The 144179-nt window shown below is 42.1% G+C and overlaps 1 protein-coding gene across 1 annotated transcript; it reads right to left on the reverse strand.

Moving 5' to 3' along the window:
• Nucleotides 1–28593: 28593 nt before the first annotated feature.
• On the reverse strand, nt 28594–60832 carry GRAMD2B (GRAM domain containing 2B). Its single transcript, XM_056848597.1, has 15 exons — nt 60730–60832; nt 54504–54578; nt 44349–44471; nt 42938–43025; nt 42186–42252; nt 41636–41739; nt 41253–41348; nt 40657–40728; nt 40475–40555; nt 37614–37725; nt 35929–36051; nt 33022–33109; nt 32184–32288; nt 31504–31597; nt 28594–28686 (listed from the first exon to the last, which is right to left on the reverse strand). The coding sequence occupies exons 1-15, from the start codon at nt 60819–60821 to the stop codon at nt 28645–28647; spliced, it is 1362 nt and encodes a 453-aa protein (XP_056704575.1). The 5' UTR covers nt 60822–60832; the 3' UTR covers nt 28594–28644.
• Nucleotides 60833–144179: the final 83347 nt, after the last annotated feature.

The raw sequence follows: 144179 nt of genomic DNA on the forward strand, positions 1-144179 counted from the left end.
TGGAGACTGAAAGCCTGCCGTTCTGAGTAAGTTTGTTGTTGTTGCTCTTGTTTAACAGCTGATACAGGTATTCTGGTGAGATAGTTACACCTTTGCTTTCTGATGGTGCAAGGTATACAAAATTCTTAAGATTGTTTAAAATTACGATTAGGCTATGTAAATAAAGTGTATATAAAACATAAATGAATGTGGGTCCCTTCCCCAAGGCATTATGTATCTGCAAAAATTCCAAAATATTCCAATATACGAAAAGATACGAAATACGGACCACTTCTGGTCCCAAGTAGTTTGGATAAGGGATACTCAACCTGTACATTAAAGAAAAACTGGTTGAATCCAATGATCATTTTCTGCAAGCATAATTCATTTATCTAATGAAAGATGGGAGGTGATTTTTGACAATTCTTCCATGCCACTGAGCTTCCTGAAATTTTGCTACTGGATTCTCGGGACAGTGTGGGGGAGAAGTGGGACTGGGGGTGGTTGGGGCAATAGAGAATATCTTACTTTCTGGTGGCAGAAAATTAACTTTAGATTGAACCCTATATCAAAAATAGGGCCGAGAGGACATGAAATGAAGAGGTCTAGTGGGTCACTGACATTTCCATTCAAAGTTAAATTATATACAGGATAAGAATAGAGACGATTCACAACCATAGTAGTGGCGTTATCAATCTTCGTAACGTTGATATGCAAATTTAGCAACAATAGCCAGAGAGCTCCCTGAGCTTGATTTAAAATATAAATCAATAAAATAACATTTTCTTGTAAATTCCAGCTGAGTGCTTTTATGCTGGACTCTCCTTCTGAAGTGTTTTCTTCTTTTGGATAAAGAATGATTCCCTTGGATAAAGAATGATTCCCTTGAAGTCTAACAGTATCCTTGGGAGCATGAAATGTTTTCCCACTGGCTTATGACATTGTCCTCTTTATGTCATGCGTGTCAAGACCAGGGGTGGACTGGGAGGAAACACCAGCTGACTGTGGATCATGAAAAGCTAGGGTTGGTTTTAAAAGAAACCACAGCATCTAATTGTGTTGCTGTACAGCCTCTACTCTGGACAAGGGGCTACTATTAGTACAGAATTTGGAGAAATTTGCAAAGGTGTCAGACAAGAACGTATTTTATCTCTCTATCTCTTCAGTCTGTATGCAGAACATATAAGGAAAGCTAGATTAGATGTAGATGAAGGTGGAGTGAAAATTGATGGGAGTAAAATTAACAATTGTGCGTGGATGCTTAGCCGCGTCGAAGCCGCTCCCCCGGGCGAGATGCTGCACCTCGACGTCGTACACGGTCTCCGGCACAACTGCTGCCTCGACGTCGATCAAGGTCCCATTCTTCGGATTGCTCCTGAGGCTGCTATCACCGTGACCATACTTCTCAAGATTCTCGCTATTGCAGCTATGATTGCGGCTGCTGTTGACGTTGTGGTCGTTCGACGTCGACTACTTCGTCGCGACGAAGGTATTCGCCTGTCGGCATCATGCTTCCCTGGAGGCATCCCATCGACGCCGTACCTCACCGCGCCGGCGGTCGATGTCGAGAGTTGCAGACTGACCCACCTCTACCAGGCATCGTTCTGACCACTCTCCGCGTCGCAAGTCCCCTCGACATTGAGGCGATCAGCGACATACGGGCTCGGCGGACAGGGCTATTCACGACGTGCAGCCCCATGCCTTCATGTCAATGGGTGTCTCCACTTGGTGTTGTCATGACTCTAGGTCTGCACTCACCCATGAACCCATTTCGACTCCTCTGCCTTCTATCCGGGACTCGCAGGTGTCTTGATTTGGATGCCATCAGTGAAACCCTTAGCTAGGACTATCCAATCCGAAGGGATGGCCATTGGGAGAAGCCTGCTCATGGGTTCCAGGCATGTGGCCAACAGCATAAGTAGAGCTATGTCTACCTCAGTAGCAATCAGGAGACACTCCTGGCTTCACACCTCGGCGCTTCCTTACGACACCAAAGTTCGCATTGAAGATCTACCATTTGAAGGGTCCCAACTCTTTAGTGAACAGACGGATGTCTTTTTAGCAGACTCGAAAACAAAAACCAGCTCAAAATCCCTAGGGATTACGGCTTCCCAAACTTCGTCCTATAAACCCAAATATTTTCCCCGACATACCCAGGCCTTCAATAGGCCCTATAGGTTCCAGGGTCAGTCCCAAAACCAGGGGCAGTTTCATCCCCATTATAACCCACCTCAACAGGAGAGACGGTTCCCACCTACGTTTCGTGGGAAGAAAGGTTCTCAGGCGTCCCCTGGCAGGTTCAACAAGGGCAAGAATGCCTGACTAGTCCAACCTATCGATGGTGTCATGTTCCAAGACCTGTTATCTCCATTTTACCATGTTTGGTGTTCACTGTTCGTTGACAAATGGGTGTTGAAAATAATAAAAGTTGGTTATTTCTTAGAATTCACATCATTGCCTCCGCATGTACCCCCTCCAACGACCTCCCATGTCGTTCCTCAAGTGTTGCGCAATGAGGTTTCTACCCTCATCCAGAAGGGTGCCATATCTCTGGTACCTGAGGCTGAGAGGGAGTGCGGTTACTACTCACGTTACTTCCTAGTAAGCAAAAAGTTCGTGGGGGACTCCCCTGATGTGCTGTCTGCACATGTTTCCTTTGCCCTTCACACCTTGAATGATTTAGGTCTGGTGGTCAATTTTGCTAAATCCACCCTTCAGCCCGCCCAAAGGTTGGAATTTATTGGTGGGATACTGGATTCTGTTAGCGAGAGAGGATTCCTTCTCTCCAAAAGGGTCCGGTCCATACGGCGCCTTGTGCACCTTTTTCAGTCTAACCGGTTCCAGTCTGCCCTACACATACAACAACTGTTGGGATTCATGTCATCTACGACTGCTTTAGTTGCTACAGCTAGGCTGCACATGAGGCCTCTCCAAAATTGGTTTTTAAGGAAATTTAGGCCCCTTCTGGATCATCAATCCAAGAAATTCTCAGTCCCTAGACAGATGGTGAGGTCCCTACAGTGGTGGAACTCCCCTTCTAACTTGTCTGAGGGTGTTCCTTTTGGCATCTCCTCCCCTCAGGTGTACATCACTACTGATGCATCATTGTCCGGTTGGGGGGCTTCATGTGGCGACCTTACTGCAAGCGGGCTTTGGTCCTTGCCCCAATCTCGCCTCCATATTAACCTGTTGGAGCTTAAAGCAATTCGGCATTCTCTGCTTTCTTTTCCAGATCTTGTCACCGGCAGGGTGGTGCAGACAGCCACCGACAACATGGTTGCAAAATTTTATATTGCAAAGCAGGGCAGCACCGGATCCATGGCCCTCTCTGCAGAAGCTTCCAGGATCTGGCATTGGGCCGTTCAACATGGCACATACCTCACCGCAATACACATCGCAGGCACTGCGAACACCATTGCCGATGCCCTAAGCAGGCAGTCCCCCGACCCGTACGAATGGTCCCTGAACCCCGTCTACCGGTGGGACATATTTGCCCAGTGGGGCATGCCCACCATAGATCTTTTCACCACAGCCAAGAATGCCGTGTGCCCTCAATTTTGTTCCAGGGGTGCTGCAGGCCAGAACTCCCTAGGGGATGCCTTTCAGCTAACCTGGCAAGGGACACTGTTTTACCTCTTCCCGCCATTCCCCCTGTTGAGCAGGGTGGTCGCCAAGTTGAGGGACAAGGGGACCGACTGCATATTGATCGCCCCATTTTGGGCACGTCGGCCCTGGTTTCCCTTGGTGGCTTCACTGGCCAAGGGGAATGTGTCTCTTCTACGACCCGCTCGCGATCTCCTCCTTCAGGGCACGTGGGTTCACCCAGAGGTACAATCGATGCACCTGGCAGTGTGGAGAATCCAGCCTTAACGTTATGGCCGCAAAGGATTTTAGATGTTTTGTTGTCTTTGAGGAAACCCTCGACTAGGAAATCATATGCTGCCAAATGGCGGAGGTTTTCTGTGTGGGCTACTGCTAGGGGTATTATGCCTACATTATGCCCTCTTCCTGATGTTTTCAATTTTTACTGTCCCTAAAAGATTTGGGGTTATCTAACTCATCTATTAAAGTTTATTTGGTTGCCATCTCCTCGTTTCACGTTGGTTTTGAGTCTAAGACACTTTTTTCTCATGCGTTTTCAAAACGGTTCCTGAAAGGGTTGAATAATACCTTCCCTCCAGTTTCCACGTCTGTTCCCCAGAGGAGCCTTTCGTTGGTGCTCAGTAAGCTAATGGGCTCCCCCTTTGAACCGTTGGCCACGTGTGACCTTTCCTACTTGTCCTTTAAGACAGCATTTCTGTTGGCCATCACCTCCGCAAGGAGGGTTAGCGACATAGCTGCGCTACGTTTCGACCCCCCCTTCACCAAATTTCATGTGGACAGGGTTGTCCTGTCTCCCAGTCTTGATTTCCTCCCTAAGGTGGTATCTGCCTTCCACCTTTCTCAGGACATTGTTCTGCCCTTGTTTTTCCCAAACCACCAGTCGGATTCGGACAGGACTCTCCATACATTGGATGTCCGCAGGGCCTTATTATTTTATTTAAGCAGGACAATAGACCTTAGGCGTCAGGATAATTTGTTTATTTGTTTCAAAGGCCCTAATAAGGGCAAAGCAGCATCTTCCCAGACCATATCCCGATGGATTGTCTCAGCTGTCACGCTGGCCTACCAAAAGGCGAAACTTCCGTGTCCCTTGAAAGTCACAGCCCATTCCACCAGGGCTCAGGCTGCTTCTGCTGCGTTTTCTTCGAGATTGAACATCCTTGATGTCTGCAGAGCAGCGACTTGGTTGAGTTCGTCCACTTTCATCAAACACTATGCGATGGATGTGGATTCCGGCAGGGACGCTGCAGTGGGGAAAGCAGTGCTCCATTCGTTATTCCGTTAAGAGGGGTCCCACACCCTCCTCCTGGGTAAGTGAGCTTGCTATTCTCCCATGTGGGACTGCACTGAAGACACGAAGATGAAAAACAGTGTTTCGCTTACCTGGAACTGTTGTTCATCGAGTGTCTTCGTGCAGGCACACATCCCTCCCTCCTTCCCCGCTGTGGGAAACATGTCTTTGTTTTAACCTTTTGTCTCCGCAGCGGCAGGTTGGAGAACTGAGGGGAAGAGCGCCCCCTCCCCCTTGGTCAGGTGACTGTTTGGGCGGGAAACTACAGCACTGACTGAGTGGGGGAGGAGCGCTCTTCAGAGCTGAGGCTCCTAGAAGCTAGGAAAAAATTCTCCGTGGCTGGCTTTGCGCTTGCGCAGATCCCATGTGTGCCTGCACGAAGACACTCGATGAACAACAGTTACAGGTAAGTGAAACACTGTTTTTTTTTTCTATTTCTGGGCTCCATCATCAACCAAAAGGGAGACTGCAACCAAGAAATCAGAAGGAGATTGAGACTGGGAAGGGCAGCCATGAAGGAAATAGAAAAGATTTGTAAGTATAAGGATGTGTCTGTCACTGGTGCCGAAGATCAAGTTAATTCATGCCATAGTATTCCCTGTTACTATTTATGGGTGTGAAAGTTGGACAATGAAGAAAGCTATCAGGAAGAAAGTTGATTCATTTTAAATGTGGTGTTGGAGAAGAGTTTTGTGGATACCGTGGACCGCCAAAAAGGCAGATAGGGTTCTAGATCAAATGTAACTGAACTCTCCTTAGAAGCTAAAATGACTAAACTGAGGTTATTGTACTTTGGTCACATCATGAGAAGACCAGACTCACTGGAAAAGACAATAACGCTAGGAAAAGTGGAAGGCAGCAGGAAAAGAGGAAGACCCTACATGAGATGGATTGACTCAAAAAAAGGAAGCCACTGCCCCTCAGTTTGCACGACCTGAGAAAGGCTGCTAAGGATAGGACATTCTGGAGGACATTCATTTGTAGGGTCGCCATAAGTCAGAAGTGATATGACAGCACTTAACACACACACTCACTCACTCACACATGGCTTCCTGCAAACATCCTTGGCATGGATTCTAGTATTACAGATAAGTGTTTTAGAAAAGCTGTATTTACGAGGAGCTAATAAACCAAGATGAGTTTAAAGATACTGTAAACAAGTTGATGTTCCTTAATTTCTGGTTTAATTATCAGAGGCCATTGAACAGGTTATAAACTGCAGTAGCTGCCAGTTGATTATTGCTCCCTGAGGATCAGTGTTTGGTTGTAAAATATGTCCTAGAGCTGCTACTGTATTATGTGTTTGGCGGGGGGAGCTGCTTACAGTTTAATACAGCCGCTGTTTCTGCTATAGTTTATACTTAATTACCGTGGAATGCATAACATCAGTGAATCCTGAGTGTTAAATTACAAGGATGATCAATAATTCATTTGCTTGTACTTGTTTTGCTTTACTCTAGTATGACCTTGAAGGAAAACAAAGGCTGAAAATAATGTTCCCCTTCTGCAGCCCCTTTAGAGTTTGATCAGCAGACATGCTGGAATGGTTAACAACTGTGCAATTGTGGTTTGAATAGAGAAAAAACACCTGCAAAGCTCTCCTGTGTGCTTGTTACCAAATAACCAAGCAAGTAAGAGTAGCTTTTTGTATGCTAGTGTCATGATTAATGCAACAGAGTCTAAATTCATGCATGCATGTGGCTTTTTGTTTTCATCGTTGTTATTTCCTCCTGACCATTTGTGGTGCAAGATCTGGTGGAGAAATGCCTGTCTGAACTGGTCTGTAGATGGATGGTTGTTATTATCAAGTAGGGCAGCTGCATGTATCTCTTGCACTTAACAAGTATATGTGTGACTTTTACCAAAGGGATTGGCTGATTCCAGTCGTGTGTGTGTGTGATTTTTCTTCAGAATCCTTTGGACCCACAGATTATGTGTGTAATCAGGATGTCCTAACATAGATAAGTTATACCTTAACAGTTAACTATTGCCCAGGGGCAAAAGGTTCTTTTCCAGTAAGGGCTTTGATGGCAATAAGCACACAAGTGGCGAAGGAGAACAGACAGTTTTATTGAAATCGCTCTGGTAATCCTTTCAGAAATCAACAAGTCATAAAACAATACATGCTTACGCACCTTCTGCTAATCAGGAACCCAGGAATGACAGCAGGCGGACTTCTACAACTGGACATTGGGCACAGCACTGTTCTCCAGTCTACCTTGAGCTAAGGTTTGTCATTTAGGGCGTTTTCCAGGGACTTCTATTCTATTTAGGAATACATGATTTTCACCTGTGTGTTTGCATGTTTCTCCCATAACTGACATTGGTGGGGAGTAACACATCCTAAGGCCAACTGATAAGCGGTATCGTGGGGCAAGGGTCCATTACACATACTCCCTACATTCCCATATCGGGTGCATCAGCGTGAACATGAAAACAACCCACTCCCAAAGTGCCATAACAAGAGATCAATTAACATTAAGAAATAAAAACATGTTTTAAAGAGATAACATCTCACATGCCTGTAACCTTTTCAGTTCTGGCTCACAGGGCATCTTGGGTACAGATGAAGGAACCATACTTCATTAGCAATTCGGGAAGTTAGAATAGTCTTCCAAAAGTGCCACTACATATGCTCTGTAAGATCATACTAAGGTCCACTTGTACAACTTTACTTGGATCCTTTTGAAGAGCCAGCAGTCATCTAGAATCGCAGATTCACAGAGTTGGAAGGGACCACCAGGATAATCTAGTCCAACCCCATGGCACAATGCAAGGAATTCACAACTATCTCTCCCCCCACCCACACACACTACATGCCCAGAAGATGACCAAACAACAACAACCCTCCAGATCCCTGGCCAATCTGGCTTGGAGAAAAATTACTTCCTGACCCTAAAGTGGCGATCAGCACTACCCTGGGCATGCACGAAAGGGTGCTGTTTCACAGGGCTTGGGCTTTAAAAAATGTTTGGCTTGCTGCACCAAGGCAGCAAGCTGCTCAGGAAGCAGTGTGGCTGCACTGTCCCTGGGCCTGGCTTAGCTACTCTCCCACTCAGGATTACGCTGTTAGTGTTCCACCAATGGCTCATGGTCTAGCTTATACCCATCCCTATGTGCAACTGATGCATGTGCATTAGATATCATGGCCAGTTGCAGCTTCCTATTATGTGTACAAACAGTAAAGCAGATGTGAAGATTCACACGTAGCAGTCTTCACAGGGCTTTTTTATACTATAAAGTTTATATATGAGTCAGGTGACAGGTCACATATGTTTTGAATCATTGGCGCCTAAAGATCTGTTGGTTTCCTTTAGGTTATAAGAATAACAAAAACAAAGTTACAATGATTCTCTAGCAGCAAGTTCTGAGATGTTTGATCAGTACTTCATTTGGTATTCATTTTTATCCCATGGAGTTCTTCCAGAATTACAACTATTCTTTTTTCTTTTTCCTGTACAGTGATCCCGGCATCTCAGGGTTCAGATAATTTTCTAATAGATAATTGTTCTATCCTTTATTTGTCCATGTGAATGTAGAACCTTCACAGAGCTTTCTTCTGAAATGAAAGCTTCATGTGGCAGCCCTGTGTTGAGCTCTACCCACCTCGTACAAGGAAGTCAACCCAAATTGCCTTAATACTGCAACTGCCAGGCAGAGAGTAAGCCCTGCACCAAGACTGAGTTGTATTCTAAATGTTGTTCTGCCAAATACTACCCTTTTTGGTGGTGTGTGAATGATCCACTCACGCACTTGTTTCCTGTACTACTTTAGTAATGTAATGTGTGAATTCATCCAATGTGTGAAGTCATCCAAAAGAAAACAACAGGATGGCACTATTGAATCTTATGTATATGTTTCCTCTTTAGGAAAAAAAAAAGTTTCATAGTAGACATCAAGGGAATGTAAAGGCCCTGTGTCCAGATCTCGGGCTACTTTTATGTGGTAATCTTCCAGCTTTCTATCTGTCGAAGAAATGGTTTTCATTTAAAGACGCATACCTCGCCTGTTCAAAGGCTTGAAGTTGCCTACACAGGACACACACACACACAAACATTTTAAAACAAACTGTGCCATCAAAACAGATTTTATAAACACCTCAGTAACACTGTAATCTTCCCTAGCTATCGCTCTTCATTTGCTCTCTGAAATGCTCATCTAGCATGCTTTATTGAAGGGTTCAAGGAGGGTGCTTTATCAAGGTCATTCCACAGCAGAGCCTGTAACAGCAAAAGACTGAACTCGCTCTCAGGAGGGCTGGACCTGACTAATAAACGGAACAGGTGGAAGCATGGACCTTGAGTGGTAGGTGGAATTATACTGGAAGAATGCCACAACTGTGTTGATGGCTATTGCAGATCAATTTATCTTGTACCTATGGCAAAAGGTCTTATGTCTTTAGGCTAGCAGATTTCGTATGATATAAACTTTTGTGAACTACAACTCACTGAGTCAGAGGAATTAAGGGTTATCCTTTGTTGTCAGGTATATTTACTATATGGCACAGAGAACAAAAAATTGTAAAAGGTGGGGCCAAAAACAATAGATGAACTGAGCCAAAACTACTCACAGCAGTGACAGATACACATCAGTAATACTAATTTTTTTAAAGCTGTGTTCTTCTAAATGTAACATCTATAGTTGCGAAATAAGCCCACATACCAAGTTAACTCCAAATTTGATGTTGAATACTAATTGAAAATGAAGCTGAACTATAATTCACCAGCAAATCTGACTGTATTCAGGTCTGATCTGGATCATGGGTTTCTCTCATGCTATGGGTGTTGATACTATTTACTTAGTTATGCTAATTACTAACATTAAAAGTTGGTCATTCTGTTCTTGAAAACATTTCAGCTCTGCAGGCATAGTACTTCATTTTATATCTCATGGCCCTTTGGCCCTGATTGTTCACATCTTTATCATGTATGCGTGTGAGCAAAAATGTATAGATAACCTCACAGTAAACGCATGCTGCAATAAATCTGTTAGTCTTTTAGGTAACTCAACAATTTGTTTCAATAATCTGGAATAAAATGTGCAGTAATTACACTAATACAAAATGTTTCATTTTAGATGTTGGAACATCCTCTCCTTGTCTCTCTTCCTTGTCTCTCCTCTCCCCACCTTTGCTGGCCTAGATAAATAACCCATGCCATCCCAGTAAGATTTTATTAAACGTTAGCAAAAGGAACAAAGAGAGCTATGAATGGAATTCAAATCATGGGGGAAGAGGAAACGGCAACCATGTGAGCTGTGTGTGTGTTTTTTTAATTATTATTTTGTAGCCTTTAGGTGTCGCTCTTGGTCAGGAGAAAGAATCCTCTGTTAGAAGGAACTGTACTTTTCCCAGTTTGCTCTTTTTTTTTTCTTATGAGGTCACAGTGGATCAGCCTTGGCATTCATTAAGGCAGATGTGTGAAATGCAAGCCTCTACTTTTATGAGCTCCTTTACTTTCCAGCACAGCTGGGGACATTACTTTTTTTTAGTTGATAATTACCTCTACTTCACTCAGTTTAAATCTCAGTTGATTAATATCATTCTGCATGTGCGTACATACATAGCTCAAAAAGTAAGTTGAAAATAGTATTTCAATTTAATTGTAGTCTAGCAACTATGATGTTCCTATGAATTGTATAGCATATTATTTAAAGAATCAATATGCTGCCGTAGTGTGCCTTTGCCTGTTGCTGAAAGAGTGATCTCCCACATTGTGAAGTAGTGTTAATGATATGATGGTTAGATAAGCAAAACTTGTTAGGTGTTTTTTCCTGTTATATATCTGTAGCTAATGTACCCCCCCCCCCCAAAAAAAATGCTTAGTCTCATTTATACTGTCACACAAATATGGTGAAATAAAAATCTGACCAGTCTGTATGTTCTCACAGGAAGCCTTAACTACAAAAGGGGAATTGGGATGGGGTGGAGGGGAAGGCAGGGGTGCCTGAGAAAAATGACTAAATTCACCCTTTACAATTTGCACATATCATTTCCCCAGATTCAGTTTCATTGTATCTCTTTATGCTGGGTGCAGTGATACGTGGATCTTCCCATATTCAGATCCTTTAACTTTGGAAGTTCGCTTGAATTTGGATTACTAAGGACTGGCCCTAGATTTAGATTCATATAAAACTGCTCCTGATGCTGTTCTCTCCCTGCTTCCTCCTATGCTGGGGCTGCAGTGACTACCACTGTTCAAAAATATTAATATGTGAATCAGCCCTGACATCCTCGCCTACTGGCTCACTGGTACACATCCTTCTGCTGGCTAATATCAGAAATGACGTACGGTTTTCAGTGTCAACAAATAAATGCTTTGGCTAAATTTAGCATGATGTGAAAGTGCTGAATTAGGTCACAGTGAGAAATTAAGCCAGGATGATGGGTAGTGTTTAAACAAAGACAGGGGCTTCCTTACTCACTGCAGTTTCTGATAGTTCGAGAGGTCCCACTTTTTCTTTAGAAACTAATTGGCTGCTCTGAGCATGTTTTAACATAACCTTGTGTTGATATCAGTTCATTTTCTTAACCTTCAGAAAGCTTCTTCCTGATCAGTTGTGTTTATCCTACTTCATTATTTTGTATATTTGAGCCCTGAGAGAGGCTGGGACCTCTCATAAGCAATAATGTATCATGATTAATTCAGTTCCAGTTTCATACACAGAGCATTATCCTTGGAAGATTTAAGACAGGGCAAATGGGGACCTACAATACTCATGGGGGGGATCCCTTCCCTCTCTCAACTTGAACCCCCCTATTACTGCTAGTGGCCTGCCATGGCTTCTGCTTTAAATTAAATTTAAATTAAAGCTAAAGGGGAGAAAGGATCATCTTGGAGTATCATGTCTCCACCCCCCCCCGCCCCATCCCAGCTGCTGTCACAAGCCTTGTGCAGCTCCCAGCCTCAGACGGTGGGCCACCATGCTCCCCCCCCCAAATAGGGTTGCCAACCTCCAGGTAATACAGAAGATCTCCTGCTATTACAACTGATCTCCAGCCGATAAAGATCAGTTCACCTGGAGAAAATGGCCGCTTTGGCAATTGGACTCTATGGCATTGAAGTCCCTTTCCTCCCCAAGCCCCGCCCTCCTCAGGCTCCACCCCAAAAACCTCCCGCCGGTGGCAAAGAGGGACCTGGCAACCCTAACCCCCAATAATAATGCTGGTGAGCCCAACGTGGCTCTTGGCCTTTACTGCTGGGCCCAGTGTAGCTCCTGAAACCCCACCATCCTCACAGCAGCTGCTGCCTCAATTCCCCCCTCTGTAATTCACCCTACAATAATTCCCTAATCATTTTCTCTTCATATATTTGAATAAGTGAGCAGTGACTCATGAAAGGTCATGCCTAAATAAATTTTGTTAGGCTTTAAGGTGCCACTGCACCTTTATTTTGGATAAATTAAGTATTTTGGATAAGTTAAGCATCTTTGGCATTATCTCAGTCCATGATGTTATGCCGGCATGGTAGGAACAAAAAAAGATTATCTGTTTCCTAAATAAGCAAGAAACATCAAATCTCTATCAAGCATCTCTGAGTTCTTATTTTGTTTAGCCAACTTCCTTAGAGTTTGGGTTGCCAGCTCTGAGTTGGAAAATACCTGGAGGTTTTTGGGGTAGAGCCTGAGGAGGGCGGAGTTTGGGGAGGGGAGGGACTTCCATGCCATAGAGTCCAATTGCCAAAGTGGTCATTTTCTCCAGGTGAACTGATCTCTATCAGCTGGAGACCAGTTGTAATAGCAAGAGATCTCCAGTTAGTACCTGGAGGTTGGCAACCCTACTTGGAGTATCTGGCACATGAAAGTTATTTGGGCACACCTGGGCTAGCTTTAATACTTCTCTGTGTTTTAGATTTAGAGCTGTAGCATTGCAAATTTTTCTAAACATGGAGGAGAATATCTGTCACCTGGATGGGCTCTTCGGCAGCCAGTGAGGTGAGGAACTTGGTTTGCTTTTGTCTGAGATGAAACATTCATTCCTGCAAATTCTTTTTCCCTCATGAATCTTAGTAGCAGACTATTAAAAACATATGTGAATATCATTCTTCAGACTGGAGTATCTCTGCATAGGATTGCACTATAGGTGTATGAGGGACAGTGAAATATGATTCTCTGTTCCTGGGAGAGTATTTTAAAGTTTTTGTGCAGTTGGAGATCCATAAGCAAGGAATATTTACAGCAGTGTGGAGCTCTGCTGTGTTGAAAACTTCTAGCCCTCCTAGTTCCTCATTTGCTGTCTTTCTGTCAAGAGAATGCTTCTCAGCATTTTAGTATGCTAGCATAAAGCTAATAGAAGGATTAATCTAGGATTTGCTTTCAGTATTTTGGTAGGAGTGGCAGTCAATGATAATTCTGTACACAAATGAGCTTAATGCCCTATGTGGTGTTTCTGAGATAAACGTAAGCTTTGGAAATAAGCAACTATGTGGGTGGCATCCATATGCGGTAACTGCATATTGTAGCTCACATTTGTACAGAGAGTCAAAGCATGGATAGGAACTGATTCGCCTAGTGCATCTTAAAGAAAGTATATTTAAAGCTTCTTGTTTAACTTGTATATCATACTCTCCAGGGGAAAATAACATACTTGGAATACCCCTCTTTTCAGCCCTGGGACCACTGTCTGAAATTGCCCACTCCCCTCATTGTCTGAAGGCTGCCCTGTACCTGTTGTATGTTGCATTCATTTATTCTGGAAATAATCCATCTGGCACCGCCACCAAACTTGGACAGACGGCTGTAAATGTGAAGTGCAAGCGGCCTGTGTGTATTACGGTTGTAAACGTAAGCAATATTCTTAACCCATTTTAATGGCTCTGTCAGCACCTGTGCCAGGAAGAGTTTCCTCAGAATGGTCAAAATAATATAAACAGAAGTATTTAATAGTTAAAGAACAAATATTTATTTTGAAATAGGCTTATGGTTCAAGGATGATACTGGTTCTGTTCCAGCATAGGGAAAGCATGCACCAATCAAAGGTGTAGTGGTTAAGAGCGGTGGTTTGGAGCGGTGGACTCTGATCTGGAGAACCGGGTTTGATTCCCCACTCCTCCACATGAGCGGCGGAGGCTAATCTGGATTTGTTTCCCAGCTGGGTGACCTTGGGCTAGTCACCGCTCTGTTAGAGCTGTCTCAACCCCACCTACATCACAGGGTGTCTGTTGTGGGGAGGGGAAGGGAAGGTGATTGTAAGCTGGTTTGATTCTCCTTAAAAGGTAGAGAAAGTCGGCATATAAAAACCAACTCCTCTTCTCCTCCTCCTCCTTGATACTGTAAAGGGGAGTAAAAGTAAAAACAGTGATTGCTAATCAGAAGAACTTTTTTTTAAGTGCCAGCTCAGGCTGGGGCTGTCCAAATGGACACTCCTGTGATGTAAAAAAGAATGTAATATGCTGTGGCTATTATGTCAGACTCTGCTAGTATAGTACTGAGACACATGAGCTTCCAGGGGTCTGTCCCAACATGATCTAACGGCAATAGTGGCTGCTCAATGCAAATAACTAAAAAAAAAAAAAAATGGAGCTGATGTCTGCTGCCATTAAGTGCCCAGAACAACACATAACCAGAGCTTATGAAAGCAAACCAGATGCCTCCAACTTAAGCTTAAAGATCTTGAGAACTGCAGCTGCCAAATATGTCAGGGTCTGTGGAAGCAGCAAGTGGGAAAAGAACAGATGCATGGCAGGTTTTATAGCCTCGTGACCATCTTCATTACTCCCAGAGGTGTACAATTCAGAGGTAGTGATATTGTATAACCTATCCTGAATGTTTCTTATCCTCTTCAAAACTCTCAGTGTAATATTGCTGTTTGAATTAGAAAGATTCCCTCCCCCCCACTACTGCAGATTCGGTTCCTTCATGTCAGTGACACCCCTCCATAGAGTTGCCAGTTCTGGGTTGAGAAATACCTGGAGATTTTTGGGGTGGAGCCTGAGGAGGGTGAAGGTTTGGGGAGGGGAGGGACTTCAATGCCATTTTCTCCAAGGGAACTGAGCTCTGTCACCTGGAGATCACTTTTAATAGCAGGAAATCTCCAGATAGTACCTGGAGGTTGGCAACCGTACCCTTCCACCCTGTGGAATTCAAACAGATAAATACTCCACTTCTCAGGTATAGGTCCAGAGCATGTGTATGGGTGTAACTTAGGGTTGCCAACCTCCAGGTGGTGGCTGGAGATTTCCCACTATTACAATGGATCTCCAGGTGACAGAAATCAGTTCCCCTGGAGAAAATGGCTGCTTTGGCAGTTGGAATCTATGGCATTGAAGTCCCTCCCCTCTACAAACTCCACCCTCCTCAGGCTCCACCCCCAAAATCTCCAGGTATTTCCAAACCTGGAGCTGGCAACCCTAGTGTAACTGCTCAAAGCAAGCAAACAACAGTTGAACTTTATTTGTTTATAGAGGCCATTTAACCTGTTTCAACTGTCTTAGATGTCAAATAGTGCCATCTGCTGGTCAAGGAAACCATTATTTCTTCTTTATCATTAAACTATGAATGGTTTTAAATACTGTCCTACAATGAAAGGGGCTTGGGAGGGACAAAATGAGAGTGTCAGATACTAGCAGACACCCATATATTATCGTGATTTGATAAACACACCATAAGAAAGAACAACACCTAAAGGTGCAGTAGTTACTGTCTGACTAGGATCTGGGAGGTTCACGTTCAAATCCACACTTTGTCTTGGAAACTCACGGGATGACCTTGGGTCTGTCCCTCTCTGTCAGCCTAACCTACGTCACAGGGTTGTTGTTGTGATGATAAACTGGAAGAGAAGAGAATGATATTATACGGTGCTTTTCCCACTGGTAAAAGCATCATATATAATAAAGTTTACAATGCTTCTCTATGAAGGAGGGGGGACTACCCTCAGGCCCCCATAAATTGGACCCACTGTCCCAAACTTTGGGGTTCATGCAAGGAGAGTCTTGCAATGCTACACTGCAAATTTGGTGACTCTACCTCGAAAAATGCCCCCCCGGGAGAATTTTAAAAGTAATTACTTTTCACAGTCTGTCATGGCCGCTTTCCCTCAGTAAAGAATTGTGGGAAAACTCAGTTTCCCATGAATGCTTGCAATGGACTTTTAAAATTATCGGGGGGGGGGAGGCATTTTTCGAGGTAGAGTCACCAGATTCGTAGCATAGCTGCAAGGGACGCTCCTTGCATGAATCCCAAAGGTTGGTGAAGATTGGGTCAGGTGTCCAATTTTATGGGGTCCTGAAGGGGTTGACCCCCTCCTCCATAGAAAAACATTGTATACTTTATCATGCATTTCTATTGAGGAAGGGGGGCAAGCCCTTTGGGACCCCATAAAATTGGACCCCTGACCCAATCTTCACCAAACTTTGGGACTCATGCAAGGAGTGTCGCTTGCAGCTATGCTGCAAATTTGGTGACTCTACCTCGAAAAATGCCCCTCCCCCCGAGAATTTTAAAAGTACTTTTCAAAGTCTGTCATGGCTGCTTCCTGCTGAAGTAGTATCTTATCTACATTCTGTCTAACATAAAGCTTAGAGTGATACTGCCATATGGCAAAAAACTGTATGTCATCATCCGAGTGCCTTTTGTCTCTAAAGTGTTGCACCAGCGGTAGATAAGATACTACTTCAGCAGGAACCAAGATTTATTTTCCTGTTCAAAACAATGTCTCCTTATGGTTTAAACTCATCGGATGTGTCTTGATTTCTGTAATTTATTTTCTGTAATTTTGTAATATCACTTTAAGAGGATCACACGCTGTACCTTACACCTGCAATTGATTAAGCTAGTAATACAATGGTTGTGAGCATAGCTCTTGTGAGGACTCAAGCATGTTACATGCGTGGAAGGCTGCTAGATAGAGCCTCCAATTAAATGGTATGCATTTGTTTGGGGGTATGTGTTATTTATGTTAACAACAATCTGCTCCTATGTCATACTTTAATATGTCATAGCATTGTATTGTAGTATTATACTGTCACATTTTGTGTTGTTAGACCTAGGCATTGAGTGCCAAAGCAACAATTGTGCAGGTTCGCTCCGACGGAGCGTTGAGCGCCTACTGGTCAATTTCATCTGCGCACGCAATCATATGCGACTGATGAAAGCATTTTGAAAGGGATTAGCAACCAGTCTTCCCTTTTGCGTATTGCAAATGTGCTGGAATTGATCACGAAAGACTGTATTTGACTATAGGAGCGTTGTGTACTATTGACATTAAGATTCTCTGCATCTACCGTTTATGACATGCTCCTTATGGTTTATCCATCATATTGGATGTTGCTTCCCATTTATTGATTTCTGTTTGGGTCCATTGACTTGAATAATAGAGTCTACTTGTTGCATTACCATACATTTGGTCACTGTGCTGTTTGTATTTTTTGCTTAGCCAATATAGCACGAATCTTGCATTTTTATTACATCTAGTACCTGGAGGTTGGCAACCCTAGAGAGAAATCCTCTCTTAAAGTATAAAATTTAAAAGATGGTCCTGTATTGCCGGGGCAGGGAGAGATGAAAATATAATTATGTGGTATGGAATTTGAATATCCATGTACATTTTCTACATGTTGAAGGGTGGTGGCAACTTTCTTAGTCTTTTTTTTCTTCCTTTTTTAAAAAAATCTATTGTTGGTGTGTACTAATCCCCATAATGTGAAAATGTAAAAATCTATATGCAACCACCTCCCAAACACCTTAGTTAGTATCACATGCACCTCCCACTCCATAATCATACAGGCATAGCTTCAGAGATATTGGAAGCTGTGGCTTCTTGGTTTTAAAAAGAAAATGAAACAGGAAAATTAAAATAGCTCTCTAAATTCATTTAAATTATTGCAAGTCTGTGAACCAACCCCGACTGTGAAATCTGAAACCATGGAGAAAATGAAGGAAATGGTGTTGGCCATGAAACTCAATAGCTTCAGAGTTGAGGATGGAAAAGAAACTTTCCCATCAACATCACTTGGAACTGATTATGCATGACTAATATATTCAAGCATTCAACTATGTGAACAATGTAAAGAAAGTGTGGGCAGGAAAAAATATACACATCAGATGGGTAAGTAATCAGTTGACTGAGCAACCATTAATGGAAATCCCTTCTATATTGTAAACTGATTGTATTCCCCCCACCATACTGGACCACTCTGGAATCAATATTGGTTCTATGAAATAACATATAGTAATTTTATACTCTGTTGTAGTAGGAAAAATATATCTGTTCTGAAAAAGCAATTGTGTGGCACACTAAGCTGATGAACAGGGGGAAAGAAAAGACTAAATAGGGGACAAGTAGAGATAATGGGAAAAGAGGATAGAATGTAAACTTCATATTAATTCTCAGTAAAGGCCTTCAAACAGAGAGTACCCATACAGTATTCCTGCTTCTGCAAAGGTATTTAATATTGTTGTCGTTTTATAGTCCCCTAGTTTTCGTGACTATAATGTATTTTTGTGGTAGGTTATCTTCAGAGAGTTAACAAAAGGCAGTGTTCAAAGTCTATGAGCAAATTGATTTCAGCTGGTCTAAGGATACAGAGTACAAGGCCAAGCTTCAGAGAGCCTGTGAAAAAGCTAAAAACAACACCTTATGAAGCAGAATCTGGCTACAGTCATCTATGCTCTGATCACAACCAGGTTAGAGTACTGCATTACACTCTGTGGGACGGCCTTTGAAAACTGGAAACTTTTGTTGGTTCAACGTGTTTGCAGCTGGTATAGCTTATAGGGACCAAATCTCACCAGTGTTGAAAGAATGCCCCAGTTGGTTATTCATCTTCATACACAATCCGAAGTGTTGGTTCTTATCTTTAAATTCCAAAATAGCCAGAGACCAGGATGTGTAAAGGGACCACCTGCTTCTGCACAAACCTGACTGGCAGTTAAGCTCGTAGATCATCTTCATGTGCCCAGGTCCTGTGAAGTGGGAGGTGGCTGTCAGAGAGAATTGTGATGACTCACAATGGCTATTGTGATGACGCACCTTTGGAACTCCTGCCTTTACCTATTCACCTGGTGCTGAATCTGTTAAGTTTTTAGTCACCATGTTTTAAAAAATTATTCTGTGAATTAGATGGATTTATTTGAAGCAAGTAGAGAGTAGTTCAGGCTGCTTTTAATTTCTTTGTGTGATTTGTTTTACCCATGTTTATTGTAGTGATTTTTTTTTACATTTGAACAGTCTGCTTTAACCGTTGTATATAAAGGTTTTTCTATGCACATGTATAATTTTGAGAGAAACAAGTGAGCGCTTATCAAAAAGGGCTATTATATTAAATATTGCTTCAGAAGATCATTTCAGTTCACTTTCATGGTCATACTTCTAGGATGAAACTCTTCCACAAATGCCACTTAAAGATTTATGTGGGGGAAGATTCAGGGAGGTTCAAAATGCCTGCTTGGATATATTCAATGTTAAATTACAAAAACAAAATAAACTATGTATTTAAAAGATTGTTCTTGTAATTATTCCCCCCCATAAAACTACAGCAATCTTATCTTCAAAAAGCTGGGAAAAGCACCATAGCATTGGGCTGAATTACCTCTAACACAGGCTACAGTCATCTATGCTCTGATCACAACCAGGTTAGATTACAGCATTGCACACTCTGTGGGACAGCCTTTGAAGACTGGGAACTTTTATTGGTGGTGTTAGCCATGGACCATCTTAAGCAACTGGGTTGGACAAGACACTGCTGATACGTTGGAGAGAGTGAAGAATGATTTCATCATCACCACCACTGCTCCACTGGCCTGCAAATGGGCTCCAAATGGCATCTTGTGTCTGTCAAAGAGCTCCAACCAGCCTCCACCAGCTGGAGCTGCTTTGGTTTAGTCAAAAGTTTCCCAAAAGGGACAAAACATTAAACTCCAGGCTTTCACCCCAAGTTTAATCAGTAGCTGCCACCAACTCTGGCCCAAAAGTTAAGCCTCCAGGCACGGGGTCCAGAGTAACCCCTGCCAAGCTTCAAAAGTTAAGTGCAATGCTTACCCTGCAAGGTAGAGGCCTGCCAGGGAAAGATTACACTCCCAAAATGTCTTAGGTTCTTTTGGTAGGTGGTTTTTACACTCAAACAAGGCACTTAGAATTTAGGCTTGGAATCCCAAAATCAAAAGACATAATCCATTTAAAGGCTAACAATTTATTATAAGATTCAGGCTGGTTTACAGGAAAGAAAAGGTTCATGAAGTTTCAAGCAAGAAAATAATAACTATTTAGCATAGCTAACTAGTACATTCAAAAGCCTTTTTGGTTCAAAAGGATTGGCAAAGGTTTCTTGCATCAGATTTATAGTTACCAAGTTCCAAAGATGCTTCCAGCATTCAAAAGTTTCAAAAGGTTGTCCAAAGTTTTCTCCAAGCAGGTCAGCTTGACCAGAGATTCCCCCTCAAGGGCCAAAATCAAATGGGTTGCTCTCCTGCTGTACCCCAAAGCGTGCATAGTTTGCTTAGGGCTGGTTTGTCCTTATATCCGTTTTCTCAAAAGGATGAGCTCATAGAAGCCAATTGAGAAAACGAAAGCAATTAGCTGGTAATTAATCGCTTGGTCAGAAATGCTGACTCACTAAGAGGTGTTCAGGTCAGGAAGCTTACAGAACTACCTGCACCTGGACATTGTCATGATGGCTGACCGATTGGTTACTATGGCAATGCACGGCCTTGCATTCCAGAAAGGGGAGAGAAGGCTTTAACAAGCACCAGCTGAGGCTTACCTTACTCCCTCTACAGAAGCAGTTTTCAAAAGGAAACTTATTTTGCTGGTCTAAAATCCCAATAACACAGAATTCATAGGCTTCTAGGCCTGAACTCAAAAGAAATAATACAATCCAAGAAATTGAGGGACCTCAACTTCTTGACAGTGTCTACATCAGAGCAAGTTTTTGGCCAACAGTGCTCAAGCCATTTTTTCACATACCTCATCTTCCCTAATTATCCTATAAAACATGGTGATGGGGCCCTATTTGAAGTGTGAGAGGACACTAAGGAACAGTCTGGTTCAGTTTCCCCCCCCTAGATCTTTTCTGTATAGGGTTGCCAACCTCCAGGTGGTCCCTGGAAATCTCCCGCTATTACAGTTAATCTCTAGACAACCAAGATCACTGGAGAAAAAGGCTGCTTTGGAGGATGGACTGTATGGTATTATACCCTAGTAAGGTCCCTCCCCTCCCCTTCCCAAACCCCACCTTCCCCAGGCTCCATCCACAAAATCTCCAGGTATTTCCCAACCCAGACCGGGCAACCTTATTTCTGTATACTTGGAATAACAGTCTCTGCTGTTATGCCAGAGCAGATGTAACACTAATTACAATTGTCTCTGAAGCTGCTGGGGTGCCACTGGAAAATGCTAGTTCGAAGGAACAGAGGAAGAATATTTGATTGTTAAGCAATTGGACAGTGTTCTGTTTATACCAGCCTGCTCTCAAGTAGCTGCATTTATGGCCCATTCTAAATCCTTCCTTGTTTGCTTATCCAGTATATTTTAGGATTTATTGATCAGACAGAGTCCTTTAACAGAATAGTGGGGCTACTGTAAAGGTTATGTTAAATTAGAATACGGATTCTTTTCCAGGTCTAGGCAGTTGCTAAGCTACACTAAAAGGGTAATTAATTTATAGATGGGACATTCACTAGGATGAATAAATGTAAAATTGCATGCTAAAATGGTGGAGGAGAGACATACTAAATGAGCTCTTGGGAAGAAAGGTTGGGGCTCAGGGTGGCTTATATTATTCTCCTTTCATTTTAGCCTTGCAACCAAATTGTAAGATAGGCGACACTGACAGAGTAGCCCAAAGTGACTCACAGTGCAATCCTTAAGGGGCAGGGGGCACGAAGGGGCTTAGGGAGCAGATTGACTCTTATGGTAGTGTATCTCTGAGTTACACCGGTGTAAGAGCCAGTTACGGCAGTGCAAGCCCTCAGCACTATCATGAGGCGCTCAAGCGCCAGCACAACTGAGACGCAGGTCCCTGTGCCAGCGTGGTTGTGGGTGGTTTGTGGGGCATGGCCAGAATTAGTTGGCTGCCTAAGCCCTTTTAGTCTGGGAACGCCCCCTGACAGGCACAAAATTGCAACTTCAAAAATCATGGCATAGCTCATAGGCGTCAATTGTATGCAAAAATCAAGTCTCCCCCCATTGCTGCTGCCATGCCCATAGTCTCCAAGCAGCTCAGGATGCCAATTACAGGCATAACCAATCATCTTCCTCCCTTGTGGCAGTAAAGCCCCCTCCCCAACACCCCATAGTGCCCCCCAGCCTCCCCCCCCGGCCAGGACACTTCACAACTCACAAGATAAGGCTTGTGGTACGGGACTCTGTCTGACATCTCCCTTCCATCCAGACAGAGCAAGCGGCGAGGCACTTTGGTGGTGGGAAAAACACAGAGAGGGTACTTAAGCATTACTGGGGGCGCACTTTGCACCAACACCCAAAGGGGAGAGCAAAGTCCCATTCAGATGCACATTGAGAGGCTGCTGGGGGACCTGTCTGAGGCACTTTGGCTCCTGCAGGATGCCCTGCCCCACAGCTGGGGTCCTCATTTGACCGACCTCGGAAGGGCTCAAGGCTGCCTACCTGAAACCGACTTCCGTCGGGATTGAACTCAGGTTGTGAGCAGAGCTTGGACTGCAGTACTGCAGCTTATCACTCTGCGCCACAGGGCTCCTGCTATCCTATTTAGACTTCATATTTCCTTGCCTACTACCCTTGTGGAACAGTTCAAACATAGGTCTCAGAGATTCACATGGGGAAAAGTAATGTATGAAGTAACCCAAATTATTTGTGGCACTAAGGAGAAATCTTGTCAATAGCTCTGGTTCAATGTTTTTTTTCTTTAGATCTTTTCTGTAGAAGGTTGCCAATCTCCATGTGGCACCTGGAGATCTCCCTCTATTACAGTTGATCTCTAGATGACCAAGATCAGTCCCCCCTGAAGAAAAAAACTGCTTTGGAGGATGGACTTTATGGTATTATACCCTACTGAGGTCCATCCCCTTTCCAAACCTCACCTTCCCCAGGTGTCACCCCCAAAATCTCCAGGTGTTTCCCTACCCGGACTTGGCAACCTTGTGGCAAATTTGTGGCAAACAACTGTTCTTAGGGTGGTGGTGTACTAGGATGTCTGACATTATGTTGGTAAAGAAGATGTATGTACATGTTCAATCCAACACATTTATTTCAGGTAATAGTGAAGTTTATATTTGACCTTTCATTTTTATATCGAAAAGAACCATCCTCAATATATCTAATTCTCAACATGGCTAAGTCTAATGATACTTGAATCCAGAAACTGGAGGAATGAACAGCTGAAAAATGTCCCAGGGTTGCAGAAAGATCTGGGGGGGAAAAGGATGGGTTTAAACTGTTTAACTTACTGAATTCAATATTGGAAAAACAACTTGTTTAAAATATTATTTAGTTTTTTCACTGTATCAGGATTTAGCCTATGATTAGCCAGTGCAGGAAATCTTTATAGCTGAGGTAATAAATGAGTACTAAACCTGAGAAGAAAGCTGTAATAAAAGGGTACTTCTGTATTTGGTTGTGTGGACACTAGAAGACTAAGATTTATCTAATGATGTAAACTGTAATGAAAGTTCATGTTGCAGTATCATGTTGCCTTTGAGGTACTTCAGAACTCTGCTACCACAAATTAACATGACTAGTTCTCTGAAACATATGGAAACTGGATTTCTTTTATGATCACGGTAATACATGTTTATTTAATTTGAACCTCACAACAAGGTTTGAAAGTAGTTTACAGTAAAAGACAGTGACTTTCAATAGTGTGGGTGAGGGGAGTTTCAGACATTCCAAAATGAAGTCAAGTTTTTTTTTTTTTGGCTGGGAATTTTTGTATGGCATGCTACATAGTGATTTTGCATGAGTATAAATTGCTTGATAATCAATAAAATTAATCCAAACGGTGACACCAGGTTTTGTTTTATAAGAAGCTGCCTCAAGTTGCAGAACAAGGCTTTTAATTTAGGTCATCTAAATCCAAATTCTACATACTGGTCCATGTTGACTCCAATATTAAGGTCAAGCTGCCAATTGATATGGAAAACTGTTGCCACAACGGGTTGCGGTTCTTAGCGATACAAAATATGCATACCACGTTCTCTAATGTTGTTGTCGTCATTGAGTACACCTACAGCTTTAATTTAAGATCGGAGCCAAACCCATTATTGGTATTTGAGTTTCACTGGTAAGGCATGAGTTATGTAATATGTTTGGGGTAACAAAGATGAATCCTATTGTCAATGAATATGGTGAAAAGGGAATAAATAGTTCAGGAGATAGTAGTACACAGCCATGAGACAGCAGGGTAGTGTTACCACAAAATTTATAACCTAAGTGCCATCTTCATTTGGAAATGTTTCAGGAGGAATTTTCTTGCTTATAATGGTTTAATTTGAATAAAATTAACTCAACAAATCTACTGTAGGTGCCAAATACATTCAGTATGGAGCCACTTGTTGACCTCCCAACCTCAGCTGAACAATGGCCCAGTTAGACTTACCAGGTTGCCTATGCCAGGCAACCTCTCACCCCCACTACTCCAACCTCCACCATTGCTTGATGGGGCAGTGGAAGCATAGGAGATTCCTAGATCATCATATGACACCATGCCATCACTCACCTGGAAGTTACATCATGGCATTGCACATCACCATTTCCCTGGTCTCTGCCTCCCAAATGCTCCTGCTCCACCCAAATGCTGCCAGCTGGCAACCCTGCCTCAATGAACTTGATGCACACAAATCCCGGTTCTTGTAAAATTTGGACTCAGTTCAGTATCACACAAAGCCAAGGGCTAATTAAACTGGCTTAATCCTAGCTTGTCCCTGGTACTGGTGTGCCCAGATACAGAGCAAAGGCATTAAACCAGTGTATGCTGGGGCAAGCCAAGATTTGAGTGATCTGCACACTGAGGCCATTTATGCAGGGGTAGTTAGTTCGCAGTCCCTGCTGGACTGCTTTGAGGCTTCCTTTGCATTCATGATTTTATCAACCTTCAGACGTGACTTTGCTTTGGCCTCGTTCTTCCCCTGCAGTTCTAGGATCCTGTTTTAGAATGAATTTAAATACTGCTTCGAGGCAAGAGCGACGCAAATCCCCCCCAATTCCATGCATAGCTCTTAACTTGGGGGGGGGGTTTCTCTCCCCACACCCATTTTGGTTTCTCCCTCCCACGTGTCGGTCCCTCCCATCCATCTCCTTCCCTCAAAGCAAAGCACAAAAGAGGGAGTCAAACCTTCATAAAATGTGCAGGAAGACACTGAAGAGAGGTGTTGAAGAAAGGTGGGGAGCAAAAGCACATGCAGTCCCTTTAAGAGCAACAAGGCTGCATTTTCATGGGGAGAGACTAAGAACTTCCGTGATTCCCTGGGGATGCCTAATTAATCACAAGGTACTCCTGGAATTTTTTTTGGTGGGGGGAGAGAATCCCTCATACATATGATGTTTGAGAATTTGGAGCAGAAAACTGCAGCAAACCAAACGCAAATTTCCCCTTGCACAAATGAACTGAATCTTGGTTTCATAAGTTAACCATAGTTAAAATAACCAGTTTCACACTATGTCTGGACCAAGCCATTCTATTATCTACAGCCTCACAGTTTGAGATCTATAAAATGTAATGTAAGAACCAGACCTCAGAAGGCAGGCTCTGCTTGTTCTCTCGAGTCACTTTGGTTTATTTTACTCCTTTGAAGTTGGCACTCAATCCTGTTGGGCTACAGTGATACTGCTCAAGGCAGCTTACACTTCGATGGTTCAAGGGTTTCCTACTCAAGATTTATGTCCTGCTCTAATATCATTTATGTGAAGGAAATTATGTTAACATGTGACAGCTGTGATTGCCCAGTGCATATAGGAAAGTTTCTCCAAGAATGGCATTGTGTGAATTAGTTCCACACTCTTAAAAAAAACTGATCCCAAACTTTTAACAAAATGTTGAGAACTGAATATTGAAACCTTTTTTAAAAGGTTTGGGACCAGGCTTTAAAAAGGCATAAAAACAATCTGATAAATTTAAGGACTTTAAGAACTTAAGGAGCTGACAATTATACCTAATAAAGTAGGATGCCAAACCACTGGCCAACAACAACCACACCCTACTTAGATCCTTTATAAAAGCAAATTGTGAAACTGGACAGATATAGTGCTATGTTGAAATAAGGTGGTAGCTTTTTAATTGAAAATAATCCACATGGCATTCCACATCATATTAGGGAGTAAAATTCCACATCAGTCTTTTGTCTAAATTCTCTAGTATTCCTTTTTTGTTCAATGTCTAGCACACCTATGAGATTAAATCAGGTAATGAGGAAGTGCCCAGTTCTTAGTATTTACACAATATTCTTACATAACCTCTATTTGATTTTGTTTGGACTTACCTTTCTCGGAATTTTGCCATGTAGAACAAAGAGCATGGACAACTCCCAAACCTTCTATATTGTTAAAGAACGACAAAAGCACACAGCGAAAATTTCTAGGGCTAGAAGAACAGAGGCAGACTTGCACCAGAGACACATCCAAAAATTCTGGTTACAACAAAGTTGACTGGCTTGCATGTTCCACTTTATTTACATTGAAAAGTCTATTGTAAGAAACATCTGGTTACTCAAAGGTATGATGTCGACTGCCACCTTCATATTTCCATTTCATTTATTATTAGTACAACACAGTACAGGATTAGCTTCAAACTCAGACACACTTGAAAGCATACGCACACTCACTGCCCTTTCTCGAGTTTATTTTAAAAACAAATAAGTTACATTTCACAGAAATGATAAGATATATCACTAACATGTAAACAGAACACTGTCTGATGTCAGCTCTGAGGAATTTTAAATAATTTCTCATCAATTTCTCATCTATCTGGCATACAAGAATGCGATCACCAGTGTGTGCATTGGTAAGGCACTGTGGGGGAAAAAAGATTGGATCCTATACTATCCTGAAAGGAGTCTTTCACAGTTGTGTATGCTATTTCCCTCAATTCACTAAAAGGCGCTTCTAATGGTCGGGATGTGGCATCAGGAATCTGCAGTTGGAAGGGAGAAATTTGAGTGTTGTTTCTCCTACACTTCCTATATGAATCATGGAGCTCGTGCTAAGAGTGGGAAGGGGCGATTTCTATTCATTCCTTCGAGTTCCAGTCCTACGTGCTACACACCACAGAATTTCCAAGGGGCCCCCAGTTCTAAGGAGCGGCTTTGCATGAAGCTAAGGGAGCTGCAGTAGGGAAGGAGGTAGCAGAACTCACTCCTACAAGCTTGTCCATTCAAGGTAGTGAACAATGCAACCCATAAATATGAATTAGAAGGTGAGTTGTGGATATTCTGCTGGAAAAAAAATTAGTTTCTTCACACTTAAAACACCATTGAGCTACTGGTTCCTGCTACATAATTTGTTTAGAATCTGCTCCACTCCCGTTAGATTGAGCAGAAATTAATTAAAATCTCTATAAAAATGGATATAAGTTGCACACCCCAAACCCAGTAAGACATGTACTTAAATTTGAATAAACTTTGTATGGGACTAAACTGGTTCAAATCAAAGTATGCCGGTTGGAACACATGAAGCTGCCTTAATGGACCATTGGTCCATCAAGGTCAGCACTGTCTACTCAGGCTGGCAGCAGCTCTTCAGGGTTTCATATTGAGGTCTTTCTCATCACCTTTCACCTCATCCTTTGAATTGGAAATGCTGGGGACTGAAACCTTCTGCATACACATCAGATGTTCTACCAGTGAAACATGACCCCTCCTCAGTTTTAAGTAGCTTGCAGATTGTCTGCCTTTGGGCAGTCCCCAGACCATTCACTTCACTGTCAACATTATGGGTAACATTTTTCAACTCAAATTTGCTTTCTATAGAAATCAGTTTAATTAAATGACTTGTGGAGATAATATTAATTTAATGTTTTATTCTAACTTCTGGATTACTTGAAAAACAGTTTCAAAGCAAACAAGGTAATTAGGTATCAGACAAAATGATATCTAATTTCACAATGCCTGTATCTACTTCATTTCTGTACCTAATGGACCAAATTTTGACAATACATTAGCTCTGTCAATCATAGAATTAAGAGTATCAGGTCACCCCTTAACAGCAGCCTGACATTTTAAGTTAGCAGTTGAAGTGTTTTGTGGCATGGAGATTTTTAGGGGGGGGGGGGAGTCAAAATTTTGTCCTTAACAGTGTTGTGTGCAGAATTGGGTCACTTGGCAACACAGTATGGAGTTTCAACAACACAATCCAAGGAAAAAAAAGACGTCATCCAGTATCTTGCAGAATGAAACCCAGAGGGATCAGCTGATTGCATTTTAGAGATATGACCAACCTTCTACGACTGAGCAGGAAAGGAAGCAAAACAAACGGATGCGTGCCATCAAAGATAAGCATCTGAAAGACACCCAGTTTTTCAGCAAATTACACAAAGGCCAAGCACTGTTCATAGTTGCACCATATTAAGACCGAAAAGCACACACTCAACATAAATGGAACGACTGCAGATTTAGCAATATAGCAAAGTGCCAAGTTCAGTATTGTCAGTTATTCTCACACCATTATAGATAACAGAAAGGCTTCCTCTGAATAGACACACTTTATTGGACAGATACAAACTCATTGCTGCGTACAAGAGCTGCAAACAATAAGATTCTGGCTTTGGATTCAGTGGAACGATGCCACTCTGGCCTGCAGAGTGTCATGTCATATTTGGAATTGCTTAACAGGAGCATGGTGAGGTATGAGGTAGCCCCAAGGGACTGGCGATTCATCCACGATCTTCAAGAAGCCTCTGTAAGTTGCTCTGTATCTTTAATAAGGAAAAAGACAGAAATGAAAGGATTTAGGGGGAAACATGTGCTTCTGCAGTACACAAACAGCCCAGTTCCACAGTTTATCTGAATTAGAGTACTTATCTGAGCTAGCGTATGAGAGCCTGCATGGTGTAATGGTTAAGAGCAGTGGACTGTAATCTGGAGAACTGGGTTCGATTCCCCACTCCTCCACATGAAGCCTGCTGGGTGATCTTGGGCCAGTCACAGTTCTCTCCGAACTCTCTCAGCCCACGCGGAGGCAGGCAATGGCAAACCACCTCCGAACGTCTCTTGCCTTGAAAACCCTACGGGGTCGCCATAAGTCAGCTGTGACTCGATGGCACTTTCCACCACCAGAGCACCAAGCATGGTTAAATCTGTTTTAAGAGGTTTGCTGCACAAAACTGTATTCAGCACAAGCTCCATGTGCCTGTTAATTCCATCGTAAATGGAAGTCTTCCTCTTGGACTGACAAACACTCTTTATGAACTTGTCAGATCATTCATACCGCAGCAGCAGCCTTTCTCCCAGTCTGTACCTGGTTGGCCACTGTGTGAACAGACTGCTGGACTTGATGGGCCTTGGTCTGATTCAATATGGCTTTTCTTACATTCTTATGTTCTTATGCATACGTAGTGCTAAATTCTGCATGGCATTAAAGTAAGAGGTTGCTAGAAGTGGATTTTTTTCTTATATTCCCCTAGAAGTGAGAAATTGGAAGTGAGAAGGTGGACCTACTTGGGGATATTTCTGCTGTCTGTGCTATAGGGAACCTGCAGCAGAAGAGCAGCCAGTCTGTTCTACAGTTAAAGAAGGCTGAAGAGCACAATGCAAATAGCAAAGGCAATGCTGAGACTAAATGGTTACTATCACGAGTTCTTCCTCTCAGTAATGAGTGGCCTAGTACTAGAACTGCATGCATGGTTTGTGTCATCAGGTACTGAGCAATTCCAAAAACTACAGCTGAGCATGCAGAGAAGAGGTTCTATGGCTGCTTCACTCACACATCAAACTTGGTGTGGATCCTAAAGAAACCCATATTTATAGCTTGCCACTTTGTGGAATTAGAATGGACAAAGACGACACTGGACAGAAAGAAGTTGGAATAGCTGATCTGCCAGTTTGTCCATGACAACAGTGTTTTGAAAAGCCAGGCTGTGTGCCATTCTCTTTGGGTGTAGGTAACAACTTCTCTTTCCCAGAATATATGAACAGAAATTAGCACTGGGATAAGTTACTACAGGAGTAGTTTGACTAGCATTAGTCCATCTTATTTAAGTAAATTTATGAGGACTTCCTTCATAATAAACTGGCCCAACACTGTAGGATGGAGAGGAAAATAGTATATACATATATTTCATACCTCTCCTCAGGCTGTGCTAAATGCAGCTGTGGAGTACCTCTGATACAGACTTTTATTAGCACATGAAGCAAAAACAAAATCTAAACGCATGTGCAAACGCAAAAAGTAATATAGATTTGCATACATATTAAAATGTTCTGTTCTTCCAGACATTACAATTGAACCAGACACTGTCTCCGTCAGAATGTGGGGAAGGAAGTAAGACAATCTCATATAAGGGTAGGAAGTAAGGCAGATGTGTGTGTGTGTGTGTGTGTGTGTGTGTGTGTGTGTGTGTGTGGGTGCAACCTCTCAGTTGCAATTACTGTTTTTCGGAGAAGGTATGAATTTAACCTAGTGGACATGAGCTCCCTGCCTAGATGTAGCCTCCATTTCATCTCTCTGGTAGGGGTTAGCGATACATTTATTTCTGCAGTTAGCAAATGAACCAGAACAGATGCCATCTGCAGGGAGCAGACAACTAGACAAACAGCGCTTTTAATGACAAACAGCGGTAGGCGAGCCCTGTCTGCTGGAATTTCAAAACTGTTTGGGAAAAAGAGTGAATGATTAAGAGGATCCCCCCACCCCATGAGGCTTTGTCTGTCACATGAAACTCTGACAACTGCATTACAGACTGGGAAAAGGTTCAATATGTCCCCAAAGGCTCAATCTCACAGAGAACAGCAGCAGGTAAACCGATCCCTTCAAGTTTCCCCACAACTACGCTTATTAAAAAATGGGAAGTTGTGGCTCTGTCGGCTCAGATGCTATGATTCTCCATGCGTCGTCGTTCATGGGGATAATCTGGTTGCTCCACATGGGGGTGTTCAGCAATGAATCTGCTGGTGCTTAAGAATGTAGAGGCGTTTTTTTAAAAAACAACCAGGGAGCTTTTAGGGTTGAGGTTCCAGCTTGGGAAATGCTTACCAGGAAAGTTAGGTGACTAATTTGGCACATGTGTGTGTACAGATGCTCCATCAGAGCTCTGGAGTTTGTTGTTGAATGAAACTGCCCAACATGAAATTAGGTGATTTGTTCCTTGCCTGCTCTGTTTGGTGGTGACTCTCCAGGTCTCAGGCAGAGAAAAGTATTTCCCAAAATCTGAGATCCCGTTAACTGGGGATGCCAGGGATTTATTTAATTTTATTGCACATATAGCCCGCTCTATAGCTTATAGAACCTTCTCCATGAAAAGCAAGTACCCTACTACCACTCAACCAGAGCACCAAGTTAAACACCACACCACCTTTATAAACATTAACTTTGCCTTGCATCCTTAATGCGACAATCCTATGCAGAGTGGCTCCATCCTAAATTCTCTGATTTCAGTCGGCTTAGTCTGGAGTCTACCTGCACAGAACTGCAAACCAGTTGCTGTTTTTTTAAGGTTTAGAAGGTCCTGCAACTTTGATGGATTTTTTTAGCCTGACACAATTTTTAGATCGAGAATTACTGAACTACAACACACCTTTTCCAGTTTGATAAGGTTAGCCATTAGCTCCTTACAGAGACCAGCCACATTAAGATGCAGATGAGACTCCAAGTCTTCCTGCGTTGGATTTCTGAAATGATGGATGTGGGTGGGGAAAGGGAGAAAGAGGACACTTGGAAAATGAACAAGCAGATCATTGCAGACAAGATGGAGATATAAGCAACCAGAAATAGTAAAATTGCTTCAGTGTTGCTTCCTTGCATATTCTGTTACCACATGATATTTAGGGCCAACTTCACATATTTTTGCCTTCTGAGTTTCAAAGCATTTAACATTTGTGTGCATTTCCCCTCAATTATGATAACTAGATACTTTCAAATAAAATTCGACATGAGCTACTTTTACATAGAAAGCTTTTTTTAAACGAAGTCATAGGACTCGGTGGGAACAAGAGTACAGCTTTTGAGCTAGTTCCCACGTATTACTCCTATTCTCCTAATTACCTTGCAGTATGAATTTTGCCTCTCTATAGATTACCAAATGGGAAACTTCATTAATGAGTGCTTTAAAGTGATAATTTGATGAAGAGGCAGAGCACAACTCTAGGGAAGATGACCTTGATAACTCTGAAATAACATATGGAAACTTAATCCAGCAGGATGAATATTAAAGTGGAAAAAGACAGAGGATTTCTTTAAAGAAAAAAATATTCTTACTCATTAATATGCAAATCCACAAAGGATGCTATGGAACCAAGTTGCTCCTCCAGAATGTGGATTTTATATCTCATGTAGAATGTAGAGAAAATTAGTATACAGACACTGTAGAAGAAGAGTGGGAAGTTAAAAGGACATACGACCATCAGGCAAAACAGGGAGAAATTTGCTGATAATGGAAAGAGATTTAAGTCATGCTTTACATTAATCTAGCTATCTAAAATTATTAAGGATTTAACGTTCAAATTCCCAACCCAACAAAGCTGAAATATTTCAGTTTAAGAAAGAAAAGCTCAAGCCTCAAGGTTGGGGACCCCTGCTGTAGAAGATTCTGTTGAAAGGCTGATCTCATAGATACTTGCACTACTGACACAGAGAGAGACATCCCATATCTTACCACAGGATTTACTCTCTGATGTTCTACTACTGCAACTCAAACCTAGCTGTGCTGATTCATGTATCTGTCACGAGGTTTGTGATGCTACCGGCTGCTCCAAAAATCTTTCAGTCTTCCTTCAATCAGCCTCTGGGAGTTTGGTAATATGCTTTTGGAAATTAAATAAGCCTATTATCCACAACATACAACCATGAGCGATTTAGAAAAGTCACATTTTCCTCCTGCCATTTTGCACAACAGAAACTTTTCATGTGGAATATATTCAGATGTTTAATGGTGTGCAATAAATAAGAAGCAGGAATTACTAAACCCTTTACTAAACCACAGGAAGCCCAACACTCAGAACACATCCTGGATTTATATTAGCACAGTCTTTACTGTGAAAGTGCCCTTAGGCATACAGTGGTGGTGGTGGTGGTGGGGGAGATAGTTTATACTTACAGAACTGCATATAAAACAAGTATGTGGTTCACAGATAAAAACTTCTGGTAATTCATTCTGTAGAAGAACCCAAGGATTGTAGGAGGAACTATAAATGAACAAAGTATTTATGTCCAGCTGTCTAGACCACTGAAATCTGAAAATAACATAACTAAACATACAACGTGAGACTATCAGACACTGGGTTGGATACCACAGAGGATTTCTGCTGATGGAAGGGGGGGATTTCCACCAATCTCTCCACTCACTGCAGACCTCCACTTCACCCCTTATGCTGTTCCTGGAGTACCCCTGCCCCCCAAGTGTACCATCTTTGGGATGTAGTTGTGGCTACAGAGGGAAGGGGGGGGGAAATGAGGAAATCACACTCTGCTGACAGAAACCCTTCTCATCGTGGAAATTTTCAGCAAGTTCCAAACCATCATTACTGACATATGCATGGACCTGAGGTTTAATTCAGGCTTAGAATCTTGGTGGAGTGGGGGTTGATCTGTGAGCCTGCTTTCATATGTTTCGGGTAGCAAAAGTTATTTCTAGCGAGAATTCCTTCATTGCAATCCACATAAAAAGGAAGGAATGAGGAAAACACACAAACTAGGCAACAAGCTGGGTTCACACTAGTTTGCCAGGTCCCTCTTCGCCACCTGTGGGAGGTTTTTGGGGAGGAGCCTGAGGAGGGCGGGGTTTGTGGAGGGGAGGGACTTCAATGCTATAGAGTCCAGTTGCCAAAGCAGCCATTTTCTCTAGGTGAACTGATCTCTATCGGCTGGAGATCAGTTGTAAGAGCAGGAGATCTCCAGCTAGTACCTGGAGTTTATGTAAAGATGTGTGCTGTTACTGGGCTGAGCAAGGAAAAGGAATTGTAACAAGCACACAAGCCACAAAATTCTGTGATTCAAAGCTGAGTATATTCAAGGTAATGATGCTAAAGTAACATAAGTAGCTTCAACATGCATAATTGCATCAATATGTATGTATGCACCATGTTGTTGTAGAGAATTTGTGTACTGCTTGGTGCATACATATTGATGCAATTATGCATGTTTAAGCTACATATGTTACTTTAGCATCATTACCTTGAATATACTCAGCTTTGAATCACAGAATTTTGTGGCTTGTGTGTTTGTTACAATTACTCTTCCTTGCTCAGTACCTGGAGTTTGGCAAACCTAGTTCACACACATCTGGTTAATGGTAGTTAAATATGGGTATGACTGCAGTCCAGAGCTGCCAAATCACTACATAGGATTTAATGTTTTGTTTTTCACCAATTAAGATACTGTCATATTTAATGTAAATAATGTTTTGAAGAGATTGAAAAAAAGTTGACAAGTTTTTGTCTCCTATGAAACACAAATGTATTACATCTTAAATCAACTGAACTTACTGTTTATGGTAATGCCATCAGCACAGGGCACTTATATGTAAGAAAGCTTTGATTAAAAAGTCCATAGTTTAAATAGATGATCAATTGTTTAATGGATCTCTCAGTCATGTGGGAGAGATATACAAATCAGTTTACAATATGCATTGTTAACTATATCCAGAACGATGGGACCCAGAGAAGAATTCTGGAAACATGCAAAGTTGTTCTTGTACAATTGAACACTTGCAGCTTTCTTAAATAAATGCATCTTCCTCCTATCAACTCACATCATTGGTCCATTGCTCTATGGCCTTCTCTGATTGCTAGTCATTTTTAGGGACTCCGAGAGAGAGGTCTTTCCCAAGATTTTTTAAACAGGGGTGTGTGTCATAGCTGTCCCCTCTGGAGGTTAAGCCTCCTAGCACAATGCCATGCTGGTGTTGAAGGTGGCCCCAGAACTGGGGAGAGTGTTTCCATCCACTTGGTTTCTCTTGTCAGTCCTGTCTGATGCAACCAGTAGAGAATGGCTGGAGTATCCTAACTGGCCTTCATCCTTGCCTAGGGTTGCCAACCTCCAGGTACTAGCTGGAGATCTCCTGCTATTACAACTCCAGACGATAGAGAACTGTTCCCCTGGAGAAAATGACTGCTTTGGCAACTGAACTCTATGCATTAAAGCCCCTCCCCTTCCCAAACCCTGCCCTCCTCAGGCTCTGCCCCCAAAATCTCCAGGTATTTCCCAACCTGGAGCTGGCAACACTATCCTGGACTCTTTTAAAGGCCGTACGCCAAGCTAAGCATATCTCTCAGCAGTTAGCAGCCGATTATGAGGAGCTTCCTCAGCTTTCTGTGTAGTCCCACCCTGCCCCTTGAGCCAGTCAAAGCTGCTCTTGATAAGCTGCAAGGGTGGTAGTGACCCTTTCAAGAGGAGCAGCCCCACAGCTGCAGTGACCCTCCTGGGGCAACCTCCTGGTAAGACCAGGTATTCCCCTAGCCCTGGACACGTTTGTTGCCTATGATTCCTTTAATTGTAGATGCTGGGGATCAAACTGGAATGTTCTGCACGCAAAGCATGTGCTCTGCCACTGAGCCGCATCTCCTTTCATGCTTATCATGGAATCTGATGGCATCTGGAAACTCTCAGCTATAATTAAATGAAAGCACAGCTGGGGAAAAAGGCTTCCACTTCCAGTATGTGAGCTAGGTCTGCTAAAGGATTAGAAACTAGGACACACTTACTAAACCTTTGCTCATTGCTTCTAAATATATAAAAAATGTGCAGCTGTCCACCAGTGCTTTATTCTCTCCTTCCTGCTTCAATTCTCAGAATCCATTAAAAATACTAAGATATGCTACCATCTTCCCCACCACTCCAGATTTCTGCCTTTAAAAATAAATAACAAGTATTATCTATGCACATCTCAATTGCATCTTTGCTTCTTATAGCAAAAACTGGGGGTTGAATGCAAAATATGGAGAACTGAGGGAAGAAGGCAAACCCGCCCTGCCCCTTACCCCAAAGCTGGATCTAGTTTATTTACCATTGCAAGAAACATTCTTGACTTTGCCATCACACAAACATTTTGACTGTACATCTGCATGGACAGGCGGCGTCTCTACCTTGGAGGCTTTCAGATGAGTCTTGGTGTCAATGGCATGGTAATCTGCCAGAAACAAGAATTTAAAGCCACAAGTAAAGTGTGTACAACTTTGATAATGATTTTGCACAACGTAAAGTGCAATCTTATCCCACTAATGTTTATACTACTGCTACCATTGCAATAAGATATATTGTGTTTCGGGAAGGACTTCTCTGTTAATCAGAACTTGGTGCTCAAGGGCAAGGTATTCCTTTTACGGACTTTGTATAACTCAGCACATTATCCCAGCCAGAAAAAAAATAGTCTCACTGGATTAAGCAATATTTGTAGGGAGCTAATTTTTAAAAGTAGTGATTTTCAACTAAGGAATAGATCTAGAAGAAGAAGAGTTGGTTTTTATATGCCGACTTTCTCTACCACTTAAGGGGGAATCAAACTGGCTTACAATCACCTTCCTTTCCTTTCCCCACAACAGACACCCTGTGAGGTAGGTGGGGCTGAGAGAGCTCTAAGATTACTGGGACTTGCCCAAGGTCACCCAGCTGGCTACATGTGTAGGAGTGGGGAAACCAACCCAGTTCACCAGATTAGCGTCCAGCACTCATGTGGAGGAGTGGGGAATCAAACCCGGTTCTCCAGATCAGAGTCCACCGCTCCAAGCCACCGCTCTTAACCACTACACCATGCTGGCTTATCTAATAAGTAAAGCACAAACTACACATTATGATGTTAAACTTATTGTGTCCAGGTTCCTCTGACCTGATGTCGGGCTTGCCCTTTCCTGCTGTGTTGTCCTTCTTGCTGCCGTGGCACCTGTGAAGCAGGAGATTGTAAGCTGGTTTGATTCTCCTTAAAAGGCAGAGAAAATTGGCATATAAAAACCTCCTTCTCCTCCTCCTCCTCTAGCACCCAATTTGTTTCTAGGCAGTATTCAAGGTGGTGGAATTGACCTATAAAGCCATATACAGCTTGGGATCATGATCATCCTCAAAGGCCCTACCTTATGTGCCCCTGCCGTCTGAGTCTAGAGGGGTGGCAAGCAGAGAAGGGACCTTCTCAGTTGTGGTGCCAAAACTTTGGATCTTCCCAGGGACTTAATCTGTCTCCCTCTATTGTTGTCTTCCGCCAACAAGTGAATACTTTTTTGTTTGGTTTAGTGTTCCCTCATTAACTATCATTAGCCCTCCTCCTTGAACACATGAACACATGAAGCTGCCTTATACTGAATTAGACCCTTGGTCCATCAAAGTCATTATTGTCAACTCAGAGCAGCAGCGGCTGTCCAGGGTCTCAGGTAGAGGTCTTTCACATCATCTACTTGTCTGGTTCCTTTAACTGGAGATGCCGGAGATTGAACCTGGGACCTTCGGCATATCAAGCAGATGCTCTACCACTGAGCTACAGTTCCCCCCCTTGTTTGTATTCTCAGTGTTTATGTGTTTATATGTTTTAATTGTTTTGATTATTTTACATATTTTTGACAGTATTTCAAATATTGTTTTGATTGTTTTCCACCTTGGGGACCCTAAATTGGGTGGAAAGGCAGTGCAACAAATATTAAAATAAATATAATTAAATAATAATTAATATCAAGATACACTTGAACCCCAAAACAGTATCCTAACCTTGAAAATGTTCCAATTCTGGAGTCTGAGAACCAGTACTGCTAGATTCTTCCATTTCCTGCCTCCGCTGCAGAATGATGCCATCCAGTTCAGAATAATCTCCGCTTAAATCCTAAAGGGAAGAAGCAACAGAAATGCCAGCTATGATTGAAGGACATGTTTGCTATTTCCCTTGCGCCCTCAGTGATGCACAACAGTGAGACTTTCAGCATGTCTGAGGCAACATAGTTCTATGAACAGATTCCTCATTATACACCAGTCTCACGATGCTCAGCAGATAGACTTTATCAAATCACACTCTTTCAACCTAATCTAGTTTGCAAATATTTATAATTAATCTCATATAATTGTGGAAAAGAAATACTGCAGTTTAACTCCCAGTGCAGTTTGCTTCTAAGTAGCTGCAAACATGCCTGTAAGAAGTCCCTTGGGGTAATTCATTGTGTGAGATAAACTGCAGTTTACCAGTTCTTTAATCCGAGAGACTGAATATTCTGAATAAGTGCTGCAAACCTATAAGGGACAAATAAAACTTCAGAGGTGTGTGACCACAAGCTAGACATTTTGCAGGCCTAGGAAATCCAGTGAAATGTGATCTATTGTTTGAAATGTATAAAGACAGAAGTATACAACAAGGACCATCTAAATTACAGCCCATTCCTGAAAATCGGGCTGAAAGGCCTTAGGAGGCTGACACCAGCCTCCACTGGCGCAGGGGCCTATACCACCGGCGCCCGGAAGGCGCACGTCGGTGTGAGTGGCCCCAGCGCTGGCACGCAGGCCCGGACACCGCAGCCATTTTCTCCAGGTGAATTGATCTTTGTCGCCTGCAGATCAGCAGGAGATCTCCAGCTACTACCTGGAGGCTAACAACTCTATCACTACCTGATACGTGCAATTAGGGGATTTCCTATTAAACACTGCTAATATTTTATATCTGCATATACTAAGCTGGTCTCTTTCAACTCAACATACAAAATATGCAAGGCAATTTAAAAAATGGAACAAAGCCGAACAAATGGTTTAGGGGTGTGAAAGCCTGAGCAACAAATTCTTTTCTAGAGAGATGCTCGGATGGAGAACATCCTGTTCCCGATGAAAATATGGGTATCATTTGAAAACTCACATGCCTCTAATGAAATGAGCTTAAATTTAAAAGTCATGTCACATTTTTTAATCTAACGTTCTATTGGAAGCATGACAACATTTCATTCTCTGCTCCCTTCTCTTTCCTGAAGCTAGTTTCCTCAAATAAGTACATTAATATAGTGGTCTCATTCATGGGGAAATCAGACTCACTTACATCTTGTTTTCTACTTTTAGAAATAATCAAGCCTATACCACTTCAAATTTTTTTTGCTTATCTTACCAATAGTCCTGTGAGGTAGGTTGAGAGAATATGATATGCTAAAAGCCAAAGACTGCCCATTGTTGAATATATTCTATTCATGGAATGTAATTCTACCTAACTACTGTTCAATGTGCTACAGTAACCTTTGATCTATGCAACCAGTTCAAATCACCATGGGGGATTGGTATTCCAGTGGAAAGTTCTCCACTCCCAGCTGTAACACAAACTTTTACAATGTGACAAGATATCATCATATTGCAAATATTACTAAGCCCTCTTGAGGGGTGATAAGGAGCCAGCTCTAACCAATAAATGGGCAGTGGCATTTTGTACCAATTGAAGCTTCTTAGAATCACAGAATCATAGAGTTGGAAGGGACCACCAGGGTCATCTAGTCCAAACCCCTGCACAATGCAGGAAACTCACAACTATATCTCCCCCACACCCCCAGTGACCCATACTTCATGCCCAGAAGATGGCCAAGGTGCCCTCCCTCTCATCATCTGCTTAAGGTTATAGAATCAGTATTGCTGACAGATGGCCATCTAGCCTCTTCTTAAAAACCTCCAGGGAAGGAGAGCTTACCACCTCCCAAGGAAGCCTGTTCCACTGAGGGACTGCTCTAACTGTTGGAAACTCTTTTGATTTAATTTCAACCTGTTGGTTCTGGTCCGACCTTCTGGAGCAACAGAAAACAACTCGGCACCATCCTCTATATGACATCCCTTCCAGTACTTGAAGATGGTTATCATATCACCTCTCAGTCTTCTCCTCTTCAGGCTAAACATACCCAGCTCCTTCAACCTTTCCTCGTAGGACTTGATCTCCAAACCCCTCACCATCTTTGTTGCCCTCCTCTGGACCCATTCCAGTTTGTCTACACCTTTCTTAAATTGTGGTGCCCAATTTATGTCTTCAAGAGCAGTCCTGTGCAGAACATATTACAGTGGTCAACATTGTGACAGCATCATGTCACACAATGAGTCCTCATGCATCCTAGGCATAGGAGTGGAGCTCTTTACTGAGATACGGAGCCTCGTGGCAACTACAACATGTAAAGCAACTCATTTTCTCAAGTGCTTTATGCAATTTGTCAAAGGTGCTGTAGTTCACTGTGATGCTACTCCCCTTATTTAAATACAACAATTTTCTAATCATAAAGCCAAAAGCTCTAAAAGAAAGGTACAGACTCAGATCCCCCACCTCCCCCGGTTTACAACCAGACTCTGCATAGTATTCCTTATTGATTCAATGACTAATTACTCATGTTATCACACATGCAGATAGTTAGATTTGTTTGGTCACTGTTTGCGTAACTCTTTTCTTACGGGAAGTTTTAGATTACCACAATGATGTAAAGCACACACGCTCCTCTAAAAAAACATGATAAAAATCTGTGTTGAGAATTTGTTATACATCCTTAAATACTACTTGTAATTTAATTTAAAAATATTTTAACCTATATAAATTCCTTTTTAAATCCATATGATTAGTAAAATATGAAAGTTACCAAAGGTAAGGTTGTAGGGCGATCAGCTCTGAAGCTGTTTTCTGGAGAAGAAGGATTGGGACTGTTGCCAACACTCACATCCTAAAAATACAGTGTTAAAGCAATACTTATTGATCAATTACCAACACACCACAAATGGAGAGAAACAATATACAAAAGCATACAGGAGAGAGAGAGCCTACCTCTAAATGCCAGCAAACAGATTTTAATAGTTTGTAAGCTGTGTCTCTGGAGAGAAAGGAGACGAACATATACTGAAAAGAAAACCATCCATAATTATTGTTCAACATCATGAAGAGCCTCCAGGGCTTATATTATATATATAATTATTGAAGCATATTTTGGTTTTATTATCAATGGGTCATTGAGGCTACTGAGGACCAGGCATCTTAGCAAATGTTCTTGATAAGGGTTTCAGAATATTTATGAATCACTAGCAAGCCTCCTGGCCATGACCGTCATCCCATCATATACCCCTTGTCTCTGGCTTGGCAACGGGGAGCAAGACAGTAATTCTGAGAGCTTGGATTTGGACCAGGGATCTCTGGTTGTTAATACTTTACAGCAACAATATCCCAGGCATTGATTCCTACAGCACTTGCAGTCACACCTTGTTGAGAGTCCTGGCAAATGCTACCTCAATTTCCTGGAAAATGCCACCTGAGTTTTCCTGCCACTGAAATTGAATTAAGGCATGGGGGACAATGCAGGGCAAATGGGGTGGTGGTAGAAAGATAAACAAAAACATAAGGACTCCTACATCAAAACATTTCCTTACCTTATCAGAGACTGTTAATATAACGAGGGCATTTGGCACTAGAAGGGCAGTTTTAGTTTTCTTTAATAGTGTCACTGAGGGCACAGGTATACTAATCTGAAATGATATCAAGTCAGTCATTAGAGTGTGAAAATGACAGCTAGCAACCACAATGCAACATCTGCTCCAGGAAAGACTTTTCCACAGAAATTTTCAGACAAAATCAATACTATCTATTTTACATTTAGGCTCAAGTATAGATGCAAATGTATCATAGGTACTGTGTTTTGACTAAGGTTATGTTGTTTCTCTAATAAATGTGCCATCATCCCTATCCATATTAAATAAGAATTAGACATGACCTTTCTGAATCCAAGCTTTCATAAGACAAGGACTTTACTAACCTTAGTGTCTTTGCCAAAGACCTTAGAATGGAAACAAATCCAGTTTTCCGATATGAATAGCTTGCCTTGGTACATAATTTCTTTCTGCAAGGCACAGGTGAAGCCTACAAAGCAATCACATGTACCATGTTATCAGACTTGCATTTGCACAAGATAATTATGCAATATGAATTGCTATATGAAAATACGAAGTATAAAATCTATTACCCACAGGAAAAAATAAAATTTTGCAAAATCCATCTTGTTTTGGATTTTTTCTAGGTTCCTCATAACTCAAACTTTGGCATTTAACAAAAGTTAGTAGCAAATAGCCAGTGGATTGTTACAAAAGTAATCTGAAATTACATTTTGGCTACGAACTAACAGTCCATCAACAGCTGAATATCAAAACCCAGAACCAAATGGCAGGAAATCTTTTATAGATAGTATAACCAGCAATGGAGGTTGTTGCATAAACGTTGTAAGAAAGGCCAATTTGAGAGGAAAAAAGAACACTGTGCATGGCAACCCAAAGTAATAAACATTAATAGATATACAGGATTTGGCTTACTTTGTCTCAAGGGTTCATCGATTGGGACATCCAGAAACAACTTGTGAAAGTGAGCATTTGATTTAAACTAGGGAAAACAAATATGTCAATTAATTTCAGTTATTGTGATGCTAACACTGCTGTCCCTCTAGATATTTTTGCCCAGGTGAGGGCTGGTCCTGATAACAGCCATCTTCCCTGATCCTTCTATTGCACTGACACAGTAACAGTATGGACAACACATTTTGCTGGACAGACTAATTTTCTTCTCACTGTTCAGAATACCAAGGCATTGGATGTCTATGGATGTACGAACAATGGTGCACTGTTAACAACTACAGGTTGTGTTGGTGGGGCGGGGAGTCGCTTGAAGAGACGGAAAGGACCTCACTGCCACTTCTGGATCCTGGTCTCCCCTGTGCTCAATAGAATAGTGAAAAGGAAGGTGCGCTATCAGTGCTGCCCAGTGTTCCTACCATTGCTGCCTGCCCTAGGCTCATACATGGCTTATCTGCCACCTAGGGTTTCCAGCTCCGGGTTGGGAAATACCTGGAGATTTTGGGGGCCTGAGGAGGGTGGGGTTTGGAGAGGAGAGGGACTTATATGCTATAGAGTCCAATTGCCTAAGCAACCATTTTCTCCAGGTGAACTGATCTCTATCGGCTGGAGATCAGTTGTAATAGCAGGAGATCTCCAGCCACCGCCTTGAGTTTGGCAACCCTACTGCCACCTCTTACAACAACTTGACCCCAGTTGTGGAAACTCCACAGTACCTTATTTGAGGCATGCCTCTTCCTTTCTAGCTTTGAGTCATTCTTGCCGTCTGCTGCCAAGATGGTATTATCCACAATTGTCTTCGACCTACAGCAAGGAAACACCCTATGTTTAGCACAGTTTCATCACTCTTTTTCCCCCCACCCAAAGAGGATTTTACTTGTGAAATTTCTCTTGGTGTCATCCTAGCCCTTGAAAGTCAGAATGAGCATTCTGTTGCAGAATCAACTCACGATTGATAGTATATTATTTCCTAAACCATTTAAGAAGAAAATGGGACATAATGGGACTACTGGAAGCACTGAATCACAGACAAACCCACTCACAGACAAACCCAATGCAAGTAATTTTTGCTTTTTAAAGGTGCCAAAACACTCAGCATTGCCTTTGAGGTGGCTTCTGGGGGAAGGGAAAAGATGAAGACATTTGCCTTTACCAGCACTGCATAGAATTCAGTCTGTTGCATGTATACAATTTCTTGTCCCCAGATTTCTCATTAATCAGTACTGGTTACTCATTGCCATGCAGGCGAAGAGATTAAGGCAATAGGTTGTATTCTGCCTAGGCGCTGAGCTGGCTACTTGGTGTATGAGAAAGAGGAAACTCATCATGGAGTTTCCCACCAATGAAAAAAGTGGGTTTGATTGTAATATAATAAACGGGAAGCAAGGAGGAAATATGAATGAGGCTGGGATATACAAGCTTGCATATTTATATAAACTCTGTGTACATTAAGAAATTTATATGCAAAGCAGAAAGCAAGAATGGGGATCTGGTACACGCAGGCTATTGCATGCCCAATATGGAATACTTGGGGTAGCTTGAAGGCAAAATGAAGAGCTATCAAACACTGAAATTTTGAGCCTGCTACAAAATGATTAACTGAAGACTGGGAGAAACTGGCAGAATCCCAGAAGTAAGACCTTTGGGAGGGTTGTATTTATTTATTTACTTCATCTATATTATTAGGGTTGCCAGCTCCAGGTTGGGAAATAGATTTTTGGGGTGGAGCCTGAGAAGGGTGGAGTTTGGGGAGGGACTTCAATGCCATGGAGTCCAATTACCAAAGTGGCCATTTTCTCCAGGGGAACTGATCTCTAGAAGCTGGAGATCGGTTATAATAGCGGGAGATCTCCAGCTAGTACCTGGAGGTTGGCAACCCTATACATCATGCCCTTCTCCTCAAAGAGGACCCAAAGCAGCTTACATCATTCTCCTCTCCTCCATTTTATCCCCAGAACACCCTGTGGTTGGAGATTCAGTTCTTATCATGATCCAAAAATCTGGATAAGTCCACTGAAGTAAATAAGCCTTGAGCTGATTAATATCTGCAAAATATGTAGAATATTTTCTTGCAAGGTTTTTAGTAGCTGACATTGCTGAAAAGTTTCTGCCACTGGGAATCATTACCGTGAAGCTGATATTTTTTTATGGTCTTCAAAACATTCCACATCAGTTGACGGTGTCTGTGCCGCCACAGTAGATGCCTTTCCACTCTTTCTTTTTCCTTCTGTTCCATTTTCACTTTCTGAGCTGCAGGAAGAGACATTCTTTATTGGTGCTAACAAGGATTAAAAACAATTGTGTAACTGCTTGAATTCTAGTTGCCAACCCCAGTTTTGCACTTGATTACCACAGTAGAAGCTTTAAAAAAAAGGGCAAACACAAAACACACAGTTCTTTGAGTTGAAGTGGCCCCAGGTGTTATGTGATGCAGGGAAAACAGGAAGCACAACTGACTTAAACTTCCTACGCCACTAAAATGTCTGAAGTAGAGCTGTTGTACCACCCTTTCGCCCTTGATGGATGAGCTCTTGATGTGGAGAGAACTTTTGCATCTCACAGTGGAGCAGGTAAAACAGAAAAGGAAATGTGAAGAAGGTCACTTAGGACACTAAAAAGCAGTAGAGAGTGTTTCCTCTTTTCCCTGAGTTACATACTACTTAACATCAGATGCTTCATCAGTTTTACTGAGCTTTAAATTAAGCAGGTAAAGAGACTGTCTGCCTATTTCAGACTTTATCCTCAGACCAGCTAACTCATCTAGAAATCTGCATATTGCTTCTTGTTACCTATAGACGAAATCCATGAAAACAACCTGATGGGCTTTTTCTGACCGAAAACAAAACCAAACCAGCCATTTTTCTCTTTCAAGGTATCAAGTTTATCAAAATGTTGAATTTATTATGTTTTTTCTCTAATCAGATTTTTGAAATGATTTTGCCCAAGAGCAGATTCTGCAGAAGAGTTCTGTTAAAACAAATTGAACCTTTTTTCTCTTGATGCTTTTGAAATAGTTGCAAACATAGTAGGAGATGGCAAGATCCAATCCATGTTACTGTTTATCCAGTTCTGTATTTAAAATTACTGGGTTGGCTCCTACCAGCTTTACTGCTTGCATATGAAGGAAAAAGGGTCTCTTTTGATTCTGAAAAATGTTTTGGTGAGGATCTTGGAACTTGGATGAACAAAAGCCCCAGGTGAGATGGGCTAACGTGCAAAGATATATTGTAAAAAATTACACTTCCTCTTCTTGCATCCACTAAAAAACCCACTAGGGTCTAATCCACTGTTACAGTACATGCCTCTAGCTTTAGTTCTCAGTGTTACCTGAAGAATATGGTAGTTGGATTCTTGTTTGTGATGATAATGGGTCATTATAGGTTTGTGGGCTGTAAAAACATACAACCTGGCACATACTCAAAGGAAACCCTTTTCTGTTTCTTGTTAGTTTATTCCAGGTATTCCTGGGCTGGATATGATTTGGGGAAGAGAATATGCCTTCTATGGATTTGATATTGTAGGGGACAAGAATTACTTAATGTGCATACTTATATAGGGCTCTGTCCATGCAAAAGGGAACCTTTCCAAAGCAAGGCTCTCAATTGCACAGAAAGAGCTGTATATACTTAGATTCCATCCAAGGGACATATGGAGGTCAGGAGTGGCAGTTGTCATCCCGCTCTTCCCCATGGACTTTCATTCTACGTAGGCTTGATTTCAACATGACACTGCAGGTCAAATGGACTTACCACTACAACTTTGGATGTGCATAACACCTTGCTTAAACTGGGTCGCTACATGCGCAAAGCAAGTGTGCAATGGTAACACACCAATGCAACAGCTGCCTAGCATATGGGATTTTACACACTCTACAAACATGCATGTGCAGCAGCTGATGGCCTACTAGGCATGTGTAAAATCCCACAGGTCACTTATTTTATCCCAACAATCTAGGAAGGTGTAAGTTGCTTTGTATTACCAGAGCAAGATTCATGCCCAGTAACACCTTAAAGACCATCTAGATTTCCAGGGTCTAAGCTTTCATTAATCAATACTTCATCAGATACCTTTAACTGTCAAAAGCGTATAGCCTGGAAATCCTGTTGGCCTTTAAGGTGCCACTGGATTTGAATCTTTCACTTCTGCTGCAGACCAACATGGCTGCCTACCTGAAATTATCTGTATCACCAATTCATAGGGTTGCCAACTGCCAGGTAGTCGTAGGAAAAAAACAGCAAGGAGCTCAAAATATGAATACAAGTGTTGTAATAAACTAATACTAATGACAAAACATTAATCACAGTGTGTAAGTGAAAAACACCACCAAAGTGAAACAATACAATGTATAAAGACTCATACAACAAACACAATTAATATATACAAAAAATCTGTAAATCCTTCTTCTTTCATGCACATGGCGTTGTTAAAGTTCATACGCGATACAGACGACATGAATAATTATTGCCTGGTAGGCTAACCTTCTGGATGCACACCTTAACGTGGTGAGGGGGTTTGTGTGTGTCAGGGAAGCTGAGAGCAATACCGTAAGGGGTCTAGACTCTATCAAGAGACTAAACTCCTAGCAGAGACACTCAAGACGGGATGGTCACAGCTGAGACACCAGACGAAGATGCATCCACCCCCTTAAGGGATCAATGGCCACATACTCAGAAGAGAACAGGCAGTTCCAATGGGGATGGGGGCAGAGAATCCCTGAAGGTTAGCTACTGGGCAGCAGCAGTAGTGGAAGGTGACACCAGCGGAGGATCTTTCGTAGACAACGGCAGTGCCACTACGGCTAACCCTGGTTAGTACTGCGCAGAAGAAGGCACTGGTAAACCACTTCTGACCAACCTTTACCTTGAAAACCCTAAGATGAGACAATCCAAAATGAAAAAAGAAAGGAAGCCACAGCCTTCAATTTGCAAGATCTGAGCAAGGCTGTCAAAGATAGGACATTTTGGAAGACTTTCATTCATAGGGGCGCCATGAGTCGGAAGCGACTTGATGGCACTTAACACAACAGGTTAATTATAGAAGCAATGGCTTGTAGGAAAATCTTCAATGCCAGAAAGGGAATTGGAACGCCTTCCAGATTGTTTTAATGCGTTTTTGCGCATAGGGGGCTTCTTCAGCCTGACAGAAGATATAATTATAATAAGCAAAGTTGCTTCTACCAAAAACAGAAATGCGAATTACATTAGTAAAGCAGTATTGGGAACCAATAAAAGCTGAAATATACATACATCTCTATAGCCAGGTAGTAGCAGGAGATCAGCTAATTCAACTGATCTCCAGCCGATAAAGATCAGATTACCTGGAGAAAAATGGCTGCTTTGGCAATTGAACTCAATGGCAATGAAGTCCCTCCCCTGCCCAAACCCCGCCCTCCTCAGGCTCCGCCCCAAAAATCTCCCGCCAGTTGCAAAGAGGGACCTGGTAACCCTACCAATTCAGCATTAAATGAACACTGTATAACAAGTCAGAAAGTCTGCATAAATGTGTACAGTGCCATCAACATCCATTTTTATCAGCATTTAGAAATGATGACTGCATCCTCTAGAATCTGTAATTGCTATGATATCTGATTAATAGCTGTATTATGACCTGTAAAGGCCATAAATCAACTGAAACCAATGGAACTTATTCCCAAATCAATATGTTTAGGATCGGGCCCATGATATGAAACAGAGAGCTGATTCTGCTTGGGAAAAGCGCAGTATGAGAGTACTGCTTTCCTTTGGTCCTTTTTTTGTGGAGTCGCCTGTGATTTAAAAAAAAATCTGTATTTGTTCATCATAAGGCAGTATAGTAAAGGAGATACCACAAGCTGTATCTGTAAAGACAGCATTTATTTTGGAGTACTTTAAATATCCTTTTGTGAATGCTGCCCGTGAAGACAGGATGAAGGTAAAATACCTAGTTGAAAGACACCTGAAGAAAGAGACTGGGTATGTTGACAGAAGACTACCTTGTTATACTAGTATTGTGTGCAAATATTGTTCCTGTTCTAAGTAACATGAGCTGCAGGTTGCAAATTGCAGCTAAGTCATAGAAGAGATAACTCCCATGTTTTTGAAGCTTATGGAATCACCTTAGTTGCTCTAAGGAGGAAAGGAGTTGATCAAAGCAGTCAATAGCTTGATTCAGATGTGCAATCAATGATATTTACTTCCAAACAAGAGTGCCCAGAACTCCAGTGTTTAGTAAGTAGAACCTCTATTGTAAAATTAAACCTGTTTAGTTTTTCTTAAGGTTAAAGACAACTAGAGGAATCCCTGTAAACCTAGTATTCATTAAGCCAACTGGACTCTAACACTGGTGGTTTTTCAAATTCTGAGTTAACTGTTCCTAAGGGTAAAAAATAGGGTTGCTAACCTCCAGGTACTAGCTTGAGATCTCCTGCTATTACAACAGATCTCCAGCCAATAGAGATCAGCTCACCTGGAGAAAATGGCTGATTTGGCAATTGGTCTATGGCATTGAAGTCCCTCCCCTCCCCAAACCCTGCCCTCCTCAGGCTCCACCCCAAAAACATCCAGGTATTTCCCAACTCAGATCTGGCAACCCTAGCAATAAATAACCTTATATACTATAATAATAAAGTTCCATTGATTTCATCCTTTAAGAGATAATCACTATGTTGAGTTGTGCACTTTGAAGAGCACCTGTCTCCTTCTGGGATGCAAACCCCAAACAAGTCTTTTAGAACACACATGATGAATTATTTACAACACAAGCATTTTCTTTTGACAGTTTAGTGATAGTCAATGACAGGTGTTTTGTGCTCAGTCTCCTATGCAAAAGAGTTATTGATTCCTTTTTAATGAAAATTAACTTCAATCAGATTGCTTGGGGGGGGGAAGTTTGAGAACTGCAGTTTGACATCATTTTAAGGACTTTATCTGTCCATTGTAGGAATTCTTTTCATTATGAAAAAGACAGAATTGGGAATTTTGTTTTTTTGCTTTATGCTGTTTATATAACAGAAAGAACAGAAGAAAAATGTCTGTTGTGCAATTTTAAGAAATTCAGTACATGAGAGTACAACTCAGCTCTACGCGATCAGTTCACCTGGAGAAAATGGCCACTTTAGCAATTGGACTCTGTGGCATTGCAGTCCCTCCCCTCCCCAAACCCCACCCTCCTCAGGCTCCCCCCCCAAATCCTCCTGCTGGTGGTGAAGAGGGACCTGGCAACCCTAGCAAAGAACCCAAAAAGGAAAAGAAACTTAGGGAGAGCTGTTACAATTGTGTTGGATTCCATGCCTCCTCGAGGGCAGCAGAGAGTCAGTATAGGGTAGATAGGAAGCTCTCTGACCTTTCCTTTGTCCACTCCTGCGGCTCTCCCTTTGTTACCTAGAATGCTACTCTCAGAGGTTCCTTCGTTTCAATCACTTCCCTTCTCTCTCTCTCCCTTTGTCTACCATGAGGGCTGGAGATGCTTTCTACAATCTCTCTCCATCCCAGCTTAAATAGATCGCTAGAAATCTTTACTCTGCCTTTCGTATCCAGTATGGAGTTCTCTTACAATAAAGAACTTCTATTTCTTTTCTAAGTAACAAGCCTAAGTGTAACCTTATTCCTCAAGCAGCCAAGTGATAAAATTCCACTGTGCAGAGACTCAACTCAGCTTTCAGAGACTTTCACCTGGTATTCAGGAAATGCCGTCTTTAAAAGACTTCACTGCATGTCCTGCTAGGCCATTTGATGCCGGGGGATATGGTGCAGAGGCAACATGCTGTCCCTTTAATTATAGTTCTGTTGATTCTTCCCTAGGCTTGGAGCCAGTTCTGCCTTACCTTGGTATCAACGTTCCTCTGGGCTATCATCTGACATTGGATTCTCCTTCTTGTTGCTTTCAAGGCTTTCTCCCAAGCCAGGCTTCACCTTTACTTTTCCTACAAGCATGCCTTTTCCAGGTACACCTACCCCCAGCCAGTCCCCCAGAAGGCTCCTCTGCTAGTGGTCCAACCTCCTTCTCCCAGCAGGGCCCATGTTTTTATCAGGTTCTGGCCTAGAAAAGGGGATGGCACTCTACCCACTGCATTGCCACGCTGCTCCCATCCTGGCTGTTTTCATTCCGTTTGGGGCAGCAGCAGCAGGGGGGTGATGTGCAGCTCCTGTGGCCCCGCTCCCTCACAAGGACTTACAGCAGCAGAATTTGAAGGAATAAACGTTCTTCCTTCTCCTAGGTTTTTTTTTTTTTATATGGATTGCAAACAGTATTGCTGGGAGAGTGGGGAGGGTTTTTTTTTTGTTGTTGTTTGCCGGAGAGTAAATAGAATGCAAAATGAGGAAATGCTTCAACCCTTTAAACTGCAGTGAAGAGCAGCTGATATGCCCAAGGTCACTGCTAACTACTAGGAAAGCAAATGAGTGTAGGAAGAAGTTGAGGTTGGAGTCATCCCACACACACACCAATCACTAATCGTCGTGGCTGCTGCTACAATCCCATGTGATGGGTCTGAGCCAGGGTTGCCAGGTCCCTTGGGGTGGACCCTAAGGAGGGTGTGGTTTGGGGAGGGGAGGGACTTCAATGCCATAGAGTCCAATTGCCAAAGCGGTCATTTTCTCTCTCGGCTGGAGATCAGTTGTAATAGCAGGAGATCTCCAGCAAGTACCTGGAGGTTGGCAACCCCTAGGGGAGAGGCAGTTCCACAACAGCTGGGATAGAATGAAAGGAAGAGCAAAGGTTAGGGGGGAATCTGATATGAAAACCCTTCCTCTCATACAAATAACCTCCTCTTTCTACTTGTGAAATTTCATGGGCATTTCACTAGTTAATATATAATCAGACAAAGTTACTGCTGTATGCACATGTGATAACTATGATAAGTTCATTTAAAAATAATTTCTTTGTATGCTGTATAAACGATAGCATCTATTGTATCCAGTTAAACATGTTAGAACAAATTTATTCAGGTGAGACAGGAGAATATAACCATGTGGATGAGGTAATAATAGCTACTGATTTGCTATTCAAACTCTAGCTGAGAAACCCAGCAATTCCCATTTAAAGAGAAAGAGAGATTTTAATTTACATACTGCCCTTGCTTTCAAGTAGTCAAACCAGATGATTTAATCTCTGTGATTCACCTTATCCACAAACATAGACACAGTTTTGCACAATATAATACATAATGTGGATTGTTAATATAAGTATTCCAATCCTATTGGGAAATCTACAACATATTGTATGACAGCTGTCAGGTACAGCATATGAATGCCTTTTAAGAATTTCGATCTGGCCTTTGGTCAGAAGTCTACCTGGCATTTTAACATAGGAATAAAAATGTTGGAAAGCGTTCTTGAGATATAGAAGAAAACTAAAAGTTGTGTTCACTACAATATTTTTAGAGGAAAAAAATAAAACTGCGTAGATCTGATGCAGCATTAAAACAAACAAACACTGTGCTGAATACATTCCAACCACTTTGTACTTTCCTTAATGTGGATTTTCTAATATCCCTTAGTTTCAAATATAACAACCCATATCAGAACACTTTTGAATAACAGCGCGTTGTATAGAAAAACAGACCTTTCTGAAATAATTAAATGGGGGAGAGAGGGTCATACTTGGCACCATTAAACATTTTCATCTTTATGCCAATATTTCAGCACAACTACATGATGCTTTCACAAAACTAGCTTGGAACACCTTGTTTTGATTTTTTAAAATCCCAGTATCAGTTAAATGACTTCTCTGTATGTCATTAACCTTGATGAAACATGTCCTGTGACAGGAACCAATTTGTCTGGCAGCTGGATGTGTTGAAACTGTAGATAGGAACAGCCATTGGTATCACAATTTCAAAAGGCTAGTTCCTTCAAGAACAGGAAGAGATTTCTTCATTATTACCGTGATGTTAAACATAGCATTAACAAGGTTTTAGGAATGCCCATGGCATTCTGCACGGGCAATTAACAACAGCTAAAAGGTGATCCATACAGGATGTGAAGTTAGTAACAAACAAAAGCTGGCAGTTGGATTACTTCATTGAAGTACACAATAAATCTAATGACAGCCACCACCACCGACAGAAGAAGGTACATATTTTGAGAGTAGCAGAAATGGAGAGGATGCACTGTGCATTTTCGAGAACTCCAGGGTGTAACTCGTCAACTATTTGTAACACTTGTTAGTACACTATTGTTCACAGCCCCTCCTTAAATGCACCTGTTAAATGTAATTTTCCTGGAATTACAACAGATCTGCAAACGATAGAGATCAGAACCCCTGGAGAAAATAGCTGCTTTGGAGGGTGGAATCAATGGCATTATACCCTGCTGAGGTCCCTCCCCTAGCACCAACTCCAAATCTCCAACATAGAGTTGGCAACCCTAGTTTCTTGCAACAGGCTTCTCATTATGAATCATCCGTCACTAAAGAGAAGCCACAGGGGAGCACAATCTCAGCAATTACAGACTACACTGTCACTTTTAAAACAATAACAGCAACAAAATAAACATAGTAAGTTATCAAAAAGGCGCCATTTCCTACTGGGCCAATGCTCCCATTGCCCTACCATACCATCACCTGAATTCTCACAAATTGTGTTTTCCCATCTCTTGAATGTCCTCTTTCCTTCCTACCATAATTACATTCTGAACTGTCTGGCTAAAAATGGCAAGCATCTTTTCTCCTTCAATATAAAGAAGTCAGCAGCAAATTGTTGGCTGTTTTGATCAGGATTCTGGATGCTTTTCTTGGGTAACACGCTGATGAAACTGAATTGTCAATGCAAGTTTTACAGTAACTAGAAGAGCTGGATGGCGAATACTGAACACCCACCCTCTCTTGAGCTCCATCACAGAAGAAAGGCAGGATACATAATTCGACAAACCAAACATAAATATTTATTTTTTAAAGTCAATATTAGCCAGCACTAGGTTACCAAGCCCTGACCTGGATGGCCCAGGCTAGCCTGATCTCGTCAGATCTCAGAAGCTAAGCAGTGTCAGCCCTGGTTAGTATTTGGATGGGAGACCACCAAGGAATGCCAGGGTTGCTGTGCAGAGGAAGGCACTGGCAAACCACCTCTGTTAGTCTCTTGCCTTGAAAACCCCATAAGGGGTCGCCATGAGTCGGGTGCGACTTGACGGCACTTTACACACACACAGGTTACCAAACATGCGGATGGCAAAGAAAAAGTGGCAGTAGGGAGCAACAGGGGATTATGAGGAAGGAGAAAATGCTCAGACCAATTCTGATCAGAGAAGCACCAAGGAAAGGGCTCCTTGCTATTTTACTATGGTGATCTTTCTGCTCAAAATACACCCCCCTCCAACTGTCTCCCTTGCTGCAGGAATCCCTTGTAAATAGCATGTGGACCCCTTGGAAGATATTTTTGTATAAGGAAAGATGGTGGGAGAAGGATTATGTGGCCATTTCCTTGCTGAAATTTCAAACTCATAAGACTGCTTTTCATTTTTTTAGGGGGTTGGTATATTCATTTGCATGTTAGGTGTGGTTGTCAAATAAGGCTAAACTAGATATTTGGCAGTATAATTAGACCTGGCAACTCAAGTTGTTGCTAAACAGCTAAAATGTGTGCAGTGGGGGTGGGGGAAGGCATATTTTTGACACAGTGATTCCTAGGGTTGCCAGGTCCCTCTTCGCCACGGGTGGGAGGTTTTTGGGGCACAGCCTGAGGAGAGCAGGGTTTGGGGAGGGGAGGGACTTCAATGCCATAGAGTCCAATTGCCAAAGCGGTAAAGTGATTCACAGCCCTCCAGCCTGGGGGACTTGTTTTAGGGCGATAAAAGAAAAATATTAAAAGGGAAAGACATGGATTAGGGATTGTGCCAGGACCATTCAAAAGTAGCTGCCTTTATTACAGGCAACGTGTAATTCAGAGGGCGATGGTAGTGCAAACATCTAACCAGTGGCCACGTTTCAGAGCTGAAGACACTCTGTTTCACATTTTAGCTTAATCATAATCTCAGTGGTTTGTCTAGAGCCACCTACTATCTTAGTCTTCTCTCTGCAATACAGAGATAATATTGACTTATCTTATAGAGCCAGTCCTGTGCTTGAGACAGTGACAGTTAAATCCCAGCTGGCCTCCCTACACCTACCCTTGTTCCCATCCCCTCAGTTATTTTTCTTGGGACATCTTTGTTTCTGCCTTCCATTCCCTTTCTCTCTGTTCCCCTTGATTGGTTATCCCCATCAATGTTATTTAATGTTACGGGAGCCAACTGGAATTTTAAAGCTAATACATACAAATAGTTTACTCTAACCACCCTATCATGTCATCTTACTAAACAGAGAATATACAATATATATAAGGCTGCCAAGCCCCTGGCATGGTGGGAATCCTCCATCCTCAGCTCCTGTTTCCTTCTACTGCAGCTAGTGGAAATAAAATAATATTTAAAAATTCCCATTGAGTGACATCAGTCTAGGAATCACTGAAAATTCCATGCTTCTTTCACAGAGTTTCTGGCTATTCCCCAGAAGTGAAGCCAAGCTTCCTCTGACAGTGCCCCCCCCCCCCCACGTTTCCACCTCTCTGGTTTCCTGTTGTTTGTCAGGCCATGTCTGGCAACCCTAAGATAGATATACTATATATATATATATATATATATATATATATATATATATATATATATATATATATATATATATATATATACATACACACACACACACACACACATACTTAACTATATTTTAATATTTTAAAAACTGTTACATGATGTTCATTTAATGGTTATCTTTGTTCACTGTGTGTATTAAAATGCAGAATAGATATAGCATATAACAGTGGGAGTATTCAAAGCCCCCAAGGTAGGTACAGTGGCTGTTCTTCCTACTGACACGCAAGATGGCATTATCTGGAGCAAAGGACTGGTCTTGGAAGTGGCTTGTCACCCCTAGCACTCAGCATCAAGACAATAACAGCAATATTGCCTAATCTTTCACATTTATAATGCTTGCCCTTAGTAAAGATTTTTTAAGGAGATTCTTTAGTTATGTAGAAAAGCAACCTCTAATTCAATTACAGCCACTGATTTACTTTTAAGAGATCCTACGTAGGTGTAATATACTTGTATTTAGATTAAATTTTATCTAGAATCTCTTAAACCGAAATGTTAACACTACTTTACTTTAACATGATTTAAATTTACTCTGGTTTACTGAGAATGTAAAACATTTTGTGAAGTTTTATATCAATATCAAACATTATCTTTCAGATGCATTCTGTGACACTATTTGAGTTGATTTTTGGGTGGCTACAGCTAGATGAGAGGTTGGGCTACATGTAGCTGCTAGCCATCATTATTTGCACCTGTTCTTCAAGGTGGGAAGGGCACAACTTTTTTTGAAATTTCACACAAGAAATGCCCTTTTAGAAGTCCTTGCTCATTTCATGTTTTCCAGGAACAGTCAATTTCACCACGTCTGAATTATTCGCAGAAACCATGTTCAAATCTTTTCTTGGTTGTTAAGCAACATACCGAAGACTATTGTTTCACTTAGTGCTCTACGCTCAATGCCTCTGACTAAATAAGGATATAGCAACTGTACAAGATGTCAGGGAGATGGAGCTCCATAGAGTAATACAGATGTAATTGTCAGTAGTTACATGTCAGTGTACTTAAATTTTTATGGCACATGGATCTAAATATTTGTCAACCTTTATCATTTGTAATACCAAACAGCTACAGTGCATCTCTTGACTAATGACGAATATTTTCAAGCTGATCATAGCAACAACACCAAACCTCAGTATAGGGTTGCCAGGTCCCCCCTCTCCTCCGGCGAGAGGTTTTTGGGGCTGAGTTGAGGGAAAGATCACGTGAGTGTGGCCACGCTGACGCAATTGCATCACTTCTGGTTTATACCCGGAAGTGCCGCATCGCAAGGGGCCTTTTAGCACTCAAACTGTGAGTTTGAGTGGTAAAAGGCCCGTTGCGATGCGGCGCTTCCGGGTGTAAATAGGAAGTGACGTAGCACAGTGGGCAGGCGAGCATGCATGCGTTGCCCGTTGACCCTCAGGTAGTGGGCAGGCAGCCAGGTGGATTGGCAGGGGTTTGCCCGCCACCACGTGGCACTTGGCAACCCTACCTCAGTACTAATTATACTCCCGTTCTGTTTTGTATGGCAGTTATCTCCATGGAGATTCCTGTTTCTAAGGCTTTTTATGCATGGCTATTTCCCTCACGGTCACCCCTCCAATAATTTTGGATCTTTGTTCTGATTATTCATGCTGTTTCCCACCGTCATAGTTTGCCCTGCTCTCCCCCTTCGTTTCCATGTGTTTTGTCTGCGTTTTTAGGGACCTGTTTTATCTCGAATTTGAAAAATTAGAGATATATTTTTTTTAGTAAATATGGCAGCAAGAAAAATGCTCTGACCTGGATGGCAAAGCTGGTCTGATCTTGTCAGACCTTGGAAACTAAGCAGGGTCGGCACCAGTTAGTATTTGGATGGGAGACCACCAAGGAAGTCCAGGGTTGCAAAGCAGAGATAGGCAATGGCAAACTATCGCTGGGGTTGCCATAAGTCAGCTGTAACTTGATGGCACTTTCTACCACCAAGAAGAAAATAAGCAGTAGGTAGTAAGATGATCTTTGAGGAGTGAATGTTTCTGGATGCCACCAGAGAAGAATCACCAGTGGCTATGATGGTTATCTCTCTTGAACTATGGAGCCTCTAGCAGACAATGCTGCCATGTTTTCCACCTTTATGTCTACTCCTATGATATAGCTGGAAGACTTGTCGCACAGCAAACTTACTAAAGTTAAGCAGGTATGGGTCTAGTCAGTACCTGAAAGGGATATCTCTTGACAACCCAGCATGTGCTACCTGGTGTTCAGCGATGGAAGAAAAGCAGTATATAATTTTTAAAAACTCCTATCATAGCTAGAAACTTGTTTTTAGACTGGGGATTCATAGAAATCAATAATAATTCCGTATCATGCACTAACATTACAACTCTGAGAATACCTTCCTGCAAGTAGTCCCTATTGAGCAGACCTGCTCATTACACAAGACATCTCATGTAAGTTGGGTTGGTAAAACCCTAGCCTGATTTGCATCAGACATGTGACCAAGAACTCACAGTGAAAAGTACTTCCTGCCCCTATTGTGCTCTGCGGCCCAGCGCTACAGGAGCAGAGCCTTCAGCCTTCCCTCCCTTCTACTTGTGACCTTTTGGTGACTAAAAAATGGTGGTGGTGGGGCCTTCAGGCAGACATATCATTCCCAGCACTGGGACATTAAGATACCCTCCCAGACATTTTTTTTTAGTCTGCAAGAGGGTGCAGGGTGGAAGGAAGGGAAGGCTGAAACTTTTCCTCCCACCATGCCAGGCTGTAGAGGGCAGAAAGTGCTTTTAAAGGTGAGTCTTCCATCACATATCTGACACAAATTGGGTCAGGATTTTTCCAGATGTGTCATGTAATGAGACCCATAGGACTGCTTTCTCATTTGTGTATGAAACTACAGAAGACTACTGTACATGGAATCAGCAAACCCACAGATGCTTCATTTTGAATTACAGTTGAGAAGAGTGCCTGCTAAGTAGTAAAACCCCTTCTCTCCAGCTGTCAGTCTTGTGTTTTCATGACACACTGAAAACATATCCAGGTAAAGTTGATAGCCACAGTATTCTTCCCATTACAGACCTGCTCCTGAGTCTAGATCTCACAAGACATTCTACAGCACTAATTCTAGACAGAACGACACAGATGAATGCAGGTTCCAGTGGTGCTGGCAGATCTATATAAAACAGGTTCTTTATAAAATACAACATTCATTTGACCTGATTTTCTCATAGTAATTATTTAAAATGATAAATATACCACTATATACATATTTATGGCTTGTTTAATGCTATGGGAGTGCTAACTGTAAAGTCAAGTGATTAAGTAGAAGCAGAGCTATATATTTTAAGCAGATTCCAATAAGCACTCTCATGTGAGATCATTAATCACATGGGCAGAATTCCACACCATCATTTGACTTTCTAAATGGAATTTCCATGCTATACTCTTGCACAGCTGGTTACTTTGTGTTTTGAATCAGACTCTGTTCTCGTCATATGAACAAGTTTGCAAAGGAGCAGGTTGCATAAAATTAGCTAACTAGCAGAACTTTCTCATTTGAAATATTTCAGTTGCTCATGCAGAATATCAAGCGGAGGATTGTGACCAGATTTGGGAGGCAATTTGTGCTTGCCTCTCCTTCCTTGTTTTCCTGTCTTTCTGCTGGTGAACTTTGCCTCCACTGCCCACCCTTTCCTCTTTCTGGTTTCTCCTTCACTGTCAACATTTCACTTGGAAGACTCTTGGGCCACAGAGTTTTATTCTGCTTATGCTGGAGGCTGAGGGGGATGGGGTTTGGGGAGGGACTTCAATACCATAGAGTCCAATTGTTAGAGTGACCATTTTCTCCAGGTGAACTGATCTCTATTGGCTGGATCTCAAGCTACCACCTGGAGGTTGGCAACCCTAACTATAGACCCCACAACAACTTTTTAATTTACACCTCACACCAATATTTGTGGCATTTCAGCTTTTAAGGGAAATTACTTATATTGGAAATAGAGTCAGCTCTAATATCCACCATATTTTACCAAGAACGTCTTCAGAAGCGAAACACATGCAGTGATAAACATCCTTTCCCTTGTGACTTGTCGTTCCTAAAGTGCTGCCCCTACTTTAGATATCCAGGAACAGTTTTATGCAACAGATTTTGAATACACAGTTTACACTGAAAAAGCTAAAACCAAACCCAAAATAATCACCCCATTGAACCAAAAGGGCCAACAGGAACCAAGAAAAGTTGTTTTATATAATTTATTGGTTTGAAATATTTCTAGACTTGCTCTTAGTCCAGCACAGCTGGAAACCCAGGGATGCCAGCGTTTCTTTGACAGGGTACAACACCAATTAGAAATTTAGTGGAAGAAGCTTTCCCAGTGTTTTATTGCTATGCCTCACCTGCTCAGCATTTGCCTGATGTGTACTTCGTTAGAAAAAGTAATCTACACTGAGATATGTTGTGTATATTCCATTACTTGCATGTTAATCTCTCCCCCCCCCCATCCTATGGGTGTTTCCCCCCTCTCCCAACTGGGTAACAGGTCTTTTTCTCCATTCTATAGAACAAGTTGTTCCAGGAGAGTGCTCAAAAGCTTCCCCTGCTTATTGACATACAAATCTATACCAGTAAGACTAAAATGCTCCAAAGTAAGTGAAAAGCTTAGCTGTACACAGTCCTTTGCAGTCTGACAGGAAAACATGGGGAAACTACATGAACAGAATGCCTTCTGCTTTGTCACTGACCACAGCCCCACAGATAAGAAGATAGCGCTACCAAACAAAAGCAGTTCTTCATTAACCACTGTGATATATACTGCCAAAACTTGCTGAGCAGAATTCCTATGGAGGATGCAAGATTGAATTTACCAGTGAATTGACAAGAGGCAACAATTGCTTCTGGCTTAGTTATGACTGAACAGGAATTCCTGTAATACCAGTTTAGTGATAAATCAAACATGGGAGAAGTGGTATTCAAATAAATCAAATGCCCCATTCCGTCAGTTTCATACATGATGTTAATCAAGGGCAAGCCCTCATTACATATGAACAGCTAGATAACCCAACTCAGTTGTATATTACCTTAGATCCATATATGTCACTGAACAAAACCCCACTAAAATGCAGCCAAACTGATTGATTGATAATATTGTATGGAAAAAGGAGAGTTCATCCATGTGTGGTTGCCAACAAGAGCTCACATGCAAATGTGGGTCACTCAACAGCAACATTAAGAACAGTTCCAAGTGTGAAACAACTAACAGAGATCAAGTACCAGTCAATGCTTTCATATCACCTGGAATCACCTCCAATATGTAGGTTTTGATTGGCCACTTCACACACACAGCTGAGACGATCAAGTGACAAAATATTGATTTACTTGAAGGCTTCAGACCTAAACTAGCAATAGACTATTGTTATCATGCACTTACTGAATGTTCAGGAGGTGAATAATTACAGTAATGCAATATTTAACAACCTGTGAATCCACAAGTCTGGCATAACCACACTTTGTGCAATGGAAGTTTTATATACCATCCTATTAAAAACTTGTGAAACCAGTGTCCCATTCAGTTTTAGGTTCATCTCACCACTTAACCCTATTTTATTATACCTTCTTCAGAGGATAATGTAACCCATTTTAATTACAGCTTAAAACCACATACAAACTTTATCCTTTCTCTAACCCTAGCTGTAGCCTTTTGAACTACACAAACAGGTTCACAGGGCTCCGACATAAAAAAAGAAGATCCTCGCTAACTCACAGTACACACTCACTTGAAACAAACCAAGTTTGCACTGAAAACACTCAAGACAGACAAGAGGCAGAGTCGTCATTGGAAAACTTTGTGTTCAAGTTTTCACCTAAATACGGTTGCGAGATTATGTCAGACTTGACAGCTGATAAGCATAGAGATATCTCACACAATATATTGCCAAGCAAGAATACTTACTGGGTCAAAGCAGCTTTGTTTTCTTTTTTACTGATCGCCCTGACAGGTTTTAGTTCTTCCCCCTCATGCTGTTGACCAGTCATTAGCACCATCTGAAGACAAGACACCCCCCCCCCTCTTGTTTGTCAGGCTCTGCCAACTGCTTTTTATTTCCTTGCCCCTAGCAACGTTTGAACAGGCTTTTCCTTCTCCCTTGCCTGTCACGTTACGTGGCTTTGCAACCTTACAGTGCAGACGGAAAGCTTTTGGTCTCCAACTAACCTGAGCAAGTTTAAACTGGTATTGTTGCCTGGCTCTTCATTGACGGGAGTGAAGAGAAGGGAGGGGGAAACCCCAGGGAAGACACCTCCCTCTTCTCAACCCACAGCTAGTTAGGAGGAGGACGGGGAAGAGAGAAAGAAACAGAACCTGTTTGACGTGTTCATCAGAGAAGAAATAGCTCGGTTAAGCCCATGGAAATTCTAACAACAAATCCACAGCTGCTTTAAGCTGGAAAGCACTAGAACTTTTTATTTCAAGAAGGCTCTCAGAATTGGATACAGGCATGCTTGACATAGGAGGTCCTAATAATAGATCAGCCAAACAAGAACCAGGAGTGGGGAAGGCAATCCAAGGCAACGGACCACGGTCTGGGCTTCTTATACCACACTAGGGGGCTGACCTGTTTCCCAGCTTCAATTATTCATATGGTATGTTGCTTCCTTGGGTATTGCCTCTTGGTTACTTAAAACAAAAGGGCTGCTGAATGTTTTATAAGGGAATGATCTCAGTGATAAGAGAAGGAAAGGCTAAGGTGACAAACCCATGGGGGCCAAGCAATTGTAAAAACAAAAACAAAAACTGGAACAAATCAAAAGGCCAAATTCTAAGGAGAAAGGAAAAGGCATTTTGAAAGGTTTCCTCCAAACCTGGCTTGAGCACCATTGCATTATGCAACGGCAGTTAGGAATCTAGCATGACAACACAGGGCCCAATTTCATTGTGAAACAACAGTGTCATCAGCTGTCTTTTTGGGCAGGGCTCCTGTCTCTTACCTGCAAAGCAGAAATGTAGCTGGTGAAGCTTTTCCTGCTAAAACCTGCTAAATGTTAAAGTTCTAGACAGCTTTAAAATGTGCAGGGGGGAAAGGGAGAGCTCTATGCCTCTTACAGAAAAGGCCAAAAGATGGCATCTTCTCCACCCCTGATTAATATATTAGAACATGTGGCTTCCTTCCAGTTACTTAAACTTTGATAGTACTTGTGGTTTTATATTACAGCCAGTAATACTGGTTTGAAATCATTATTTCTTACAGAAACATGCACGGAAGAATGGATGAAAAATAGCTTCCTTTGTTTAAGATTTAACCACTTTAATTGTATTGACAAATGAGTTAATCCACTCTAACCCGAGTCTGAGCTTGCACTATAATAGAATCAACACTGTCACACACAAATAGGATTAAGAAAATATTTGTACATGCTAAAACTGCGATTTTCTGAAATATTTTTGTATTATACTGATCTGTATTCATTTATTTCAGAATAAATAATTTGGTGCACTTTCACATTTCAAAAATTGATAACATCACTTCCGGGCACATGAGGAGTGACACCAGCATGTTGCTGGTGACATTCGTCTGTCACTGGCGAGGCCCCCTCCAACGATAGAAGAAGAGTTGATGTTTATATGCCGACTTTCTCTACCACTTAAGGGAGAATCAAACTGGTTTACAATCTCCTTCCCTTCCTCTCCCCACAACAGACACCTTGTGAAGTAGGTGAGGATGAGAAAGCTCTAAGAGAGCTGTGACTAGCCCAAGGTCACCCAGCTGGCTTCATGTGTAGGAGTGGGGAAACAAATCCAGTTCACCAGATTAGTGTCTGCTGCTCCTGTGGAGGAGTGGGGAATCAAACCCCGTTGTCCAGATTAGAGTCTACCGCTCCAAACCATTCCTCTTAACCACTATACCATGCTGGCTCTCAAATCTAAGTCTCCTGCCAGTTGCCAGGGTGGGGTTGTCAACCTCCAGGTACTAGCTGGAGATCTGCTATTACAACTGATCTCCAGCCTACAGAGATCAGTTCACCTGGAGAAAATGGCTTCTTTTGCAATTGGACTCTATGGCATTGAAGCCCTCCCTGCCCCACACCCTGCCCTCCTCAGGCTCCACCCCCAAATCTCCAGGTATTTCCTAACACGGAGATGGCAACCCTATGCCAGGGGGACCCGGCAACCTTAACTAGCAGCTTCTGCCTAAGCCATGGTGTGTTCCAACAACTCTACTGTACCAAGAACTTTAAGGGGATATATAACACTAAGGGAAGCTTTTTCTAAAAAGGGCTGGCAAATAATGACTGGGTTCCAAGGGCGTATCTTTAACTAGGTCTTGTAAGCTTTCTAGTAAAGTAGTCAGAGATAATTGATTTCAGGCCCTTCTTCCTAGGGCTCTCCTGACAAAGGCCGGAACTTCAATCTGATAGCAGGACTCCCAATTTCTGCCATCTCTGCTGGTTCTAGGGTTGCCGCTTAACTGGTTCTGGCAGGGGATGTCCTTCAATACTTCCTGTCCCCCTCCTTGCTCAATGGAGGGGAATGGCATCATTCACACTTGGATGTAATTTCCTATTTTGGTCCTCTAAAGCCCTGTGTGTACCAATTTCTTTTAAAGTACAGACATGCATTGTAGAAAAGATCCCTATGCAGGACGCTGTGGCTGCAGTCCTAAGGATACTTTCCTAATGGTGAGATTCACTGTATTCATGGGAATACACCCAGCAACTGTATCGATCTAGCATTGCACATAAACTCTATTGAACATTAGAGCTAGACAAAGTCCTCCCAAAGGTTAGAATGGGCTCCCCCACCCCCAGTTTCCCCCCAAATTTTATTAGAAAAAAAGCTTTCTGAAATAACAGACTGGGATGATTCCAAGCTCCATTGTCCTTGGCCTTCCCTTCTCTCAGTTTCCTTCTCTTCCTGTTTTCCTTTTACCAAAACTTCACCTATTAGCATAAGCATTCAGAGAGAAAGCTACACTCAGTTTCAAAGATTCTTGGGAATGGTAGTTCTGCAAAGAACTTCATTATAGGTCCAGAAAGCTGGCAAACTACCATTCCCAAGGATAAGTGCACTGGCATTTTAATATTAGCAAGGCATTGAGAACTAATGAAAGCTAGTAGCCTTCTACTATCATTTCTGTTGGATAGGGATGCCAGCCTCCAGGTGGGACCTGGGGATCCCCCAGAATTACCGTTTATCTGCAGACTACAGAGATCAGTTCCCCTGGAGAAAGCAGATGTTTCGGAGAATGGACTCTGTGGCGTTGTACCTCATTGACATCCCTCCCCTCTCCAGGCTCCACCCCTATATCTCCAGAAGTTTCCCAACCTGGATCTGGCACCCCCATCCCCCACCACTAACCAGGGGGAACTTGGCAACCCTACTGTTGTAACTTCCTAGATGGTATGTTTTCCAAGCTGCTCAGAATTATCTCAGATTTTTATGAGTCCACCTGACCTGGATGGCCCAGGCTAGCCTGATCTCGTCAGATCTCAGAAGCTAAGCAGGGTCAGCCCTGGTTAGTATTTGGATAGGAGACCACCAAGGAAGTCCAGGGTTGCTGTGCAGAGGAAGGCACTGGCAAACCACCTCTGTTAGTCTCTTGCCATGAAAACCCCAAAAAGGGGTCGCCATAAGTCGGCTGTGACTTGAAGGCACTTTACACACACACACACCAGAAATTTAAAGAAATTTTGGCTCACTTCATTAAGAAAAGCATTTCTGGCCTGGATGTGGGATTTTTTTTCCTGAGCCAGGCTCATTATTTTGCATTCCTAGCTCTCTTAAGTACTTTAGTGTTTCTCTTGTAAGATTTTGTCCTTTGTTTTGGCTAGGCATGCCAAGTGCCCACTTTGGGTGGGCAATCTCCCAGCAAAGGGCCCTCCATCAGCATTTGCCTCTCAGACCAGTAGGGAAAAAGGGTGGGAAGTGGGAATGATGTTTGGCTATATGATAATGTTGCATCTGGGCAAAGCCCCAGACATTACATTAGCTGTTAGCCAACACTCTAGAAACTATGGTAATCCCTATGGTAATTCTAGCACATAGAGTTCACAGGTGCCCGCTAATGGGGGGGAATCTCCTGGTAATTCCTGCCTCTACCCGCTGACACTAAGATGTTTGGCAGGTGGAAGCAGGCCGACCAAAAGGGGGAGAGTGGGCCATGTCCCCGTATGATGACATTACTTCTGACATGATGTGGAAATGCTGGCACCACACCAAGCACTCTCTATTATTCTCCCCAAAACTCTATGGAAACTGGGAAAAATGTTAGACCTTTCCCCTGGTGCGATGCTGGCACTTCCACATTGTGTCAGAAGTGACGTTATAGTGCTGGGAAGTGGACTGCTGCCCCTGTACCTGCCTCCCAAAAGCTCCTGCCAGCTACCAGGAAACCGTAAGTTTGGGGGCAAGTGCTAGAGCTTTCCCGTGGTGCAATGTTGGCACTTCCACATTGTCTCAGAAGTGACATCATCGTGCAGGGATGTGGATTGGTGCCCCCTGTACCTGCCCCCCAAAACTCCCACCAGTTGCCAAGAAGGACCTGGCAACCCTACTAGCGTACTATCAATGCTCTGACATAATGTCCAGGTTTCTGCCTTGATGTGGCGTCGGCACATAGCCCTACATCATTTCCACCCCTTGTCCCACCATCAAAGCTCCCATGGATGCTGTGCCACTACCTGGCACCCCTATTTTGTACTCATGTTACATTTTTGCTTGTTCATCTCCATCACAGGATGCTCTCGATTGTTGTGTAACATATTCCTGATTAGTAAGTGGTTCCTTGATAATGTTAAAGTGAGACAGATTCTGATGATTGCATAATCTCCTCTCTGTGCTATGACCATGGATTCCATAACTCCTAACATTATAATTGGATTTACATCAATGGGATTTGGCAACTTCCCTTTATTATTTTGCTTCAGTATGATTAAGATCTTAGACTCATGGGCATTGGGATTTATATCTGCACAGTGTTTAATTTTAACTTCATCTTCCCTCCAGAGGGAGAAACATCTCTGGTAACTGACCGTGAGTGTTTCTGCTGGAAATGTTTGTGGCTGGAATACTACAGAGATAGCTGGGGCTATAGAAAGTTACATAGACTACATTCCTAAGAGCACTTTCCTGGAGTAAACTCTCTTGAATAAAATAGGACTTACTTCCAAGGAAACATGCTAGAAACTAGTAGACTTCTGAATACTGTCAGAGGCATCCTAAACAAAGTTACTTCTTTCTAAGTCAATGGATTTAGAAAAGTGTAACTCTGCTTAGGGTGGCACTGTCTACCTCTGGGGTCTTAAGGGCTTTTGGTGTTGCTATTTACTCCCACTTATTCGTGCATGTATGTGTGCCAACTGAGAACAATCTTCTTGTACCTGATGAAATGGGCACCAATCCACAAAAAACCTATGCTGTCATATATCTGTTAGGTCTTTTATGCATGGGAATTTTACCTTGGGTTCGACACTCCCTTGACCCACACTTTTCTGATCTGAATTCTCAAAATCCTATGCATGGTGGTTGTTTGCCCTAAAGAAAGTCCTGGAGTATCAGGAGAAAATTTTTGTGCTGCAGAATCACCAGCACAAATCCGGAGCATCTGAGTCCCTGTCCCTTGAAAATGCTGCTTTGTAATTGGCTGTAGTCTGCAAAGGGATGTATTAAAAGAAATGACAGGATTGCCTACTGGAAACAATGGGAGAGGCTGGAAGGTCCATTGAAGATCATGGGAGCCAGGATTGCCAATTTACTTGCATGGGCTCCATTGAAATACATTACAGCACAAAAACAGTTACAAAGAAAATCTGGAATGGATTTTTCATTAAGGTCACTTGTCCCAGATAGACTACTCCAATCTCAGAGTAGTCTATCTGGGCCAAGTGACCGTAATGGAAAATCCTTTCCGCATGTTCTTTGCAACTATTTTGGGCTGTAATGTATTTCAATGGAGCCCATGCAAGTGCAGCTAAGTTGGTTCCTGAGTACTCAAACACTTGCTTCCTCCCTGCCCTGCAGCTTGGCTGGAGGAGAAGGGGAAAACCCAAATGCCTTATGCACACAAATAACTACAATTTGAACCGAGTTGATCTCAGAGCAGATTTTAAATCCATTGCAAAACAGCATTGGGAATACCCGAGAAAAGTGCTGGGTGGGTACAAGGTCAACTCGGAGGGATAGAAAACTCATGGAAAACTCCAAGGAACAACTGAGTCAGTCCGGGGGTGACTTGAGTCAAAGTACCCATGCATAAAGGACTGAAGTCTCTGAAGTGCCCAAATGCTCCTTTTTGTTTTTGAGTTGCTGTTTTTCTGTATATTTCCTCCATTGTTTTCTCCTATAAGGGAAGCTCATTTAATGTTGACATTGGTTCTTATTGTTCTGTTGTTTTGCTTATATTTCTTCTGGTATTTATTCTTTTATTCTTGCTATATTAAATAGAGATAAAAGAAATAGGTAGATGGTATGTAAACAGAAGTGATGGAAAGGCTAGGCTAATAAACACCTCTGCCACTGCCTGTTTGCAGGGATTAGCATTTTTTTTCTGACAAGATTTCAAAGAAGGAGAATTGATAACCTTCCTTCATCTTACTGTCCATGACATTTCATAACTTTAATCCATATAGAGTGGGGTTTCGTGGGTTATTTTAAGTGTTGATTGCTATCCAGTACCTTCTCTAGCAGTTGTGGTGGTGATTTTCTTGCTTTCCACAAAACTGTTAGCCTGAGATATAAAATGAAGGCACAAGGGAGCTGTGGGAGTTATTTTTGGGGATGCCCAGCAAAGTTAAAATCTTACCAGTTGAGGGGCAAAGATGCAACCCAGAAACCACCTTGTGGTGAGCTGGAGGATAAGCCAGCTGTGGTTTCTTGGATGTTTATTTCTAGCTGGAAAGAAATCAAATTTTGTTTCTACATATTTAATGTTTTGCCTCCTCCTGTCACTGACTATTCAGTATTTGAGATTCCAGTATTTATTGGGGGGAAAAGCCATTCTGCTAGACCAGTGGTTCTCAACCTTTTTCCGACCGTGGCCCCCTTCCGACCTTGTTTCCTTCCTGTGGCCCTTCTGTCCTACCGGTAGAAAGGTAGCTATTTAAATGTTTTGTTTGTAAATAGCAAAGGAACAAAGAAGCATAAACAGCCACACAAAAGGCACACATGCAGTTCTTATTAGGAAACTGAAATTTACAAAAAATACCCCACAAAAAGGGAATTTATAAATAAATAACAATGTTCACATACAAGGGAGAACAAAGCCTCTACCACCGTTGCACAAGATTACAGCGATACAAAAATTCACAGTTGCAAACGATGCATAGAAGTGCAATGAAGAAAGTAATGAAGAAACAGCACCCCCCCACACACACTGCTGCAGCCACGCACCTTGCCCGTGACAAACGAGATGCGGACAGCTTGGTGCGCGCAGTGGTGGAGCGCGGAAGTGGGAGAGAGAAGGAAGCAGAAGCGATGTTGTTGCAGAGTGCGCATGGCGATCTATCCACTGGGCAGCACGGTCACTTCTCTGTTCACTCTACTTCTCTGTTTTCTATTTTCTTCACTTCTCTGTTTTCTGTTTTCTTTTCTTGGTCACTTCTTTGTTTTCTTCACTTCTCACTTCCGTGGACCGCTAGTCTTGTGCTGTGGCCCCCCATTTATGCAATTTTCACCGATGGCCCCCTTGGAATATCCTGAGGGCCCCTGGGGGGCCATAGGGCCCCAGGTTGAGAACCACTGTGCTAAACAACTGACTTTGTTTCACTTTCAGCTCTAGTCCTGGTGTCTGTGATTCCCAGTCAACAAACCCAATCCAATATAATATGATTTGGCCCTATCACATTGCTGTATAGTTTTTCATCCTAATGCCCTCTTGGATATGGGTGTGTATATATCCCTTCAAATAAAAAGAGTTGGCGATCTCATGCTTTGCCTACTTTTGACTCACAAAGAATGTGTAAGCGCAGAAGCATTCACATGTCTCTAGATTTGCTTCAATAAAAGAGATTATACTAACTGATTTTGTCTCTGTTATGTATATGCCTGGATTTACTGAAATCACTTGGATTCTGGCTGAGTATTATATGTCTTCTCTTCGGAAAACTATATTGCGGGAAGGCCTGTAAGGCAATTTTGTTCCGGAGACCCTTTAATAGAAATTACTGTGTTTAGAAACTGTTTTGTGGGCAACATCAGGTTTATATATTTCTTGATTTTTGTAATAGTGATTTCATTGTTTGTTGCATTTAGTTCCTGGAGAAAGACAGGATATAAATACTTAAATAAAACCAATCTATAAGATGCCCTCTGGTGAGTGGAGGCTACAGACAGCTTTTCTGTGGTATACTACATAATAATGGAGAGTTATGAATAGGTGTGATGAGGGGGCGAAAGAGTAATTAATTTGGCTTATGGCTGTCAGAAAACTGCTAACCAGTATAAATGGCTAAATGGTGATGTAGGTTTCAAACCTTAACTGGCTTTTAGAAAAGCCCCCAGCTAAAAAAAGAAAACAAAACAAAAAAGCAGCCCACCTCCACATTTTATATATTAATTCTTAATGTAGCCTGGAAGACCCTAAACTCAAACAGATCAAACACTCATCATCTTTTAATGAAATTTATGCGTTCAGGAATGGGGTGCAGCATTCTTCTAGCCTGTCTCTTCTTAAGCGGCATGTTTCATAATATGTAATTTCTTCTGCACTGAGGATAACCATTGTTAATTCTAACTGAGGGTTTGAAAAGCCGACAAGAGCCTACCGTTGCTTCTGTATGGGGCTTTTGCTCAACACCTCCCAACCCAATGTTGTTTTGTTTTTGTTTGTTGGCTTTAAATATTTTAATTGTGATCTGCCTTGAGTGTTACTGAGAGAGGCAAACTAGATACGCTGTAAAACAAATAAATGAGAACAGAAGGACAGGAAGAGGCAGTGTGCAATCCCACAACCTATTTGTAATCATAGCATTTACATCTGCATAGCCTCTTTACAAGCTCAGTTGTATTAGGTTTTCAGATCTGAATCTTGAAAGTGCTCCTGTATCCTCTAAGACATGGGTTCTCAACAAGGGGGGAATTCCCCCCCCCGGGGGGGAATTTTAGGGTTCCGGGGGGGGGGAAATTGGGACCACTATTTAACAAAGTCCTGTAGATATGTACAATCTGTAAAATTGTAGTTTGTTTTTAATTTAATATGCAACATTAGATAAAGTTTATGACTATCTTGGGAAGGAAGGAATTATATTCTGAACTGTGACAGCAGGTAGACTTCCCCTGACTATGGAAGATCCACTGATTTAGCAATTTGTAATAATCTCTTTTCCTTTCTGTAAAATGTATTAGGACAGCCAGGGAATGGCTTGTTGCTGGGCAGAATATCCCTGTATGTCTGTGTGCTAAGGAAGTGGGTTAAGAGTCAGAGTGAACTATAAACATTGATAGGAGAAACTGGATAGAACTGAACTGTACTGCGCCGCCTCTATGTCTGGAGTGCTATCAGCGTACCCTGAATGTTGATGGGTTGTCATATTTTGAATTTGGATAAATATCCCTTCCTCAGTATGATCGGGGCTCAGAGATTTTTACTCGGTAGAGTGCTCTGGGTCGCAGCTGCCAGAATAAACTGTTTTCTTGAATAACGATCTGCAGGTCTCTCTCTCCCCCCACAAACCCCCGTTTTGCCGTATCAGAACAATGGTGAAAGGGGAATGGAGCAAAAAAGGTTGAGAACCACTGCTCTAAGAGTTACACAGAGGGGAAAGTTCAGCCAAGGGAGGCTTCTCTGGCTATTGTAGTACTGTAATGGGAAAAATACTGCACCTGGTGACATTCTTCATTCTGTGCAATGCTTAAAGACATGAGGAGGCCTCATTGACTTCCCTTTGATGTCATGATAAAAAGGTAAAGGTAAAGGTCCCCTGTGCGAGCACCGGGTCATTCCTGACCCATGGGGTGACGTCACATCCCGACGTTTCCATGGCAGACTTGGTTTGCAGGGTGGTTTGCCAGTGTCTTCCCCAGTCATCTTCCCTTTACCCCCAGCAAGCTGGGTTCTCATTTCACCGACCTCGGAAGGATGGAAGGCTGATTTGCATGGGCTGAATGTAGATGGGCCCAGAAACTGGTGGTTGGCACCAAGATGGAATTTCAGATTAGGGTTTGTAGTTAGCTTGTTAACCACTGGTTGTATTAACTGTAGTTGTGATATCTGCATTCCCAGTCCATAGATGCCTGAAAACTAATCAGAGTCTGTTACATAAATTCGAGTTTTTAAATCCCCATGGTTTATCATAGGGTTGCCAGGTCCCTCTTCACAGCCGGCAGGAGGTTTTTGGAGCGCAGCCTGAGGAGGGCAGGGTTTGTGGAAGGGAGGGACTCCAACACCATACAGTCCAATTGCCAAAGTGGCAATTTTCTCCAGGGGGAAACTGATCTCTATTGGCTGGAGATCAGTGGTAATAGCAGGAGATCTCCAGCTAGTACCTGGAGGTTGGCAACCCTAGTTTATTATGACATCTGAATGCTACCTTTGAATTTGAATTTGGCAGTTTTACACACAATGGGGCCACCAAAAGAATCAAAATAATGGAATCTGTGCAAAGGAGAGCAGAGGGGATTTCTGCTGTACTCCTGATTCTTTTGGGAGTGAACTGAGCCGCTCACCATTTCACTGCCATTAAAACATTAATGTTTCAATGTGTCCTTGTGTTTCACACAATCTTATAAAAAATAAATAGGAAATTGAGCAGTTGCCAGTGGGGATGGAAACTCTTCAGAAATGGTGAGCTTATATTCCAGTGTTCAGTGGAGAGCTCTTGTTACTCAGGTATGAGGGTCAATAGTAGCTGTATTATTATGTACTCTTAATAGCCTATGTATTATACATGCTGTAAAACATCTCAGTGAAAAGCAAATGCAATGTAGTTGAAACTCACCATTCTGTTGGGAATCCATACCCTAAGGGTGCTTCTAGAAGATTACAAAATTGCATTGTTACCCTTTAGTGTGACATTCTAGCCTTGATCTACCTGCCAGCAGTGCAACACCCACTAGTTATTATTGGGTAAGAAAAGCTTTGTTGGATTGTAAATTTGGTACATCCATTCCAGCATCCTGTTTCCCACAGTGGTCAACCAGATGCCCTAGAAGGCCCACAAAAAGGACATCGAAACAAGGGTTGTTGTCTTTCAGCTACTGGCACTGAGAGTTACACTATCTCTGAGCATGGAAGTTCCCTTTAGCCATGATTTATGCTGCTATTAATAAACAGAAAACAAATTCAAACACAAAGGGACAAAATACATGCTATGTGTGACATGAGTCATGTCATGGGTGCCCGATCCAACTCTCAGGCAAATGAGCACATGGGGACTATTTTTAAAAACCTCTCTCTTACTCCACATGGTTCTAAACATGTGATGGGGAAGGAAGGGTTTTAGGCTTCCCTCCAATGCAGTTTTTGCCAATGGAAACAGCCATGAGGGAGCTGTCCATTGCAGGTCACATGGAGTCTAAGGAAAAGGTAAGCACCCCCCCACCCCGTGACCATTTCTGCTAGCAAAAATGGTGTGGAAGGGAAGGAGGAAGCACCTCCTTCCCCTTTGCAGCTGTGTGAAATGAACTCGTATCACATGTAATGTATATTTTGGGCCAAATTGGGAGAAATCGAAATGTATATTCTTCTAGGAACTATCTCAATGTTATATTAGTTTTATGTAATAAAAATCACAATCTTTCTTTTTGGATAAAAAAGCACCATCTTTGTTTTTGGATTTGATCTGGAATATGGACCAAGTATAATTTCACATCAAGATGTTGTAATAAGGCAAGCTTTTCTTTTGCATTATGGGCACATTTTGGCATGATATGTAGGTTATTGTGGAGTTATATGAATATATTTCTAAAGGGCCAAATAATGCTTCATTGTTATCTAAAATGTGTAAAAGCTTGATGAAATTAGGTATGCTGAAGAATAAAATAATATTACTTGGGAAAGTGATTTAAATAAAACTCTTCCTGTTGAGGCAGGCTGGGAGGAAAAAATGGCCCTGGAAAAGGGTCCCCCAACCTCGTGGCCCTTCCCCCATAGGAGGGAAGGAGAAAGAACCAGGCTTCCGGCTGCTGGTAACACAACTTGCACAGCTCTGCTAGGCAGGTGATCCATGTACTGCATGCCTCCCCTCAGCTGGGTGTAGGGTTGTCAGGTCCCTCTTTACCACTGGCGGGAGGTTTTTGGGGCAGAGCCTGAGGAGGGCGGGGTTTGGGGAGGGGAGGGACTTCAATGCCGTAGAGTCCAATTGCCAAAGCAGCCATTTTCTCCAGGTGAACTGATCTCTATCGGCTGGAGATCAGCTGTAATAGCAGGAGATCTCCAGCTAGTACCTGGAAGTTGGCAACCCTTGCTGGGTACCACCGTCCATGTGTGGCTCACGTGGCCCTGTGTCCATGTACTGCACATGGCTTGCCCAGGGCAGGTGCCTTCTCCCCAGGCTATGCAGGTACATCCACCCTTTTACCCCTGGGCTAGAGTAGGCCAAGTAGGGGAGACAGGATATTGGCCCGCTGCAACTTTGCCTCAGGGCTATAATGGCCAGTCTGCGCTGCAACTTTGCCTCAGGGCTATAATGGCCAGTCTGCCTCTCTGCATAAGGCTACCCTTTCAGTCATTGATAATTTAAAAGAATATTGGTTAAAATGTTACCCTCAGTGTGTCATAGAGCATCCAGATTAAGTAAGAGACACCATTCTTCTAATGCTTATTGCAGATGAAATATAAATAATGACAATTCTGAAAACATATTTGGAGTTTTGTGTAAAAATTCAGACTTGGATACATGAGGCAGAAAATGATGTGCAATTGACTGTTAAATGTAGCTTTGTTAGCTGAAATGATTTGTGTTGGGTCTCTGTGTAAAAAAATATGTCAGTGAGGTGCACCATATTGGAATCTTTTAGAGCAGCTAGGAAAACTGAATAAATGTTCCTGGCCAATTAGAATGATTGACTGTTCATGTATTATGTATATGAATAAATTGGTTATATTCAAACGAAACAAAAATAGTTAGTGCATAATAGATGTTTGTCAAAGTTTTTGTGTTTTCTTGAGAATGTAAATATGTAAGAACACAAACTATGTATTGTAATTGGTTCTCGTAGGTTATCCGGGCTGTGTAACCGTGGTCTTGGTATTTTCTTTCCTGACGTTTCGCCAGCAGCTGTGGCAGGCATGTCCAGAGGAGTAACACTGAAGGACAGTGTCTCTCAGTGTCAAGTGTGTAGAAAGAGTAATATATAGTCAGAAGGGGGTTGGGTTTGAGCTGAGTCATTGTCCTGCAAAGTATTAAAGGTAATGTGCAAATCATTGTCCTGTAAGTATCAAGATAATGTGCTAGTGAGGGTGTGGTATGTTAATGTGGAACCATTGTATCCTGAAGTGATCTGTTAACATGTGGAATCTAAGGCTAATCCGCATGGCTATTGTGGACTGTAGTCTTTGTTAGTCTGGAGGTTTTGTATTGTAAATTTACAAAATGTAAATATTTATGTATTGTAATTTTTTTGTTTATGTATTGTAAATTTACAAAATATGCCTCTTACTCCCTCTGATATAGCTATGTTACAATTAATGCTCTAAACTTTAAGGAATCCTAAAAAATATGCAATGCTGAGGGAATTTTCTAATTTTCTAACAGAGCGGTTCCTCAGTGGAACAGACTACCTCGGGAGGTGGTAAGTGCTCCTTCCCTAGAGGTTTTTAAGCAGAGGCTAGATTGCCATCTGCCAGCAATGCTGATTCTATGACCTTAGGCAGTTCATGAGAGGGAGGGCATCTTGGCCATCTGCTGGGCATGGAGTAGGGGTCACTGGGTGTGTGTGGTGGAGGTAGTTGTGATTTTCCTGCATTGTGCAGGGGGTTGGATTAGATGACCCTGGTGGTCCCTTCCAAGTCTATGATTCTATGATTCTATGAATATTGTAGACAATGCTGGGAAAAAGCAAATTCCCTGCAGCTGAAATGCTACTTTGAATAATGATATAGTGATTGACAGTGCCGTGATAAGCAGAATTCTAACCTTCTGGGTCTATTGTGATTAATAGGCATGGAAGGGTGTAAATCTGCTTAGAGTTGCACTATAGGTAACTTGTAAAAAGGAAGGTCCTGATTGGTCTCAGTATGGGGTATGATTAGAGTGTCACACTAGAATCTGGGAGCCCCAGGTTCAAATCGCCACTCTGCTGTGGAAACTTTCTGAATGACCATGGGCTGGCAAACCACCTATGTTTCTCATTTACCTTCTATGCCCTTTGCTGGGGTTGTCATAAGTTGGCAGTGACTTGATGGCACTTTACACACAAACAACCTCCCTCAAGGTTGATTAAAATAAATGATTTTCTAATGTTTCTAGAGCTTTTCTCATGTTTGTAGAAAGATCTGTCTTGTCTGTTCATGGCCCCAATCTCCTGATTTAAGTATCCACAGATAGGACCATGTTGAGAATTAGATATATATTGATGATGAAATATGTATCTAGGTCAGCAGCCAAAGAGCTGTTTTAAGAGCAGTTAATGCTTTGGGTACTTTTAATGTAACTATTTGTCTTCTTTGTTTTAAGAGTAGACATCTGTGCCTTATCCTATCTCAAAACCTGTTTAGTTTCAAAAAAGATTTGCTATAAGACATGGGGAGGCTACTATGAATTCAAAACTGAAGCTTTTTGAACACATGGAACTAGTTGTGCAGTTCTTTGAATGCTGGATATGGTTTTAGTTGGATTTGAAATAGAAGTGCTATCATGCAATTCTTATTTCTGTGATACTGGAGTATATTTATTCATTGAACATATACATTTTTAAATTTCAGATCTTTTCACAACTTCAGGTTGTGAAACCGAATATATCGTACATTCTGAATATAACTATTTTTTACATGGCTTGAGTCTAAATAATATGCAATAGTAACACATTTTAAAAGTATATAAAAATACTGATTTTAACATTGCATTAGACTACTAGATTCATGTCAATGTTTTAAATGTTTAATATCTTTTTGAGAAGCTTTTATGACTGGGTGAATACCACCCTACCCTTAAAGGACTGCACGGAGAAGGGGGGGAAATCTGCCCTTTCAAGGAATGTCAGCCCCTGTGTTTTAAAACCCATTTGTGTCAGTGCCCAGTCCAGATTCCCGAAGGACACCGGTTCATTAAGCCACCTGTTTTTCTTCAACACATATTTGACTACAAAGTATGCAATAGAAAAAGAGCTAGAGGGTTCTTAACCTTGTTCGCCAGCACTGCTCTTATCTGATCAGTGCTAATCAAATATATATAAGAGAAATTAATACCTTTGCTCCCTATCCCTGCCCCGCCCGCCTGCCACACACACTTCGGCTCCTGCTTGCTAGTTGTCAGCTGTTCATCTAATGACTGCCTCAGATCATTCATCTGTCACAGCTGACGACGATATGGATTTTGACCAACCTGAATCCCTTCATCAAATTCCTTAAAGATCACATTGTTGTGAATACAACTGTGAATAATAGCCATACAGATAAGAAGGACTGTGTCATTTGTATTATATTTTACCCAATTAGCCATTCTGCGCTACCAGAAATATATGTACTTTTAGCAGCTGTACTTAAAAAAATGTGATTGCTGACCAGTAATTCAGAAGTAATAGGAATGAACACTGTCCCTGGAGTGCTGATTCTCCACTTACATATAAAAAGACTTTGCAACAGTTCTTAGATGCCAAAATTTTAATTGAGATACATTAGAAATGTAGTTTGCATCCCTCAATGTGAGAGGGGTATATATGTATTTATTTAATCATAAATAGGTTCCAAAGATATGCTGAAGAAAGCCACAACTAATCCTAGCACCTTGCAGCATGATTAATAGTGCACTCCTAAACAGAGTTATACTCTTATAAGCTCATTGGGCGAAAACGCACAATCGCTTTAGCCTCCTTTATTCCCTGTTAAAGCCAAATCAGTGCAGTAGCCGCACCAGTCCCAAAATCAAGCATGACCATACTTGTAGCCACTCCATGCCTCTGCCAAGTGGATCCACCATGATTTCTGCTGGACCCTGCCAGCCAAACCAATAGGGCCCCCAGCCAGGCTTCAAGCCAGAATGGAAATGCCAGCAGGTACCCCTTGCCGTCACCAAATGTGTCCGCCTATATCTCTTTCTGTGTGTTGGGTGCTAGCCCTGCCCTTGATTTGGTGAAGCCCTCTTTGCAGGCAAGGGCCCAGACCGGGCGAGTTTCCTCGGCCTCAGACCAGTCTGAGGGGGAGTCTGAGCTTGACTCTCCCTTGGTGGATGCCAGTGTGCCAGGTATACAGATTCAGATTGAGATAGTTTATTTGCGGCCCTTGGCCAGATAAAACAAGATTTGCCAGGTATACACAGCCCCAGCAACCCGTGGCTCTCCTCCTTGGCCTCTGCTCCTGACTGGTTTTATATCCTCCTGAGGCCAGTCCTGCCCCTCCACTGCCCTTGTCCCCACCCCCCTCAAGTCTATAAGAGAGTTCCTGTCCCCGAGCTCTCTTTCAGCCCACTTTAACAAGCACATGGGCCATATGGTCCTGCCTCACCCCACCCTTGCCCTCCCGATCATCAGCTGTTTTTCGGAAGGCAGGAGGGCTGCAGGTGGTGGCAGACTCTCTAGAGCCTGACCAGCCATACTTCTCCCTTCCTGGATAGTGGCGGCCATGTGCGGTGTGGCGGTTTGGCCGCTGGAGCCGACAGGCTCCATTGCAAAGAGAGACGGCTCAGCTGGGGACCCAGCGGGCAGTGTAATGAGGCGGCGGGTAAGCAAGCTGACAGGGTGGGGGTGAGGGCCTGGGAATGCAGGCCAAGCCTGCACCTTGGGACACTGTGCTTGCCTGCCTGCTGTAACTGGGCCCTTGTACACACCTGTGATTGACTCCTGCTCAGCCAAACCGGAAAGGTTAAAAGGTGCTACTGCCCCCTGACATAATGGGCAACCCACAGGTTTATTCGAATGTTGATAATGCATTGAAATATTCTACTATGGATAAGCAAGCATTATTCACAACAGGGAGAGAGCCAGAAGCCCGTTGTCATGTCATTGCCAAGAATGTATCTTTAAGAAAGATTACAGAAAAAGGACTTTTGACTTCTTGCCAAGAGTTTATCTGTGAAAGGGATTTTATCTCAAAGAAGGATTACAGAATTGAGGAGGACTTTTGAACTTCTGTGAAACCAGTAATATATCTATCTTTGGTGTTAATGTGTTCAAATAAATTATTAATTATTATGTAATTAGTTTTTACCCTACAGCCACATACTTTGTACCTTGTTTACACCTTTGGTGTGGCTTAGCTACTGTATTATTGTCAAGCCACAGGTGGGCAATTCCTGTCTGGCTCCCCTGGAAATGGACGGGTTCATAATCATGGAATGATACTTAGTGAGTGCTGCTTGCCACCGGCAGTTCAGCTCACCTGGCAGAGTGAATGGTAAATAATCATACTGGCCAAAGCAACAGTAGCTAGAAATTAAGATTGCAGCATGGATCGTCCTCCCATTGTGCTTATGAAGATTGTCTTTTGTAGGCAGCCCCGCCAAGTTAATGTATTGGGTAGCTCATGCTTAGCTACATTTTGAGGATATAAGTTAGCAGGGTGGGGCTGATGCCCATGTTATATAGGTTTAATTCACCCCTCCCCCAAATGCATCACAAAGAAGGCAGCATCATGCTGTTTGGCTCTTCTACCTGCTGTGGCAAATCACACTCCTTTTCCAGCACCCCTTTGAGTTCTGGGTTCAGAAGCTTTCTTCTGTTTGCTTTCATATTTAAGGCAATATCAGACAATTAAATCAGCTACATTATATGGAATATGGTGCTGATGCTATCTGGATCTAGACCTTGATCTCTAGTTGCTCATGTCCCATTTAAATATATCACCTGTTCTACTGGCTTATGGATCATCAATAGTGAGATCAGTGTGGGAATGGAACAGGTGACAGGGCCCACAATGCTTTGCTAAATATGGTTCTTGGGGAACTAGACCATTTCCCCTCCACCCATTCATTTCGAAATGCAAAATAATCTTATGTGAATTCACTGTCAATGTCAGGAACAAATACTACTAGAATTCTCTGTGCTGACCTGAAGTTGCATATGACAGTAATTGTAATGTAATTAGAAAGGATCTCCTTCTAGATATCCCAAAGTAGTTCCCTAACTTTTTATCTAGGGAATTTTGTTCTACTGCTACAGACTAACGTGGCTACCCACCTGAAACTATTTTTTATCTAGGGAGTTACTTTTTGTGGAATTTAACATCTGTTAGTCCTAAACAGCAGGGTGAAGTCAAAAATGTGTCTTCAGAATCTCCATTTATGAGGTGGTATATAAAAAATTACTCACAATGATCCATTGCCTTAAGGCCTTAATAAACTCATCCTTTGCTAACCTTACCCAAGTTTCTTAAAGTCCTTAGAGCTCACTTTGTAATTTTGGAAACATCTTAATAATAAATTATTAGACTCAAATGGTAATTAAGCATTTGGAAGAAAAAAACTCACCCTCGCTACACATACCTTATAAACCTGGGTCCGGTGCTATCAGTAGGGCTCAGAATAGGAGGCTCGTCACTTGACTTGAGAAAACTGGGTGGATTCTTGTCATAAAAAACTGAGTCATCAGAAGAATGCCTTTTGCTTACCATGTTAGTCCAATTAAAAAGGTGATTTTAAAAAGTTAGCATTTGCTGCCTGCCCGAAACAGATTGTTCCACTGCACAAGCGTTGGCTGACTGTAGGACGTGAGTTCTTCCTATAAATCGGGTGCAAACAGTTTTTATCAGTTAATAAGTTACTTATTTGTATGGTATCACATGGTGTACTTCATATGCAGTCATTTGTGGATGTGTCTAAAGATAGTCTGAGCCAGAATGCGAGCTAGTGTGGTGTACTGATTACAGTGTCAGACTACAAACTTAGGAGATCTGGGTTCAAATGCCAACTCAGCCATGAGTTCCACTGGGTTACTGTGGGCCAGTAACTCTAAGGTGCTATTCATACAGCCCAAATAATGAACTTTCAATCCACTTTCACTGCACCTTAATGATCGTTTGCAAGTGGATTTTGCCAGTAAAATCCACCTTCAAAGTGCATTGAAAGTGGATTGGATGTGCATTATTTGGGCTGTGTGAATAGCACCTAAGTCTAATTCACTTTACTATGTTGGCTGCAGGGTTACAATGGGGAGAGGAAGGTTAAGTACCGTATACTGCTTCAGACTCTTTGGCTAAGAATATAACATAAATAATATCTGAATATTAGTAATACTAAAAAGAAGAGTAAAGAAGTTAAAAAATGATTTTTTAATGTAACCTACACAGAGCGGATATTGTATCAAAATAAAAGTTGATTGATGTAACCTGCATGTAGTAAGGGAACCAACTGTTTGAAAAAAATACTTTATAAAATTTGAAAGAATCAGTAAGCATAGCTTGCCAATTTCTGTTGAAGACTGATATTGGAAGGGGGTTATATTTCTATAAACAGGGAAATCCTGTGTTAAATTTAAGCCCTGCTAAATTCATGTTAATGGGATCAGTGCTAAGTAGCAGAATACATGTTTTGCATGTGTAACATCACAGCATCTTTAAGCTTTCTAAGGGTGCTGGTGACCATGGGAAGATACTCTCCCTGATGCCGTCTTCAGATTGTGTGTGGGTGGAAGAATAGCATCGTGCCCCCTTGTTCATTCTTGTGTGCATCTACACACTTCTGTCCATACAGAGTCAATGAATGTGTGGAAGTCAGGGGTGGGTTCAGCAGCCTTTGACCCCACTCTCCCTTTCTTGTGCTAGTTGCATACAATTTTGGACTATATCAACAAGGCTTCAGAGATGATGATTCTGGGCTTGTTGAAGGTTTGACAATATAGGACACTTCTTCATATTACTTATATCATCCCAAGAATCCTCACCCTTGTCTTCTGTGCTTAGCAAAAGTTTAAAAATTGCACAATAATGGGACATGGCGGGACTGGTAAGTGACTTTTCCAACAACAAACTTAAAAGCCTCTTTGCCTTCATGAATTTGAGTAAAGATATATAAATTTTAGGCCTGAATCAAAATCCATTGGGATTAACAAAGGGATTTCCTCCAGAACTGTTATTCACAGCTGCACGACCCTGAAACAGCAGCCATAAAATAAGATGAATTATGGGTGCCTAGGTGTGTGTTCTGTTTCTCTCTCTCTGTCTCAGAAAACTACATGATATTCAGCAATCAATATATATTTTGAAAGAATTGGGGGGTCTGATTGTATTTATTCTCTTAGGAAGTAGATAAGGGCTTTTGAGAGAGGCTGTAGTAGATAACCTGGACAGGAAGTTCTAGCAGTGAAATTCTTTTCTACAAGAAATGTCTTGCTCTAATGCATTTCAACTCCCTGTATTTGATGCTAGCCAAATTCTTATTCACATGTAGAATGGATGAAATGATAAACAGTGCACAGGCAAACTTGTTAAATCTGATGGGTTTTAAACGTTGTGCTTTGCTTGATGTAATATGACAGAAGCTTGGCTAGTAGAGCTGCTTACAAGATGGAAAAGCTGTTTTAATATTCACATTGGGTCGGATCCTGCCTAAAATTGCTGTGTGCCTAAAGTGGGGGGATTTTTGCTGATTTCCCTTCTCCTGCGGCAGACCTCTGTGTCATCTTCCAAATTATTCTTGTGGGTCCCCTGTCTCCCAAGAACAGCATTTTGGGCTGCAACAGCAGAATGGACGTGGAGAAGTCACATGTTGTGAAGAATCTTTAAAAAGCCAGTGTATACATTTGTAAGTAGGCATGTTTGTAATTGCATTTTAAGGCCTGTATTGAAATAGATGCCAGTGACAGGAGAACTTACCAGTGGAAGGGACCTCGCTGGCGATGTAATGATGTCACTGGCAATGTGGTGACATCACTCCTCTGTGCCAGGAAGTGATGTCAGCACGTCACTAGGTGAAGCTGGGATGCTCTAACATCTGGACACTCTACAGTTTAACTGTAAAGTGCCCAAATGCAAGAGCATCCCCTGCGTCACTTCCAGGTGAACAGGGAGTGACTTCAGTGTGTTGGGATGCTGCAGGCATTCTTCCCCTGTTTGCTGCCATTCCCTTGCCCTTCCCCCAGCATAGGGTTGTCAACTGCCAGGTAGTAGCAGGAGATCTCCTGCTAATTCATCTGATCTCCAGCCGATAGAGACCAGTTCACCTGGAGAAAAATGGCCACTTTGGCAACTGAATTCTATGGCATTGAAGTCCCTCCCCTCCTCAACCCCCCCCCCTCTTCAGGCTCTGCCCCCCAAAATCTCCCACCCGTTGCAAAGAGGGACCTGGCAACCCTACCCCAGCAGCCAGTTGAGTGGCAGCAGGGAGGTGCCTCCTGGGGGTAGAGCTGAAATTAGTTGAATCTTCAATTGAGAATTCACCAGAAGGTGGAAGAAGCCCAGGAGCAGGGGGAGCTGCTGACCAGGAACGAGCTTAGGGTTGCCAACTTCCAGGTAGGACCTAGTGGTCTCCTGGAATTATAACTGATCTTCAGCATACAGAGATCAATGCCACTGGAGAAAATGGCTGCTTTGGAGGTTGGACTTTATAGTATTATACCTAGAGTTGCCAACCCAAAGCGGCAGCAGGAGAAAAATGAAAAAAAGACCACTGTCTCAGAGATCTGACATCCCAGAGAAAACCCAGAAGTGACATCACACCTTTCTAGAAATTGCTGGAAACTCTATGGTAAGACCACAGTGTTTTCAACAATTCCTAGAGAGGACTGACATCACTTCTGGGTTTTCCCTGGAAGTGAAAATTATACCCTACTATGGTTCCTCCCCTTCCCAAACTCCACTTTCCCAGGCTCCATCCCCAAATCTCCAAGGATTTCCCAACTATTTTGTTTAGCTATATGTCTACATCCTGGCTTTTGAAAATTCCTTTTACCAAGGAATATATTAATTCTGTTATATTTTCTGTTTGTTATCCTTCTGTTTAAATCCTGCAATGTGTTCTATTTGCAAAAGGTGTGATACTCAAACATTCTCTTTCCTTTTGGTTTATTTCCTTGTTGCATGGGTTAAAGGATGTCCGTATGCATGTTGCGTTTCTTCTCCCAGGAACAATGCTACTTGAAGCTATTTGTTTGACTATCTACTATTTTCTTATTTACCACTTGATCACTAGTTGTCAAGGTCATCTAGTTTTTGAATAAGATTCCTTCTGTTCTGCCTTGCTGGGTCCCTTTTAGTCAACTGCTCAAAGCTGCTAAGTGATATCCTTTCCTCTCTGAAGAATCACTCCCGTTCTTAACATCACATTTCTTATCTTTAACCTGTATGGACCTATACATCTTATTGGGTCTAGTCTAGGTGACAGGTAATCTTGACTTTGCCAATCTAGTGCATTACTGTCCTGGAGCTACCACTTAAGCTACCAGTTTGTGTGTCTGTCAGCTGGTATTTTGTCTTTGATCTTGGATCAACTGATTCAGCTCTGGGCCTGGTTTCTGGAGCGATTCCAGTGAAATCTCTCCAAACTGGGTGGCTTGTCATCAGAACAGCAGATATACCTCAGTATATGTAATGTAAGTAATACATTAGAAAGAATCAAAATCTACACACATACACACATGCTGATGGGGGTCTAGACTGGTGAATAACCCAATCCTATCCATGTTTAATCGATTTAAGTTTCCTCTGTGCTCAATGAAGGCCAGCTCCCAAGTAAGCATGACTAGAATTGCAGTTTAAGATTACCATAAAAAGAAATAACAGTTTAGGCTTTGTGTGCATAAGGTTCTGTGTAGGCATTATGTGGAATGCATGTAGGGGGAAGCCAGCAGGCATGATCTGCTTATGCCACACACACTGAGTCTACATGAAGGCAGTTGCTGCTCATGATTGAGATTTATGCTGGTCTGCCAGGTACTAGAGCAAAAAGAGAGGCATGGGCATGAGTACAAGCACCTTCCAGAGGCATCTGGTAGGTCTCTGTTGGAAACAGCATATTAGACTAGATGGCCCTTTGGTCACTAGCACGCATGAAAATAGTATTGTGATGTAAAAACTGTTTTTGTCTCTATGTGTAAGAGGCAGTGTGATTTGGGACTGAGCTGTGTACTAAGGTATCCAAACTGTTTTTGTCCCCAGTGTGGTTCCAAAGGAGCTTACAACATGTCCTCCCCCGTTTTGTCTTCATAACAACTCTGTGAGGCAGTCACTAGCCCGAGTTCACCCAGTGACCTTCCATGGCATAGGGATGATTTGACCCTGGGTCTCCCAGGCCCTAGTCCAGAACACCATACTGGTCATGATACAGATACTAGAGGACTTGGAATGTTTGAACATGCTCGACCCAAGCATACCTTCACTGGCAATGGAATTGCAGCTCAGGGCCTTCCGTGGTCGATGCCAGCAGCATGAGAAATCATACATGTGTATGAAAGAAGATTCAAATGAAGAGTTTTAGCATTTTTTTTTTAAATGGTTACGCTTTATACCTTTAGCTTCATCGTGGAACTCAAGCAGTTTAATTAGGAGTCCTAAGTCTCCCATGAACTCAGTGACCAGACCCAGAGGGGCTTAGCTTCAGCCAGGTTGTTGTATCATGGACCCTGGGACACTGTTTGGATATTAAGAGATGGAAGGCAGCATCAAGATTACAAACAAAACTAACAATGGTAGGGTTGCCAGGTCCCTTTTCGCCACCAGCAGGAGGTTTTGGAGGCGGAACCTGAGGACGGCAGGGTTTGGGGAGGGGAGGGACTTCAATGCCATAGAATCCAATTGCCAAAGCCATTTTCTCCAGGGGAACTGATTTTTATTGGCTGGAGATCAGTTGTTATAGCAGGAGATCTCCAGCTAGTACCTGGAGGTTGGTAACCCTAAACAATGGTATATGTTTTTATAAGTTCAGTAAACCGATATGCTGTTCACCTAGTATGTATTTATACTTTTGTGCTTATGGTTTGCATTTCTTGTATTTGTTTGCATCAGGTAACAGTAGACAGGGACTGTTGCTCCCTTAAAGAGATAATGGGTAGTTGGGCTAGAAAGATGCTTAGACTGGGCACAATCCAGCCTATTGGTTTCAATGCTTAATTATCTTCTGTTAAAATAAATGCATCTTTAATTTGCCGAGTTTGACTAGCTACAATATTTATTTATATCTTGGTTAAGAGCAAATAACAGTGCAGAAGCTTCCCTCAGCATCACAGTGTAATTATGCCATCTACTGTTCTACTTCAAGTATCACATTCAGTTTGGCTTGGTACATTGGTTTGCTAAGCCCACTTATTTTACTTGGGACCCATTTATAGACAAGGTGGTTCACAAAATCAGATACAAGCAGCAGGGTAGGCAGATGAAACAGTACAGGACTTAAAAATAAAAAATAAAGACAGACGACAGAAGTTATACCTGGTCTAAAACATATCTTTTTTTTTTCTTCAATAGCACAAATCTCTACAATAAGAGCACTATTCTGTTCCTCGGTCAGTCAGGTCTAGCCACAGTAATACATGCCTTAGTTACATCTAGACTGGACTACTGTAATGCTCTCTACTTGGGACTACCGTTGAAGAGAGTTTGGAAGCTGCAACTAGTGCAGAATGCTGCAAATAGACTGTTGGTTGGGACCAACTACTGGGAACATATGACCCTGATACTATAGCAATTACACTGGCTACCGATCCTTTCCTGAGCCCAATTCAAGGTGTTGGTTTTGTACGTTTAAGCCTTACATGTCTCAGGACCAGGGTATCTGAAGGACCATCTTCTCCCATACATTTATGTCTGGGGATTAAGATTGCTGGGAGATGCCCTCCTGTCTATCCCACCAATTAAAGATGCTCATTTAGTGGATACATGAGGGAGGGCCTTTTTAGTGGCAACCCCACAATTACCGAACAACCTCCCCAGGGAGGTGAGCCTGTCCCCCTCATTGTCAATCTTCAGGAGGCAGTTGAAGACAGTTTTATTTAGGGATGCATTTTGATTGATTTAGCTTTTATTATTGGTACACCTAACTGAAGTTATTAAACTGTGACTTTTATGGGTTTTATAATTGTTTTTATTGTGTTTTTATAATGTTCTATTTGTATTGTAAGCTGCCTTGAGTTCTGCGAGGGAGAAAAGTGGCTAATAAATGTTTTAAATAAATAAAAAGCTTTTATTAAGACTAACTGAAATAAAACAAAACAGATTGCAAGCTTATAATTTCTTCAGAACTCTACATTAGGCTGGATGTTGAAAACAAAAAAAAAGAGCGAGAGAGAGAGAGAGAGGGAAAAAAAAGATGTTTCATTCAATGAATTCAAGGCATTGTGCCTGCACTTGTGTACAATACCAGGTGAGTTTAAATAAACAAAATAGGTGCTGGGTGGAGCTGGTATCAGATTGCACCATTGGTCTTCTGGGGAAAAATAACAATGGAAGATTCTAGGCAGTACCTGACTCAAAACTAATTTTTTCAGGAAAATGTGCAAAGCACATTTTTCAGCCTGCAGGCACATTTGGAATTCTGACATGGCATCGTGGGCGCAGCAACCAAATGTCTGCCACAGATAGGGTTGCCAGATCCCTCTTGGCAACTGGAGGGAGGTTTTTGGGGCGGAGCTTGAGGAGGGCGGGGTTTGGGGAGGGGAGGGACTTCAACGCCCTAGAGTCCAATTGCCAAAGGCCATTTTCTCCAGGTGAACCGATCTCTATCGGCTGGAGATCAGTTGTAATAGCAGGAGATCTCCAGCTAATACCTGGCAGTTGGAGAAAAGAGGCACTTGGTACTAATGGAATTTGGGAGAAAATAAGTACCAACACAACGTAAATGCAACCTAAGTTTAGTACAGTGAAAAAGTGCACAGTGAACAAACAACAAACATTACAAGCAGGAAAAATACATGGCTCTCAAAGAGTCTCACGGAATCTTCAACAATCTTCACTGAAGTTCTTACTAAAGTCCAAAAGGCTTCAACAAGCAAAGTCCATAAGAAGGACGGTGGAAAAAAACGGATAGTGTGAAACGCAGTCCGGATTAACTTTAACGTTTTCACCGCCGCGCAAGCGGCTTCATCAGCACACCGTTCTAATATCGGGAGACAAGGCTCCTGGATAAATACAACAATAATAATATGTAATATATATAATCTTCCAGATACATTTTAAATACATTTTAAATTTTAATTATTTTAAATAATTTTTTAATAATTTAAATAGATTGTTACTGTTGCTAAAATACACTTTTGCTATTAAAACAAAAACCTGACATACCTTTCTAATAGGGTTTACAAAAATCTCAAGACAATTTAACAGCGCTGCAAAGCTGCTCCGTTCGAAGTCGGATACTGAGGTTACAGGTGAAGTTAATTTATACAATGCTCCACAGTAGAAACGTTATTAAAGGAGACAGCTAACTAAAGACAATTAGAAGAAGAAGTTTATAAAAAACAAGACAAGTCCATTTCATTATTGAGCCCATATGGAAAATAAGATTTGAATAAATATATAAAACGCATTTCTTGCTGTAATAAAATTTTTTGTACATTTTCAAGATCAAATAAATTACCCTTATAAGTCCAAATAACAAAAAACCAGATATCATTCTCACTGTGTTTATTGTCTATAAAGTGCATAGTGAGGGGGGCGTCCAAAATCTTCTGTCTAATTCTAGATTTATGCTCACCTATTCTGAGCTTTACCTGACGAACTGTGCTCCCCACGTACAATTTTCCACATTTACAAGAAATGCAGTACACGCATTTACTGGTAGAGCAATTTGAAAATTGTTTTAACTCAAAGGAAAAATTGGAGGTGGTAGATGTAAATGTTTTTAAAGGTAGGCTTAGGGGACAGAAGGTACAAGAGCCACAAGGAAAGTGGCCCTTGGTAGAAGGACTGAGTCTCTTGGGATGATGATCAGAGTGGACAAGTTGGTCTCTTAAAGAGATATTCCGTTTGAGTCCAAAAATGGGCGGATTCAAACAGCCCGGTATAGTGGAAAGTAGATGCCAATGTTTTTTGATAATATTCTGAATGGAAGAAGAATGACGACTGAAAGTAAGTGAACAGAAAATTCTATTAGCATTGTTAGATTTTGGTTTTGAAATGAGCAGGGAAGATCGATCCTGCAAGCTGGCTTTAAGTTTAGCTTGATATATAACGTCCTCAGGATATCCCCTATCAGCTAAGTCTGCGTGTAAGTGTCTAGCTGCATGTTCATAGTCCTTGGTATGGGATGAGTTTCTTTTTAAACGGATAAATTGACTGTAAGGTAAGTTATTTTTTAAATGATATGGATGATAAGAGTTATATCTTAGACCTGAGTTTCTGGCCATAGGTTTCTTATAGGGTCTGAAAGCCAGTGTTCTGTCAGATGTTATAAAAACATCTAAGTCCAAGAAATGAATGGATTCTTTACTGTAAGATCCTGAAAATTGTAAATGCTCATCCAAAGTGTTGATCCATTCAGAAAATCTCAAATAACTGTCTTCATTTTTGAAACAAAATAGCAAGTCATCAACAAAACGCTTGAAGAGTAACAAATCATTCGAAAAGAAATTGTTTGAAAAAATGTATCTCTTCTCAAAATCAACCTGCAATAGCCAACCTGTATATGGTTTTGTTGATGACTTGCTATTTTGTTTCAAAAATGAAGACAGTTATTTGAGATTTTCTGAATGGATCAACACTTTGGATGAGCATTTACAATTTTCAGGATCTTACAGTAAAGAATCCATTCATTTCTTGGACTTAGATGTTTTTATAACATCTGACAGAACACTGGCTTTCAGACCCTATAAGAAACCTATGGCCAGAAACTCAGGTCTAAGATATAACTCTTATCATCCATATCATTTAAAAAATAACTTACCTTACAGTCAATTTATCCGTTTAAAAAGAAACTCATCCCATACCAAGGACTATGAACATGCAGCTAGACACTTACACGCAGACTTAGCTGATAGGGGATATCCTGAGGACGTTATATATCAAGCTAAACTTAAAGCCAGCTTGCAGGATCGATCTTCCCTGCTCATTTCAAAACCAAAATCTAACAATGCTAATAGAATTTTCTGTTCACTTACTTTCAGTCGTCATTCTTCTTCCATTCAGAATATTATCAAAAAACATTGGCATCTACTTTCCACTATACCGGGCTGTTTGAATCCGCCCATTTTTGGACTCAAACGGAATATCTCTTTAAGAGACCAACTTGTCCACTCTGATCATCATCCCAAGAGACTCAGTCCTTCTACCAAGGGCCACTTTCCTTGTGGCTCTTGTACCTTCTGTCCCCTAAGCCTACCTTTAAAAACATTTACATCTACCACCTCCAATTTTTCCTTTGAGTTAAAACAATTTTCAAATTGCTCTACCAGTAAATGCGTGTACTGCATTTCTTGTAAATGTGGAAAATTGTACGTGGGGAGCACAGTTCGTCAGGTAAAGCTCAGAATAGGTGAGCATAAATCTAGAATTAGACAGAAGATTTTGGACGCCCCCCTCACTATGCACTTTATAGACAATAAACACAGTGAGAATGATATCCGGTTTTTTGTTATTTGGACTTATAAGGGTAATTTATTTGATCTTGAAAATGTACAAAAAATTTTATTACAGCAAGAAATGCGTTTTATATATTTATTCAAATCTTATTTTCCATATGGGCTCAATAATGAAATGGACTTGTCTTGTTTTTTATAAACTTCTTCTTCTAATTGTCTTTAGTTAGCTGTCTCCTTTAATAACGTTTCTACTGTGGAGCATTGTATAAATTAACTTCACCTGTAACCTCAGTATCCGACTTCGAACGGAGCAGCTTTGCAGCGCTGTTAAATTGTCTTGAGATTTTTGTAAACCCTATTAGAAAGGTATGTCAGGTTTTTGTTTTAATAGCAAAAGTGTATTTTAGCAACAGTAACAATCTATTTAAATTATTAAAAAATTATTTAAAATAATTAAAATTTAAAATGTATTTAAAATGTATCTGGAAGATTATATATATTACATATTATTATTGTTGTATTTATCTAGGAGCCTTGTCTCCCGATATTAGAACGGTGTGCTGATGAAGCCGCTTGCGCGGCGGTGAAAACGTTAAAGTTAATCCGGACTGCGTTTCACACTATCCGTTTTTTTCCACCGTCCTTCTTATGGACTTTGCTTGTTGAAGCCTTTTGGACTTTAGTAAGAACTTCAGTGAAGATTGTTGAAGATTCCGTGAGACTCTTTGAGAGCCATGTATTTTTCCTGCTTGTAATGTTTGTTGTTTGTTCACTGTGCACTTTTTCACTGTACTAAACTTAGGTTGCATTTACGTTGTGTTGGTACTTATTTTCTCCCAAATACCTGGCAGTTGGCAACCCTGGCCACAGAATAGCTGCTGTAGGAGGTGGAGCCAACCATAAAATGATTGCCATAGCTTAACTTCAGTAACGTGGTGCAGATCCTTGAGCTGCGGTGGCAGCTGCTGCCCAAGCAACATTAAAAAAAAATCTGCACAGCCAACCAAATTCCCATCAATCAGAACCTGCTAGGCAAAACAGATTGCAAGCTTATAATTTCTTCAGAACTGGATTTCTTCAGGCTGGATGTTGGAAACAAAAAAGAGAGCAGGAGAGAGAGAGGGAAAAAAAGATGTTTCACTCTATGAATTCAAGGCATTGTGCCTGCACTTGTGTACAATCTTCAAAAATGCAGGATATATAGAGAAACTTGGCACTCTCCCATAGTACTAGAATTTCAGTCACAATATGGAACTGATTGGCAGACAATAGGAATCCTTCATACAATGGGTCTGGTGGAATTCACTGCCAAAAGATGTGGTGACAGCACAGGCTTAGATGGATAGAAAATTTATGGATAGATCTATCACTGGCTATTAGCCATGGTACCTGAGCAGGACCTGTGGAATCAGGCAGAATGCCTCTGACTGTCAGATGAGGGAAGTAGTCAGCAGGGGATGGCTGTTGTCTGAGGCTCCTGCTTGTGGGCTTCTTAATGGCGTGTGACTGGCTAGTGTTGGAAACCAGATTCTAGACTAGATGGACCACTAGTCTGACCCAACGTGGCTGTTCTTATGTTCTGGCAGTAATACGTGAATCGTTGGTAAATAAGGCCTTCAGAAAACAGATGATAAAACCCAGCTGACATTGGTTCCTAGGGTTCCAGGTCCCTCTTCACCACCGGCGGGAGGTTTTTGGGGTGGAGCCTGAGGAGGGCGGGGTTTGGGGAGGGGAGGGACTTCAATGCCATAGAGTGCAATGGCCAAAGCGGCCATTTTCTCCAGGGGAACTGATCTCTGTCGGCTGGAGATCAGTTGTAATAGCAGAAGATCTCCAGCTACATTGATGATTTATACATGCTTATTAATAGCTGTGAATCCTTTGAAGTATTATCCAGATGGCTCAGTTCTCTTCATGAACCCTTAAAATTTTCAGGCTCTTACAATTCTGACAGCATAGCCTTTCTAGACGTTTACACCTACAGATCCAAGACTAATACTCTAGCTGTACGCCCATACAAGAAGCCAACTGACCGGGAGGGAGGCTTACATTTTAATTCTTTCCATCTGTTTCATTTGAAAAAGAACCTACCCTTCAGCCAGCTTTTGCGGCTGAAGCAAAATGCCACCACGAATTCAGACTTTCTCACAGCAGCTGATCAGCATTTTTCATCTTTTTCCCATAGAGGTTATCCAACCCATATTTTTTCACAAGCCATGCTTAGAGAACAGGATCGGGACCACAATTCCCTAATTACAGGCACGACCCATCTTCCCAGTCCTTCTGCACATCAAAGACTGGTGGCCTCTTTGCTGCATACTCACCTTTCATACGATATTAAAAAAATAATCAAAAAGCACTGGCATCTAGTTGATCACATTCCTGGATGCCAAGAACTCCCGTTATTGGGTCTTAGAAACCCCAAAAATCTTAGAAACTACCTCATAAAAACTGATTTACTCAAAACCAGAAACACATATTAACATCTCTGGACACCACAAATGTGGATCATGTTCAATGTGTCCCTACAGCAGGGGGCCGTTTAAGGCCCGCGAAATCATTCAATCTGGCCCTTTGTGGGTCCTGGAAGATCTCTAGCTCAGAAGGATCTAAGACTGGCAATCTGCCCCCTCCCGCGGACAGGAATAACTTCTATTCATGGCGGATGTGAGTTTGTTTTGCCGAGAAAAGGAACCTTCCCGCTCCTTGCGGAAGAGTCGTTAGCTATGGAGCTGCTAGGACCGCCCAAGAAATTGTGTTAACCCTTTCCCACCTGGGCCATAGAGAAACGTATTCCCTCTGTACTACAAGAGGGCTGGGGGCGGATGTGGCAGCAATGGAGGGGTTAAAGGGGGCAGGGCCAGAATGTGTGTGTGTGTGGGCGAGTTCTTCGGCAGAGGTAGCAGGAGCCGGCTGTAGAATCCAGCCCCGACCATGCGGAGCAGGAGCAACTCCAGTGTATGGCCCGCGAATGATGTTATAAATATCCAAATGGCCCTTGGTGGAAAAAAGGTTCCCCACCCCTGCCCAACAGCTTACCCATAAAAACTGTCAGCTCTACTTCTTCCAGCTTCACTTACACCTTGAAGCAGTTTACTAATTGCTGCTTGGACTTTGTCGTATATTCCGTTATTTGCCCGTGCAAATTGATGTACATTGGTTCAACATCCCGCCCTTTACGCCTTAGGATAGGCGAACATCACGCAAGAATATGCGCAAGGATGACCGAGGCTCCGTTAGTCCAACATTACATCACACATGGCCATTCAGATTCTGATTTACTATTTTTTGCATTATGGCAATACAAAGCTCGCCCCCATAATCTTTCTAGCACAGGATGCTAGAAAGATTATGCTTCAACAGGAATCTAGACTGATCTTCACCTTTCAAACATTGATGCCCAAAGGTTTGAACAATGAATTAGACCTTTCTTGTTTTTTGTAACTGATTTACAATGGTATGCCTATATCTTTAAGATTACCTGCATCATTTGTGAATCCCACCCGGCCCCAGCAGCCTGTATGTTACCTGGTTCCAGGTGATACTAATATCCCTTCCTAAAACATGTAAATTCTCACCTTTCTTCCACCCTCACAAGAAAGCATCACTTCAGAGAGGCTGCGTGCCCCAGACCTTACTCAAGGCAATACGCCATACACTTTCTTCATAAGGTCCTTTGGACTAATTTGGGTAAGCCTTTACATCTTATGCTCTTTCATGATAGTTGCTTTAGCACCATTAAATCCAGAAATGACCAATCTGGTTAAAAAACATTTATTACAGAATTACACCGGCTTTTAATACATATTTACTTCGAGCCGGAACCACAGAACCGCACAATTTTCAATTTGCTGACGAAGAATTGAAACGTGTTCTGACCGGTTACACGTCTGCTTGCTCGTCCCTTGGTCCGCTTTCTCCCCCCAGCTGGGCATTCAGCATGAGACGGCCATTGCCTCCGCTAGCATTTTCCGCTCACCTCTCGGTCCGCTCTCTCCCCCCGGCTGGGTATTCAGCACGAGACTGCCATTGCCTCCGCAAGCATTTTCTTCTACCCACCATCCGGGTCAAGGCTTGCGCTGACAGGACAGAAACGGACCCGCATCCTCCTTTAGAACTCTTGCCCCCTTTGTGCCAATAGGTTTCGTGCCAATAGAACAGGGAGCCCAGCACCTTCTTTTGGTACAGAGGATCCCCCCCCCCTTAATTTTTTGTTGCGGCTTCTCTGAGGTTAAGTGTTGCCCGCACTACATTGTGTTTAATAGCATAGCATTGCTGTATCTTTTGCAATTTTGGAACGGTTGATTGCTGTGCTCTTGTGTAAATCATTCTATATATTTCCTTGTAGCTTATTTACTGGCTAATTATTTTCATTTTTTATTTTCATTTTCTTTGTATGCCATTCATAAAATTGACATTGCCCTAGATGAATATAATCTTTGGTATGTTAGGTCTGTACATTCGCTTAGATGAATGAATCTTTGTCGAGCTTTGTATGTAAGTTTTTGTATATATACCGGTAAGTGGTTTTCTACATTGATATTTAATTGTTGGCTAACCTTAGCCTATATATTGTTTTTCTTTCTACTTGAAAGCTTTCATAGCATTGTTCTTCCTTATTTATAGAGCCCATGTGCTGCCCATTGTTACAGTCACTACCTGGAGGTTGGCAACCCTATTTGGTCCCAATGTGGATCACTTAACATTTTTGTTCCCAAGCTCATTCTTCCACCAACTTTCTAAATTCACCTGCTCCAAAAATCTGTTTATTATTTGTATTCAAAATTCCATGTCTAGTACTTAATGAAAACTCTATGCATAAGATTTTGGAGTAAGCATAATTCATGATTTTTTTAGGAGCAAGATTTCGAAGAAATCCATTTAGGATTCCAACTGTAAACTGAATTTCATGATGTGACTGCAGAGGACCTTCTTTACCCAAGCATCATAAACTTTTGGAATCCTCATCATAGTATATGAAATAAACTGGTTCTGGAGTCAGATACACTGGCAGTTTGTTTATATGATGAGCCATATACATTTTGTGTAGCGGCAGCAGATTTAAGTGTTTGCTCCCCTGTAAATCTACACAATTTTCTGAGTAATAACAGTGTGATACACTGAAGATTGCTTCATACATTATGCAACAGCCAATGGATATTTGCTGTTGCTTTTATACGTTGCAAGGATATCTCTCCCACCTCCCTAGTGTGTGTATCTGTTCTATGTGATGCATGCAGTGATACATGCATTTCCTGCATGCAAATATTATGTTTTTATATTTAAACCTATTAAGTAAGAAACTCAAATGTTTCCAGTCATCTGGTACCATCCCATTTTCCCCTTTCTTAACCTGTAGATAAGAGATCATGAAACAAAGGGCAAAACTAGGAGGGCAATACGGCCTGGTATGTTCTTAGGGTTTCCAGCTCCGGGTTGGGAAATACTTGGAGATTTTGGGGCTGGAGCCTCAGGAAAGCAGGGTTTGGAGAGGGGAGGGACTTCAATGCCATAGAATCCAATTGCCAAAGTGGCCATTTTTTCCACAGAAACTGATCTCTGTCACCTGAAGATCAGTTATAATAGCAGGAGATCCAGACATCATCTGTAGAACTGAGCTGTTTCGCCAGGCGTATGGTTGAGACAATGATGGTCTGCCTTCTGGATGGCTTCCCCTCCTTCTCCTCTCTCTGCCTCTGCTATGTTCCCGCTAAGGGAATAAATGTTATTGCTGCTGCTGTTGTTATAGATATACTGTGCTGCTATAGTTGAGGGTGCCTGGCTTTTATTGTTATAAATTTTATGTCATTTATGGATTGGTCTTAAATTGCTGTGAGCCACTCTGAGCCCGGCTTTGCCCAGGAAAGGGCGGCCTATAAATCTAATAAATAAACAAATAAAATGGCTGCCATAGGGGCAAATACAAAATTTTGGGCAATTTCATGCTAAGCTTCCTCAAACGATGGGAATAGCTGCTTCTGAATGGACATGGTGCAGACCCAAAGGTTATGATGCTTGCTGGGGTCTTCTAAAGTATCTCTGATTCCAATGATGTAGAAGAAAGCCAGGTTTGATTATTTGGTTTAGGGAAAAGGAGTTTTGGGAAAGAAACTAGTGGGCTCTAGGAAATACATCACCAACACCATGTGTCCAAAGGTGCCACACTGGAGATCAATGCTCTAATGAGTAGATCCAGATTCTGACACAGAATACAAGGGCTGTGTTACAATCTTATCATGTTTCATTAAAAAAAAAAACACCCCTTCCTAGACCACGTTGTTGTAGATGAAAGTGTGTAGGCTTGTCTATTTTCACAGGGATATTTGTGAAATTGATTTATAGCTGAGGGATTTTTGACTTTTCCATGTCTGATAATCAATTGAAAGAGCTGAAAGAAAAATGTCCAGACAGCTGGTCTCTTTTTTCTATCTCATAAATCAGCAACATTCACATGCTACGGACTAAAAGATGCTTTTGGTATCATAAACCAGTTGAATGAGTCTTCCAGTGGCCAGCTGTCTGTTCCCCTGAATGGTTTTTATCTCCTTGTTCTGACAAACCCCTTGTCATCAGTGATTAATCTCATTCTTTGATACAAGAATCCAGTTTGTTACAAAGATTCAGATTTTTCAGTTGATCCCTCACAAAAAATACAAGCAAAGAGCCTTCGTTTTCAGAATTTCTTCCAGATCTCCCTCTTTTCCACTGTATTTCATGACAATGTTTAAATCCTTAAAACAGCCTGCACAGATAACAGCTGTCTGTAGCCTTGGTTAGATTTTTCCAGTATCCCCTGTATCTAGAGTTGGCAGGTGGTGGCTGGAGATCTCCTGCTATTACAACTGATCTCCAGGTGACGGAGATTAGTTCCCATGGAGAAAATGGCCGCTTTGGCAATTGGATTCTATGGCATTGAAGTCCCTCCCCTCTCCAAACCCCACTCTCCTCAGGCTCCACCCCCAAAATCTCTAGGTATTTCCCAACCCAGAGCTGTATCTCACACAACAACAGATGTGTGGCGAAATCACCCCCCCCTTCCCCTTGGCATTTTATGAACTGCAATAACACCTTTGTATGGCTATAAAGTGATGGATACAATCATAATTTTAAGTACATAGGGTATAACTATGAAATTGAAATGGAACGAGGCAAATTATTGAGCATGCAAAGGCATTTTTTCGGTTTGATCTATTTCTCTCTCTGTCTAGCTACACATCAACTTGCTTGCTGAAATCTGGAGTTTTGATTGTATTTCCATTGGTTGCCAGAAATATCTGCTAATGAGGGCAAAATGAACAGGAACAGAACAGATAAGCTCTTAGTAGCTTCAGTAGATGATGTGTTTGCATTTTAACAAACAGAAATCAATGGATTTTTCTGTGCAAAGTTGGGCAGCCAACTGCAGATCAGCATACGGCCACAACATCCACAGGAGGCCACATTTTCATCAGAGATACTTTATCATCACCAGAAGCTGCTAAAAATAAAAATTAAATTAAATTAATTCCTCCCCTTCCATTACCTTTTTTTGGTTTGGGCAACCCCCCTCGCCCCCCCCACCATAGTCCTAAATACATTTGTATGAGGGTTGCCAGGTCCGTCTTCTCCACTAACGGGAGGTTTTAGGGGCGGAGCCTGATGAGGGCAGGGTTTTGGAAGGGGAGGGATTTCAATGCCATAGAGTCCAATTGCCAAAGTGGCCATTTTCTCCAGGGGAACTAATCTCTATTCGCTGGAAATCAGTTGTAATAGCAGGAGAGCTCCAGCTACTACTTGGAGATTGGCAACCCTACATTTGCACTCTTGTAAACTCACTGACTTCAATGGATTGCTCTGATAGGCACCTAAAGGGGCAAGCCTATGCAGGTATTCTCAAAAGAAAGTCTGATGTCATTCAATGAGGTTTGCTCCCAGGAATGTGCCCTTAGGACTGCAGCCTTTGTCTGTGAAAGGATGACCTGATCTCTGCTTCATGACATCCTTTGTGGTTACTTTAAAATATTTCTAGACTGCCTTGGTGTGTTTGAAAGTATGGCTCTGTTTTGGCCTGCATGGGGAAGGGGGCACACCGGAGCTCAGGTGTGCTGTTTTAGTGCATGTCACAACACCTATTCCTGTGGCCATATAATTGTCTGTTATATGCTACCAGAGAGAAAAGATAAAAAACAACAACATAGCCTGCAGAAAGCAACCCCCTGTTTTTTCCATGCTTGTCTTTTTTTATTGCAAAACAAACTCAAAAGATTTAAGTGGCTTTTGGCAATTGTAGGGAATTGTTTCCAGACAGCTGAACACAATTAGGCATTAGTGTTGTTAATGTTTACTTTGAACAAATCGAATGCTGCTGGACAAGTCCAACAAATAATGCAACATTCCTCCCCTCTGCTCTGTGATGTTCTTATTTATGGTATCCTTAATTGATTCTGTGATGCTGAGAGATCGCTTCAGCGGCCAACAGAATGATTTCAAGCAGATTGAATTGTAAATAACCAGATGTTAGTGGAATTTCAGACAGAGGTCACTGCAGGAAAACACAAAAAACAGTTGCCTTTTAATTCCATTGTAACACTTTGTACCTTGTCTAATTGATGTGCATTACTGATACATCAGTTTAATAGTGTCTAGCAGCCAGGCAAAAGAGCAGGCCCTTTGTGGTTTTGCGTAATAATCTCTCTTTTGATGAGGGGGTTTATTTTTCATCTGTAAAATGGGGCAAAATAGAGATAATTTACAAGGAAATGTAGAAATAGCAGTTGGAGTAGAAATAAAATATTGGAAGTTTTCCAAACCTGTCAAAATTTGAAAAGCCAACTCTGATCTCAAAGTCGGGCTTCAAAATGTGATTAAATGTCAAATGTTATGGGCATTCTCCTTGGTAGCTTCAGTCACCTGTTTAAAAGCTTAGCCTTAGGAAGGCTCCGGCTGAGAGAATGACTGGCCCCAGGTAACCTAATGAGCTTCTATGGCAGAATGAGAGTTCAAACCCTGGTCTCCTGGATCCTAGTTTGGCACTACACCACACTCACTGGCTCTCATTGGGTTCCCTGACCTCATCCTTCCTTTTCTCTAGCTAACAGAAACAGTAAGCCTTACGGGCAAGGTCTCTTTCCACTGCTATAGTGTACACATGGATGTGTGTTTTCTGGAAAAAACACAGATTGGAACATTTTCTGATGCCCTAAATATGTTTACTTTGAGACTTAAATTTAGTAAACAAAAAAAAATTAAAACTCCCTCATATTAATTGTATGTCCTAATACAACAAATACTGAACTGAAATATATGATGGGGGGGAGCATTAATTGTAGTTTAAATGTTACATTCCGATGCTTTAAATGCAGCACTGCTAGGCTGCTAGACGGAAAATGGGCAAATCTTTGATTCAAAGTCACGCTTTGTTGGCTGCTTGAATTGCTTCACCTAAGGAAAAGTCAGTTCATTTTGCCTCCCAAAACAGCAGAGCAGGGCATGGGAAGAGGGTGCCTCCAATACTTGTGCTGCTGCCACCCTGCTCCAAAGTAGGCAGTCTTGGAGCTGGGTGGCAGTGGCACAAGTGGGGAGAGCACACCTCCTCCTGTGATGTCTCCTTGGGCTCCAAGACAAGCTGCAGACACACTCAGCAGCCCATCTTGGAACTGGGCAATATGAGTGTGTGTGGTGTATGACTGTGGGCGGGGGAGGGCATATCTCTTCTGGTGCCGCCCCTTCCTGCTTTCAGAGGGGCTTTGCAGCCCTCCTTGGACCTGGTCTGGGAAATGATGAAAGGACATGAGCGCTTCTGCCACCTCTTACCAGGTTCCACCTTCTGCTATTTTGATGCTGTGATGGACAAAGAGTTAATATTTGAGAGACCCTCCGAAAAAAACCTGGCTGGGAGTGGGTGGAGCTAAGGAGCTCACTCTCTCTTTTCTGAAAAAAAAAGGGGGTCTGTTTTTGGTAACCTGCAAGTTCAGTAGCTGTTTTTAACGCTGGGAACGTAAGGGTTCAGATTTGCCTAAGCGGTTGTGAAACAACTCCTGTGGGGTGATAGGCAGAGATCAGGAGGGGCCCACTGAGCTGGCGGCGTGGGAAGTGTGCAGGCCGGCAAGGCCCCAGCGGAACCAGTCTCGGCTGCCCCCTCAGCACTGGCCGTGGCTGGGGCGGAGTCGAGCAGGGGGAGGGCTGTATAGGGGCCCACAGAGCCAGCTGCACGGCCAGCGCGCAGGCCGGCGGCATGAGTATCATGCCCCAACAGCATTAGTCTGCAGCACAAGGGTGCGGCCGGGGGATTGCCCCGCCACACAGGCAAGTTGGGAGGGGGAGGGGGTTCAGGGCTGGCATGCACTCCTGCCTCCCAGCAAAGCCTGAGAGGAGGCCCTGGCTAATGGCAGCTAGCTCCGTGGAGCTCCCGGCCCTGGGCTGGCAGGCCGTGGAACTCCAAGCCTTGGCAGGCAGGCCGGGGGCCGTTTAAAATGAGCTCAAGGGCCACTTCCGGCACACGGGCCGGAGGTTCCCCACCCCTGTGTTAAGGGATTACTGCCACAAAAGTGGGGTAGATCTATAGAAAGAACTGGAAGAGAGATTTGAGGAACAATCTCCATAATTCTTTGTTCTCTGGGGGAGAGAGATTGTATAATCTCCATACTTCTTTGTTAGCTAAGCAACAGAGTCTGAATAGGAATATCTATAGGAAGTTCTGTGAACTGAATTTGGGAACTTAATTAAAGAATTATAATTCTGTACTAAGCCAAGATCTATGCTTTCTCTGTAGTAAAACTTATAAACTCGCTCTGATTCTATGCCTTCCCTACCTACTGTTTTCCCTCCAAGTCCATCCCATGTATAGTGTTAAATAAATCTGTTACTTGGTTGTTAACTTGAAAAAGTCTCTAGTGTTTCATTTCTACTGAGGTAAAATAAGTAAAGGGACTAAGGAGAAAAATTAAAACTCCAGTCGAACATTTTGGAAACTAGTCTCTCTCTCGCTTGGTATGCACGATTCGTGATATATTGGTGGCAGCACCGCGATACGGAAAAAACCGGTAGCTAGATAGTCCCATCTGAAATATTGGTAACAACAAAGGTTCAAATAAATTGCAACACATGTATTACAGTGTACAAATAATGAGCAAACGCAAAAAGCAAAAGTGCTGATAATATAACACAAAACCACAACAGTGTGAGCATAAGCAAAAACAAAAGTGTGGCTAATACAACACAGAACCACAATAGTGACAGGTCTGCCAGCTAGTATCCCGTTTCGATATCCTTCTTTGGACTGTAACTGTAGCTAACATCAGAAACGAAGTAATTATCCTTTATGACATATAGGTAATATGAGACAATGAAGCCATAAATTCAATTAACACGTGCAGTGTACACAGCTACGGGCTGAAGTATTATCCATACTTTTGTTTGTTACCACTATTTTGTAAAACTTTGGAGTAGCTACAAGTTATTAGATAAACGCTTTGTAACCTCTGGTGCTTTGCACATTATTGTCTGTCCATCTGAAATATTAACCAAGAAAAGGACATATTTAAAAAAAAAATCTGAGAAATGTTACCTCAGAAAATTTTACATCAAACATTCTAGTCAGAAATGGCACCTCCATGTAGAGTTAGAGAGGCCACAGGTGATACTGAGGGAGAAACTACCACTGAAGAAAATCTTAGTTATGAAGTGGAAATGATGCGAATGAAAGTTGAGTTAGTCAAAATTGAAGCTGAGAAGTCTAAGATTGAGGCAGAGAAGGAAATTCAGTTAGCCAAAATCCAGGCAGAAGATAAAGAAAAAGAGAGGGAAGCTAGGATGGCACATGAGAAGGAAATGTTTAATTTTAAAATGAGGGAAATACAGCTGAGGGCAGAGTTACCCGTTCCACAGAGAGGTGGGGAAATTACCTCAGGGGAACAAAAGAAATTTCCACAATATCAGATACTTGGTTTTTAACTTGAAAAAGCCTCTGGTGTCTCATTTCTACTGAGGTAGAATAAGTAAAGGGACTAAGGAGAAAAATTAGAACTCCAGTCCAACATTTGGAAAGCAGTCTCTCTCTCGCTCTGTATGCATGGATTGTGATACCTATATTATTCCATAGGAAAGATAAGCGAGCTAGGTTGTGGCAAATGCCTGAGGCAAAGAGGCAGGTTAAACAGCCACCCCAACAGCTAAGCAAGACAAGAAACAGCCCAGCCATTGCCTAAGACAGCCAGCGTGGTGTAGTGGTTAAGAGTGGTGGTTTGGGTCGGTGAACTCTAATCTGGAGAAATGGGTTTGATTCCCCACTCCTTCACATGAGTGCCTAATGCTAAACTGGCGAACTGGGTTGGTTTCCCCACTCGTACACATGAAGCCAGCTGGGTGACATTGAGCCAATCTCACTTGCTCAACCTCACCTACCTCACAGGGTGTCTATGGGGAAGGGGAGGGAAGGTCTCTCTCTCGCTTGGTACACACAGATCATGATAATGCCTGAAGAAGCTGCTTTGGAAATGAATCAGCCCTGGTTTCACTATTCAAGTTAATATGTAATTTCTAAAAAAATCCACCTGTATCACCTGTGAACCCAAGGATATAAGAACTAGTTGTGGTTATGGTATTGCTGATGAACAGGAATGTCTGCAGATGTCTGAAGGCACGTTTCTTTTCTGCTACTTCATATAGAAGAAGAAGAGTTTGTTTTTATACCTGGATCGTACCCTGATTTTCTCTACCTTTTTTGGGATTCAAATGAGCTTACAATTGCCTTCCCTTCCTCTCCCCACAACTGACCCTGTGAGGCAGGTGGGGCTGAGAGAGTTTGGAGAGAACTGTGACGAGCCCAAGGTCACCCAACAGTCTGCATGTGGAGGAGTGGGGAAACCAACCCAGTTCACCAGAACAGAGTCTGCCTCTCATGTGGAGGAGTGGGAAATCAAACCCGGTTCTCCATATTAGAGTCTACCACTCTTAACCATATACCAGGTATGATGATCCATACATTTCTGCCCCATTTGTAATGTGGCTTATACTAATAGAGATGCCTGGAGGACATCTGTGAGCACAAAAGCATGTTAGGTTGACATCTGAATGGGCTTCAGAATACCACTCTTGTCTCTAAGCAAAGATCAGGTTATCTTCAGTAGTTATGCAGAATGGTATTTGTTCAGGTTCACTCTAAAAATAAGTTTCCTATTGATACCATCAAATTGTTTACAAGGAAGAAACATCCCTGCCCCACTACATAACTAAAAGTAGAAACATGCCATGCTGTTTTTGTAATGACTACTACAAGGTTCTAACATATTTGAATTAAGCTGATCCAAGAAAGTAAATTTCTAGATACTGTTCATGACTATGCAGATCACATAAAGATCTACAGAGATGATAGGAGTAAAAAGCTTGAGTATGGCAAGAAGAGAATTGATTAATTTTAAATGTGGTGTTGGAGATTAGTTTTATGGATACCATGGACCACCAAAAAGAAAAAATAAATCGGATCTACATCAAATCAAGCCTGAATTCTCCCTAGAAGCTAAAATGACCAAACTGAGTCTAGTGTACTTTGGTCACATTATGAGAAGACTGGAAAACACAATAATGCTAGGAAGAGTTGAAGGCAGCAGGAAAAGAGAGATAGATGGATTAACTGAATCAAGGAAGCCACGACCCTCAGTCTGCAAGACCTGTTCAAGGCTGTTAATGCTGTTTTATGCATGGTCGCTTAACTCTCCTTTATTCCCTGTTTCAGCCAGGATCAAAGTTTTGGAAATGCACGTTACCTCATTCCTTGGAAGCTCAATGCTGCTTCAAAGCAAAATGAACCTGGCTTTTCCCATTCTTCTTCTGGACCAAGTCAAACCGTTCTTCCTTGCTCATTCCAGAGCCACAGAGCCAGCATACATCTTTCTCGGATTGAGCTTCATCCCACCCTTTTCCAAACCCTTCTTCAAGGCAGCCAAACCGGGGAAGCACAGAAGATTGGCTTCTCTCACAGCCAATCACAAAGCAGTGTGTAAAGAGGCAGGGATTCAAGTGCTTCCTGCTACCTCGGAGCTCTTTCTGAGCAAAAGAAAGGCTTTTTTAAGATGAGGCTTGGATTTCCTCCCCCCCTTCTTTCAGATTGCTCCGTTTTTTGTTTTTGTTCTTAAAATGCTTTTTTATGCGGCAGTTGGGTCTGGGGGGTGGGGAAGGAAGTCTTCTTTCAGGGTGAGTTGCGAAGTCAGCAAATTACAGAGCAGCATTTAAAGGGGTGGGACTTGATTTGAGCTTGGGAGACTGCTTTTCTGTATTCATGCCTCCATTAGCACACAGTTTCATCCCTGATCGTTCCAGCCAATGCATAGTTTTCCCCAAGCCGGTTTACTTTGATCCTGGCTGAAACGGGGAATAAAGGAGGTTAAAGTGACCATGCATAAATGACCAATGATAGGACATTTTGTAGGTCATTCGTTCATAGGATCTCTGTAAGTTGGAAGTGACTGACAGCACTTAACACACACCCACACACCCATGCAAACCTAGAGTTATTTTATTCTAAACTTATTTGACTATGGCAGATTATTAGCAGTCAATTTGTACTCTGCCTAAAACAGGCTGAAGACCTGTAATGACTAGGATTGGAGTCCCATAATCTGAATTTACTTAACAAGATAATTAAATATTTAAGATCTGTTCATTTACAGGCTAGAAGGGATTATCTCTCAGCACAAGCAGATTTCTGTCCCTTCATTTGTATGCACAGCTGCACTCCTCCAATTTTTGTTATAACTTGTCTTTCAAATCTCATATCTCCATTTTTGGCATAGCAATTAGGGCAGTAAAAAGGGTTTCATTGTCCTAGGAATGAAGGGAAAGGAGAGAAGAATGAAATGCTGAGTAAGGCAAAAATAGATTCAGTCTGCGATACAGTGAAAAGCACTCCAAAAATGAATTAAGCTCCGGAAACAGCAGTAAGATAATTAAAATAAGGTTTAATTTTAAACTGTGCACATTCAGGGCTGTTTTTGCCCCAAACTAAGGGATTATCAAATAGAGAGAAAACCTCCACACTTTTGATTACATTTTCAGAAAATAGCCATGCCTGATGTTGAGGAGCCAGGCATTTGAACGGGAGGGAAGGCTGGCTGGTTAAATAAATGCTTCTTTACATTTCTTAACAATGTTGCCATAGCTGTCAGCACACAGAAGCAAGCAATTTGCTGCTGCGGGCAAGGAAATATGTAAGTGGATTCTTTGCTAAAATAAATATTTTTTAAAAGGGGCTGGGGCTAAAATGTGATGTGCCAGATGAAAGGTCTGTGCTTTAGGATATAATGTTCTAGAAAATTCCTGAGTAACCTCTCTTTGTATTCATTGATATAATGGACATAGGATCCAACAACTGTGGAAATGTGTGGCAGTTGCTGCTGAAATCAGCAGCCCTGTGTCTCCTCTCATACCTAATAACATTCAGTAAAACCAAACATGAAATGTGATGTCTTCACACTCCACGTTTCTCTGCCTTCACAAGAAGCAGCTGATTAATTGAAGTACAAGGGTACAGTATTTTTCCGTGTATAAGATGCCCCCATGTATAAGACGCCCCTTATTTTTTCGAACCCAAAATTAAAAACTGGGGGCGTTGCCCTGGCCGGCGTCTAGCATTTAAAACTGTCACCGCCCACCCTGCCTGACAGCTGATGGGCGTGGCGGGCAGCAACCAGTTTGAACACCATCCAGTCAGGGCAACCGGCCTCTTTCCCCGCTCGCTTCTGTGTATAAGATAACCCCCAATTTGGGGGCAAATTTTAAAGGAAAAAACCCTTGTCTTATACACGGGAAAATACGGTAATTAAGAGTTGCCATCTCCAGGTTAGGAAATACCTGGGAGTGGAGCCTGAGGAGGGCAGGGTTTGGAGAAGGGAGGGACTTCAGTGGGCCATAATTACGGTTGCCAACCTCCTGGTACTAGCTGGAGATCTCCTGCTATTACAACTGATCTCTAGCCGATAGAGATCAGTTCACCAGCAGAAAATGGCCGCTTTGGCAATTGCACTCTATGGCATTGAAGGCCCTCCCCTCCCCAAACCCCGCCCTCCTCAGCTCCGCCCCAAAAACCTTCAGGTATTTCCTAACCCAGAGCTGGCGACCCTAGCCATAATGCCATAGAGTCCATCTTCCAAAGTGGTTATTTTCTCTAGGTGAACTGATCTCTGTCCCCTGGAGATCAGTTGTAATAGTGGGAGATCTCCTGCTCCCACCTGGAGCTTGGCAATCCTACTCAGAGCGCTGTGACATTATATCATGTATTTTGCATTACAGAGCATTATGGCAAAGGAAAACAAAACAGATGTGGGATTTCTGGCTGTGACAGCAGCTGTGCAGAACTATTTCTGGCCAAATGTGGTCTTTCTATACTTGGTCATTAACAGTGAAGAACTGCCCTCTTTGTAGCATTTCACTATATCAAAAGTTTGTTTATGAATGCTAAACCGACACAAAAAGACATTTAAACAGGAACACCATCAACTCTTGACAGATTGTTTGCATGTATTGATAATATGATACAAATTTTCCTGCAAGCTCTGCTACACATAGCAACAAGCATCCTGGGAGTTAAAGTGTAAACACAATCTGTGCCACTCAGTTTATGTTCAGAGGTTTGAAATCAGAGTTTGTGTGTGTGTGTGTTTGCTCATGTTTACAGTCAGTTAAATGCTGGAATCACTTGTTCAACATAACAATGTCATTTCAATGAGATACCTTGATTAGTAATGACATTTTGATGAAATCCTATAGTGTACATTCCTCCTCTTCTGTGTTTGAGCTGAGATTAATCCTTATTTCATATATATTAAACCTTATTTCATATATATATTAAAATGAAATACTTCCAGAGATCTAGAATGTTGAAGACGGTGAGGGATACTTGTTCAAATATTGATGTTGTCATAATGCTTGATGGGTGAACTTGGACAAGTACCTCTCTCTAAGGCTAACTGATATACTGAACTGTTGTAAGGATAAAATGGGGGAGGGAAGAACCATTTATACCATCTGAAGCTCCCTGGAGGAAAGGAGGAATAAGGATTTGAAATGTGATACAAAGAAGAAGAAGAAGAGTTGGTTTTTATATGCCAACTTTATCTACTTGTTAAGAAGAAAACCTTGTGAGGTAGGTGAGGCTGAGAAAGCTCTAAGAGAACTGTGACCAGCCCAAGGTCACCCAGCAGGCTTCATGTGGAGGAGTGAGGAATGAAACCTGGTTCTCCAAATTAGAATCTGCCGCTCCTAACCACTACACCACACTGGCTCTCATGGTCAGTCCTTAAGGAAATGGTCAGGTGTACAAAGGAACCAAGCTTTAAGGAACAGTCCACGGTGCCATATTTCTCTCTCCTTCCCCTCTGCTATGCAAGTTTCCCTGTCTCACATCTACCAATTTGCCATGTTCTGTAGTGGTTGCCAGCTTGAGTAAACATAAAACCAGATATATTCCTAAACTCATTTTGAGAATCCTGATAAAATCCACTCTAAAAAGGGTGTTTGTATCCACTTCTGTGGTACACCCCCGATCCTTAAGCCCTAGTTCCTTTTTACATTGAGACCTAACAGAAGAAGTGTTTCCAATACAAGCTTGGGCCTCTTGCTTCGGCAATGGCCTTCCATGGTGCAACGTGGCTCTGTAGGTGAGCTGCTGTGCATGATCATCACCCCCCAGTTAATTAAGTTTATCATTTCCAATTACATTTTATATCCTGGATGCCTAGCATCATTGTCGGTGAGGTAACATCACATAATAATGCAAAAAAAAAAAAAAAAAAAAAAAAGAAATTGTCGCAGATGTTTAAATTTTTCTCCCACTTTTCCCTTATATCCACATTAAGGGAAGCTAAATACAATAATAATACCAGTTAAATTCTATGGAATTTGAAAGCAAGACAACATATTTGGAAATATTTTCCAAACATTATTTATTATCACATGGTTATTATCATATATGTGTAAATGCCCTAAAGTAGTTGGGAAGAATCTTACATACAACACAGACAATGGTAAGTTTCTGTATCAGGGACACTCACACCGCCTTGGCTGAAAATGGGGGGCAGGGGGAGGTAGGGGTTTTGCAGATGGGCCTGCTATTATGCATTTTCTAGAAAAATGTAGCCAAACCCATCTGATTTCCTCTAAAGGGATGGCATGTATGTAAATTAAACCAGAAATTCAGCAGGGGGAGAGAAAAGATTATTAATCCCCGCAAATGATTTTCCACTGTGTCAATTTATTAATTCTTAAAACGAAATGTACGATTATGTGTGAAACCGACTCCATTAGCTGTTAATTATTATTCTAAGATCAATAATCTCATACGCATCAAGAAATTTCCATTTAGGACTGAAAGAAAGAAAAAGTGTTTTTTAAAGTCACCCCTAGGTGGGGAAAAAAAACAAGATTTAACTATTATGCCTTTTGTTGGCATAACTATTTACTAATCTCTTCCATTTGTTATAGTTTGAGTCCAATTTCGATCAGAAGTTAGTTCTACTCAGTTCAATGAGGACTTCCAATAAGAGGCTTCAGAAACGCAGCTTTAGGGCCAATTTGAGTGAAGCACAAAGATATATACAATTTTTAATGTATGGCCCCACCCATTAACAGTTGCCTTTATGCATTAGAACTGGACCTCAGCAACGAATAAGTTAACATCTTACTTGTTGATCTGCCTATGAACTCCTTTAAAACTTGCAGTTCTACTAAGAACTTTATTTGAATTTCTTATATCTGTTGATTGAAAGAACCACATGATCAGAGCAAGCTCTGGGTTTTAAAACATTTTTGTTCTGCTCTTATTATCTCACTTAGAAGAAATATGAAGTTCATAATTTGTGAACATGGCCCAGAGATTCAGAATTACCAAGCCCATCTTTTGAAAAAACGAGTCACCCTTCCAAAATGTTCTGCAGTGAATGTCCTGCTAACATCTAGATTGGATTACTGCAATGCGTTCTACATGATGCTGCCCTTGAAGACTGTCTGGAAGTTACAGTTGGTGCAGAAGGGGTAAGGTGCCCACACACATAATGTGTAAGTTTTAACTCACTTGCAATCAAGTATGAATGCACTTCTGATGCATGCTTACTTATAAACTTGTAACATAATATATTCTCATTTTTCTCAATGGGCTTCCTCCAAGGGAAGTGTTTTTAGGATTGCAACTGTATTCCCTTTATTCTCCCACCACTTCTTTTTTTCCTGAGTGTTTGTACACTGTGATTTTTAAAAAATCTTTCATCCATAACACAAAGGCCAGAAATGTATGTTAAAAAACAAACAAAATGAAATCCTCTGCATTGTAACAAAATGTCCTGAACCTACAACAACATGCCCTTAAAAAAAAAAAAAAAAAAAAACCCCAGGCTCTGTGTGTTGTAACAGAAGGAACAAGGAAGGTAATCTTTATGTGCTGATGAAGTGACATTGATTTAGGAGAGATACATGAGCAGATACTAAATTTAATCAGGTTTTATGTAAATCAAATCTCTGGTGTATCATTTTAATGACAACTGAAAATAACTCACTCTCTTCAAGCCACACTGATTTCCATGTGCACAATTCTCTCATCAAACCAGCCCAGGTTTCACACTGCACAAAAGCGAAACTGCCGGGGAGTTCACTGAATGATGCTGCCTACTAAGACACCACTTGTTTCTCCTGCTACATTTAGCTAAGTGGCAGCACTGTGATTTTTCATGTTAATGGATCAAGTATTTTCTGCTGAAGGAAAGGCACAGGGAAAGCAAGCCCACTGCATTAAAAACACACACATAACCTAATAGTAAAGAAACGCATGTACCTTTTAGGACATCCATCATCCATAAGAAACCTTCTAAAACTCAGTAAAAACAAATTAATCATATAAAATGTTATGATAATCAAATTATTGTTTTTGAGAAACATTGAGGAAACATAGCTCTGGCACCTACTGATGTTCAAATTCTGTCTACATAGAAATGTGTGTATGTGCTTTTGAGTGCATATGCACACACACACAGAAATATATAACCTATATTCCACTAGAAAAGAGCAAGAGTCCAATAGCACCTTCAAGACTAACAAAATTTCTGGCAAGGTATGAGCTTTTGTGAGTCACAGCTCACTTCTTCAGATACAGCTAGAATGTGAGACCATCTGTCCTTAAGTAGAAAAGAGTGAATTCAGACACCCTATGGCAGTGATGGCAAACCATTTAGAGACCGAGTGCCCAAACTGCAACCCAAAACCCACTTATCTATCGCCAAGTGCCAATACGGCAATTTAACCTGAATACTTTTAGTTTAGAAAAAACAACTCATACATTCACATTTTTTGCGTTAAAAGAAAAACACAATAACAGAGCTTTCAATGATACAAACAACTTTTTATTGAAAGGTAAAAGTTTGCATTCGGCATGCATCTCTCCAGGACTCGTCCTCTGCTCAGCCACCGGACATTATTGTACATGTAAACAATTATAACCTCCTCAAGAAGTGCTTGAAATTGTCGACAATTCAGAGCATGAGCCATGATGTAATTCACCATTTTTGTGACATCTTTGAGGACATCGTCAATTTTTTTGAACAATTAATGTGATTTTTGCTGTTGTGGGCATGCTGATAATTTGTCTACCCTTGGCTCATACTGTGTACGTTTGAGAGCAACACATGCAGCACGCAGGTCATCTGTTAGCCTGTTTCTGGTGTCAGATTTGATATAATTCAAAGCTGAAAACAGCTGCTCACAAGCATAAGATGATCCAAACAAAGTAAGGAAAGCAATCCCAAGTGCTTTCATTGACTTGAAATTATTTGGCAGAGAATTCAACACTTTAAGGACTTCATTTTCAGAACTAACTGTGCTGTCTTTGGCATCCCTTCTATCTTCTCAAGTGTTCCACGCAGGTCATAGAATTTATTTTTCCAGACAGAGCTTTCTTGAAATTCTATTAGCTCCATTTCCAGATTTTCTAAATCTAACCAGTGTAGGCAGGAAAGATCAAATTCTTCAAATTTGGCTTTATCTGGAGAAGTAAGAAAACACAGGGTTGTCTCCATCTTAGGGAACTGTAAAAATCGGTTACTAAAATTCACCTTTGCAGCTGCTACAATGCTAGAAAATTCCTTGTAGATTTCCTGATGGCTTGTAGGATTGTCTGCAAATGTTGTAGAATTTTCTAAATGCTTTTTTAGACAGGCAGGACCCCCGACAAACAGCTGAGCTGCCCCGCAGCTCAGCTGAGAGGGGGGAGGCGGGCCCCCCCGACAAAGGTGCTCGGCCACAGCCTCCCGGTCCAAACTGAAGATGGGCGGGGCGCCCCGACAAACAGCTGAGCTGCGGCTGCAGCTCAGCTGAGAGAGAGGGAGGGGCTTGCCCCGGTGCAAGGAGAGAGAGGGCGCCAGCGCAGGCTTGGGGAGCATAGGCTTGGGGAGAAGGAGCACAGCCCTCAGCGCCCTCACCACGGCAACACGGAACATCCCTAGGCAGAAGCGATGGGTCTGCGCCTGCCCACAGAGAGGGCTCGGCATGCCGGCTGCAGTACGTGTGCCATAGGTTCGCCAACACGGCCCTATGGCAATAGCATGTAAATGACAATAGCAGGCATGATTGGATTAGGTGTGATATGCAGAGGGGTTGTAGGAGTGGAGAAATCAGCATTGGTAAGGAGACAGGAATCCTAGGTCTCTATTCAGTCCAGGAGGTGGTGTGTTTATGAGGGTGTAGCTCAGTAGCCAAACTGTTGTGTCTGAAATGACACAAAAAATCCATTAACTACCGGCTGCTCAAATGGATTATAAGGGCAGTTTGAAAGGGGCCTAGATTTTGTGTTAGGTCCTGGGTTATTTCTTTGCAGCCTTGAGTATGCCAATGTATTTATGGCAGAGTACCACGTCCTGTCCTGACTCCAGGTGCCACCTGATGTGCACCTACGACCACTTTATCATGTGGACCCATGGGAAGGAAGCCTTGAACAATTCCACTGGGATTTCAACAATTCTACTAGCAGTATGTATGAATGGGACCTGAGTCAACTCCCTAATTTTTTTAGATGCTTGCAATGAGGAAACAATTGTTGAACTCAGTAAATTTTAAAGTACAGACAATGGGAGTGTAGCAGATGGGGATGAAAGACTGGGTTGCCCAGTGATCTTCATGGCTGAATTTAGAGATCAAATGAGGATTTGCTTTGTAATACCAGATAGGGTCTTCTTATTCCTTGTGGCCTCACACAGCATTTTGGGGACATGATGAGGCAGCAGCTCATGTGTGTAGTTAAGGGCAGGGCACAAAGGGGCTTCCACTCAGGGGCCTCCTGACATGTTAATTTGTCTAAAATTGATATTAAAGGTGGAAGAAGAAATGGTGAAGCAGCTTTGAATCTCCAACCCAAAGCTAGTTACAAAGAAGGCAGACAACTTACACTGAAAGCCATCTAAAAGGAACATTTGGGGCTGTTGCGTCCATTGTGTATCATGGTACGGCAAGCAAATTACACACAATCACCCATTTTTCTTCATTGTTCATTTTGTTTTAGAAAATTCTCAATAAAAACAAAGAAAATAGACTCTAACGATCAATAACGAGGCAGAGTGGGGGGAGGTTTAATATTCCTAATGTAATCTTTGCACATTAATTAATGCAGTGTTTCTCTACGAATTCTGAATCTCTTTTGCACATTAGTTAACAGTGGGGAAGATTTCTCCCATACTTGCATGGCTCTTAAATCTTTGAAAGCATCCACTGTGGCCTAATTATTTTCACTTAAAATGCTCATATAGTGCTTTTTTTATTCATGATTCTCATCAGCATGCTTCAGAAAGGTTTTACAGCTCCTTTGAAGATTTGTTAGGAATTGCACAAGTAAAGGAAACCTCGTGTTTTCATAACGCCTGGCTCCTGGAGGCTCTTGAAAGACACAGTAATTGTGAATCAAGGAATAATACGCTCCTGTGAAATGAGTTTTTAATTACTGCAGTGCACTGAGATGGTTCAGTGGGGCCATAAATGTCATCACAGAATATATTGTCTAACAGATTCTAACACTTTTTCTTAAATGCAAACGGAGTTCTTATACACTGTGAATGTGCAAACTGGCAAAGTTTGTTGACGTCTCTGGGTTTGCTACTGATTTACTCTGGGACAGGTAGAGCTTCAGTTATATTTTCCACATTTTTGTTGCAGGATCATCCATTCTTTTTCATGAACTTTGGCTTTGTTAACTCATAAGGCGTCCAAGATCCCCCCCCCCGACAGCCCTAATTGCACAAAGCTTTATATAATTCCTATTTTTTATGGTCAGGTTTTATCACCCAATCAAGAATAAGAGGTACAGTGATCTTGAGGTATTCTGATTACTGTTTCTGAAGATATTGATGGCTGAAGATAAACTATCCTTCTTAAAGTACAAGAAAATTGTATTATTTCCTGTGTACATTAATTTATTTTGCACTGCTGTGAAAAAGGGTTTTGGAGCACTACCAAAACTAAAAAATGTTGAACAGAGAAATAATGGGATGTGTATGCTCATTGTACCACCTTCATCCATTCATAACATTAGAACTAGCAATAAGTTTTATTTCATAGTATTGTTTCAATCAAAACCCTTCCAGTGTCCGCTTACTTGGAGTTCTCTCTCAGTGGGGATCCTCAACATGGAATTTCATAAGTCTTATTCAATCTGCCTTCCAAACTTTGTGCTAGAAGTGCAACTATTATGAAAGGACCAATGTACTTGTGAAGCATCCCATCCTATCAAGTAGTGCTATTTATAATGTACTAATTTCAGTGGAATATGGCGGGTAGCCATGTTAGTCTGTCTGTAGCAGTAGAAAAGAGCAAGAGTCCAGTAGCACCTTAAAGAGTAACAAAATTCCTGGCAGGGTATGAGCTTTTGTGAGTCACAGCTCACTTCTTCAGATACAGCTGGAATGTGAGTCAAGATAGCCAGGGCTCCACACTGATGTTGCTTTTCCCTTAAGGATGGAGGGAGGTATGTGTTGCATTCCAACAGAAGTGGAAGTAGACTATTGCCAACCTGACTTAGAGTTAACACAGGGAGCAGCTTGGTGCAAGTAAGAGCTGCAGAAAGGCAAGAGCAGTTTCATTTGTAAGCTATTCCTGCCAGGCATCTCTGTAGGTGGAGTGGGCATGGAATGTGACCAGGAAACAAATCAGGATTAAGCTAGGATAGCATGTAACTGTGGTTCATAAACCAACTACAGATCTTGTTTGGAGGTCTCCTAACTAGCCATAGTTAGTATGGTTGGATGGAATAGGATGGTCAATTATTATTAGCTTAAATAAACCATGAATTTTTGTTACATCTGAATCAACCCAGTGTGTACTGATTCTCTAGATAGGTAAATAGGCTTCTTGTTTGACTCTAAACCAGTATCCCGAAGGCCAAAACTGAAATGTCTGATGAATACAGTCTTATTTGCCCACTAACATTAGGCAATTATGAACCAATAGGTTGGGAGTTGTCAGCATTGTGGGGCTTGGGTTAGTTTGCCTGCCTAGGCATACAGTGGGATCATGCAGTTACCCAGTTGTAGGATCCTTAATATCTATTGAGTGGGCTTTGGCTCATGATGCGGCTTATGCAACAATACAGTTGGTAGTCTTTAAAGTACCATGAGACACAATAGGCTACAATTGCTTTGGTGCAGTTGCCATTCTGGAATATGTATTTATGAAAACACTCCTTGTGAGATAGCAGGTCCTGCTGGGACTCATGATGAGGCTAGACATTTGTCACAAGGCTTGTCATCTGATGGGTGCTTTCTTTGTACAGGCTGTATTTATTTCCACAAGACAAGAAACGTTCCTAGAGCATATTAATGCCCCCAATCTTAGTAGATACGTTACTGAAATTCCACCTTTTATGGGCTGAGAGTAGCCTAAATTTAACTCCTAAACAGAGGTGTTGTAGAGGGGAGACGAGGAAGAAACAATATGTTGTTGGTTATTCCTTTTCCATATGTGTGATGGGAGTTTCTCTTCCCTTGTTACTCTAGACTAAGGTTCTGTAAATTGTAATTACAGGAAAAGTCCTTGAAGTGTGTCTCTTCTGAAATTAATTCACATTACTCTAATATGTATATGTCCCTGGGTGGTTCAGTTCACCTTTGCTTTATTAAGGGTCACCTGAGATCAACTACTACTAACTGCACTGTTAAATATTGATTTAGTCATTTGATTTAATGCCATTTTCAGTTCCCATTCTCTCCCCCCCACCCTGTGTACAGCAGGGTTTCAGTGACCCAGTCAATAAGATTAATAGTCCTCACAAGATGCTCACCCTAAAGCAGAAATTTACTTACCTTTCCCCTTTTGTCTACTTATTGGAATGTAAAACCAAATTATCATATGAGCCATCTACAATGGGTCGGAAATATCATAACATGTGAATATAAAATAGTCCCCACTTGTCTTGATATTCACTATCTCTATATTTTCCATTTCTAATTTTAAGCTGCCTTCTCTTACTTTCCCCCTTATTTTTAAGCATGCAGAGAAGCTACAGAGCCATAAGATACCCGTCCTATACTTCTTGCGATCACAACTCTTGAATGCTTGCAAGGCACTGAGACTTCCCATGTTATAAAGTACAACAAGCTCTACCAGTGTGGAAGCCCTGCCGCCACATCTTTGAACTTTACTACATCGTGATAAGCAAGAAAAATTGAATTTCCTGTTGACCTTGCCGGCGCTGTGTTTTCAGATTTTCAATTTTAATTTTCAAAGCAGAGCCTCAAAATTCACCTTTTTTGTTCAGACTAGGGTTGCCAACTTCCAGGTACTAGCTGGAGATCTCCTGCTATTACAACTGATCTCCAGTCGATAGAGATCAGTTCACCTGGAGAAAATGGCTGCTTTCACAATTGGACTCCATGGCATTGAAGTCCCTCCCCTCCCCGGATCCCACCCTCCTCAGGCTTCACCCCAAGGGACCTGGCAACCCTGGCTCAGACCCATCACATGGGATTGTAGCAGCAGCCATGACGATTAGTGATTGGTGTGTCTGTGGGATGACTCCAACCTCAACTTCTTCCTACACTCATTTTCTTTCCTATTAGATAGCAGTGACCTTGGGCATATCAGCTGCTCTTCACTACAGTTTAAAGGGTTGAAGCATTTCCTCATTTTGCATTCTATTTACTCTCCGGCAAACAACAAAACAAAAAAACTTCTCCCCACTCTCCCAACAATACTGTTCGCAATCCATATTAAAAAAAAACCTAGGAGAAGGAAGAAAGTTTATTCCTTCAAATTCTGCTGCTTTAAGTCCTTGTGAGGGAGCGGGGCCACAGGAGCTGCACATCACCCCCCTGCTGCTGCTGCCCCAAACGGAATAAAAACAGCCAGGATGGGAGCAGCGTGGCAATGCAGTGGGTAGAGTGCCATCCCCTTTTCTAGGCCAGAACCTGATAAAAACATGGGCCCTGCTGGGAGAAGGAGGTTGGACCACTAGCAGAGGAGCCATCTGGGGGACTGGCTGGGGGTAGGTGTACCTGGAAAAGGCATGCTTGTAGGAAAAGTAAAGGTGAAGCCTGGCTTGGGAGAAAGCCTTGAAAGCAACAAGAAGGAGAATCCAATGTCAGATGATAGCCCAGAAGAACGTTGATACCAAGGTAAGGCAGAACTGGCTCCAAGCCTAGGGAAGAATCAACAGAACTATAATTAAAGGGACAGCATGTTGCCTCTGCACCATATCCCCCGGCATCAAATGGCCTAGCAGGACATGCAGTGAAGTCTTTTAAAGACGGCATTTCCTGAATACCAGGTGAAAGTCTCTGAAAGTTGAGTTGAGTCTCTGCACAGTGGAATTTTATCACTTGGCTGCTTGAGAAATAAGGTCACACTTAGGCTTGTTACTTAGAAAAGAAATAGAAGTTCTTTATTGTAAGAGAACTCCATACTGGATACGAAAGGCAGAGTAAAGGTTTCTAGCTATCTATTTAAGCTGGGATGGAGAGAGATTGTAGAAAGCATCTCCAGCCCTCATGGTAGACAAAGGGAGAGAGAGAGAAGGGAAGTGATTGAAACGAAGGAACCTCAGAGTAGCATTCTAGGTAACAAAGGGAGAGCCGCAGGAGTGGACAAAGGAAAGGTCAGAGAGCTTCCTATCTACCCTATACTGACTCTCTGCTGCCCTTGAGGAGGCATGGAATCCAGCACAATTGTAACAGCTCTCCCTAAGTTTCTTTTCCTTTTTAGGTTCTTTGCTAGGGTTGCCAGGTCCCTCTTCACCACCGGCAGGAAGATTTGGGGTGGGGGGGAGCCTGAGGAGGGTGGGGTTTGGGGAGGGACTGCAATGCCACAGAGTCCAATTGCCAAAGTGGCCATTTTCTCCAAGTGAACTGATCGCTATCGGCTGGAGATCAGTTGTAATAGCAGGAGATCTCCAGCTAGTACCTGGAGGTTGGCAACCCTATTCTTTGACAATTTCCAGAATGTGTCCAGGCATCCCCTACGTGAGGTCCTTCTCTCCCTATCGTAGGGGTGGTGTCTGCAAATCCTGTAAATTTTTAGTTGCAGATTCTGCAGCCAGGGCCAACTTTAATGCAGAATCAAAGGTTAAGGCAGATTCAGACAGTCATCTCTGTATTTTTTTTTGTCATTTACTCCACAGACTAACTGATCCCGAGGGTTGGCAGCTCTGGGTTGGAAAATACCTGGAGATTTTTGGGCGAAGCCTGAGGAGGGCAGGGTTTGGGGAGGGACTTCAATGCCATTGATCCAATTGCCAAAGCGGCCATTTTCTCCAGGTGAACTGATCTCTAGCAGCTGTAATAGCAGATCTCCAGTTAGTACCTGGAGATTGCAAACCCTACCGATCCCTAACATCTGCGTCAACTTGGCACCATAATTGCAGTTCCAAGAGAGCTTCCTCAGCTACGAACGCCCCTATAGACGCCAAGACTTTCTGGATCATGAATTAAATTTAAAACGTTCCACTATTTCACTAGTAGTGGGGTTAAAGTGGTTCTGTAACAGATTTATTAACTGTCCAAAAGTTTTACCATGGGTTTTTCAGGTAGTAAGACATTTCTCGTTAACCTCTGTGGAAGGTCCCCGACTGCAGAGCAGAACTGCTTTCTTCTTATCCTCATCTGGGACATCATTTGCATTTAAAAAAATGAGTGTGAATTTTACAGTATTCCTGCCAAGTTTGTTACTGCTGTTCAAATTGTGAGTGGCAGACGTATTCTCCCAGTTTCAGAAATCCACACAAAGCAAAAGCACACCTTTCTGCTGCAGCTCCTTTGCCAAGATGTCTTCAGCTTATCCTCATCACCATATGAAGTATTGTGAACAGCAGGATATGTCAGCTTTGTTTCAACTTAAAAAAGTTTTTTTTTATTTAGCTCTCTGGCTCTCTCTAGCTTGGCCTTTTTTAGTCAGCCTCTCAATGAGCTATCTCATGAGCTCACCCAGGTACAGGAGCCCCACACAGCCAAAACTAAATGAGATGTAAAGCAGAAACTCACCCCCAGAGGCTGCTTGTATGCAATACAACATTCAGAATGTGGGGGGGGGGGAGGAGGAGGAGGGGAAGGGAAAATGTGTTTAAAGCAGGGGTGTCACATACAGCCTGGGGGCTGGGTCCAGCTCCTTGAGATCTCTTATCCGGCTCGCTAGCCAGCCATCCCACCTAGTCCAATCTGGGCTGGCGAAGCATGGCCCAGCCCTACCAATTAGGGTTGCCAACCTCCAGGTACTAGCTGGAGATCTCCTGCTATTACAACTGACCTACAACCAAGTGACATATATGTCATATCTGGCGCCCATAACAAATGAGTTTGACACCCCTGGTTTAAAATGTTTAAAATAGTATTGTTTGGAGTAGAAAATTAAAGGTCTGCTTTAGTTTTAGAAAGAGAAGAAATGCACACCTGAACCTTCTCTAAGCAGGGTTACTTTCTTGTTCTGTATTATGGAATCATTCAAGTTGACATTGCTGCGTATTGAAGGAGAACTCTGTAGTGCTTGGCTAATGCAGTGATAAGAGTACAGAAAGCAGCAGGGATAACACAGGCACTACATCCCCACATTTGATGTGCATGACAGGCAAAAGCATGCCCTTCTCTTCTCCCCCTCCTTTTTGCAGTTTAGGGAATGTGCTTAGAAAACAATAGCTTAAACTGGGTAAGAAGAATTAAATTAAGTGGAACAAAACGGTAAAGTGGAACCAGGCCTTTTGTCCTAGCTCCAGATTACACAATAGAGCACAGCGATCAATAATGAAAACCACATGGCTTTTTCCCCCTGCTGTGCCTTCCCACCTCTGTGGATGGATTCAAATAACTTCTCGGTTATTTTCTTTAGTACACACAGGCCCCTTCAGAGCTTATATAACACTTTGAATAGGTAAAAATGAAATTGGTTTGCTAGCAATAGACATGATGAAGCCAATGGGCAGAGTAATAAAACCGCTCAGCTGTAGGCCTACGTGTAGATATCATAACATTAAAATCTAATTTATCATTTGGACAATTTACCAGTGTAAAAGAGCCATTGGAGCCAGCTGTATAACCGGTTGGATTTAGATCTGGGAATCACACAATCCAAATTTACAATCACATTATTATATAAAGCTAATCTAAATTTGCTTTTGTGCTTAAATAAACAGTGAATCTCCAGATAAGGATAGACAGCATCCTTTGTCTTCCCTGGTTATTCTCGTTCACTTTGTCACCCTTTCTATTGTATGGCAGTGTAACAGATTAAAAACCACCTCCAGGGAATCTTTTTTTCCAAACTGCTGATTTCCTTGTTTATTTTGAAAAGGCTGTCTCAATGAGAACAAGAGCCACTTTGGTCTCATGAATATTCCTCCTTTTCACAACCTCCTCCCCTCCTCTTCCTTCTCTCCCACTTGGCTTCTCTCCCCCCCACCCCTATTGTTTCATCAACACACTGAAAGATAAAGTGATGATTAAAAATTCTCATCATGACCATCTGCGTGTGTGCCCTGTACTTTGTCAGTCCGCAGTTGGGTATCAAAGCTGTATCATCAATGTTCTTTGAAGACTAAGCAGGTCGGACATGCAATTTAGATGAAAAACAATTACGCTGTGTTAGCTTGCTTTTGGCAAGAGTAGTGGGGCTCATCTCCGAGACGGGAAACAAAAGCAGCACTTCATCTTCATGAATTTCAAATGAGGAGAAAAGAGAGAACGGGGAACAGGGAGCCTTGTCTGCCAGGAGTCATTCCATATAACCTTCCTCTAACTAGCTCCTTTCTCTGAAGAATATGCTTCACTTCTGCCACTGACTGCAGGGAAAGGAGCATTTATTTCATCTCTTCTTTTTCCGAAGACAGATAATGCTAATCATTCTATCACATGAATATCTTTACAGCCACCTTTTGTTAGACTATTTACATTTTAAAAGGCGAACACAACTGGGACTAAATTCATCATTCACAAAGCAAAAAGGGTTCATACAACTTAAAATGTGTGAATGTCACTTTTAAGAAGATGTAGGGGGTAGTTTTGGCAAATCTAGCTGGTGGGAAATACTTTCTTGTAGATTCAAATAATTTTTGTTTTGATTCTTTTTTCTTTAAATCATCATCTTAACCTTTGGGGATCATTTGTTCTAAATCAGCCAGCCAGCCAGCCAGCCCTAAACAGGGACCTGCAGTCTCCAAATACCCTTTTAAAATATTTCCTCATGTTAAACCATTTTACATAACAACAAATTCTCCACAGCTTTAATATGCTGTTCCAATGCAACTCACTGAATGCCATTTGAATGAACATGCATTTTATAGATTATAATAGCTTATATTAATAGCTTTTAGATTACAGCTTTGGAAGCATTTCTCTTCCGGTAGTTCTGGCCAGCTAAGGCATCATGTGACACAGACAAAACTATTATGGGTACCTCAGCACTCTAAGGGGGCAGAGTTCAGTTAATGTCATATGGCTAGGGTCACACTCCAGGAGGAAAGAAAGCCTTCATTTCCATAATGTATGGCTAACTTGTGGAACTCATTGCCTTGGGATGCAGTGCAGCCACTGGTATAGGTAGCTTTGAAAAGGAGAATAAACACATTCATGGAGAATTCGTTCATCAGTGGCTAATAGCCATGATGGTTAAATTGAATCTGTGTTCAGAGGAAACATACTTCTGAATATCAGTTGATAGGGAAGAGACATCAATAGGGAGAGGATTTGGCATCTGCGTCCTTGCTTGTTGGGTCTTCTGGGGAATCTGGCAATAAATAAAATCTTCTGGGCCAGATATATTTTTATACAGAGGTTAACAATATAAGAAGATCATGATGAGTCAAGTTTTATTGATTGTTATTTATTTTGTCGAAGGCTTTCACGGTCAGAGTTCATTGGTTCTTGTAGGTTATCCGGGCTGTGTAACCGTGGTCTTGGAATTTTCTTTCCTGACGTTTCGCCAGCAACTGTGGCAGGCATCTTCAGAGTAGTAGACACTGTCCTTCAGTGTTACTACTCTGAAGATGCCTGCCACAGTTGCTGGCGAAACGTCAGGAAAGAAAATTCCAAGACCACGGTTACACAGCCCGGATAACCTACAAGAACCAATGTTATTTATTTACTTACATTTTTAATAGTCTTCCTTTCTCACAGTGTCTCAAGGTGGATTATGCATAGTGAGTCAGTACAATAAAAAAATGGGACATTCAATAACCAATGTGTTAGGATTTTAGAAGTCTGGAACCACCAGAAAGAACTGAAGCATAGCATACGTATTCATGCATAGGGTTGCCAGGGCCCTCTTTGCCACCGGCGGGAGGTTTTTGGGGAGGAGCCTGAGGAAGGCAGGATTTGGGGAGGGGAGGGACTTTACCTCTGACTTGCTTGCTCTGTTGGAAGTATCTGCACTTCAGCATTATATATTTACATATCTCTGAAAACTCAGTGGATAAGCAGTAGTGGTTAGATCAGGGGTGTCAAACTCAATTGTTACAAGGGCCAGATAAGACATAAATGTCACTGGATCAGGCCAGGCCATGCCTCCCCAGCCCAGATTGAGAGTGGGGTGTGTGTGTAGTGGAATGGCTGCCTCGGCTGGTTTACGGGCCAGATAACATATATGGCTAAGAGCGGTGGACTCTGATCTGGAGAACTGGGTTTGATTCCCCACTCCTCCACATGAGCGGCAGACTCTATTCTGGTGAATTGAGTTGGTTTCCTGACTCCTCCACATGAAGCCTGCCGGGTGACTTTGGGCTAATCACAGTTCTCCCTGAACTTTCTCAGCCCCACCTACCTCACAATGTGTCTGTTGTGGGGAGAGGAAGGGAAGGCAATTGAAGTCTCCTTTGAGTCTCCTTGGAGGTAGAGAAAATCAGGGTGTAAAAACCAACTCTTCTTTTTAAGGCCAGCAGGGATGCAGTGTGGGCTCCCCTGGGTGACATTATCAATCTGTCCCTAAATACAGGGGTCTTCCCAGAGAGTTTAAAGGAGGCAGTGGTGTGTCCAATCTGAAAAAAGCCATCTTTAAATTCCAGTAATCTGGCCAACTACCAGTGTCTAATCAGAAGATATCTCATTTAAAGCTTCATAGCTCGTTTAACTCAAAAATTATGGTTTCAGATACGGCTTTATCTGATAAATTGCAACTTTCATCTTCAGATTCGTAAATCTGTTGTCTTTTATGTTTTGCTTTCTGGATTCCATAAAGTCTGCTGGTACTTCTATACTTTAACCTTTTTTTTTTTTTTTTTTTTTTTGCAATCATTAAAAATATTAGCTGTATCACTATCAATTCCATGCATCTCTTGCAAAGTAGCCGGTAACACATAGATAATCTTAGAAGCTTGTAGGGCTTTATTCACTCTGTCAATATGAGTTAGGATATTATGCCATATGGATAACATGCACAAAAACTCATAATCAGTTTTCTTAATAAGGTTGTTAGCTGTTGAAACTGTTTCTACACACTTTGATACAACAGTAACACTTTTTAGAACTTGGTAACTTCTTCAATCTGCAAATTTAAGGCTGCAATTGAATTTGCTTTTGATGACCATCTAGTAGGAGCGTGACCTTTTAGTACATCCATTAAAGTACATCCCAGCTAGAACTAGAAAAAAGTGTATATCTTTTGTACAGTGTCAAAGAAGGAAACCACACAAGAATTGACAGAAGCTGCATGTATTCCAACCAAATTGAGACTATTAGCTGAACATGGTACACATTTGCATATATTTTTTGCAGAATGATAGCTTTGATGACTTTATATGTGCCTGACATATTTGCTCCATTATCATACTCTTGACCTCTTGTGTTTTGGAGATCAATTAAATACTTTTCAAACTTATTTATTATTTCTTCGGCTAATCCATTCCCTGTTTTTTCTCTGGTTTCGAGGAAGTCTATGAAACTTTCTTTTATAGATACAATTCTGTTGTTGTTTATCACGTATTGGACAATCTGGGACATTCACTCATGGTGAGATATGTCTAGTGTGCAATCCACAAGTATCGAATAATATTTTGCTTTTTTAGTTTGGAAATAATTTCATTATGTACTTGGTTTGCTAGTAGCCCAATAAATTCATGTTGTATTGCTGATAAAAATAGCTCACTGAACCTTTTTTATAAGTCTGGATATGCTGTTTTAGTTCAACTTCCTAATGATTTATAATTTAAGAAAATTAAGAAATATCCCTAAATTAGGCTTTCCTATAATGCTACACAATCATCTGAGTAGTATTTTGTTTTTGACACAAAACATCAAGAATTATTTTTAGAACATGTCTCCATTTTTGTTTATCACTTTCAATGGCTTCCCGAAGCGAATCATCAATACATTGTCTGTACAATAATCTTTTTCATAGTAATTTCAATTTACAGAACTTTTCACAATGATTAGTTGAATATTCATGTTCTACAATAATGTTTTAATTTTGCTAGTCATTAAATCCTGTTTTCTGATTTACAGATAATATGCATGGATCAGATAATATTTATGGAAAACAGAAAATGAACGTACTAGTTTCAGAGTAAATAAACCAATTGTGCTAGATGGTTTCACCATTAGAAGATGTTTTTTAAAAAACTATCTCCTAAAATGTTTCTCCCATCTGCTGATGTTGATTCAGGAAAATCTGTCACTTTTCCCTGGTCAGGTCCATGTTCAATAAGGTGGCATCCAATGTTATCATTTATACAAGGCCAGGACTGTGGATTGTTGAAACTGATTTGCATTACACTTGAATTTTGTTGTTGGGCACAGCCATTCTTAATATTAACATTCATGATCAGTGAAGAAGATGAAATCTCAAAAGCACTGTGTTGGTACTCTGATGCTGAAGTTGCTGAAGTTGTATGAAATTTGTCACTGTCACTATCTCATACTGGTTCCGAGCATATGACACTGGAGAGTTGAGCTTTTGGTATATTTTGAGCATTCAATGTATTTTTCACTAGCCATTTCCCCAATTCCTTCAACATCTTCTCATTTTCCTCTGTGGTGTGTTTTTGCAGCTTACAGTACTCTGCCTTAGATGGTCATTTAGACTTTGTGATGCAGGGTCTTGTTCTGATAGTCTAATAAATAAATAAATAAATAAATAATATTTGTCAAACATTAAACAAAATTAATATGTTTTGTATTTTTAAAGTATACTTATCAGAAGACAATCAGGAACATTAAGATGAGCCACCAAGCACTGGTGACTTGCACAAACTTAACAATTTCCACTTCAGAATTTCTCTGATGCCACAAAGCAGAACCATGAACATACCTGATACCCACAAAGTTTGAAAATTGTAATGCTTGGTTGTAGTGGTGGCTGGTGCTCAGTGGGGCTGGGGAAAACACACACCCTTGATTAGATCATGATGGGTAGCCGTGTCTGTCTGTAGCAGTAGAAAAGAGCATTTTTTCTGAAGAAGTGAGCTGTGACTCACTGAAGTTCACATCCTACCAGAAATTGTGTTAGTCTTTAAGGTGCTACTGGACTCTTGCTCTTTTCTACTACCCTTGATTAGAGAAGAACAACAAAACACCATAATTCTAGATAAAGTGTTCTTGCTTTGCACAGTAAAAAAGTAAGTCAGACCTACATGGATTGTCATGGATTTTTTTTTTACATAACCTTCTAGAAACCTGCCATCAACTCAGTATCCTTTATCTTCTCCTTTACCATAACAATAACTTTTTCTCTTTATTTTTAGGATTCCTTCTGGACCTGGTCAGGTCTTTTTTACTTTATGTAATAAATCGATATATGAGAGCCAGCGTGGTGTAGTGGTTATAGTGTTGGACTAGGATCTGGTAACCCAGGTTTGAATCCCCACTCCGCCATGGAAACTTGCTGGGTGACTTTGGACCAGACACACACTCAGCCTCAGCCCTAGCAAATATTTGGATGGGAGTCCTCCAAGGAATACCAAGGTCCTGACGTGGAGGCAGGCAATGGCAAACCACCTCTGAACGTCTCATGCCTTGAAAATGCTATGGGGTCGCTATAAGTCAGCGGTGACTTGATGGCAATAATAGATAGATATAACAGTGTGTAGCAATTCATTAGTGACACTGAAGAAGGCCTTACTGACTCAAACACTTATGGTCTGATGATTACAGAGTTTGGAGTGGTCGTTTGAAAGTGATTTGTATGATGTCCTTGTGTGTATTGTTATTATCTTATTCTTTATTTGTACTACACAAGGGGAAGGTGACATACTTATGTATTATACATATAGCCATTTTTAAATTTACTGATTTTATTGCGCTGTATTCTATTAAACTGTTTTGTATTAGTTTTTCATTTTCTGTATTAACTTTTGTATTTTGTTCATTTTGGTTTGTCTTTCTCTGCCTTTGGGTTCTCTAATTCAGTTAAGATTGGGTCTTTTCCCCTTCATTTGTTACTTACCAGAAAAATCAGGGTAAAAGCTGGAATGACCCGGTACAGCCCAGAATGGGCATTAAACAAATCATAGTACTGCAAAAAAACAGTGGCATGCCTTAAAGACACCCCAGAACAATATTTTAGAGATCAAACCCGGAAAGGGCACGCATTTATTAACCCTTTCCGGGCCAAAATGCCTCCAGAACACCACGGAACAGCTTGGAATGAGCATTAAACAAATAATAGTACTGCAAAAAAAGTGGTGTGCCTTAAAGAAACTCCAGAATGTTTGCTTTTTTGATAACTATCCAGAAACCATTTTTTTCTGTTTATTGCAGAAGACAACTAGAATGCATCCTGTAATGAATCTTATATGCACACTTTTTTATTCGACAGCTGTGGTTTTATAAATACTTATAGCAATAGCCAGATACTGTTTTATGTTTGACAGCTTGTAGCTGTTTTCTTCCTGGCTCTTCTGTAAGTTTACTTTTGACTGTTCCCCATGAGAATTCACAGTCATAAAAATTCCAAATGCCATTAAAAACACTTTTTAAACACAAAACCAAACTCCGTGACATTACACACATGCTTTGGATGGGGTGGAAAAAAATAGATCATGAAATGTTTTCCAATTTTTCTTTTAAAGCTTGTTTCTCCTATGACAAACAAAAGTGTATTTTCATACTATCACATGAAGCTGAACAGAAATTGGGTACTCTTACAACACACTGGCTTCAATGGGGCTTACTTCTAGAAAAATATTTTTAGGATTGCAGCCTGTGTGTACTCACCACACATGTATATATTTTGTTTGTGGTATGGTGAAGTTCTAAAAGAAAAACCATGCTGATTTCCAACTTACACAAATGTGGTTACCCAAAGGCTGTTCTAACTTTTTGTGTGTGTGGGAGCATATATAATTTTAATTACCCCCAACAGAAAGAATTAAAAAACAACAACAGCAGTGGCAAGTCTACAGATAAGCATCTATAAAATATTCCCAAACATCTAAAAATATGTCCATGCTCAATTGTCATCTTTATGTTAGCAGTCCAAATGTTGTTAAAGTTGTAAGGTCCTCATTCCATTGCATTACTGGAAGTGGCATTTATCTTTCCAGGGTTGTAATATAAGTCTTTTAGCTACAGTAAGGGCATGGAGGGTCCATTTTTGTTGACCAATGATCTCCAGGAGACAGGCAAATAGTTTAAAAGTACATATGCATTCTCAAAGATCAATTAATAATCTAATACAAAATTGATATGAGTAATTACTTTATCCCTCCCAAAAAACAGGGAGTGCCCCAGGGAGGTGCCACTTTGGTGGCAGGGCTCCCTTGATCCCCCACGTTAGCAGCTGGCAGGACCCTGGGAGCCAGCAGAGCATTCTAGAGCAGGGTCATCAGCAGTCAGCAGGGCCTTCAGGAGCCACCATGTCAGAGGGAGGGCCCTGGGAGCCACTGCGTCAGCTTCTTGTGTAAGTAATCTAAGCATGTGCAGATAACATTATTGTTGGGTTTTTTTTTTAACCCCCCAATATAATTTTTGTAACAAGATTTTTTTGCAAACCTGGGGAGTCCACCGAGTTTGGAGAAAAATCTTCTTTCTTTCAGTATGGGCCCAATCTGTAGATTTAGGTATTCACAGGTTGGCCCACACTTGAGGAACAGATATATAGATTTTGAGCATTAACAGCAATGTAGATTGCCTGCTGAGAATTTTCAGGGTACATTTCCCTCAGCATTTTGAAAACAAATCATTGCAATTCCGCCATGTATATATCTGAGATTAAGAGTAAGAGCTAACTGGCCAGGGAATGCAGAGTACAAGGAGGCTTTGGAGGGGAATTAATCACCGGCCTTGGCTTGTTTCAACCCTCTTTCTCTCTCTTTTATAGCTGACCTGGTTGGCTTCTTTCCTGCTAGGACACTGGACAGGGGCATAATTTGGCAGAAGACATAGTAGTAGCAAGTGCCATTCGACACTGAAGGAATGCAAGTCATTTAACATAGCCATGATTAGTATCTGAAAAAGTGGCCACTAGATAAAGTAGGCTGCAATCACTTCTTCGCCATCTGAGGCCATTTCAGATAACAGGATAGCTGCCTTGCCATTATAATAGGCCGTTAACGCATGGGTGCTTTCCCCCTCTTTTCTCCCGGGAATGCAGTGAATTGGCAAGGTCCCCACGCACGTGCTTTCCACAAGTGCGCGTTGACCCCTCTTCCTTTCGCTACATTCCCGGAAGAACTAATTCCTCTGTTATTGCGACTTAAATGAAAGTCGCGCAACAGAGGAAGGAGCTCGCCGCCGCTTCCCCTCTGACAGCGGGGATCCAGGCAGCAGGCTGCTTGGAGGTGAGCTTCAAACGCCGGCCAGGGGGTGGGAGGGGTGGGGTGGGGTGGGGTAGGAAAAGGTGCCGCCGCTGCTTTCCTGGCCAGGTCCGGGCAGTGACTTTGACCTGGCGGGGAAAGCAGCCGAATTTGTTTGTCCCAGTTTTATGTCCCCGTGCGTTCAATTTTTTGAATGCGGGAACATAAAACGTGAGATACACCAGGGACAAATAAATTTGATTATGGCCATGCGTTAATGGCCATAGTCTCCATTTTATAACCTCTGAATCACAACAAAGGATAAGCAATTGCCTAGCATCTCCTTTTCATGAAGTGAAACTTCCTTTCAAATCCTGTGATAGAAATGACCTTCCCCCTGACCTTTAGCTGTGAGTTGTTTCAGAAAGCTGTTTGCCTGAATCTCATTGGAGACAAACATTTGGGTTACAAAACACGATATATGCATTAGAGCTCCAGTTACCTAGAGACTTTGTGTCTGGCAATCCAATTCAAGCGGTTGCGTTATTTATTTATTTTTAGAGCTCACAAATTTTTGTAAAAGCTTTGGCAGCACACTAAACAGCAACAAAATGTGCTAAGCACGGAAGAAACAAACCGAAAGCTAAACTGCAAAGCATTTCAAAATAGGAAGTCGTTTTAAAAACATCTTCAGAACGTTTGATCTAAATGTTTGTTTTACAACTTATCACCATATGGAGATACTTCTGTAGTAACCTTTGTATGAGGTCCTAGTGGAAGTGATTGTGAGGAAATTGCCGTTTAGAGGGTTGTGCTTTGAGGTACTATTATGTTACCATATGAGGTGTTGCAGTTAGGGTTGCCAGTCACCATGTGGGGGCTGGGAACCCCCCACCGTCGGCTCCTGTTTTTCACCACTGAGCAGCAGCTGGAGATTTTTTTTTTAAATGGCCACTGGGCCAAGGGTTGTCAACCTCCAGGTGGTTGTAGGAGATTTCCTGCTAATATAACTGATCTCCAGCCGATAGAGATCAGTTCCCCTGGAGAAAATGGCTGCTTTGGCAATGGGACTCTATGGCACTGAAGTCCATCCCCTTCCCAAACTCCTCCCTCCTCAGGCTCTGCCCCAAAAACCTCCTGCCGGTGGCGAAGAGGGACCTGGCAACCCTAGTTGGGCCTATGGCATGACATTACTTCTGGGAAAAACTAGAATAAGGCAGAGAGTTTTCAGTGATGCCTAGCAGGGTGTAATGTCACTTCTGGTTTTTTCCTGGAAGTGACATTATGCCATTGCTGACAGCCACCCCTAGGGTTGCCAGGTCCCTCTTTGCCACCGGCAGGAGGATTTTGGGGTGGAACCTGAGGAAGGGGAGGGGAGGGACTTCAAAGCCATAGAGTCCAATTGTCCAAGTGGCCATTTTCTCCAGGTGAGCTGATCTCTATTGACTGGAGATCAGTTGTAATAGCAGGAGATCTCCAGCTAGTACCTGGAGGTTGGGGGGGGGGAGGTTGGCAACCCTATCCACCCATGTCTCCAGCCCCCAGCTTGCAGTAGTAGCTCCTGGAGAAATAGTCACATACAAAGTTTCTATCAAGTCAATATGGTGTAGTGGTTAAGAGTGTTTAACTAGTATCTGGGAGACCCAGGTTCAAATCCCCACCTCTGCCATGGAAACTCCTTGGGAGAGAACAAAATAATGTCATAGTTGAAAAATGAAGTTTTCAGACAAGTCAGGCAAGTTACTGTACAGGGAAGATGATAACTAGAGCTTTTGTGACCTCAAAGAATGGCTGTGTTTGTGGAGCTGGCATGTTTGTGGCCTTTTGTATATTTTACATCATCCTTTCTCTCTCTGTGATCTATATATTTAAACACATTTTATGGCACCTTAGAGGCTAAATTTTTTTATTCCAGCACAAACTCTTGTGGACTAGAAGGGGGCTGTAGTCCATGAAAGTTTATGCTGAAATACAATTTTTGTTAGTCTTTGTCAGGGAGAGTACAGTTACCTTGGGTACTCATTGCTGCCACAAATGCAGAGGATTTCTCAGCAGTAACTGAGCGTCCACACGAGGGAATCCCTGGTGCCTGTCATTCTTTAGCCCCACCTCCTATACACATTGGAGGGCTTTTGTCCACTTTTTTAAAAAATCAGGGGAAGCAATACAACTATAGAGGCATGGCAATACTGGTTGCGTATCCATTATTCGGACTGCTTGGGACCAGAAGTGGTCTGTATTTTGGATCTTTCCATATTTTGGAATATTTTGAAATTTTTGTGTATACATAATGAGAAATCTTGGGGATGGGACCCAAGTAGGGTTGCCAGATCCCTCTTCGCCACCTGTGGGAGGTTTTTTGGGTGGAACCTGAGGACGGCGGCGTTTGGGGAAGGGAGGGATTCAATGCCATAGAGTCCAATTGCCAAAGCGGCCATTTTCTCCAGGTGAACTGATCTCTATCGGCTGGAGATCAGTTGTAATAGTAGGAGATCTCCAGCTAGTACCTGGAAGTTGGCACCCCTAGACCCAAGTCTAAACATGAAGTTCATTTTTATATATGCTTTAAATATACTTTATACACATAGCCTGAATGTAATTTTAAACTATATTTTAAATGATTTTGTGTACATTGAACCATCAATGGCGCTGCTGAGTAATAGCTGCATGCCAGCTCAAAACATCCAGTTTTTTTAATCAGGCAGGATAACGGATGTCCGGATAAGGGATACTCAACCTGTATCACAAAGGCATTCCTGGCGGTGATGAAGTAAGGAAGCTATTGCAGCAAGCAAGTAATTGAGTTCCACCTGGACTTCTCCTTGGAGGTACTTAAAGCCTGGGACAAGCATGGGGTGTCTTTCTATTGTTTGTTTGCCTTTGCTATTTACTTGACTTGGGGAAATTGTATTTTGGTAAATTTTGTGAGTGGCTTTATGTCTGTTCAGGAAGACCCGTGGCATTCAAATGTTGTAAATAATAAATAATGGAGAAAAAATGGTGCTGACTTGATTGGGGTTAGCTTCCTGCTACTGCTTCTTTGGTCATGCTCCCCTATGTGAGTGTGTGATGCAGAACTGAGGCTTCAGCCATCCTCTAGTTCCCAGAGTTACTTGTAAGTTACACTGCTATCAGGTCTATGCTAGATTGATTTCTTTCTGCTTCAAAAGACCAAGGACTAGTCAGTTTTCTTAATTAGCTTCCCTCACCAATATGTGCTTGGACTCTTGGCAGAAAGTTTAATGCGTGTTGTGCTGCCTACTAACCAATGGTTAAATGCTACACATCTGCTTTTATTGCTTATTCATATCATTCTCTCTTATTGGTCCTTTATGACCTTGCAGAAATGCTTAAATGAATGGAGTAGCAACAGTTGGTAGATTCAGGAGGGACATATAAGAAGGAGAGGTCTTCCTGCAGGTCCAGAAGAATGCGTGTTTAATTGTCTTTTTAAACAAGTTCTTGGATATTTTTCCATTCAGAGAGTCAGTGAAGGGGAAATGTTAGAACGTGCTATTTAAAATTAAATGCCATTCTTAACATAATGGACAGATTCTCCTTCCCTTTGCCCCTTTCCTCTGAAGGGTCTTTAGAATTAGCAAGCGAAGAAGCACAAGTCCCTGCGGATGACTTGCTGAGGTGGGTCAGAATACCAGCAGGCAACGGAGACATATTTAATTTTTTGTTGTTGTTAGGCTAATCCCTTTCTGTTTCTGCACCAACAGTTGCTCTGCCCTTCCAAATTTATTTTATTCGAGTGACCTTGAACATGAAATGGAATCACAATGCTGTTTCTCAGAGGAGCTGTGCTTAAGATGTTCTGGTTCAGAAAAAGATCTGTTCCTAGAGTTCCTCCAGGCTTTCACCTTCATCATCCTGAAAAAAAAAAGGACTTCATCTCTGCCCATTGAAGAGCATTGCAGGCTTCTGCCCTTATGCTCTTTCTTACCTTCTTTCTGGTTTTGAAGGCCCCAAGTAAAATGAGGTAAGGGGCACTCTCTGTTTGTTGTTAAATTAAACAGAAATCCAGTAGTACCTTAAAGGCTAACAAAATTTATTCCAGCATAAGCCTTCGTGAGTCAGAGTTCACTTTGTCAGACTCATAACGCGTGCATCTACAGCAGATATATTTGCTGCTGCAGACTGACACAGACGCCTCGCTGGGGTTATTATCTCTGTTGGTTGGGCTGGCAACATTTTTTTCTCAGTCCACACACTTTAGATGACACATAAGCAGAAGGGGGCATTGAAAACAAAAATGCTGCTGTTTTTTTTCCTACCACGAAGCAAATGGAGCCTTCACTTTGCATTCAAGAGAAATACACATCAGTGATTCAAATGCTGAACTCCGTTGTCTGTCTTGTTTCTTCCTCCGATCTTCAGGTGAACTGTCTGCCTTTAATTTTTAATAGACCAGTGAGAAATTTATTCATGTAGGTAAGAGAGAATCCACATTTTAAAAGCTGGTAAACTGCTCCTGGGATGCTAGCAAGAATGGTTTGTGACAGCTAGTGCTGTACAGTGTTGGCCTCTATTGCACATTAGCAGAACACCTCCCTCCTCCAAAAGGCTCCCTCCTGACACAGAAGGGTATATATGTAATGCAGTCAGTAAGCTTTCATAACACCTCAGCAAGTCAAACAATGTCCACCTGTACACATCTTGAAAGAGAAATGGAATCTAACATGACAATAAAGTAGTAATTCTTATATAGTGTGTGTAATTTCATTTCGCAGTTGAAAGGATCCAGCCTGCATAGAACCTTCATTTTAACTGGTAACTCTTATCTGTGTGAACATGCATTCAGGATGTAATCTATTAAAAGTCTCCCAAATATACCCTTGGAAGGTTCACTAACCCAATGAATCTACCTTTGACTTTCAGATCTTGCCATTTTTGTGGGCACCAAAATATCTGAGGCTGCATTCTGCTTTCAGTTTCTGTCCTCCATGTTGTCTTTAAGTAACTGTTTCCTTGGGATGGCGTTGGGGAGCGAGAGTGATATGCAGCTTTAGACACCATTGGACCAGAACTCTTAGCCTATGTTCACAAGGCCTGGCATTTTTATGCACAACATTGCAGGCTCACTATCTTGGGGAAGGCTCTCATTATTTATTTATTTAATTTATATCCCACCTTTCTCCCCTGTGGGAACTCAAAGCTTCTTACATCATTTTCTCCTCCTCCCTTTTATCCTCAGTGTGGTGAGCCAGCGTGGTGTAGTGGTTAAGAGCAGTGGTTTGGAGCAGTGGATTCTGATCTGGAGAACCAGGTTTGATTCCCTACTCCTTCACATGAGCGGCGGAGGCTAATGTGGTGAACTGGATTTGTTTCCCCACTCCCAAACACGAAGCCAGCTGGGTGACCTTGGGCTAGTCACACTCTCTCAGCCTCACTTACCTCACAGGGTGTCTGTTGTGGGGAGGGGAAGGTGATTGTAAACTGGTTTGATTCTCCTTAAGTGGTAGAGAATATAGGCATATAAAAACCAACTCTTCTTCTCACAACAACCTTGTGATGTAGGTTAAGCTGAGAGTGTGACTGGTCCAAGGTCACCCAGGAAGCTTCCATGACAGAGTGGGGATTCAGACCTAAGTCTCCTGGATCTTAGTCTTGCAGCTTAATGACTACACCACACTGTAGGGTTCAAAGCCAGTGGCTGACAAGCAGCAGGAGTATGGGAGGGGAGGGACATAGGGGATGCTGTTAGACAATGGCATTACATCATTTCCTGGGAAAACCTGGAAGGGATGCCATGCCTTTTTAGGAACTGCAAGAAACTCTATGGTTTCCGGTTATTCCTACAGAGGCATAATATCACTTTCAAATTTTCCCTAGAAGTGACATTATGCCCATGTCCAATGGCAATTTTTAATTTTTTTTTCTAGTAATGGGCAAAAGAAGTTGGGAGAACAACTGCCCCAAGTGGACAAATGGCAAGCATACCACACTGACATTCCTTGCAGGAAGCATTTTGACTATTGGGTGTCAGTCTGATTTCAGAAAAACGCAAATGCCTTTCAGCTGATGGCAGGCATTAGGAGGTTTGTGTGTGTGTGTGTGTGTGTGTGAGCAGTAGAGGGTTTGGTCTGTGCCTAAACCCCCCAGATGCTGTCCTGGCATTTTCAGGAAAACACCTGGCCTTCAAACTCCTGTAAGAGTTAAAAGCAGGTACTTCGGTGCTCCTTCCTTAAGAGAGGCAGCCGGCTTTGTATAATGGAGGACAAGGCTTCTACATACATATAGAGCCCAACAAGAAGCAAAAGATCTGTCTGCAAATTTGGGAGAGAGGATCGGTTGAGTTGCTACCATTTCTTAGAATTTCATTTGGTCCTGAATTTGCCTGGAAGAAAACTTTTATCACTGTTATCCTAGATTTGTCTATCAATTAAAATATTCATACCCCATCCTTCCTTTTGGCTCATGGCAACTTGATAACAACTGGGCAAAAATGGTCCAAATCAATCACAGTGTGGGACATGGCAAGTTAAATGTCCTCTCCCTGGAGAGTCTGTGCTCCGCTCTGTACCAGAAATTTCAAAACAAGTTTTGGATTAAACAGTTGCTCTGCAGGGGGGAAAGGACAAGCATGTGAGACATGATCAGACTAAAATTAAGCATTCTTAAGATCCATTGATTTCAATGGAAGGGGGGAAAGTGGTTAACTGTCTGCAATTTGGCCTTTTATGCATGGCTGTTTCCCTCGCCATTACCCCTCCGACAACTTCGGATCTTTGGTTTGATTTTGCATGCCTTTTCCAACCGTCAGAGGTCACCTTGCTCTCCCCCTGCATTTCATTGCATTTTGCCTGCATTTTCAGGGACCTGTTTTATCTCAAATTTGAAAATGCAGGCAAAGCACAGGGAAACGCAGGGAGAGAGCAAGGTGACCTCTGCTGGCCGGAAAAAGCATGCAAAATCAAAACGAAGACTCAAAGTCATTGGAGGGTGACCGCAAGGGAAACAGCCATGCATAAAAGGCCTTAGTGGAAATTCAAAGAGCTCATCAGGTGTAATGAATATATTTGTTCACTAGGTGACAGTGTGGCATAGTATTAATTTTACCTTCTTGTCTGTGAGAAAGAAGGCAGGTTGGCAAAGTGTCTTACTTTTTTTTTTTTTTTAAGTAGCTGCAATGTAGGTCAAAGTGGAGAACTTTCTCATTTGCAAGTACAAAGGAAGACTAGAAGAGAGTCCATGTGAACTCCAACACAAAACTAAAGATTAAAGATACCTTTCTTAAAGAAATATGTGGTCACAGATCTTTGCCTTAAAAAAAGGATCCTCTGTAATAATTAACACCCACATACATTTCCAAGGTTACCTTAACTGTATGCAAGAATTCTCTTTATTGCATTTCCCAGAAAAGAAATGGTGGGAGAACACTTTGCTATTTCAACGATTAGCAAAGTTTCAAATTACAATAGAGAAAGGACATTTTTAATTTCAAGGTGTCAGATGATTGGATCTGTTATGACATGACATTACTTACAAAAGCTGTTCTCCAACTGAAAAAAAAAACCTCTTCGATGCTGATAGAAAACTGTATTATGACAGTTTTTTTAAAAATAGCTGTAATCCTGCTCAAGTTAGGCAGAGGATGCTTGACTTCAGTGCCTGCTTGCAATTTTGTTATGAATTCAGTACTATTATAACAGACCTAATATGTTTTGTATGTCAAATCTAGTAAGGAAGTCATAAATAAAACTAAGATTCTTCAGATATCCAAGCATCTCTCTTCCCTCTCCATCCCCACCCTCTGAATCTTTTCAGCACTTTCTAGCCTGCACTAATGTCTGTCTAGCAGCTGCTGCCAACTGCTTAGTAGAAGGCCCCCTCCCTGTCACCTTCGAACATGACCATCAGGACAACCACAAGGCTATTTGAGTGAATCATCATCCCAACACAGAGGTACATCATATGCTTGTTTTTTTTCTGAGCAAGCTAGAGAGTGATCTGCCATCTGTGGATCTTTGGTGACTTTTTTTTTTTTTTTTGCTATGGACAGATTTATTACCCAGTAAGTACTGGAAAAATGTCACTGGGGGATGGGATAACTGAAGGAGTTTGTTGGATCCACAGAGTTTCCATCATGCTCTTTCCACTGATTGGGCAAGCATTTTGACCGAGGGTTGACATAGTTTGTGACCACAGTCAAGGCAGTCTCCTGCTTTTCATAAGAGTTGCTGGAAATGAAATGAATAGGATGAGGACCAGAGTACAAGTGGTGAAAGTTGGGGTCCTATCTGACCAAGCATCCTGGAGCTTATTCACCAGTCACCCAATCAGTAAACTGTTTAGCCAGCATCCAGAAAACGCAGGGAAAACACACGGGGAGAATGAGGCGACCTCTGATGGTTTGAAAATGCATGCATAATCAAAACAAACCCCCAAGTAGTCAGTGGAGCGGGTGTTGTGACCACCAGGGAAACAGCCATGCATAAAAGGCCAGAGAGAGAGAGCCTTTTCTGGTTCTCAGAACTTTGGACGGCTGATGTTGACAAGTGCCCTTTCTTTTTCTTTCCTGGGTCTTTCTCAGCATATTCCCTGATGTCTTCTCAAGAGGTCACTCCAAAGCTGACCAGATTGTGGCTTTGAGACACAAATGAACCAACTTACATGCAATAGATTTCAATAATAAAGTGTCACTCCCTGATGTGGCCTCAGACTGGGGATACTTTGTGTTAGTGCACAAGGGCAGCCCTCCCAGGCTTCTCCTTGGCCACTTGGTTTATAATAAAACCACAGCACAAGGCACACAGAATTCGTTCAACACCCCTTAGACCTCTGTTTCTTCCCGAGGTAAGTACTGTGTTTCCCCAAAAATAAGACTGTCTTATATTTATTTTTCCTCAACAAGACACACTATGCCTTATTTTCTGGGGATGTCTTATTTTTTATTACCATAAGTACGGTATGTGTCCCGAGTCCGCGACCTGGGGCGGACCCTCGGGACTGCGCCTTGCCCCCACCGCCACACCGGGTGACTCTCCGGGAGAACCCCAATGCCTGGGGAGGAAACCCCACTTACCAGGCCGGGGGGAAGAGGAGGCAAAGGCGGCCGAGCCTGCCGGATGCAGAGCTGGAGGGGAAACGGGGGGAGGCCGAGCGCCGATCTTGCACCTCGGGGAGGCAACCCCACTTACCAGGCCGGGGGGAAGAGGAGGCGAGGGCGGCCGAGCCCGCCATATGCAGAGCTGGAGGGGGAAATGGGGGGAGGCCGAGAGCTGACCTTGCACCTCGGGGGGAAGTGGGCCAGCCTGAGGCAGACGGCAGGGGTCCTGGGGGTGGGGGGACAACCCGGGGGACCCGACAGAGGCCAAAGCTTGGCCCCACATTCCAGCGGGGGAGCGAGAGTCCACCGCGAGTGGTGGCAGATCGCAGGGGGAGCCGTCGGTGGGAGAGGGGAGTGGGGAGAAGACGAGGAACGGGAGTGATCGCCCCCTGGGAGGTCGGGGCCCGAGCGCAGGAACAGGGGAAGACTGAGCCCAACGGCCCACGGAGGGCGGGGCTCAGGGGAGTTTAGTCTCTCTCTAGCCACGCCTATCACGATGTCTTATTTTCGGGGTATGGCTTATATTGTGCAAATGCTTGGAAATCCTGCTACGGCTTATTTTATGGGTATGTCTTATTTTCGGGGAAACACGGTATTTCTTTCCTTTATTACCTGTCTTTGGCCCTTCCAGCTGCTTATGTTCCCCCAACAAACTGGATATTCCTCTCCACTGCTGCACTTGATCCACCAGGCTCTAGACCGGGTGGGTCTAGTGCCATTAGGTTCTGGCTGGGTGTCCTTGCAGGTTCCTTTCCCCCATCCATTGGTACCAGGGCTAGTGGGATACCCTGAACTGTTCCCATTCCATTTCCTTCCCTCTCCAGGCCCCCCTTTCCAGTCCAGTCTGGGTTTGCTGGTGACTCTGACTTCCCCTGTGCCCCAATTCCACCGCCAGCCTTACCCTGGCTTCTGCCATGAGTCTCGGGTTCCTCCTGGCCTTGGAGATGTCTGTGGGCTTTCCTGCCTCCTCCAGGCCAATGGCTGCCACCATGCACTGCACAGCTTCCACGTCTGTCCTCCCACAGGTCTCCCAGCCACTGGCCTTTAAATCTCCTGGCAGCAGCATGTCACTTCTGGCTTGGGTTGCCAACCTCCAGGTAATAGCAGGAGATCTCCTGCTATTACAACTGATCTCCAGCTGATAGAGATAAGTTCCCCTGGAGAAAATGGCCACTTTGGCAATTGGACTCTATGGCATTGAAGTCCCTCCCCTCCCCAAACCCTGCCCACCTCAGGCTCTGCCCCCAAAACCTCCCACCGATGGCAAAGAGGGACCTGGCAACCCTACTTCTGGCCCAGTTGTGTTGATCTCCAACTGGGCTGGGGGGGATTAGGGTTGCCAACATCCAGGTACTAGCTGGAGATCTCCTGCTATTACAACTGATCACCTGGAGAAAATGGATGCTTTGGTAATTGGACTCTATGGAATTGAAGCCCCTCCCCTCCCCAAACCCTGCCCTCCTCAAACTCTGCCCCCAAACCTCCTGCCAGTGGCAAAGAGGGACCTGGCAACCCGGGGGTGGGGGTCCAGTCACTCGTTGGGGCTCACAGGGCCAGCTTGCCAGCCATACAAAGCTTCTGTTCAATTCAGGGTTCCTGAATTGCACCCTAAAGCTCTAACAAAACTTTGTAAACACAAGACAAAAAAAATACTTTTGAATCTATTTAAAAAGGCACAGAGTGTTTTATGTATAGAAGGAAATACATTTTCCTTGGAAGTGTGAGTTAGCTTTAGCTTTTTAAAAATGGGATGTTCTTTCATTTTCTCTTCCTGGCTGAATGGGAGATGGTAGCTCAATGAAGGAGGGGAAAAACATTAAAAATTGCTTTATAGCCCTTTGAAAACAAAGGCTGTCTTTTGTATTGAACCTTCTGGGCTTGCTGAGAAACATCTGAGAAAGTCTTTACTACCAGTATTTTCCCCTGGCTTATTGGAGAGCCATTCTATATTCTCTTTGAGAATGAAACGGACGGAGAATTCTCTTCTAGGGTACTAAGTCTATCCTGTCTTTAAAATCTGGATGAGAAAAAAGAAGACTTTTTTCTTTTAAGTTTGGAGTGACCAGTGATACATGTGCACAACAATTTTTTACCTTCTCTCACCAGAAAACTATTACATATTCTCTTTTAAAGTGAGTGGACCAAGAGTCCCCATCTACTGTTCAACGAATCTCTTACAATTTGGAGCTAAGACTTTGTGCAGCTTTTTAAGAATTGGATGAGAAGATTTCTTCTTTTATGTTTGAAAAACCTACCCTTGTCATGCACTGCATGCAAATGGCCAAAGGAAAGAGGCTGTTGAAAATCATCTTGGTATCATACATCCTAGATGAGAAGGCCTTTTGATAAGTGATTTAGCAACCTCTGAGAAGGCGAGACATAAGAAGGATTTTAAAGTATCTTTAAAATACTGGATCATGAGTCTGTATACATAGGCGAAATATTGGGATAATATTTAGGGAAATATAAGAGACAAGGAGAGAGGCAACTTTGAACTGAACTGATTTCGATCTTTGTTGAATACAAGGATAGACAGAAAGGCAAGGAAAAGGAAGCAGATTTCAAAGTGCACTGCAATCATATACAATTCAGGGAATGTAGTGAAAAACCAATCAAATATGGTAATTTTATGGAGAGCAATTAAGCAATGCCTAATGGAAATGGTCCCTTTTAAACAAGATGTGTCCACCCAAGGCTAGTTAACTACAGCCCACCCATAGATGTATTTGTGGTGTCCCCAGGAGAGAAGCAGAAGAGGAAGGGGAAAGGGGCTTTTGCCATTATGTGTGAAAGGTAGGGGGTTAGACTTATAAAAGGAATATGGGGACCTGATGCTGCCCTATAAAGTTGTCTCTTTTTGTCCAACTGTGCTCTACTTGTCAATAAAGCAAATATTACCAGTGTGCCACAAGACTCCAGTGCTCTCTCCTCCACTGGGAATCAACACAGATAGCCCCATATCTGCATTTTCTTGCTGTTTGGGGAAGTGGGGAGTACCTCTGTAAAATACACTTAATTGATTTCAGACAATCTGTTTGAATGTCCATAGAGTCCAACGAAAGATCTGAAACTGGAAATGAGTTGAAGAATCACAGCCTCTGTATGAACCCTTCAAAAGCATGAGCTCCGACTCACCGTAGAGCCCCCGATTGCTGGCTGGCACTGGGAGGTGGCTGGAGCTGGTGTAGGAGCTTGGTGGGGCTCTTCCAGCTGGGCGAAGGGCATTCCGGGGCTGTGGGGCTCAGCAGGGCATGCCAGCATGCCATAATAAAATGGCGGTGGCAGGAAGGATGGGGGAAGGAACCACAGCATTGCTGGCACAAGCAGGAACTTTCCCCACCCTGCTGCTCCTCTTCCCAGTTGACCCATTAGTTCAAATGGGCCAGTCCGAGCCTTAGGCTGTGAGGGACAGGCCCACCGTCAAACTGCGGACCTGAGGCTTTTCTTCAGGTCCACTTGCAGAATATTTAAAGAGCCCTCACTTGGCTTCCAGCTAGTTCGGCTTCTGAGTTGTCCCACACTCCCTATGTTTGGCTGTTTGTGGGTAATGTTACATTAACTTGTCACAACTTTGGTGGTTTGGCTTGGGGCCAGATCCATTTGGGTGGAAAATCGGACTGGGTTCCACCCTTTCCCCCACTCTGGGGATCCCATAAGGGAGTTTGCGGGAGGCCCGGAATGGGACATGCCCAGCTCAGGGGCTGTCAGGGACATGCCCGGCTCAGGGGCTATCAAGGTGACTTCCCACCAAGTGGCAGGGGACCACCCAACAGGCTTCATTCCAAGTGGGTCGCACATACTGCCATCCCAGGTTACTCTCAGCAAGCAGGCTGGGTAGTAGTAGGTGCATCCGCTAGCAGGTGGGTCGGACGATGCCTGGGATAACGGCTCATGCCATGCCAATGCCTGTTGCTTAACCAATAAAAGTTGTGGTCATTTTCATCCAGCAATGTCTCAGTGCGTTCATTTGCTTGCCAGGGTCATCTTTGTTAAGGGATTGTGGTGGAATTGCATGCCCAAGGGGCAAGGTTAGGTTGTTGCGTAGGTAGCAGGCTCCAGACACTTCCCAATTAGGCACTAGGTCAACAAGCTAATTTTTCTTGACTCAGCTTCTATTCCTCATTTGTAAAATGTGGCTGTAAAAATGCTGTGCAATCTGGCTTGTCAGTACACAATGAAAATCCTAGCAGTTACCAGTTCTAAAAATATTGGGATAAAGGTATAATAAAAATCCACTATTTTTAGATGGGCTTAGATTCTATCACATAGTTCCCCCTTGCACTTCTCTGTGGCTGCTATGGAGGTTTCCCTCTGCTGCAGCACTCTCTTCCTCAGCCACTAGCACTTCTGCATGTGTAAAGGTTCCTTGAAAAACATTAATCTTCCACCTGCAGAAGTGCTATAGAGGAAGCAAGTGCTGCTGTGGAGGGAACTCTGCAGTGGGCTTTTCTGCACACAGTATTTCACATGAGTCCGGTGCTTTAATACTTCGTGCTTTGGTCAGTTTTCTACTCATGCCTTTGCTGATTTTCCTGCAGGCTTGGAAGTTTTGTGGTGTTTCCCTGGTGGATTTTTTTTTTGGCTGCACTTTTTTTTTAGTTGAATTAATGTTGCTGAAATTGATAATGGTGAAATTTCTCAATTCGTAGCTTTTTTTGTGCCACCCATTTCCAAGCAGCACCTCCATGTCACAAGTTCCATCAGCAAATCCCCCTTCCCCCTTCTCTGCCCTGGTTTGGCTGTTTTTTTGAAGGGCATACATTGTCCACTATTATAAATTTCCCTTCTTTAACTTGCATGCAGGTTTTAAAATAGCTCTTCAATTTGTTGTTTGATTTTTTTGGGGGGGGGGTTATTGGTTTTTTCCGAGAAACTGCAAAAAGGAGTTTGCTTGGTTGGGAGGGAACACTGCAGAAAGTCATTTGCTTGGAAGGAGGGGACACTGCCAAAGGAAATATTGTCGAAGGCTTTCACGGTCAGAGTTCATTGGTCCTTGTAGGTTATCCGGGCTGTGTGACCATGGTCTTGGTATTTTCTTTCCTGACGTTTCGCCAGCAGCTGTGGCAGGCATCTTCAGAGGAGTAACCCTGAAGGACAGTGACTCTCAGTGTCAAGAGTGTAGGAAGAGTAATATATAGTCAGAAAGGGGTTGGGTTTGAGCTGAATCATTGTCCTGCAAAAAGTATCAAAGGTAATGTGCTAATCATTGTCCTGTAAGTCTCAAGATAATGTGCTAATGAGGGTGTGGTATGTTAATATGGAACCATTGTATCCTGAAGTGATCTGTTAATGTGTGAAATCCAAAGCTAATCTGCATGGCTATTGTGGACTATAGTCTTTGTTAGTCTGGAGGTTTTCAGGACAGGAAGCCAAGCCTTATTCATTCTTAAACACTCTTCTTTTCTGTTAAAGTTGTGCTGATGTTTATGAATTTCAATGAAACTTTAACCTTTGAAAATGTAAACAAATTTAAGGTGGAAAATTAGGAGTTATTATTCCAAAATAAATGATCATGTCCTGAATCTGGATATCTTATATATCAGACTCTGACACCATTTGATTACATACAAAATTAGAAAATGTAATAAATGCTTCACAGCCCCCAGGACTGAAAAATCAAAGTATGCTTGAAAGATGCTCCCCATTTCTTTCTTTCTTGCCTTGGTATTTTCCCCTTAGGTGCAGGAAAGTATTCCTTCATTTACCAGTGTTTTTTGGAAGTCTTTAGGCTGTTTTGAACTATAATGTTCAATATCCATAAACTGCAATTTTTAACTGGTGTTTTAAATCTTTCCTATGCTCCTACCTTGAGATGAACTGGTCAAATGACTAATGCAAATGACATAATTGGAGTCCTATCAAATGTCAAGCTTTTCAAAAGCTCTGCTCAAAGTTGTAATAGCCTAACCTTTTCATTAGCTAAAAAAGCTGAAAAAAGAAAAGGAAATTATCTGAATGGGAAAATGTATTTAAAAAGAATATGGCATGCAGTAGTGCTTGCTGCAAGCTAGGTTATGCAATGTTTTCATGGGTGAATATTTTCAGCACAACAGTTACTTTGGGAAGGACCTGAAATGTTATCGAAAGGACCTTCAAAAGCTGCCAACCCTTGCTATGAATAGGAGAACATTTTTATCTTCATTACAGGCCCACCGAACAACTGCCAAAAACAGGAAAAGCATATTGCATGGTGATATATATGCGTGTAAAGTTTTATTTTTTTGTCTTCCTTTTTGCCTCAGAACTGCTATAGATAGTTGCATACATTTTATATATACCAAAAGCCAGTGACTAACAGCCCAAACCCAAGGTGGGGGAGAATGGGGTCGGGGTAAAAAAGAGAATAGTTCAAGTTTACTGCCTATAGCGTATCCAGGTTCTGAATTACATGTGATTCAAATTACCATGACTTTTTGGAACTTTAGACACTCAGTTGTTAATATTCACTGAAGCAAATAATTATTTCATTGCTCAGTCATGGCCCCTATTCAACAGAAATCCAATATCCACAGCTGTCAGCAATGGATGTTATTTCAGGGATCTGAGACATGGTACTCCCAGAACCTAATTCTGATGAACCAGGGAATACTTTTTTTCCCAGGCTATGACTGCTGTATTGCATTGCAATTCCTGAAGCAAACTGTTAAGACTACCTTTGGCCCTAGAGGCACAATGCCTTAATATCTTTTTATTAGGACCAATAAGACAGTGAGCAAGTTTTTTATTCCCCCAAATCTTTCATCAGGTTGGATGTTCAATACAAAAAAAGGAGGGAGGGAGATGTTTTAAGGCATAGTGGAGAACCCCTGGTCTGCAGGTTATAAAGTCTAGGGGCTTCTCTTTCACTCCATGAAATACCTTTTTCTCCCCCGCCTCATTTTTGTACTGAATATCCAGCCTGAAGAAGAGTTCTGGAGAATTCAAAAGTTTGTTCAGCATTTTGCTGTATTTTGGTTACTACTGAGCATCTTGACCTGGATGGCCAAGGCTAGCCATATTTCGTCTGATCTCAGAAACTAAGCAGGGTCAGCCCTGCTTTGTATTTGGGTGGGAGGCCACCAAGGAAGTCCAGGGTAGCTATGCAGAGGCAGGCAATGGCAAACCACCTCTGAATGTTTCTTGCCTTGAAAATGCTATGGGGTTGCCATGTGTCAGCTGTGACTTTCTACCACCACTGAGCAAAAGTATTTTACTACTATTATTTTTGGGATTTTTCTATAGAGCAACACAGCTAAGCCTGTGGACTTCAATGGGCTTAGAAAGATGTAACTAGGATGTAATTAGGATGGCACTGTCTAGCTCTCTTCCAGTAAGAAATACATTGAAACAAACTAACAAATATAGAAAACTAAATAGAGAAAATGGAAGTTTGGGGCCATAAACCGATTAATGGCTCAATAGATTATTCAAGCACATAAGGTTCTTCCACTATTTAAGCATTTTTAAAAATACAGTTTTTTTTAAAGTAATAAGCAGGACAAACTCATTCTGATTACTTTAGACCATTGGTTCCCAACGTGGGGCACATGCCCCACAGGGGGGCAATTTGATTTTTAAGGGGGGCAATTTGAGAATGAGTTATTAACAGTGAATTGTTTGCATTTCTTATGGTTCTAGGGGCCTCATATACAGTATATAAATATATATGGTGACATACACATTTTTAAAATTAAAATCAGAATGTAC

Source organism: Euleptes europaea, chromosome 4, assembly GCF_029931775.1.
Source record: "Euleptes europaea isolate rEulEur1 chromosome 4, rEulEur1.hap1, whole genome shotgun sequence".
Lineage (NCBI taxonomy): Eukaryota > Metazoa > Chordata > Lepidosauria > Squamata > Sphaerodactylidae > Euleptes > Euleptes europaea.

What these genes read in the sequence shown, in the direction of transcription:
- GRAMD2B (XM_056848597.1), bottom strand. Translation starts at nt 60,821, where the DNA reads ATGGTGCTAATGACTGGTCAACAGCATGAGGGGGAAGAACTAAAACCT. An exon ending in AAAAAAATATCAGCTTCACG is followed by an intron (nt 43,026 to 44,348) that starts GTAATGATTCCC and finishes TCCTTGCTGTAG; the next exon opens with GTCGAAGACAATTGTGGATA. An exon ending in TCTTTGGCAAAGACACTAAG is followed by an intron (nt 41,349 to 41,635) that starts GTTAGTAAAGTC and finishes ATATCATTTCAG; the next exon opens with ATTAGTATACCTGTGCCCTC.